The sequence below is a fragment of the Xenopus laevis genome, chromosome 7S (genome assembly GCF_017654675.1).
Source record: "Xenopus laevis strain J_2021 chromosome 7S, Xenopus_laevis_v10.1, whole genome shotgun sequence".
Lineage (NCBI taxonomy): Eukaryota > Metazoa > Chordata > Amphibia > Anura > Pipidae > Xenopus > Xenopus laevis.
The window spans coordinates 96,987,255-97,131,433 of NC_054384.1; the positions used below are offsets into that span (position 1 = coordinate 96,987,255).

General features: G+C 41.5%; 5 protein-coding genes across 7 annotated transcripts in view; 3 read left to right on the forward strand and 2 right to left on the reverse strand.

Annotated features, from left to right (window-relative positions):
• Positions 1-2,814: 2,814 nt before the first annotated feature.
• Positions 2,815-32,575, forward strand: scaf1.S (SR-related CTD-associated factor 1 S homeolog). The gene is made up of 11 exons (XM_018228154.2): positions 2,815-3,125; positions 11,436-11,662; positions 12,822-12,891; positions 15,566-15,666; positions 15,890-16,026; positions 16,710-16,834; positions 17,703-21,206; positions 26,429-26,511; positions 27,684-27,959; positions 30,627-30,755; positions 31,834-32,575. The coding sequence occupies exons 2-11, from the start codon at positions 11,459-11,461 to the stop codon at positions 32,020-32,022; spliced, it is 4,818 nt and encodes a 1,605-aa protein (XP_018083643.1). The 5' UTR covers positions 2,815-3,125; positions 11,436-11,458; the 3' UTR covers positions 32,023-32,575.
• Positions 32,576-39,246: 6,671 nt separating this feature from the next.
• irf3.S (interferon regulatory factor 3 S homeolog) lies at positions 39,247-56,448 on the reverse strand. The gene is made up of 10 exons (XM_041571597.1): positions 56,334-56,448; positions 51,497-51,675; positions 47,071-47,254; positions 46,641-46,741; positions 46,110-46,164; positions 43,325-43,486; positions 42,839-42,937; positions 40,828-41,193; positions 39,944-40,062; positions 39,247-39,866 (listed from the first exon to the last, which is right to left on the reverse strand). Exons 2-10 carry the CDS (start codon positions 51,659-51,661, stop codon positions 39,702-39,704), a joined length of 1,416 nt encoding a protein of 471 aa, XP_041427531.1. The 5' UTR covers positions 51,662-51,675; positions 56,334-56,448; the 3' UTR covers positions 39,247-39,701.
• Positions 56,449-62,474: 6,026 nt separating this feature from the next.
• LOC101027264 (secretin precursor) lies at positions 62,475-70,963 on the forward strand. 3 transcript variants are annotated; one of them, XM_041570344.1, is made up of 6 exons: positions 62,475-62,555; positions 63,757-63,847; positions 64,235-64,336; positions 65,221-65,316; positions 66,923-67,040; positions 69,335-70,963. In XM_041570344.1, exons 2-6 carry the CDS (start codon positions 63,777-63,779, stop codon positions 69,380-69,382), a joined length of 435 nt encoding a protein of 144 aa, XP_041426278.1. In that variant the 5' UTR covers positions 62,475-62,555; positions 63,757-63,776; the 3' UTR covers positions 69,383-70,963.
• A 7,299-nt stretch (positions 70,964-78,262) lies between these two features.
• Positions 78,263-118,807, forward strand: ric8a.S (RIC8 guanine nucleotide exchange factor A S homeolog; the record flags this gene model as incomplete). The annotated part of the gene is given in 10 exon segments (NM_001094881.1): positions 78,263-78,390; positions 94,297-94,344; positions 106,226-106,840; positions 108,689-108,783; positions 110,430-110,580; positions 112,920-113,015; positions 113,166-113,310; positions 114,712-114,856; positions 116,110-116,229; positions 117,997-118,807. Coding segments are annotated over 10 exon segments (1,620 nt in total). The 3' UTR covers positions 118,118-118,807.
• Positions 118,808-139,830: 21,023 nt separating this feature from the next.
• Positions 139,831-144,179, reverse strand: part of ascl2.S (achaete-scute family bHLH transcription factor 2 S homeolog) — a 7,318-nt gene continuing 2,969 nt past the window's right edge. The window contains exon 2 of the mRNA XM_018226780.2: positions 139,831-141,332. The gene's annotated coding sequence lies outside the window, so the exon portion shown is untranslated. The remainder of the gene's footprint in view (positions 141,333-144,179) is intronic.

Genomic DNA, 144,179 nt, shown 5'->3' on the forward strand with positions numbered 1-144,179 from the left:
TATTCAGCAGCTCTCCAGTTTGCAATTTCAGAAATCTGGTTGCTAGGGTTCAAATTGCCCTAGCAACCATGAATTGATTTGAATAAAAGACTGGAATGTAAATAGGACAGGGACTGAATAGAAAGATAAAAAAAAACAAAACTAGCAATAACACATTTGTAGCCTTACAGAGCTTCTGTTTTTTTTTAGATGGGGCCAGTGACCCCCATTTGAATACTGGAAAGCGTCAGAAGAAGGGATGGCAAATTATTTAAAAACTATAAGGGTAGAACTACATGGGCAATTTGGGTTGCACGTCCATCCGTTCCGACGCGAGGAAGCTCAGGCGTCACATCGGATGAGCCAAATCTAATGTAAGTAATACAAATGTCGCATGTAAAAGCTGATTGCATCCGACAGACACGACTCTCAGATGCGAACGCTGCATGTTGCGTCTTCATCTGACAGTCATGTCGGAAGCAATCAGCTTGTATGTGCGACATTTGTATTACTTACATTAGATTTAGCTCATCCAACGTGACGCCTGTGCTTTCTCGTCGTCGGAACGAATGGCCGCACATTGAAAATCGCCCGTGTAGTTCTCGCCTATAAGTTAAATAATGACAAGCAATTGAAAAATTGCTTAAAAATATAGTTTCTACTTAACGAAAAAAAAACACCAAGACACTTTTAACTTTAAATTCGCAAAGTCTTTATTAGGAAATAACTTACCGATTCTCTGCTTGAGCTCCTCTTCAGAGACAGGGCAACAATCCATCGTGCAGCGCTCGATTTTTCCTCCCTGTCTTCTATAGGAGATAGCCAGGGAGGAGAAATCAAGCTCCGCACGCTGGATCGTCACCCTGTTGCCGTTTCTAAAGAGGAGCGCAAGTGGAGAATCTGTAAGATATTTCTTAATAAAGACTTTTGAAGTTTAAACTTAAAAGTGTCCTGTTTTTTTTTTTTTCGTTAAAGGACCAGCAACATCAAAAAAAAATTAAAAAAAATTTGTTACTATACAACGAAAAAAAAACCACCAAGACATATTAAAATTTAAAATAGCAAAGCCTTTATTAAGAAATAACTTACAGAAAGTCCACTTCCCCTCCTCTTCAGAAAAGGCGACAGGGCGACCATCCAACCTGCAGCGCTCGATTTCTCCTCCCTGGCTTCCCTCTCTCCTCCAGCTCATGCCGCTCTCAGACGTGGCCACACTGACACTGCGAATCCGGGACTGAGCCAACAGCCTCTCCTTCCGGGCTGGGCTGAACCTGTCCCTGCCCAGCTCCTCCACCACCTCCGGCTCCAGCCTGCAGTAATAACGCCAAACCATTATATGTTTCTACAGAATGAGAAGTATAATTCCCAAGGAGCTGCTCCTGGGCTACTTCTGCCGCTGCCAATCTCTGCAACAGAGAAATAAATATTTAGTAAGGAATTAATGACTGGGAATGGGGCTAAATGATCATCCCAATCGAATTGCCGGTGATTTTAAAATGTGACAAACCAGTAGCGCAGTACTTAGGCCATATGTGATTTATGATCAAGTCTCTAGTTGGTGCGCTAATCATATATATAGGTAACAACTCGGCGCAGTCATTATTTCCTTACTAAATATTTTCTTTCTCCGTTGCAGAGATTGGCAGCGCCTGACACGTGCAGAAGTAGCCCAGGAGCAGCTTTTTGGGAATTATACTTCTCATTCTGCATAGAAACATATAATGGTTTGGCATTATTACTGTAGGCTGGAGCCGGAGGTGGTGGAGGAGCTGGGCAGGGACAGGTTTGAAGGGTTAACATGCCTACGTGCCGACCCTTGCAGGCCTCTGTCAGTCGCCTTTTCTGAAGAGGAGGGGAAGTAGACTTTCTGTAAGTTATTTCTTAATAAAGGCTTTGCTATTTTAAAGTTTAATATGTCTTGGTTTTTTTTTTGTATAGTAATTTTATTTGATGTTACTGGTCCTTTAAATAGAAAAAAATTAGTTTATTTTAATTTTTTATGTTACTGGTCCTTTACAACATACTATATTTACTTTAAGTGAACCAGCCCTTAACATTTCTTCCATTAGGGAGTCTCACTGATTTTTTTTGTGTGCCTGAAGTGGACATAAATATATGTTAAGCCTCACTCCCAGCATCTGTCGTGTTCACCTTTAAGTTAACGTGTAGTACGTTATAGAATGGCCAATTCTAAACAACTTTTTAATTGGTCTTCATTACTTATTTTCTATAGTTTCTGAATTATTTGCCTTCTTCTTCTGACTCTTTCCAGCTTTCAAATGGAGGTCACTGACCCCATCTAAAAAAACAAATGTTCTGCAAGGCTACAAATTTATTGTTATTACTCCTTTGTATTACTCATCTTTCTATTCAGGCCTCTCCTATTCATATTCCAGTCTCTTATTCAATTCAATGCATGGTTGTAGGGTAATTTTGACCCTAGCAACCAGATGCCTAAAAGTTACAGTGGAGAGGTGCTGAATAAAAAGGTAAATAACTAAAAAAAAACAAATAATCAAAAATGAAAACCAATATCATTCTCTACGTTAGACTAAAGGTAATTTAAAGGTGAAAAAGCCCGTTCAGCCTCGTACAAGTGCTACATCCAGACTGTCTGTTACGCAGATCTAAGGCCCTGCATTCCACTCCCCTTCCAATCAGTGCTCTTTAGCTTTAATGAGTGGTGTGCAATGATTGCGCCGCAGCCTCTTAACTTCCTCTCCGCAACAACATGACCCCGCCTCGCTGCGGCCGCGCTGTATTGTGGGAATGGATTGTGGGCGATCTCTGCCTCTGCCTTTCCCCTTCTGCGTAGGAGAATTCCGGCAAAGACTACCTTTCCCATAATGCATTGCCACGATTCTAAAAGCTAATACTTCCATCAAAAAGCCGAGGCGCATTCTGGGATTTGAAGTGTTTTGATGTTCCGCGACCTCTCTGACGTGACGGATATTAGAACTACAGTTCCCGATAGGCAAAGCGTTCCCGTTAGACCCGCTGGAGCAGCGGGGTAAGATGGCGGCCACTGGAGGGCTAGGGGGTCTCCTTTTGTTATAAGGCTGGGATATTAGGAAGAAATCCGCTAGTGCGAGTGCGGAGCAGGACCGGAGCAGCGGATCCCAGCAGCCAGGAGCCACCGTCAGTGGGTAGGTGTCTGCAGAGGGAGCGCCCAGCGCTGGTCAACAGGCCCGGACCCGGCGCTGGGAGGGGTTTTGCCTTTGGTGCTGCTGGATGAGACTTTGGCTAGAGTCGGGGCTACACAGTGTATTTGTATTCCTAATGGCTATTGTAACCACTCAATACTGCACGCATGTACAACTGCTGATGGACTACATCTCCCAGCAACCCCAGGGAAGCTTGTGGCTGTCAGAACATGCAGAGGAAGCTGGAGGGCCGAGGGATAAGTCATCGTTTGAACCCCTAATAATCAGCTGCAATGTAGGCCGATTTGGGGCCTGTGATCCAATAGAATCTTTTACATCTGATCTTCTCTGCCTTGAGCTTTGATTTGCTGGGGTCTGTGTGTTCCTTTAAATGTTCCTTTAAACAAGCAGTTTCAAGAGGTGCAGCCATCTCTTCTCATTATTGGTCCCTGTGTAACAATTCTATTCGTGTGCTTATTGTGAGTACTTCACTGATCTGGTGTGAGTGCTCACTTCACTGCACTCTCTGCTCACTACACTCTGCTCACTACACTGCGCTCATTACTGTTCACTCTCTGCGCTCTCTGCTCACTACTCTGCACTCTCTGCTCACTGCACTCTCTGCTCACTGCACTCTCTGCTCACTGCACTCTCTGCTCACTGCACTCTCTGCTCACTGCACTCTCTGCTCACTGCACTCTCTGCTCACTGCACTCTCTGCTCACTGCACTCTCTGCTCACTGCACTCTCTGCTCACTGCACTCTCTGCTCACTACTCTGCTCACTACTCTGCTCACTGCACTCTCTGCACACTACTCTGCTCACTGCACTCTCTGCACACTACTCTGCTCACTGCACTCTCTGCACACTACTCTGCTCACTGCACTCTCTGCACACTACTCTGCTCACTGCACTCTCTGCACACTACTCTGCTCACTGCACTCTCTGCACACTACTCTGCTCACTGCACTCTCTGCACACTACTCTGCTCACTGCACTCTCTGCACACTACTCTGCTCACTGCACTTTCTGCACACTACTCTGCACTCTCTGCGCGCTATACAGCGCTCTCTGCGCGCTACTCTGCTCACTATATTGCGCACACACACAGGCAGGGAGATGGCAGAGAGAGCAGCCATCAAGTCAATGCTGGGCATCTGAGGGAGGAGCTTCACTGGTTGTGCCCATATTTCAGGCATGCATCTGTAGCTCTGCCCATTGAGCTTACAATCTAAGTGATGGGACTGGAGCCCATGGGGGAGGCATGATGAAGCTTTGTGCTATAAGCCACAAGGAACTTGTGCCAAAATTAATGCCGGAATTCATTAGAGGTCCCCAACTTCTTACTTTCAAAGCCATTGCTTATCTCTGTCACCCTGACAGTCTGCTGTCTGCGTGGCTTTGACTTTTAACCACTAACCCTAAATCTGTATGGGAAAATGCGGCTTAGGCAGAAGGCAGGTTGTAGATAATTCTGCTGTATTCCGTACTCCACAGTGTAAGTCACCAAATGCAACATTGGGTGACAGATTTGCACTCTAATCCTGGGCAAACCATTAGGCACTGGGATCACTGAGTTATCGGTGAAGTGTCTGTTATTAATAAATCACTGCATGTGACAATATGGAATGGTCTGGGCTCACCAATCCTATGTTGCTGGCAGGCACTTTAAAGCAATATAATGTGTTTGGCAGCATTTAGGACTGTAGTCCCTGCTAGCATCAACTTCATTAGGTGTAGTGTGTCTCCTTTTGGATCATTTGTTTGGCATTTAAATGGGAACTAATGTCTAGGAACAATTGAAAAGTAAATATACATTTACATTTTTCAAGGCACTGTGGCTGTAGGATAGTAGGGACAGATGGTGCCTATAGTAGCAGTGGGATAATAGTCTCTGGGAAGGGAGTGTGATTGTGGGATAGCAGGTATAGTAGGGAGAGATGGTGCCTATAGTAACAGTGGATAATAGTCTCTGGGAAGGGAGTGTGACTGTGGGATAGCAGGTATAGTAGGGAGAGATGATACCTATAGTAACAGTGGGATAATAGTCTCTGGGAAGGGAGTGTGACTGTGGGATAGCAGGTATAGTAGGGAGAGATGGTGTCTATAGTAACAGTGGATAATAGTCTCTGGGAAGGGAGTGTGACTGTGGGATAGCAGGTATAGTAGGGAGAGATGGTGCTTATAGTAACAGTGGGATAATAGTCTCTGGGAAGGGAGTGTGACTGTGGGATAGCAGGTATAGTAGGGAGAGATGGTGCCTATAGTAACAGTGGGATAATAGTCTCTGGGAAGGGAGTGTGACTGTGGGATAGCAGGTATAGTAGGGAGAGATGGTGCCTATAGTAACAGTGGGATAATAGTCTCTGGGAAGGGAGTGTGACTGTGGGATAGCAGGTATAGTAGGGAGAGATGGTGTCTATAGTAACAGTGGGATAATAGTCTCTGGGAAGGGAGTGTGACTGTGGGATAGCAGGTATAGTAGGGAGAGATGGTGCCTATAGTAACAGTGGATAATAGTCTCTGGGAAGGGAGTGTGACTGTGGGATAGCAGGTATAGTAGGGAGAGATGATACCTATAGTAACAGTGGGATAATAGTCTCTGGGAAGGGAGTGTGACTGTGGGATAGCAGGTATAGTAGGGAGAGATGGTGCTTATAGTAACAGTGGGATAATAGTCTCTGGGAAGGGAGTGTGACTGTGGGATAGCAGGTATAGTAGGGAGAGATGGTGCCTATAGTAACAGTGGATAATAGTCTCTGGGAAGGGAGTGTGACTGTGGGATAGCAGGTATAGTAGGGAGAGATGGTGCCTATAGTAACAGTGGGATAATAGTCTCTGGGAAGGGACTGTGGCTGTGGGATAGCAGGTATAGTAGGGAGAGATGGTGCCTATAGTAACAGTGGGATAATAGTCTCTGGGAAGGGAGTGTGACTGTGGGATAGCAGGTATAGTAGGGAGAGATGGTGCCTATAGTAACAGTGGATAATAGTCTCTGGGAAGGGAGTGTGACTGTGGGATAGCAGGTATAGTAGGGAGAGATGGTGCTTTCAACTGCTTTGAAAGTACTTGTAATACTTGGACAGGTAATTCTGCCGCCACAGATAGACAGGTTTAAAATCTATCTATCTATCTAAATCTTGAAAGAAAAAAGCAGCACTCAGTATCAAATTGCTAGAAAGTGTATTAAAATGACATATGCAATGTTTTGGACATATAGTATGCCCTTTATCAAGCAGTAACAAAAGCAACTGAATTAACAAGTTACATTTGAAATCAGATTTTCCATTTTAGAAGTCAACATCCACTACATACAAAGATCGATTCCAGTTAGTCAACTCTTACGAGTCAATAGTTTAATTAGTGATACACATGAGATAGTAATCCACGAACAGAAGATGTGTCAGACATTTCTAGATAGAAGTTACCCTTAAGATGTGATACGTTGGGCTCAGTTTCAGGTTAACCAATGTAGGGAGAAAAAGAAAAAAGATATACGCATTCCTTTTTTGACTCAATATTCTAATTATAGTGAGCCCATAGCTGAGGCTATACGTAAACACTGGTATATTCTCAAAAGTGCAGGAATTTAAATCACCTCCACACATTTCATATTGTAGAGGCAAAATGATTGTAACTTCAGTCTCTTCCTCTAGTCTGAAATTAAGATCTAAGGAAGCCAGTACCTTTTTGAGGACTAATCACAATATCGATCAGCTATTAACTCGTTTAATATTTTGAAACACTTTGTTGAGCAAGGCCACACCTCTGACCAATTTAGGTTTACGGTATTAGAAATTGTATCGCCTCTAAAGAGAGGAGAAGATCGTGAATTTAAAAGAAGGGAGGTGTGGTGGATTAATAAACTTACAGGGGTGGTTCACCTTCAAACAACTAGTTGTTTTCAGAGAGATCACCAGAAATAACGACTTTACAATTACTTTCTAGTTTCTATTCGTGATCCTTTTTCTAATATTGAAGTGTAGAGTGTAATTTTTCACCATCTAAAGCAGCTCTGGGAGAGGGGGGTCGCCGACCCCCCAAACTGATCTAAATTGATACATTTAGTTGATACATTTCTAATCTTTGTCCCCGCTGAGCAGAATCCCTGAGTTTCATTAAAGGGCATGTAAAGGCAAAAAATAAAATCCCATTTTTACTTTCTTTATTGAAAAAGAAACCTATCTCCAATATACTTTAATTAAAAAATGTGTACCATTTTTATAAAAAACCTGTCTGTATGCAGTGAAATTCTCCCTTCATTTACTGCTGTGGATAGGAATTGTCAGACGGTCCCTAACTGCTGAGCAGGGAAACAATCATACTTATGAACAGCAGGGGGAGCCCCCGCCTTACTTCCCAGCCATGCAGAACTCAAGCAGCTTTGTTTATGACGATCCCTAAGCAGCCCAGACCACACTGAGCATGTGCACAGTCTTAGTCTTACAAAGATGTTTAACAAAGTTACAAGATGGTGACCCCCTGTAGCCAACTTTGAAAGCATAAATTATTTGTTTGATTAGGCTTGTGGTGCAGTAAGTTCATGTTTATATTTAGTATACAACATACAGCATTTCTAGCCTTATTCTATTTTGGACTTTACATGCCCTTTAAGGTGAAGTCCACACGGGGCGTTTTGTGTAGATTTGGTCGCCTGGTGACTAATCACCTTGTCTTTGCGGCGACCAATCTCCCCAAACGCCTTCCCTGACTCCGGCTTAAAATGAAAAAACGCCTGCACCAATCACACGCGGCTGTTCGTTTTCCGGCGACTTCGGAGAACGAATCGATGGGTGTGATTAGCGCCAGCGTCTTTTCATTTTTAAGCCGGAGTCAGGGAAGGCGTTTGGGGAGATTGGTCGCCGCAAAAATGAGGCGATTAGTCGTCAGGCGACCAAATCTACACAAAACGCCCCGTGTGGACTTCACCTTAATGAAACTCAGGGATTCTGCTCAGCAGGGACAAAGATTAGAAATGTATCAATTTAGATCAGTTTGGGGGTCAATCAGTGTGGCCTGACCCTTAAGGCAGCTGTTAGAATTGATACAATAGTTGCTGATACTCCAGAGATACTGCTGAGAAATGTATCCACTAAATGGAAATGGATCAACTAAATGTTGCAATATTGTAACAGTTTAGAATCTGCTCCTGAATTACTGAGCTGCCAGACTCAAACACCAGAGACACAAACATTCAACTTTAAACTTAGATTTTGGAAAACCGGTAAAATCTTAAAAATGGAAAGAAATTGGAAAAAGTCTTTATTTCTGGCGAACAGTCTGAAAACAGCTGAACTGAAAGTGTTTGGAAGGTGAACAACCCCAGATTACGACTTATTTTTATTTTTGTAAATGTTTTCAGATATGTGCAATAACATATAACTTTGTAACTGCTTTATGCAAATTTTGTTTGAACACTTTGATGTCACTTCCTGTGAATCACTTCAATTGCGACTTGTTAATTCAGTTGCTTTTGTTACAGCTTGATAAAGGGCATATACTATATGGCCGAAACGTTAAATATGTCTTTTTAATACACTTTTCTAGCCATTTGATACCGAGTGCCGCTTTCATGATTTCTCTATGATATATATATATATATATATATATATATATATATATATATATATATATATATATATATATATATATATATATTTATTTTATTCTCCAAAGGACCCGCACTCCGATTTAGTGAATATTTTAACTTTCCCTCATAGTTGTATATCCAATGTTTTGACCCTCATTAGGGCCTTTATCAAGAGAAGCTCACTGGTGCTGTGACTGAATGAATGGGTTTGTTTTCTTTCCTTATGGTCTGGCCTACCCCCAAAATTCAATGTTACTCTCAGTTGCACCATTCGATTTATATGAATGTGCTTATACAGAGCATCTTTACCTCTTTATACACAGTGAGGGATTTATAAACACTGGGCAAATTAGCAACTGGGCAGTAACCCATGGCAACCAATCAGATGATTACTTTTATTATGCAACATGCAGCTGGTTGAAAAAAGTTAATCACTGATGGGTTGCTATGGATTACTGCACAGATGTAAATTTGCCCACTGTTTAGGGTCAGGGCACACAGGCAGATTCGGGGAGATTAGTCGCCCTGCGACAAATCTCCTCTTCTTCGGGGCGACTGCCTTCCCGCCGGCTAAAATGTAAATCGCCGGCGGGATGCAATTCGTTTTCCGGTCGCCTGACTTTGGAAAACGAATCGCTCCGAGTGCCATCCCACTGGCGATTTACAGTTTAGCTGGTGGGGAGGCAGTTCAGGGAGATTAGTTGCCCGAATTTGCCTGTGTGCCCTGACCCTTATAAATGGGGTTGTTGCAACACTGTTTTGTCTGGATCAAATAAAGATGATTCTTCCGGATACCATTTAACATGTTGCTTTTTTACAGGATTGTGCAAAAAAAAAAGCAGATGTGAAGGGTTAGTTAATTGGCATTTAAAAGCAAGAGCGGGGCCAACCCATGGTCATACAAACAGATGACCGTGAAATGTTCCCATTGATCTCCAGGGCAAGCTTCTAGCTGGCAGTTATTCAGCTGATTTAGTGAGAGGTGTCTGTACAATCTCCAGGAGACCTTGCTGCTCTTCTGATCACGCACTGTATTTAGGGCATGGGCACATGGGCAGATTCGGGTTGATTTAGCCACCTGGCGACTAATCTTTTTCTTTGGGGCGACTATCTCCCCGAACTGCCTTCCCCCTGCTAAAATGAAAAATCACCTGCGTCAATGCACTTGCCGTGCTTCGATTTCCAAAGTTGCCCAAAGTTTCCTCATGAGGTATCTTCGAGCGACTTCAGAAATGGAAGCGCCGCGAGTGCCATTGCGCTGGCGTTTTCTCATGATAGCAGGGGGAAGGCAGTTTGGGGAGATTGTCGCCCCGCAGAAGAGGCGATTAGTCGCCAGGCCACTGAATCTCCCCGAATCTGCCCATGTGCCCCTGCCCTTAAAGTGATGCCTAATTCCAGTTTATGGCGCCTTTGGGCAGAGTGGAATCCAACACGGGGTCTAAAATATAGGCAGTCGTAGGTCAATTTGAGAGAGCTTTGTGCATACACATGGAAATATAACTCTGTGAATCCCTGCAAAGGAACATTAATTGATCTAAATATAGTAATATCTGGGAGGTTGAAGGGAAAACTCATGTTTTATACTCTGGAAAGGCTGAACCTTATGATGCAGCAATCCAAGAATCCAGGAATTCTTCCTCTCCTCGCTTAGGGTACAGGGCAGTATGTAGTACAGGTATGGCACTCATTATCCAGAAAACTCCAGCCTGTCTCCCATAGACTCCATTATAATCAAATCATCCAAATTTTTAACAATTATTTCCCTTTTCTCTGTAATAATAAAACAGTACCTTGTACTTGATCCCAACTAAGATATAAATAATCCTTATTGGAGGCAAAACCAGCCTATTGGGTTTATTTCATGTTTTTTAAGGTATGATGACCCAAGTTATCAGGAAAACCCCAGGTCCCAAGCATTCCGGATAACCAGTTCTATATCTGTTCTTAAACTGGCCATAGACTCAAAGATCTGATCGTACGAATCGAGGATTCGTATGATTTTCGGACCGTGTGTGGATAGTCCTGAAATTTTTCGTCTGGCGGAGATCGGTCGTTTGGTCGATGGGACAGGTTAAAAGATTTCTGTCGGCTTTGGGTAATATCTCTGCGTGTATTGCCGATCATACGATTCCTGAGGGAGACTGTCACTAGCTTTGGTCGGACATAACTTGCTGTCAGGGGCAGAACATCGGCTGATCTGTTCTTTTGTACTTGATCGGAATGGTTAGTGGCAGGTCGGGAGATGGGGGAGTACGTTGATTTGTACGATTGGATGTTTGCGTCTGTGGCCAGCTTTACTGTGAGCTATTTTGATGCAGCCCCCACAGCATGTGTAATTATACTACCTAAAGAACGACAGGATGGCACTCGGAGCGCTTAGTTTTCTGTAGTCGCCCAAAATTGGGAAGGCAGATCAGGGGGGTTTCAGCACCCCAAGAAGAAACGATTTGTCGCTGGCCGACTGAATCTCCACGAATCTCTACGTGCGTCTCTGCCCTTAGTTTGCAAACTTTCCCCAGTAGGGCCCTCTAATTCTATACTCTGAAAACCCTTGTTCGTTATTTGCCATTTGTCCCCCGTTTGTTATAAACTAAAGCACTGCTTAACCTGTATAAATAAATGGTGATGATGATGATGATAGTATGCATTACCTGTGCAGTGTTGTGCCTTCTGTTCTCATTCCTGGAAAGACAATACATAGTTAATTTTTTTCATTCCCTTAGGCTTGTTTCTCCAAGTTGCAGTTATGGAAGGAAACAGTCAAGATCCCAAACTCACTAGTCAAGAAACTGATGAGGAGTCTAAGGAAGAGTCCAACCAGCCATCAGAAGATCCACCATCGCAGAAGAGTCAAGCAGAAAGTACTACTGCTGACCAGCCCACTAGTCGTGGCACTGAGGAGGAATCATGTAAGGCTGAAGGCCTGTGCCCAGGAAGGATCTTCATTTTGGTAACTATCCTCTAACATTGTGTATCATCTAACATTGTGTATCATCTAACATTGTGTATCATCTAACATTGTGTATCATCTAACATTGTGTATCACACACACATCTCCAGAGCCCTATTCCTCTCCATATAGCCTTTGCTAATAATAGATAGCCTTCCTCTCCTGTTGACTCATGGTCCTGCTTCTATTTATCATCTGTAAAAGACACCCTGATGTGCCCTGTTGGGGGTTTGCAACTCCTAATCAGAGACACCATGAGAATTGTAGTTTCACAACAGCCGGACTGACCCTGGTTTCGTTCAATTCTAAGATGTTCAAGAAAAAGGAAAGCTACTGAGCCAGATTATTACCAATAGATTAGCTGCAATAGTTAAGATGCAAGCTAGAACGCTATATTTATTCTGTAGAATGCTTTACCATACCAGTGTAAACAGCTCTAGAAACTGTTTGTTTAGGACAGCAGCTGCCATATTAGCTTAGTGTGACATCACTGAGTCTCTCCCTGCTCATTCATAGCTCTAGGCTCAGATTAAAGCAGGGAGGAAGAGGGGAGCAAACTGAGCATGCTTAAGCCCAAACCCTGGAGGTAGAGTCCTGCGCTGAACCAATTTGTTAAACCCGGACCTGCAACCCACATACTTACCTGCTTGGACCCGATACCCAACCTGCAAGTACCTTATCCGCAACCTGATCCGCGACCCGCTGACCATCAAGAAACAGGAAGTGCTGTCGTAAACCAGAGGTGACATCATTGGAAGTAGGCGTGATCAGAAATCGCTATTGAGAAGACCCGAACCGTGACCCGCTAACCCAGAGAACTGCCGATCCGCGTCTGTGCCCGATCCTGAAACTTCTATCTGCTAGAGGTTTTTACAGGTAACCCACAGGTACCCGACCAGCTGCAGGACTCTACCTGGAGGTTTAAGCTGAAAGAAGGAAGTGTAATACAGAAGCCCATGTGTACACAATAGAAGGAAAGAAATGCTGTTTTTTTTTGACGGAGTACTCAGAGCAGCATTACTTTGAGGGTTTACTGATGTATTTATATAGAACTTTCTGATAAAGCTTACTTAGTTTTAACTTTTCCTTCTCCTTTAAACACAGACTTGATTCGTCCTATTTTAACATGTGGCTGATTTAAATGTTTTTCCTCTTCTAGAAGGCTTTGCAACAAGTTGTGGGAAGCAGCTTACAAAATGAAACGCAGATCGAGCTCTCTAAAAATACAGGTATATATTCATTTTTGTCATAAAAGAATACTAATTTGTGCTTAGAAATGTGATTTCCGATAAGTATGAGATGGTCTGATAATTGTGTCCTATAGATTTTGGTGGGCTTGTTGACTGCACTTGTTTAAAACTCTGATCTGTGCCATCTTTGTCATTGTTTGGGTACATTGGAAGATGAGCTGGAGCTTCAATTCACTTGTTGCTGTTCCACACAAGTCAGGTGCAATACCATGGAAAGACCCTCATATTTTCTATGTCAATTCAGCCTGTTGGATACAGTATACACTATGTGTATTGGCTGCCTTTACTCTCAAAGAGCCTGGATCTGGAAACCTGTTTTTGTGACCGTGAGCAGCCCAGTTGTATTGTGTCTAATTATATGCCTAATCAACAATTCCCTTTTTAAAGAAATTATTATTTAATACCAAGCCACCTATATATATCTAGCCACCAAATCCAATAAATACTGTGATCGAAAAATGTGTATTAGTAGTCTTTAAAGGAGACACATAGGATAAATGAAAAAACCCTAATATTGTAGGCAATTATGAGTAATATATGGTGTTGCTTTTACATTGTGCTAAAAATGTATATTATCTTTATAAATAGCCTCTTTATTAGAGCTCCCTATAGATGTTCACTGGTCCCTGTCCATGTTTCAAATGAGGGGTGGGCAGTAGGAGGGGGACAGCCAATCACAGCTCTGCAGTCACACAAGCAAAGACAGGATTCAGTTCCCTATCAGGTCCTGCTAGCTGCTGATTGGTTCCTGTCCTACAGAGCAGTGAGCTGAGTGCCAACGGCTCCCCTGCACAACTTGGGAATTCAGGGAGCAGGAAGTAGAGTCCTTCTATTTCTACCCGCAACCCGCAGGGTACCGCAGGTTTTTGCAGGTACCCGACCCGCTGCAGGACTCTAGCAGGAAGTGGAACAGAAGGGAGAGATAATTAGGGTTTATTCTGAAATATTCAATAAATCAGCCTGAAACACTACTTTTTTTTAAGCACAATTCTCCTATATCTGAATGTGTATAACGCACTGGTACATTCTCATTTTTCTTTTTTTTTTTTTTTACACAAAATGTCTCCTTTAAATAAGCTTAGTACTGCTGCATGCTCTGGATGTGAGATTGGGTACTTCTCTATTAATTTCTTAGGAAATTAGTAGCCTTTATTTATTGGGGTCATTGACCCTACCCTCCTCGTAATAGCATTATCAACTGAAAGCTGGAAAAGGACAGAAGAGACTATTTTGGATTCGGCCGAATCCTTCTTGAAAGATATGGCTGAATGCCGAATCCGAATCTTAATTTGCATAGGCAAATTAGGGGTGGGAATGGGAAAGCATTTTCTAGTTCCTTGTTTTGTGACAAAAAGTCACTAGATTTCCCTCCCTGTCCCTAATTTGCCTGTGCAAATTAGGATTTAGTTCGGCCAGGCAGAAGGATTGGGCCGAATCCTGCTGAAAAAGCCGAATCCTGGTTTCGGTGCATCCCTAGAAACAAATATAACATTCTAGAACATACGTGAAGTTAACTTAAAGGTGAACTACCCCCTTTTTTTTTTTTAATCAAAGCAATTGAAAGGGTTACTTTACCCATACTAATGATGTAGACCAGTTTCCAACTAGCTGTGCATGCTAACTTAGACTAAAGCCAATTTGGTCTCTTTTAGACAGTTTATGGAACTCCTTCTTGTGTTTTATCTCTATTTGTTTTCCCTCTCTTCGTTTACATCTGGCACAGAATCTAAAACAAAATTCTCTTAAACCTCCAGAAAGTGAGTCTGCAGCTCTTATTGTATAGGCTTTACAGCACTTCTGTGGCTAAAGGTGGCCATACACGGGCCGATAAAAGCTGCCGACAGACCAAGTCGGCAGCTTATTGGCCCGTGTATGGGGGCCCCCGACGGGCTTCCCCGATCGAGATCTGGCCGAAAGTCGGCCAGATCTCGATCGGATGGGGTTAAAAATCCCGTCGGATCGCGGCCGCATCTGTTCGTTGATGCGGTCCCGCGATCCGACCGCCCGTTTGGCGAACGCTAGGATCCGATCGTTGGGCCCTAGGGCCCACGATCGGATCAGCCCGATATTGCCCACCTCAAGGTGGGCATATCGGAGGGAGATCCGCTCGTTTGGCGACATCGCCAAACGAGTGGATCTATCCGTGTATGGCCACCTTTAGTCAGGCCTTTGAAGTGCATTTCCTGATCTAGCAAATCTGTAAAAATCAGCCAGGGAGGGAGTTCTTTGTGTTTTTAAGTCAAAGAGGACTGAATCTTTTAGGGTCAGGGCACACTCTCCGATTCGGGGAGATAAGTCGCCCAAGGACAAATCTCCTTCTTTGGGGCGACTAATCTCCCCGAACTGCCCCCTGCCGGCTAGAATGTAAATTGACGTGGGATGGCACTCGGAACGCTTCATTTTCCAAAATCGCCAGAATTTGCGTCAAAACATCTTTTTCACTCTGCAAATTTTTTTTCGACAAACGTTTACCAGTGTAGGGCAACAGTAAATGATATTTTCATTACTTTAAAACACAATGTTTGGTGTTACTGTTCCTTTAAGGCTCTGGCACATATGCAGCTTTGCAGGAAGTACTTATCGATGCCCCTTGCCCCTAATTATGCCTGCCATGTATTTATCATAGATGTGATCTGCTTATTTTCTTGTTCAGATTCAAAACAGAAAGGTGCAAATCTGATGAAGGCCTGTAGGAAAAGAAAAGTGAAGAAGAACAATGGGAATTCTAAATCGCTTGGTGTGGAAGAAAATTCTGTACGTATCCACTTTTTTACTCGTCCAATTTACATGACACTTTAATCGTGTACAATAACTGTCATGTATTTATAAAGCACCAATACTTAGTATTCATTTATAGCATTAATTCACTAATTAATTAACAAGGGTTACAGGATAAACAAGGACAGCCCATGCTCACAAGACCTTTACACTGATCTTTATTTTCTGCTGTCTAATTCTGATTTTGAATTCCTTCCAGATCACTGAAACAACGGAAAATCTTTTGGCCAGTCTTGCAGTTGCATTGGATTACATGGAAAAGACAAACACTACAATCGCTGCAGGATCTCATAGCTGCCCATGTGAGGAAGAAACCATAGAGCTGGGAGCCAGTTAGTAAGTAACATCACTTTTTTTCTCCCCACATGTTTCACTAACACTGATCACAAGTTTTGCTTAAAAGGGGTTGCTCATCTGTAAGTTAACTTTTAGTATGTTATAGAACGGCCAATTCTAAGCAACTTTTTTAATTGGTCTTCATTATTTCTCAAGAATAGAAAGGCTAGATTGGACTTTGCTAAAAAAACATCTAAGGGTCTGGCCACACGGGCAGATTCAGAGATATTAGTCACCAGGCGACTAATCTCCCCAACTCTCTCTCTACTCTTCTGCGCGGCGACTAATCTCCCCAATCGGCCTTCCGCCAGCTAAAACGTAAATCGTCTAGGGGCAGGCACACGGAACGCTTCGTTTTCCAAAGTTGTCCGTAATTGCCTCACGAGGAAACTTCGGGCGACTTCAGAAAACGAAGCGCTTTGTGTGCCTGCCCCCAGGTGATTTCCATTTTAGCCGCCGGAAGGCAGATCAGGGAGATTAGTCGCCATGAAGAAGGGGAGATTTGTCGCTTGGCGACTAATCTCCCCGAATCTGCCTGTGTGGCCAGACCCTTAAAATGCCAGCACAGTATTCAAGGGTTCCCAACATACAGACCCCTAAATTAATCCTTTTACTTTAGTTATGAGTTAAGTTATGAGTTTGGAACTGCCTTATTGAATATATCTTATGTTTTGAATTCTCAGTGACACAGAAGAGGTGGATGAACTGGAGCTTGTAGCTGAAATTCAGATTGGTGACCTTGCATCTTATTGGAATGCTCGTTCAGGGTTCTCCAGGAGGGACAGTCATTGGAGAAGTCAGAAGTCAGGTGAGCTGGAAATAATAACATCCTCTTCCATACACATCAGTGCTTTGGGGGATGCTTTAGTGACAAACTGAAGGCCATTATCATGGGAAGGGTAAATCTACCTTTTACAATTGTGCAGTTTGGATATTTCCCTTAATTTTCTTAGTATTCCTATGTCAAAGACAAAAAAAAAAAAGCCAAGCAATATACCAGCAAAGTATTTGCCGCAGTGCAGAAGCCCATAGCAGCCAATCAATTTTGCTACCATTACTCCATCTGGAGTGGAATGGGGGCTTACTGTAAGCCCAAATTAATAGGGCCCTCTTTACCTCCTGCCAGACAGTATTTTGAGTGTAGTTTGTAAGTGTGACAGCTTCACATCAGAATGGAAGATAGAATTGTGCAAGTTGCAATGTATCTTCATTTTTTGTGGTTTTTCAAGTGTTAAGCTTTTTATTCAACCGCTTTCCAGTGTGGAATTCCAGCAGTTGCTAGGAATAATTGTACTGTAGCAAACAAAGAAAATGAATGCTTGAGGGCCTGAAGTCAAATGTAAACAATAAAAAAGTAATGAGAAAAGTGTTTTGTTTTTTTTCTGGGCAAAATGGTAAAGCTGATAATTTAAAAAAACATAAAAAATGAAGACCAGTTGCTTAGAATAAGTACATCTGCAAATTTTATACATGAAAAAAATATTTCAGGTTAATAAATTGCACCTCACAAGTCCTGTTACATGAAGGTAAGGTTTCTCTAAGCTCTCCTTGCCATCTGACACACGTGCTCTCCCATGCATGAGATATAATATTATACACACACATTCTAAAATCAGCTGATTGTCATTTAAATTCTGATATTTCATTTTCTTTTCTATTTTTTATTTCTCTTGCAGTGTGCCTAAGTACCTCAGGACTACGTGTTCAAAGTGGACAAACGGCCTCTGTCACTGCAAGAATGGAAGGCTTGTTGGATCCTACCAGAAGTTCTTCAGTTATGAGACGAAATACCCCACAGACATTTCATAGGAGTAAAATACATACAAATCGAAACGCTCTACAGAACGTTTGCATTGCAGACAGGACGGACTTACATACAAATTCACAGCTTCACACTTCTACGGAAACTCTGCTACCTGGACTTTCTTGGATTGTTCCTGATCCAAATAAATCATTCAGAGCATCTAGAGGGAATAATGGCCTTTGTTCTGGCAGGACTACCCCAATATATGGCAATACAAAAAAAGTTGAACCCAGTCCTGATTCATTTATATCTTTGGGTCTAGCTCTTGGAAATGGAACAGGGGTATCAAGTGGACAGCAGAGACCCGGTGGTTCAGAAAATTCCACATCTAATCAGCATTCACAGCCTCCTAACTCTCTGGAAAAGGCAGATTCCAGCTCCTCCTCCTCCTCCTCCTCTTCCTCTTCCTCTTCTCAAATCCCAATTCACTCTGGCAGTGGCAGTGGTGCACAATCTAACATGTCCCAAGAACTTGATATTTATGATCCCTTTCATCCCACAGATGAGGAAAATGTAAATGGAGATTATTTATATGATGACACACCTGAAAAAGAAACCGATGAACAAGAGGATCAAAAATATGATCCCTTTGATCCCACTGGCTCTAATAATACTTCTTCTGAGAGCAGCCCTTCACCCTATGATGAGGAAGAAGAGGATGAAGAGGCAGGCAGTGAATCCCATCCTGAAGGTCGGCTCTCCGAAGCTTTGGCTGGAATCTATGATGAAAATAGTTTGAGCCAAGACTTTCCAGGTATAGAAAAGGAGAATGAAGTTCAGTCTTGTGAATCAGATAAAGTCCCAGGCAAAGATGGGAATGATGAAGATAATGAATACGAGAATGAAAAACCGGACCAGAAACATTCCAGAGAAGCTTCGGAATCCACTGCAAAGGACAATGCAAAATCTGCTTTTGAGCCTTATAGCCCAAGTTCCAGCCTAGATTTAGATAGAGTTGATGAAGTAGAAGATGTTTCGAGGGAAGAATCAGAAGAGAAAAGCATAAAAGAGCCACCTCTGGCAGATTCGACTCTTAGTGAAGAAAACACTTCAGAAGCCGTAACGGAACCAAGAAGAAGGGTGTTTGCTGTGGATGTTGGAAATGATTATGCTAGAAAAGCAGAGTTTACATCAGAATCTGAATCAAAGTCTAAATTAGAGATAAAGGTTTCGCTTGAATCCATTGCAAAACCTGACGTCAAGTCTTATTTGCGGATGGAGAAAATTGTCAAGCTTGGAAGTGAGTCACGAAATCGCCACAAACGAAGGCATTCTTCTGAACGGAAAGATCGGGGAGACGATTCTGACAATAAATATGATTCTGAAATTGAAGAAGGGGAAATTGTTCAGCCAGATGAAGATCGCTTTAGTCCCATGCCTTTGTTCCGTAGCCGGTGCAGGGTTTTGGACAGGCCTTTAAGGATGGTTGAAGGCGATGATTTTCTTTCCCTACATGCAGACTCTGATGAGGAAGGAGCCCTGCAGATTGACTTTGGAGAAAATCAAATAGACAACAGGTGGAAAGGGTTGGATCTAAGGAGGAAAATCACAAACCAGCGCAGGGAAAGGTATCGTAAAAAATCACAGTCTCCTGCAAAATCCAAAAGGCGTTCTAAGTCCCCATCTCCTTCCAGTTCTCATAGCCGTAAAAAGGCTAAGCATGAACGTAAGAGATCCAGGGAAAGAAAGAGGTCCAAAGAACCCAAGGCATCAAACGTTACATGGTCTGGTGCAAAGAAATTAAAGGATAGTAAAGATCGCAAACGCTCTCGTTCACGGTCTCACAACAAAGGTTCTCGTTCTCGTTCTAGAGATCACAGAAGATCAAGGTCCTGGTCACCCTCTATCAGTACCAGCATATCTGCTGTTGAGTCTTCCCGTACATCAGCTGAAAGAAGGAAGAGCCAGAGATCAAAATCAAAGGAGAAAAAGAGACCATATTCTCGCTCCATCAGTACTGATCGATCTCGAAAAGATAAACATAAAGACAAACACCGGACTGAGGGTAAGAAAAAGAAGAAAAAGTCACGTTCAAAATCTAGAGATCGTGATAGGAGGGCATCCCATCACTCAAACGAGAGAAGGGACAAGGAGAAGGTGAGGTCAAGGCTTCCTGTGGATGAGCCTAAATTAGACAATCCACCTCTATTAGAGAGGAGAAGAAGAGACAGTAGGTCAGTGGTACCTCCATCAATTCAGGACCTCAATAATGCTGATCTCTTTAGCATTAAAAGAACAATTACTGTGAATCCAGAAGAAAAGCTTGATCGAGAGGACTTGCTTAATACTCCTAGAAAAAGAGAAGTTCTTTATGACTCCGAAGGGCTTAGCTTCGAAACCTTTTCTGACCGTGAAAACCTTGACGACCGTGAGAGCAAGAGTAACAGAATATTTGAAAGACCCTCTGGAAAGGCAGAAACCATAAAGAGAAGGACGCCTATTGACTTTGACAAGAAACGTGATGACGATGATCGGGTTAGACGGCTAAACGCTTCCAAGGATAGAGACCGAAAAAGAACATACACAGATGACAGTCGTGAAAGATACAAGAAAAGATTTAAAGATATTCCTGCTCCAGAGCCTGAGCCTTTTAAGATAGACAAAGATAAACTGCGTATTGACAAAGATAAACCTTCTAAAAAGCTGAAGATTAGTCATAAGGAAAGCAAGGGGGGATCTGCCAGGAAAGTCAAACTGCAGTCTAAAGTCGCTGTTCTTATCAGAGAAGGTGTAAGCAGCACCACTTCTGTTAAAGAGGCAGGCTCTATTGGAGTTAAATTTAGCCGTGACCGAGAAAGCCGTTCCCCATTCCTTAAATCTGAAGACAAGCTTCTAGATATAAAAACCACCCGGCCTAAGCTTGATGCTAAAGGGCCCAATGTAAAGCCTAAAAAAGTCAAGGGCTTAAAAACAAAGACTGGCGTCAAGAAAGTGAAAACTATTGGAGCTGCTGGGGTTCTTGTGAAACCCAAAGGACCACCTGAAAAGAAAAAGAAAAAGCTGAAAACAAAGGCCTCCTTAAAGAAGTCAAAAGCAGACAGCTGCAGTAAAGAGATACCCAGCCCAATACAAGCCAAAGAGGAGCCTATATGGTCAGACACAGAGACTACAGAGAGCAAAGTTAAACCTCCAAGTCCTCCCAAGCCAGCCATTGAGCAGGAGCTCACACCTGACTCTCAGACTGTTGACAGCAGCTGTAAGACTCCAGATGTCTCTTTCATACCAGAGGAACCCCCACCAGAGCCTGAGAGAAGCGTTGACTTGGAGGTGGATAGTATATCTGAACCTAAAGACGAGGCACCAAGACCACCTCCAGCACCAATTCCATGGAATCTCCAGTCAGGAGTGGACTGCACCACAAGTGGAGTTCTTGCATGTAAGTGTTTTGTGTAATGGCCTTTTAATCCATGGAGGGGCAACCTTCAGCCTATTGGCTACAACAATTTTGGTTGTTCCCCTCACAGAACCTGGTAGTTGTTGGGTGCAGGGACATGTAGCTGGATGATTGCAGGTTGCTCATCTCTGATTTAGTACCATGACAAATCTCCTGAAAAATCATCTCCATTGAAAATCGATGGTGGTAAAACCTACATATCACCTCCAGGGACAACTTTGGGGCGACTTCGGAAGAAGGTAGCATGTGTTGGGTTTTACCACTGGCAATTTCAGTGCAGATGCTTTTTCAGGAGATTTTGTTGCTTGCGGTGTTCCATTTTTATCAAGGGCAACTACTCTCCCCATCAGCCACTGCCCTTAAAGGGATCCTGTCATCGGAAAACATGTTTTTTTTCAAAACGCATCAGTTAATAGTGCTACTCCAGCAGAATTCTGCACTGAAATCCATTTCTCACAAGAGCAAACTGTTTTTTTTATATTTAATTTTGAAATCTGACATGGGGCTAGACATTTTGTCAATTTCCCAGCTGGCCCTGGTCATGTGACTTTAGGAGAGAAATGCTTTCTGGCAGGCTGCTGTTTTTCCTTCTCAATGTAACTGAATGTGTCTCGGTGGGACATGGGTTTTTACTATTGAATGTTATTAGATCTACCAGGCAGCTGTTATCTTGTGTTAGGGAGCTGTTATCTGGTTACCTTCCCATTGTTCTTTTGTTTGGCTGCTGGGGGGGGAAAAGGGAGGGGGTGATATCACTCCAAACTTGCAGTACAGCAGTAAAGAGTGATTGAAATTTATCAGAGCACAAGTCACATGACTTGGGGCAGCTGGGAAATTGACAAAATGTCTAGCCCCATGTCAGATTTCAAAATTGAATATAAAAAAATCTGTTTGCTCTTTTGAGAAATGGATTTCAGTGCAGAATTCTGCTGGAGCAGCACTATTAACCGTTTCATTTTGAAAAAATTGTTTTTTTCCCATGACAGTATCCCTTTAAAGAAGTTGTTCAAATTTAGGTTGTTTATTATGTTATAGAACAGAATATTTTTGCCAACTTTTCAATCGGTCTTCGTTTTTTTTATAGTTTTGGGTTTTTTTCATTTGACTGCCTCTCTTCTTTTTGCAAATTGCAGATACAAACACCAGCCATCAAATTGTTCTGTTATTGCTACTTTTCACTTATCTCTCTATTCAGTCTGCCTACAGTTCATATTTCAGTCTTTTCATTGGAGCCAATTGCTAACTGTCTCCAAAGATACTGGGAGGCCCATATCAAAGGTCAAATTTCTAATTCATGTGAGTTTTTTTTTTAACTCTTAATAAATTTGAATGTACTCGAAATTCAATTGGGAGCCTATTTATGAAAAAAATCGAATATTTTGAACAAGTAACCCATCCAAAAACTTGAATCAAATGCGAATTGAATTCGACTAAACACAAATGTCAGGAAGGCTAAAAACATTGTCAAATTGGTCACCGGACCTCTCCCATTGACTTCTACGTGAACTCGGCAGGTTTAAGGAGGCGAATAGTCGAATTCAAATTATTCCCAGGGTATAGGTTTGATAAATCTTGAAACATAAATTAAAATTTGAATCGAGTTTGGATAATTCACAATTCGAATTTTCCAATTTGACCCTTACTAAAGCTGCCCCTAAAAGTTAACTACCCCTTTAAAAACTGTCGCTTTCTGTTTTAACACCAGTGGACCTTCATGTGAGCAGGACTTTCCTGAATGACTTGGTTGTGTCTGAATGTTGTCCGTTTTATGATTGGTGGGAAATAACAGGTGCAAAGATTTCTGCCTGGTCTAATAGGTTTGCTGTATTACTTGTTGAAGCATCTCATCTCCCAACTTTTAAACAAAAACAGACAGAAGGCTAAAGAGATTTCGGTGTGTAAGACCAACGGGACTGTCCTTTTATTATCATTGAAAGTTCATAATGAACCCATTTTTCTGTGTATTGAGCATTACAGTCCAAGTGATGTGTTTTTATTAAAGGGCTTGTTCACCTTTATTATCTTTTACGGCAGAGACACACGATCCGATTTGGGGAGATTAGTTATCCGGCGACAAATCTCTTCTTTTCCGACTATCGACTAAATCTCTTTGTGCCGACTAATCTCCTTGAACTGCTTTCCCGCCGGCTAGAATGTAAATCGCCGGCGGGATGGCACTCTGAGCGCTTCGTTTTCTGAAGTCACTCAAAGTTGCCTCACGAGGACTTCGGAAAACGAAGCGCTCAGAGTGCCATCCCACCGGCGATTTTCATTCTAGCCGGCGGAAGGCAGGGGGAGGCAGTTCAGGGAAGAAGAGGAGATTTGTCGCCAGGGAGACTAATCTCCCTGAATCTGAGCGTGTGTCTCTGCCCTTAGTATGTAATAGAATGAACTAAGTTAAATGATTCACGGGTCTCAAAAAGAAAAATACCTTACCACATTGAGGAAGAGTCCCAGGTGCACCGCCCTGAGCCCTCAGCAGGGGGAGCGGATGAACTGAAAAATTTGTGCAGCAGGCACTCTAAATAAAGGCATTCTTCCACCAGGCAGATAGAATCAAGTAGAAAAAGTTTATTTTTGTCCATATATACAGCCTTACGCGTTTCGTGTTACAAACACAGAACCTATGACTAATGGTGGCCATACACGGGCAGATAAAGCTCCCGATATCGGCTGTTGGACCGATTTGACAGCTTATCTGCCCGTGTATGGGGGCTTCCGACGGGTCTTCCCGATCGATATCTGGCCACGATATCGATCGGGAAGGTTGGATTTTTACTCGACCGACCCGTCGGAGCCATACGGCCGAACTTTCGAATTACCCCCGATATAGCCATGCAGTTTAGTGGCATATCGGGGAAAGATCCACTCGTTTGGGGAGGTCGCCAAACGAGCGGATCTTTGAGTTTATGGCCACCTTAAGGGGGCAAATTCACTAAGATCCGAAGTTGCGCTGGCGACAGCTTCGCCACACTCCGCTGCACTTCGCCAGGCGTAGTTTCGACAGCGATACGCAAATTCAGTAAAATGCGAAGTTGCGCTCAGGGAGGCGAACAGTAGCGAAGTTGCGCTAGCGTTCGTCAAGCAAAGCGAAGTTACGCTAGCGATGCCTAATTTGTGTACGCTACCAAGATAAAGTACAATGGACGTATGTGTAGCAGCAAATACATTACACTACACAAGCTGGGAAAGCTTCATAAAATAAAATAGAGTTGTTATTTTGCCCTACACATGAGCCCAGTGTATAGTTTAGGTGCCATATGTTAGGAAATGTAGGGCGGAAGGAGGGTAACCCCAAAAAAATGTACGATCTTTTTTTAGCCTATCACCCTTAAAAAAGGAAAAGACACCAGCATTTTTTGGGACTTAGAAAAAATTTCAAGAGTTAACGTTCATGAAAATCTGCATGTTAGTGAATTAGCGTAGTTACGTCTCTTCGCCATAGCGCAACTTCGCCTGGCGTAAGGGTGCGAAATAGAGCTAAAGTAGGTCCACTTCGCTAGCGAATTTACGCCAGCACCCGTTAGTAAATCGGCGAAGTAACGAAATGACGTCACGCTGGCCAATTTGAGCTAGCGTTAGCCACTTTGCGCTTTAGTGAATTTGCCCTTAAGTGTTTGTAACATGAAACGCGTCAGGCTGTATATGTGGACATCAACTTTTTCTACTTGATTTTACCTGCCTGGTGGAAGAATGCCTTTATTTTGAGTGCCTGCTGCACAAGTTTTATGTCATAGAATGGCCTGTTCTAAACAATTTTTCAGTTGGTCTTCATTCTTTTTATAACAATCAAAGTGTCTTCTTGTTGCGCCTCTTTTCAGCTTTTAGAAGCGCGTTACAGATATTGTTAATTTCCACTGAATTATCTTTCTAATCTTCTTTAGGCCTTATATTCAAACCACTGGCTGATTGCTAGGGTAAACTTACAACCAGATAGCTGCCAAAATTCCAAATTGGAGAGCCGCTAAACAAAAAGCAAAACAATAACAAATGAAGACTAATTGCAAATTGTCTCGGAATATCGCTGCCTACATTGTACCAAATGTTATTTTAAAGGAAAACTATACCCCCAAAATGAATACTTGAGCAAGAGATAGTTTATATCGTATTAAGTGGCATATTAAAGAATCTTACCAAACTGGAAATATATATATGCGAAACATGTTGGCGCTATATAAATACATGTTAATATTTAAGTTAATATATAAGTTAATATTTCATGCCCTTTTAAAAGGGCATGTAGTGTGGAAGCAAAAGACACAACTCTGTCTGTTAATTGGCTCATGTGACCTAACACGTTTGCGTGGAACGTGAATCCTACGATCCCAGGGGGTGGCCCTCATTTTTTAAAATGGCAATTTTCTAGTTATGATTACCCTATGGCACATACTATTAGAAAAGTATATTATTATTAAAATGGTTTATTTACATGAAGCAGGGTTTTACATATGAGCTGTTTTATTCTATATATCGTTCTAGAGACCTACATTATTCGGGGGGTATAGTTTTCCTTTAATGGTTAACTTCCCCTTTAATAACCAGCAGCAAGGAGTCAACAGGTAGCATTCGCTGTTTTATTTTTACCAAATCTTTGGTTGCGGTCTGTTAGAAGACCTGGAGCAGACGATGCAAGTGTGATTCCATCATCTCACAGGATTCATGTTCAGTTATGTAAATCTAGAGGTATATTATTGAAGTGTATACAGTGTAGAGATACAGGTATGGGAGCCGTTATCTGGAAACCCGTTATCCAGAAAGCTCTGAATTACGGAATGGCCGTCTCCCATAGACTCCATTTTAGCCAAATAATCCAAATTTTAAAAAAATATTTCCCTTTTCTGTGTAATAATAAAACAGTAGCTTGTACTTGATCCCAACTAAGATAAAAATTAATCCTTATTGGAAGCAAAACCAGCCTATTGGGTTTATTTAATGTTTACATGATTTTCTAGTAGACGTAAGGTGTGAAGATCCAAATTACAGAAAGATACATTATCCGGAATACCCCAGGTCCCGAGCATTCTGGATAACTGGTCCCATACCTGTATAACAATCACTGCCACTTTAATGCCATGATACTTGTACAGGAGGGCAGACTTATGTACAGTATATGGAACAGAATTAGAAATACACTTGGACTCATTCTATTCATTTAAAGGCCCATGATTCATGCCCAGGATAAGAATGTCTATGTTTTGTCACAGTGACTGCACTGCTGTTTAAGATGGAAGAAGCCAATCTGGCAAGCAGGGCCAAGGCACAGGAACTGATTCAAGCCACTAATCAGGTACAAATCCTTCTTGATTTAGGCCTTTGGGCTGATTGGTGGTAACTCTTTTCTGAATTTGCTATAACCATATGGTAGTACAGCTAGATTGTAACTTTAGGGTAGAGACACAGGGTCCTTTAACAGTTGCCTTGACCTGACTTACCCAACTCTTCTTCAGGCGACTATTCTCCCCGAACTGCCTTCACACCTGCTAGAATCGAAATCGCCGGCGGGATGGCACTCGGAGCGCTTCGTTTTCCAAAGTCGCCCGAACTTTCCTCGTGAGGCAACTTGGGGCGGCTTCGGTAAACGAAGCGCACCGATTGCCATCCCGCCGGGAATTTACTTTCTAGGTGGCAGGAGGCAGTTCGAGGAGATTAGTCGCCCCCGAAGAAGAGATTTGTCGCTGGGCGATTAAATCATCCCGAATCTGAGTGTGTGTCTCTGCCCTTAGGGCTACACAGGAGATTTAAGATCAGATTTTGTGGGTCAGACTTTATCTGACCCACAAAAACTTGTCCCATAACAAAATTGTGGAATCTCACCTCCAACCCCCCTGTAATGTAAGTCAGGTCAAGGCAACTGTTAAAGGAACAGTAACATCAAAAAATGAGTGTTTTAAAGTAATGAAAATATAATGCAATATTATGTGTTGCCCGGCACTGGTAAAACTGCTGTGTTTGCTTAAGAAACCCTACTATTGTTTATATAAATAAGCTGCTGTGTAGCAAAGGGGGCAGCTATTCAAAGGATAAAAGGCTCTGGTTAAGATAAGCTCCGTAGAACATAATGGTGTTATCTGTTATCCGCTATTTAAAAGAACAGTAAGACCAAAAAATGAAAGTGCTTTAACGTAATGAAAATATCACGTAGTGTTGCCCTGCACTGGTAAAACTGATGTGTTTGCTTCAGAAACACTACTATTGTTTATATAAACTGCTGCTGTGTAGCCATGGTGGAAATTGAAAAAAAGTCTATATGGCACAGGTTAAATAGTGGATAACGGATAACACCATTATGTTCTACAGAGCTTATCTGCTGTGTAACCTGAGCCTCTTGCCCATTGCTACATAGCAGTCCCATACCTGTACTATATATTGTGGATTTCTTTCTTGCTTATAGCAAATGTAGTTGGACAATACACATTGTTGCCCATATGTTTGTTTTTTTTTCTTTCACTTTTTCATCAGATCCTCAGCCAGAGTAAACCTTCTACCTCCCTGGTCTCCCCACCTCCACCATCTATGATAACAACCCTTGGTCACTCAGCTCCCTCCTACCCCCTGTACTCCACTTTGCCTCTCAGTGGCAACTCAAGTCCCCCTACTCCAACTGGCGTATCGAACATTACCAGCCAGAGCATCTCTGGATCCACTTCAAGTTCCTTCTTCAACACTTTGTCCAGTGCAGATCTGGGGAAGAGAGAAGGCAGCACAAGTTCAGAGGGAAGAGGTGACACAGACAAGGTACAACTATGTGCAATGTTTCATTTAAAACCTAGAAGGTATAAATACTCACACACACATAGGTACAGTACAAACAATAGATCTTTGCAGGGCATAGCACACCAAACAATTTGATAGATAGATAGAATTCAACTAAACTTGGGTTTTTTTTTTCTCCCAAAAATAGTTTCTATGGGAACCAGCAATGCCAACTCTTTATTGGCTGTTAGACTGGAGGGTGTGTTTAGTAATCTGAGCTGAGAAGAACTGAGCATGCTCATAAGTCAAGAGTCAAAGCAAATGCCTAAGCGAGGGGCCAGAGTGGGTTAGAGTAAGAGAAGGATTTCTAAGTGATTAAGGGGATGCTGAAATCTTACTGTTAACCTTTTAAAGGAGAATTCAACGCTTAACTGAAAAAATCCTACCATACGTAGACCGCCCTCCCTCCTCCTCCCCCCCCCCGGGATTGCAGTTCTGGGATTCAGGGATTGCAGTTCACAGCAGCCATTTTACGGATCTTTGTGTCCTCTTCCGGCGCTTCGGCAATTTCCGTCCATTTCAGCGCAATCGCAGTTGTCGCAAACTGGTAAATTGCTCCAACTACGCATGCGCTGCTCTGCCGGTCTCAGTCTCAGATTACCGAAGACCCGGAAGATGGCTGCCGTGAACTGCGATCCCTGAATCTGCACTGAGGGGTAAGTAAAAAGTTAGGGGCATTTCCACGTGGGGCGGGGGAGGAGGGAGGGGGGTAGGGTTTTTTTAGTTAAAGGGATACTGTCATGGGAAAACATGTTTTTTTTTCAAAACGCATCAGTTAATAGTGCTGCTCCAGTTCTGAAACAGATTTTTTTATATTCAATTTTAAAATCTGACATGGGGCTAGACATATTGTCAGGTTCCCAGCTGCCTCTAGTCATGTGACTTGTGCCTGCACTTTGGATGGAACTGCTTTCTGGCAGGCTGTTATTTCTCCTACTCAATGTAACTGAATCAGTCTCCGTGGAACTTGGCTTTTAATATTGGGTGTTGTTCTTAGATCTACTAGGCAGATGTTATCTTGTGTTAAGGTCCCCATAAAAGCAAAGATTTATCTTGCAGAACGACCGATTTTAGCGAAGACCGAACAATCCTTCAAAATGTGGGATGCGAGCGATCGTACATCTTAAGATTTTTCAGCCGACATCTGTCAGAAAATTGATCGGCCAGGTTAAAAAAATCTTTATCGGTCCCAGTGCAATCTATCTATGTTTGCAGGGACAAGCAGGCAGCTCCCCTTTGTTTTCCTGGCAATATCGCCTGAAATGGTCTTTTTATTTGATGTACAATTCGTACGATCGTTTCAAGATAATCGTGGTCTCACGATGAGGATCAAGTGAGGATCTTTTAAAAATCTTTACATCTATGGCCAGCTTTAGGGAGCAGCTACCTGGTTACCTTACCATTGTTCTTTTTGCTGCTGAGGGGGAGGGAGGGGGTTATATCACTCCATCTTGCAGTACAGCAGTAAAGAGTGGTTGAAGTTTATCAGAGCACAAGTCACATGACTGGGGGCAGCTTGGAAACTGATAATGTGTCTAGCCCCATGTCATATTTCAAAATTTAATATAAAAAAAATCAGTTTGCTCTTTTGAAAAATGGATTTCAGTTCAGAATTCTGCTGGAGCAGCACAATTAACTGATGAGTTTGAAAAAAACATGTTTTCACATGACCGTATCCCTTTAAGGGTTGAACAACCAGAGTGCCAGTTATCTAAAGATTTCAAAGAGGGGGGGTTTACATGTCCATTAATAAATCTGTCCCATAAACATGTGTAGGTCTATGGCAGGTTGGCAGTTTTGCAACCAAATTTGGCTACTAATTTATAGCCCAGGTGGGATTTGAAAAAACAAACTAGCAAAGGCACAGATTTGGGCTACTTTTGGATCCTTTGGCTGGTTTGTACTTTGGAAACCCGGCAAAGTTAATTTTTCTTGCCCTAATCCTCCAAGCCTGTGTCTCCCAGTGCATGTTGGGTAATGTAGTTTTTGTTTAACAAATTTGCCAACTGCCAAGTTTAATGTAAGACTACAATACCCAGCATGCAATGGAACTGATTTGTGTAGATGTCGGCAGTTACCAGATTTTTGATCTGTACCCCAGTCTCCAGTCACCCAGCATTCTTGCATTTTATAGTGACTTTCCTCAATTTCAAGATTTGAAGAAGCAGGACCGACCAGTACTCAAACAGATCCACATGACCAGTGAAAATGATTTAAATATCTTTTATTGATACAAAGTTAAAAATGTATATTTGCATCTCCATCCGCCCTATGCGTCTCGCACCCACCTAGGGCGCTTAACCATGGGATCTGTCCCATTTTGCTTCATGGGAACATTTGAAAAAGGAAAGTTTATATATATATATATATATATATATATATATATATATATATATATATATATATATATATATATATATATATATATATATATATATATATATATATATATATATATATATATATATATATATATATATATATAATATATATATATATATATTTTTTTTTTTTTTTTTTTTTTAGACTTTTTCACTGCACCTATTGTGCTATTTTTGGGCTACTTTTGAAGTGCCTCATGGCTAGTTTTGGGTTGGTTTTGTAGCCGACTTTGGATTTATCGCTACTTTTATACTGATGTCTTTCCAGTACCTGAAGAAGTTGCACACGCAAGAGCGAGCAGTGGAAGAGGTGAAGCTGGCCATTAAACCTTACTATCAGAAAAAAGAAATCACCAAGGAAGATTACAAGGACATACTGCGCAAGGCTGTACATAAGGTCAGCAAGAGTTAGCCTGCATTCTTCCATTAACTTCAGTATTTGAGGCTTATTCATAATGTCTTATTCACACGGTTATGGGTACATTCACATTGACCCTACTGTAACTGTCTGAAATTAAATAGAAAAGTCCTTTAAATGTACATTCAATTCAATGAAGGTCTTCCTAAAGGGTAACTAAAGCCTAAAAATGAATATGGCTAGAACTGCTATATTTGATATGGTTCATTTACTGTACCAGCCCAGAGATTCAGCAGCCCCTGTATAACTGGGATCATCCATGTCTTCAACGTTGGGCAGGTGTGGGTGCCTTCATGGTGGGTTTGGGTCTGATGCATGGCACAGATTTTGTAGCCTGGATCCTGAGAGTATATGTAGAGTCTCTGCTATAAAGCAACACTGGAGTGCTGTTAAGGAAATACAAATAGTTATAAATTAAAATTGCCTTTGCTTAGAACAACAAAAGGGACTATATTTTTCAGAATTAAGGGACCATATTTTTCAGAATTAAGGGACCAATAACATCAAATTTATAAAAAAAAACCACAAAGACAAATTAAACTTTGAAATCGCTAAGTCTTTATTAAGAAATAACTTAAGGAAACTCCGCTTGTGCTCCTCTTTGTTAAACATCTTTGCAAGACTAAGACTGTGCACATGCTCAGTGTGGTCTGGGCTGCTAAGGGATAGTCATAAACAAAGCTGCTTGAGTTCTGCATGGCTGGGAAGTAAGGCGAGGGCTCCCCCTGCTGTTCATAAGTATGATTGTTTCCCTGCTCAGCAGTTAGGGACCGTCTGACAATTCCTATCCACAGCAGTAAATGGAGAATTTCGCTGCACACAGTCAGGTTTATTATAAAATCGGTACACATTTTTTAATTAAAGGATATTGGAGATAGGTTTCTTTTTCATTAAAGAATGTAAGAATGTTAAAATGGGGATTTATTTTTTTGCCTTTACATGCCCTTTAAGCACTTATTTATTCTAAGAGAAGTATCCCTGTAATAAGGTGTTTTTTTTACCTGTCCTTTATTTCACTATTCTTGTAACCATTTTCCACCTTGCTGTTGTACGGCAGATTTGCCACAGCAGGAGCGGCGAAATAAACCCTGTCAAAGTGAACAACTTGGTGAAGGCTTACGTCCAGCGCTACAAATACTTCCGGAAACACGGCAAAAAGATGGAGGACGACGAAAGCAGCAGTTACCGCAGCGGCAAGGAGACCGGGGCCATGGACAAGGCACTGCCCTCGTTACCTTTAATTTGAGGAGACGGAGGACGAGCGACGCTGCTCTGTTCACATAATCTATCACTTTAAATAAAAAGAAGAAGAATTTTAATCGCTAGTATAAAAAGAGACGAAAAAAAAAACACAAGAAAAAAGCTTTTATGCAGATATTTGTCGGACTGTAGAAATAACTATCATTAGAGACAAAATTCTATGTAAGTGACTCCTAACAGATCTCCCTTCCTTCGGATGGCGGCACAATACAGCTGGCAACTGGGAAAAAAACGTGGGAAGGGTTGCACCGGAAGGTTGTTTGTTTTTAAATAGTCTGTTTCTTGTAAATACATCTGCGCTTCCCCTGACTGCTGCCCGCTGCTCCGTTATCATTTTTCAAATTATGGATTTCATTTCTCTCACCTTTTCCCTCTTTTTTTTTTTTTTCTGCCCCTATTATTATTAATAATATATATTTTTTATTTTCGTTTTGCATGATTTGACTTGTCATTACTGTTCCATCCCCAGGGTAGCGGCTTCTTGTTACAATCTGTCGCTGACTTCATACTGTTAGCTGTATTAAACTGCCATCCTGTAAGTCTTCCTCTCCTTTTTTTTGTGCCAGGACTTGTGCCCATGTGGTACAGGCATTTCGTTGTTGTACAGGCAGATGTGTGATTGGTAACATAGTCACATAGTAAATTAGATTGAAAAAAGACACAGGTCCATCAAGTTCAAACCTTTAAGTCTATGTATAACCTGCCTAACTGCCAGTTGATCCAGAGGAAGGCAAAAACCCCATCTGCAGCCTCTCCAATTTGCCAATCCTTCCTGACTCCAATATGGCAATAGGACTAGTCCCTGTATCAGCTTGTACTATGAGCTATCTCCCATAACCCTGTATTCCCTCACTTGCTAAACACCATCCAACCCCTTCTTAAAGCTATCTAATGTATCAGTCTGTACCACTGATTCAGGGAGACAATTCCACATCTTCACAGCTCTCACTGGAAAAAACCCCTTCCCAATATTTAGGTGGAACCTCATTTTCTTCTAATCGGAATGGGTGACATTGTGTCAGCTGGAAAGACCTACTGGAAAATAAAGCATTAGCCATATTAGCTTGTTGTGACATCACTTCCTGCCTGAGTTTCTCCCTGCTTGCTCATAGCTCTGAGCTCAGATTACAGCAGAGAGAGAGAGGGAAAAGGAAGGGGAGAGGAGCAAACTGAGCATGCTCAAGCCCAGGAGGTTTATGCTGAAAACAGGAAGTCTGATACAGAAGCCCATGAGTACACAATAGAAGGAAGGAAATGCTGTGTTTCTTTTGACAGAGGACTCGGAGCATCATTACGTTCACCAGCGTCAAAAAAATTTGGATGCGCATCAGAATAGTCCCGAGTCAACATTATTAGGACCCCCCTTTGACTTTAATGCGGGCATCAAAATTGATGCGAATTGACGTGGGCGTCAAAAAAATAGCGGGACATTCACCGATTTTTCTGCAAATCGAAATGGCACAAATTCGCCCATCAATGATAGTGGGCCCTGGATGTCGGGTTGTCTGATGGTTCCTACGGTATCCTAATCCCCAGCCAAGGTGATTCACGTTGGGGATGCTGGTGGCAGAAGGCTCATGTAATTATAGAATTTTATATGAAGCAGAAAGTAATGTTAATTACTCTATTCATCAGAAAGGATAAAGACAATGTGTAAAGGATTATTGGTCCCCATCTACTATCTTGGCACACATATGCTACAGTTGCCACCTGGCCGGTATTTCCCCAGCCTAGCCAGTAAATCAACTCTAGAGCCAAGGCCGCTGTTACAAATGTACCGGCAATGCCCAGCCTTAGTAGTCATCCTTCCCTCCTTAAACTGTTTTGCAGCCAGCGCCTGCCTTTTAAACCCTCCATCTTTCACGTTCTCACAATAAGGCCACAGATTGTATAATGGGAGTGCAGGCGAGTCCGTTTGGAACATGACCAGCAAATATTAGTGAGTCCTCTGGAGTCACTTCTGGGGAAGAATTTTACTTATAAATGTATCAGTAGTGAATTTATTGATAATAAGAATGAAAATAATTGATTGCCCTTTATTTCAATGGCCCTAATTAAAATGTATAGGTAGAAAAGTCCACATATAAATGGCACACATTAAAACACTGGATAACAGCGATCCACTTATTTACATTTGCACAAAACATGAGAAAATTTAAATTCACTGCGTCTCCTTCCTGCCAGCCACATGTTGGCATTTGCTTTCACCGAGAAAAAAGCCCACGAGAAAAAAGGCCCATTGACTTTAATGCAGTTGGAGAAAAAAGTCGCCATAAGAAAAAACGACCATTGACTTTAAGGGCAGAGACACACAGTCAGATTTGGGGAGACTAGTCGCCCAGTGACAAATCTCCTCTACTGCGGGGCGACTAATCTCCCCGAACTGCCTGCCCCTGCCGGAATGGCACTCGGACCACTTCATTTTTTGAAGTCGCCCGAATTTTCCTCACGGGGCACCTGCACCAAGAGGGAACTCCTGGTTCAAGCAGCCATGTTGGGGCACACTATGCGCATCATAATAAGTGAATGCCGCAACTTGCTCATTAAGTGAATGCGATCTGACCTACATGGCCATTAGCACCATGGGGGTAACTAACAGAGTGAGGACTCTATTAGTCCGCAGGTGCCCTTTAAGTGTTCCCCCATAGGAGCATTAATGCTCAATGTAGTAAGCAGAAACGAAAACAGAGCAGACTTTAAAGGAGGCACGGACACATGTGGATTATCAAAAATATTATTAGGCTACGACCACTTGACCACTCCTATTATGCATATAAAACATTGATACTGCTTAATCAAGCTTTATTTCCAAGGTTTGTTTCATGGTAACCATTCGAAGATATATTATTGGACTCGTTGTGGCATATGGTAAAAATTAAACCGTTTAACTGTACAATATCCATGTTTAGTACCCAGAGCACGTTTTCATACTGGATTCACATTGGTGCTCTTCTGTCTGTCAGTCATCTGTCTCACTGTCCAGCACCAGAGAGGTTGCTGATTGGTCAAGTCAATGGTTCAACAGTCTCCCTCTATCTTGACCAAGCCATGCTCAGGCCTCAGGTACATATTTATAACACACTCACATATTCGGCAGCTCTGAATAACAGAAGAGCATATTTTAAACATATAGATTAAATACAAAAAGGATTTAAACAGGAGGTACAGGGAGTCCTGCTCATTAGAGCTTACAATCTAAAAGGATAAAACTGTATAAGACACAATGCATGGGGATTGGCAAGTTTAGGTCAACAAGTGAGAGATAGGGCACTGAGTATTGCATTTATCAGGTGGCAGTGGTAGTCAGAATAGGGGGATAGATGAAGGAAAGCTTTTCTAAAGATATTGGAGTTTTGGAATCTGAATTTTAATTAAAGACTTGACATGGAACATGAAAGAAGCAATGCAGCTCCAGTGAAATCTTGAATGTCTGTATGTGAAGAGCTGATGATTGAGCTGTTAAGAAGTAGAACGATAAAAGGAACGAATGACCATTTTGGTGAGTATTTGGAGATAAGATTATACTGTATATAAAATGTAAGGTATTAACATGTTTGCTATGAGCCTGACCTAGAACAGTCTCTGAAGGTCAATCTATCGAGAGTTGCAGTGGTCAGTATGTGACATGATTAGAGTAAATTACCCACCACTGGGAGGGTGACACATTGTGGGTGAAGGGGTTAGTGCGGCTGTGGTCCTGGGATTGGCGGCTCCCTAACTCACGGCGCTCTCAGTGGCATTTCCACTTGATAGAATTACGCTCATAACAGAGACCGGGTGGGTGTTTACTGCGGGTGAAGGGGTTGGTCTGGCAAGGGTTGGAAAAACTGCGCCGAGTTACCATGTACTATTACCGCAGGCAGCACTAGCTGAACACAATTTTTGGGTCTATGCACAGTAGCTAACTAGAATTTAAGCGTAAAATACAGTGTGCACAGCAGTCATTATAACACATGCGTTTAAGACGCTATGTATAACAAACTATAACAATAATTTGCGCGCAATTATACGCTGATACCAGTGCCCAACACGCCACTTTTTTTACTGTGGAATTGTCTGGCATACATATTGCCACATATATTTAATACCAATCCGCCACCTTTAGGTACTCCGCCTCCCTGTAACTAACGTATTTTTAATGGTGGCATACTGGACCTTTACTTATTTTATTCATATATAATAAAAGTTATGTTTTATATTCGCCGTGTATACACACACCACTGGGTTTCTGGACAAGGGTGGATGGGAAGGTGCAACTAATAAGGTCATTTCTTTTTCTTCTCATTAATGATTTAAATTTTGACCTTGCTCACCATCCGTTGTTTATCATTTGATGGTAGGTGCTCCCCAACACTACTTACTTCTCAGTTTTGGAGGTATCTTGTTTGATTAAAGCTGTGAGGCTGAAAAAATTGAGAGATTGGAAGAAGATGGATTGACAAATGGTGGCAGAAGCTGCTGAGAGATGTAAAAGTAAAAGTGTTTTTTGGCTTTCAAGTATAACAGATCATCACAGAGTTGTGTTGTGTCCTGTGGAATGGTGTGGCCAAAATCAGGGAGAGAAAACAGGTCAGTCAGTTGAATGTTAAGAATTTGTACAGTTTATCAATAAAGTGAGGCGACAGGATGGAGATAACCAACACTGAACAGATGGGTTAAACCAGGAGATCACCAACTTTTTTTTACCTATCACATTCAAATGTAAAAAGAGTTGGGGAGCAACATAACTATGAAAAAAAAGGTCCTGGGGATCAAATAAGGGCAGTGCTTGGCTATTTGGTTGCCCGTGTGGACTGGCAGCCTACAGGAGTCTCCTGTTAGAAGCTCAGAAATCAAAAATACGCACCTGCTTTGAGGTCAGTGGGAACAATGTTCAAAATATTGCTTGTGAGCCACTGGTTGGGGACCACTGGGTTAAGGTGGCCATACACGGATAGATCCGCTCGTTTGGCGATGTCGCCAAACGAGCGGATCTCCCTCCGATATGCCCACCTTGAGGTGGGCAATATCGGGCTGATCCGATCGTGGGCCCTAGGGCCCAACGATCGGATCCTAGCGTTCGCCATACGGGCGGTCGGATCGCGGGACCGCATCAACGAACAGATGCGGCCGCGATCCGACGGGATTTTTTAACCCCATCCGATCGAGATCTGGCCGACTTTCGGCCAGATCTCGATCGGGGAAGCCCGTCGGGGGCCCCCATACACGGGCCAATAAGCTGCCGACTTGGTCTGTCGGCAGCTTTTATCGGCCCGTGTATGGCCACCTTTAGACAATATGTTTGGAAAACACATTTGTACCGTGTGCATTTAGGGTCAGGGCACACAGGCAGATTCGAGGAAACTTTCAGCGACTTCGGAAAACGAATCGATCCTAGTGCCATCCCGCTGGCGATTTACAATTTAGCAGGCGGGAAGGCAGGGGAGGCAGTTCGGGGAGATTAGTCGCCCCGAAGAAGAGGAGATTTGTCCCTGGGCGACTAATCACCCTAGATCTGCCTGTGTGTCCTGACCCTTTAGGTGCATGATATGGGCTGCAGGGGGTGCGTAGTGGTTATAGAGTTAATATTTCCTCTCAGTTAGGTAATTAGGTGGCAACTGAGAGCAAAGGTGCTAGTGCAGGTAAAATGGGTGTGCTCCCACACATATGGGCTCCTCCTACGATGTCTGGTCTTGATTGTATGTCTGGAGTAGAAACATGGTTCTGTCTGTTCCTAGTGAGTGAGGAGACCAAGACAGAGAGAACCAAGGAGCCTGTGCCTGAAGAGAGACAGTCATTTGAAGAAAATGCAGCAGTGAAGCTGACTTGGAAGTAGGCTGTGTGTCCTGGCTGATAGAGAGACATTATCTCTGAACTGTGAGTAACACGGACGGTGCTAACCTTGTGGTGGTCTGGAGCAGGGCCGCCATCAGGGGGGGACAGGGGGGACAAGCGTACCGGGCCCGGGCATGAAGGGGGGCCCGGCAGCGCTGCATTTTTTTGAAGATCCGGGCCCCCCTTACGAGCGCCCGAGCCGTACGTCATTCCTCTTGAGTGCCGAATGCGGAAGTGCCGAAAAGCCGAAGCCGATGCGCCGAAAAGACCCGAAGTCACGGAAAAAGCCGAAGTCACGAAGCGCCGAAAAGACCCGAAGTCACGAAAACAGCCGAAGCCGAAGTCCTGAAGCAGCGCAAAGACCCGAAGTCACGAAAACAGCCGAAATTGAAGTCCTGAAGCGGTGAAAAGACCCGAAGTCACGAAAGGAGGCGAAGTTGAAGTACTGAAGCCATGAGTTCAATTCTACTGAACACCAGTTTGTGGTTTTTTTTTTTTAATCCCCTGGCCACCAATGTATTATTTTAATATTCTATAGGCCCCTGCCACCAATCTTTTTTTTAAAACTTTTTTTTTGGGGCCCCAATTTTTTTTTTAACTCGTAAGGGGCCCCTTGCCACCATTGTTTTTTTTTGGTTTTTTTTTAAAAAAAAATTAATTTTCTTTTTGGTGGCCCCAAATTTTTTTAACTTGTAAGGGGGCCCCTGCCACCAGTTTTTTGTTTTTTTTTCAAAAAAAAATTTTTTTTTTTTTTTATTTTTTTTTGGGGCCCCAATTTGTTTTTAACTTGTAAGGGGGCCCCTGCCACCAGTTTTTTTTTTTTCAAAAAAATTTTTTTTTTCCAAATTTTTTTTTTGGGGCCCCAATTTGTTTTTAACTTATAAGGGGGCCCCTGCCGCCAATGTTTTTTTTTTTTTCAAAAAAAAATTAATTTTTTTTTCAAATTTTTTTTGGGGGCCCCAATTTGTTTTTAACTTATAAGGGGGCCCCTGCCACCAATGTTTGTTTATTTTTTAGTTTTTTTTAAAAAATTTTTTGTTGGGGCCCCAAGTTTTTTTTAACTTATAAGGGGGCCACTGCCACCAATGTTTTTAAAAAAAAAAAAAAATAAATTTAAATTTTTTTTTTTTGGGGCCCCAATTTTTTTTATAAGGGGGCCCTGACCATCAATAGCTTTTTACAACTTGTGTGGGGGGGGGGTTACTTTTTTAGCGCTGATGTCTGTGTGGTCTTTTAACTGCGATGTGGGCGGGATATGGGGCGGAGCTTGGTCGTCAGTGTGGGCGGGGCCCAGGGGGCCCCAAAAATTTTGTTGTACGGGGCCCCGTGATTTCTAATGGCGGCCCTGGTCTGGAGTCTGGGAGAGACACTGGGGTAGTCAAGAAGACTTCAAGCACCTTCTTACTTTGTTTATTTTGAAAACAAATTCAAGGCAATTCTGAAACAGGATTAATCCTTGGCATTCAGGGATGAATAGCAAAAACCATATGGGTGAAAAATAAATGAACAAAGAAAATACCAATAAATAAGCATAGGAGGTGAGCTGGTTGCTGGGAGGGTTATCAGGAGTGTAACAATAGAGAAAGGAGATCTTGTCACTACTGGTGGGCCAAGAGATTTACGGGCCCCACTAAAAATAAATTGATAAGGATGAACATTTTGGATGAAGCTCTAGTCACTATTCAGATGATACCTCTAGCGCATCCAGTAATACTTGTAGGGCTGCAGGGACTCAGTTCTGATATATGGCTAGTGGTATCAGGCTTTGTTTCTAAGGCCATTTTTGGCTTTGGCCACATGATATGCAATGGTGAAAACCACAGTTAAAGAGCAGGCACATTGGTAGGGAATCTATTCAAAGTCCATCCTCTCCTGGAGTTCCCGTAGAACAGCCATCAGATCATTTGTACTGGAGAGAGAGTCTGAGATCTCCAGGTTAATCTCACTGCTACGGAGAGATGAGGCTCCCGTACTGTAACTCATGTCATGAAGCATCTTCATTGCCACCGGTACTATCTGAATGGGAAGATAAACACAGGATGCCTTTTAATATGAGCACCAGCTGTTTTCACAAGCGCTTTTATGGCACTCACCTGTACCATGATGAATTTTTTCTTCCGTGGCCGAACATCAGGCCACATTTCTCCAAGGCACATCCAGATGTTGTACTGAGGGGAGTCCTTCCTGGTGCCTTCAATGAATGCAGTCAGGTCTGAAACGAAATATCAAAATTAGTCATCTATAATTGTGCAGTGCTTTCTGCATTATAAATGTGTCCGGTGCAGCCTCTCTTCCTATCTATCTGGTGTGTTCTGTCTTTATTAAAGGAATAGTAACATGTTCTATCCTCACTAAACCCTAAAAATGAATGTGACTTCATATACTGATCTGATTGCACCAGCCTAAAGTTTCAGCTTGTCAATAGCAGCAATGATCCAGGACTTCAAACTTGTCACAGGGGGGTCACCATCTTGGAAAGTGTCTGTGACACTCACATGCTCAGTGGGCTCTGATTGGCTGTTGAGAAGCTAAGCTTAGGGCTCGTCACTAATTATCCAGCAGAAAATGAGGTTGGTCTGTAATATAAGCTGATGCTACAGGTTTGCTGATTATTAAATTCTGATGGTAATTGCACTGGTTTCTGTGCTGCCATGTAGTAATTATCTGTATTAATTACTAATCAGCCTTATATTGTGACATTTCTATTCTATGTGTATTGTATATTGTGAGTGGGTCCCTAAGCTCAGTAAGTGACAGCAGCACAGAGCATGTGCAGTGAATCAGCAGGAAATAAGAAGGGGAGCTACTGGGGCATCTTTGGAGACACCGATCTTTGCTGCTAAAATACTGTGGTTGCCTTGAGCTGGTACAGAAGCCCCAAACATAAAGTACTACTTCTTTAGTTAGACTTTAGTTCCCCTTTAAACTGCCACAGATAGGAAAAAAAACCACCAACGACAAGAGAGGTGAGTCATACCTGCTACAAACTGCTGCAACGTGTACAGAATGCAATAGTCATTTTTATCAATCTGGTTGGGTTGACTGATTTCAGGCATCTCGGTCATGTTCCAAAAAGCTCTGCAGTTTCCTTGTCTCTTCCCACAGATGGAGCCTCCTTTCACCTCGACCAAGACGCCTTCTTGCAAGTTCTGCAACAGTTTGTGTATTTCTCCCGCAACTGCCTGATCTGGAATCATTGTTGGCAATGGCAGAACCACATTGTCCAAGTAACTCCCCGGAACTGTTTGTTTTCTCGATGTAATGCGGAAACCATGTGGGTTTTTCACCACAGATTTACTAACTTCGGTTCCCCTGTAATATACAGTCACTTCAAATTCTGTCCCTACAAGCAAATGGATACCAAGCCATTAGTCAAGCAGTGATTACATTATATTGCATCATTGTGGTAGCTCTGCCTGGGCTAAATTCTAACTGTGCACAGTGGTGTAAGGGTTATTGGGCCCAAAAGAGAATTATTATACTCTACCCTAACACAACATGCAATTAGTTTTTTTTGCATATATCTAATTCAACTGGGCATCATGTTATTTGCACTCACTATACACCTGACCCCTTCCACCGTGTAAATATATTAGTATGAAAATGTGATGCAACTAAAGCAAGGTGCATTACCCTTTACTGCTCACTAACCCCTTGGATGTTGCTCCCATTCTTGACTTGGAGGCAAGTTTTGGTTGTATAAAAGCCAGATACCTCCTGTAGGCTGCCAGTCCACATACAGGCTACCAAATATCCAACCACATCCCTTATTTGGCACCTTTGGAACTATTTTCATGTTTGTGTTGCCCCCCCAACCTGGCTCAGGTAAAAAAAAAAAAAAGGTTATTATGAAAATGGTTTATTTACATGAAGCAGGGTTTTATATATGAGCTGTTGTATGCAATATCTTTTTATAGAGACCTACTTTGTTTGGGGGGTATAGGTTTCCTTTAAACATTTCTTCTCACAGCTACTGCTTTCTCACATCCCTCTGCTACATCTCTCTAAGCTGAATTCCAGCTTAAAGGAGAAGCAAACCCAAAAGTAAAAAAAAAACCCCTACCCTACATAGACCTTCCTTCCCTCCCTCCTCCCCCCAGTGTTACCCCGGGCAAATGCCCTTAAGTCTTTACTTACCCGTCGGTGCAGATTCTGTCCAGATGAATTCACGGGCGCCATCTTCTTCTCTCCGGTAATATTCGGAATAAGACCAGCAGAGCTCCGCATGCGCAGTTGGAGCAATTCCGCAACAACTGCGCTGCGCCGAAACTTGTGAAAATTGCCGAATCGCCGGTCTCATTTAGAAGATTACCGAAGCGGCCGAAGATGGCGCCCGTGAACTACGATACCTGAATCTGCACCGAGGGGTAAGTAAAAAGTTAGGGGCATTTGCCTGGGGCAACACTTAGGCTGGGGGAGAAGGGAGGGGGGTCTATGTAGGGTCGGGGGGTAGGGTTTTTTTTAACTTTTGGGTTTGCTTCTCCTTTAAGGAACTCTCTTTCTCTACTAAACAACCTAAATCCTATCTCTTGAGCATTAGAATAGTATCTGTTGCAATCTTGGCACATATGAGTTAATGCCCCACTATTGTGATGAGCCATAAGGGGCCCGCTCTTATCGTGCTTGAGAGCAAGGGTTTGGACAGAGTTGTGGAGCCGGAAGCAATTTTGGGTAACTTGAGTTGGAGTCGCCAAAAATGTACTGACTCCTAATAAAACTTTAATTTACAGTCAAAAATAAAAATTACTAAGCTTTGGCAGTGAGGAAATGCCTTGTATGTTGTTAACCTAACTTCTTTCAATATGGAAAATACATAGAGGAGTCAGAGATGGAGTCGGTGGTACCATAAACTGAGAAGTCTGAGTTGAAGGATTAATGTACCGACTCCACCGCCCTGGTGTTGGTAATTGACCCCTACAAATTCAGTGTTTCAGTCATCCACTGGCATTACATTAGAAGTTATTTTTTATAAAAGTCAATATTCTTACTTAATGTCCTGTCTTGGAAAAAATTATCAGTGATTTGTTGCTGCAGTTGACTTTCATGATTTGTGGCGACCTCCACCGGTATAACTTCAGCATGTGCCCCTGTGAGTACAAACAAATTGGAACGTCTGAGAACTGGTCAGCGTTAGGTGTTATTACACACACACTAAATCAGCAAATTCTGATCTACAAAATGTGCAGTAGAGGCAGCTAAAGGTTTAATGTCTAAGATGTATTAAATATGAGCAGAGCAGCATCTAATTTTGACTGTACTTTAATTCTCTCTCTGTTGCTGATAAAGTATAAGTATGTAGATTTGCCCTACACTTTGCACCCTTGTCTTGACCACAGTCCTAAGATAATATCTGAAACTCCCTGTGTACATGCCTGCAGGGTGTTGTGTGCTTAATATATTTATTTAGCAGAGTAAGGAAATAATTCAATGACTATTCCTTTAATTTACTTCATAGCATAGCAAATGGGACTCACCCACGTGTACAGGGGCTGCACTGAAGGAATGCTCGTTGTATGCAGGGGCATCAGCACATACAACTGTCTCCGGGGATGAAATGCCAGAGAACCAGCTTTCCTGGGAGTTGTATTGATCTCCATATGTCATGGCTTGGTAGTCTTCAGGGGAACAGTACAGATCTGGCATGAGAATGGAAGAGAAAGTAACCAAACAGCATTGTATATATCATTCCTTTTGGCTAAGATCAAGTGTAGTACTGGGCCTTTTGGCTAGGTACCCCTTCTTATGATACTATGTGAAGAAGGAGAAACACTTGGTCCTCTGGCTGGCTAAGATCAAGTGTTGTCCCACTGGGCCTTGTTGCTATGTATCTGTTCTTATGATCTTATGTGAAGTCGGAGACACACTTGGTCCTCTGTTCTAACCCGGGAAGCAGAAGCTTGATGAAAGCCGAGGCGCTGTGCTCCCACGAGGGGTGCTTGATTCACTTTTTTTGGGTCTTGCACACTGCATATGCTTTTCTTGCTTAATCTTGCTTTACTTCCCTAACCCCGGCCGCTCGGCGGGGGGGGAATTCAGTTTTTCTTTTTCCAGCCACCAGCTGCAGCCTTACCAAGGCAATCAATGGCATTGCACCCGCACACTTCAGCACCTTTTTTGTGTTTGATTTGGGCACCACTGGATGGGTATCATAGTCCCTTTGGCTGGACCCCAGGCCATGACTTACTCCCTGGGGGAAACCTCGGCAGAACCCAGGGTAGACGGGATTCCCCTAGCCATAAGGTGAAGGGGAATCCAAACGGCCATAAACACCTTCAGGGTGGACGGGGATGGTGGGGCTCACCCTAGCTTTGGCGAAGGTGGACCCACCCGCTCATGCTGTTCCTTCGGGGACACTTGGGCATCGGAGCCCATGCCTTCAGGTAGGACTCGGAAAGGATGATTCAATATCATCAAATATTTCATTCCTCACTTCCAGGCTAATTCTTGTGCTAAAGTTGCCAACCTGTGACTAATGCATGTTGGTGATTCCAGTTCTTCACATAATACTCACTACATAGCCAGAAGTATACCAAGTCTCATCTAAAATTGCATAAAAACACTAAGGGGGTTATTTATTAAAGTGCGAAATCCCAAAACTCGAAAAACGTTTTTTACTATATAATACTTATTTTTAGTGGGAAAAAAACTATTATTTTTTGGGAATTCATTAAAGCCCAATGCTGCAAAAAGTCAGAATCCGAAAATCTCAGACCTGCCGGGGTTGTATATAAGTCAATGGGCGAGGTCCCTATCCTGTTTAAATGGGCATGGCATGCTCCGCATGTATTAATATAATGGGGTATAATGAATGGGGTACCAGCAGTGGCGGAACTACCAGGGGAGCAGGGGGTGCGAGCGGGCCCGCACCCCCTCAGGGCCCCCCAGCAATCCGTTCGCCGCTGCAAATGCGGGCGTACGGAAGGGTGTGGGGCCCTTCTAGGATCGCCACTGGGTACCTGTATATAAGGGCATGACATGTTCTGCATATATTAATATAATGGGGTACCAGTGTATAAATGGGCATGACATGCTCTGCGTATATTAATATATTGGGAAACCAGTGTATAAATTGGCATGACATGCCCTGTGTATATTAATATAATTGGGTATCAATGTATAAATGAGCATGGCCTGCTCTGTGTATATTAATATAATTGGGTATCAGTGTATAAATGAGCATGGCCTGCTCTGTGTATATTAATATAATAGGGTATCAGTGTATAAATGACATATCTCCCAAATGTCCCATTTTTAGAGGGACAGTCCTGCTTTTGACAACTTAATCCGCAGTCCCGCATTTGTACTGAAAAGTCCCTACTTTCTCTGCACTGAACAGCCAGAAAAAGATACAAAGTTTCTAACTTAATTGGCTTTTGGCAGAGTGCCGAGAACAGCCACTTGGTGCAAGTCAGATACTTTTGTAGCAATTTTGAGATAAGCAAGTCTCTTGGGAGAAGTTAGAATCACAGCTTTAGGGCAGGGACACACAGTCAGTTTCGGGGCGAATAGTCACCCCCTCGAAGAAGAGAAGATTTGTCGCCAGGCAAATAATATCCCCGAATCTGACCGTGTGTCTCTGCCCTAAAGGGCAATTCACCTTCATTAGCAAAACTGTAATAACTGGAAAAAAACACAGAAATGTGTTCAAACTTTCATAACCTGCCCAATTTTGTAAGATGAACACGGTAATTAGAGGTGTGGCCACTAAAATGGGATGTGGTCAAAAAATGTCGCTGTGGGTAGGCGTGCTCTGCGTATATTAATATAGTGTATAAATGGGCATTGATTCAGCAGTACGTTGCATTTGTTTAAACAGGTTTATTGTAGTTTGAAATTTGCCAAAAGGGGGCACTCTGGATACACAACAAGAGAATCATGACATGACTGTGGCTCAGCACAGATCTCTGTTTTATTGCGTGTAACCAAAAAAGTACTTTCACATTTCTGCAAATCAGAACAGAATCTAAAAATAAAATAAGTGACTTGTTTTCTAAGGGGAAGTTCACTTTATTTTAGCTTTAAGTATGATGCAGACATTGATATCATGAGACAATTTGCAGTTGGTCTTCAATTTTTTAATGTTTTTTTTTTTTTTGCAGCACACAAACATGACGGGGAGGCTTTAGTAGTTCTTTAAATGATTTTTAAAAAAGAAAAGAAGACCAATTGCAATTTGTATACATCTAAATAAAAGTTCATTATGAGATAAAGCGGATTTTTAAAGCATGAAACCAACATTACAAATGGGAAAGGGTTTACCTTCTTCAGTATGGGACAGTTGTAGCTGCATCATGCCTTCTGACAGGTTTACATTCTGGGGAACAAAGAGAAGATTCATACATGTGGGCCCACCAAACTGCACAACTGGGTAAAGATAACTTGTTAATCAAATAAGGGGACCTGAGTTGTACTACAGGCTGCAGAATAAATACAAACTGGTTTATTGAAAAAGCAACATCAGGATAAGCTGGGGATTTAAATAGGGGTGACTTGCCTGTATATAATTGGGTCCTACATCCCTGTATCTGCTGTAGGTAGGAGGGTGGGAGCTGGCAAGGCTTATATGCTAAGACAGCAATGGAAGGGCAATATGGGGACAATTACATTTAATTTCTGGACAAAATACAGGTCTAACGGGGCGGTTACAGTAACGTACTATGGTTTGCTTGGCCTTTATTAGAATTTAGCTTTACTAAAACACCTGCCCCAATCCACATGCATTCTACATGCTCTGGACATTAGTAACCAGCATTGTGAGTGAAGGAGGGAATTGTCTGGGTAAAAACCTACCATATTGTAGCTTGCGTTGCTCCTGGGGTTGTTTATAGAGAATAAGTCAGAAGTAGGACTAATGCTGTTATTCGGATAAGTCTCTTCAGAGGCAACTTCACCTGAAAGAGAAAAAGATTTATAATACAGGTATAAGATCCATTATCCAGAAAGCTCCGAATTACACCGGCGGGATGGCACTCGGAACGCTTCGTTTTCCGAAGTTGCCCCCCGAGGAAACTTTGGGCAACTTCGGAAAGCCAAAACGATCTGAGTGCCAGCGATTTACATTCTAGCCGTCAGGAAGGCACTTCGGTTACATTAGTCGCCGGAAGAAGAAACACTTTGCCGATGGGCGACTAATCTCCGGAAATAGTAGCGTGTGTCTCTGCCCTAATACTGTATGACTAGAAGAGCTATGGCCACCCCTGTCCACTCACATAATACTTACTCTCCACGCTCATCTCTTTTTGGATCTCATAGACCTTGTGAGGGTCAACAGACTCTAAGCTCTTCTTTGCAATCATCTTGATTCCAGCCTTGCGATGCAGTGCCGAGCGGAAATTCCTTTTCCACACCGCTGGGTTAGGCTGGTCCTTGTTGGGGTCATAGGCACCACTGACAATAGCCCAGCCCTGCAAGGAAAGAAGAGATGGAGCTCAGCACATCATATTTATTTTATACTGGTCTAGACGACTGTAAGGTTTGGAGAAATCCTCCAAATTGTGCCGCAAAGTTGTTTAAAGATGTTCTTAAAGGGCATGTAAAGTCTAAAATAGAATAAGACTAGAAATGCTGTATTTTGTATACTAAATATAAACATGAACTTACTGCACCACAAGCCTAATCAAACAAATAATTTATGCTTTCAAAGTTGGCTACAGGGGGTCACCATCTTGTAACTTTGTTAAACATCTTTGCAAGACTAAGACTGTGCACATGCTCAGTGTGGTCTGGGCTGCTCAGGGATCGTCATAAACAAAGCTGCTTGAGTTCTGCATGGCTGGGAAGTAAGGCGGGGGCTCCCCCTGCTGTTCATAATTATGATTGTTTCCCTGCTCAGCAGTTAGGGACCATCTGACAATTCCTATCCACAGCAGTAAATGAAGGGAGAATTTCACTGCATACAGTCAGGTTTCTTATAAAAACGGTACACATTTTTTAATTAAAGTATATTGGAGATAGGTTTCTTTTTCATTAAAGAAAGTAAAAATGGGATTTTATTTTTTTGCCTTTACATGCCCTTTAAACATAGCCATCACAATTCTGGGTCATATCAAAGGACCTAATAAATACATACCTCCAAACATTTTGGAAATAGAAAGAGGGACTGAAAGAGTTGCCGCGTGGAGCGCTTCTAATTTTTTAACCACGCCTATTTTGTGGCCACACCCCCTAAATACCACATCCATTTTACAAACCTTGGCAGGTTATGAAAGTTTCAACATATTTCTGTGGTTTTTATGTGTTATTACAGTTTTGCTAATGAAGGTGAATTGCCCTTTAAGTCAGTTTCCCAAGAGACCTGCTTATCTTAAATTGTTACAAAAGTATCTATGTATCTATTCTGGGCTCTCTGCCAAAAGATAATTAAGTTTTATAAACTTTGTACGTTTTTCTGGCTGTTCAGTGCAGGAGATCAAAGAGAAAGTCGGGACATTTCAGTAACAAACCCGTTCTGATTTTAGATAGGACATCTTGCTGTGCTTCACACTAATGTCAGTAGCTATCAGCCCGCTCTCAGTAGTTTCCATCTTTGCCACTAAATGCACAATCCAAATGCTCCATGTGCCGTTATTTTATTGGAACAAACCCACAATAAATTAGTGGTAACAAACAAGGGGTCATTGGAATACAAAGTAACAATAAGTGCATTATTAGAAATACAATTCACATAAATATAAAAAATATAATTACAATACAGATTAAGTGGTCAGTGTCAAGGAAACAAAAGGCTAGAAGACCCTACCCCATAGGGCTTACAGTCTAATTGGGAGGGTAACATACAGACACAACATACAGACACTTTATGTGCAAAGTTACTTACAGAATGAATTATGTAAAAAAAACTTGAACATAATATATAATAGTGTAACTAACTAGTGCATGTCAAGCTAGATTTGAATGACAAAATAGATATTTGTGACAGAAAGCGAGATTTTTTATTTCCACAAAATGAAAGCTCAGTTTCACAAAACAGATAAAATAACCATTCTGTGAAGCAATACTGTCAGTCACATTCCTGAACCAATAAGAACAAAGCTTATTGCCATATAACAAATAAGATGAGAAGTTGCCAGCTCTGCTTCACATGGCTGCATCATCCCTAAGGCATAGGGGCAAATTCACTAACCGGCAAAAATTTGCCAGCGCTGGCTTTGCGCACATCACAACCCTTCGCCAGGCGTAAATTCGCCTGGACAATGCTAATTCACGAAGATCCAAAGTTGCGCACAGGGTACCGAACGCTGGAGAAATTACGCCCAGCAGCTCGAAGTTATGCTAGCGTTGGCTAATTAGCATACGGCCATATATGCTGCAGCAAATAAATTACACTACACAAGGCCAGGGAACCTTAATAAAATTATATAAAGTTGTTATAATGACCTACACATGAGCCCACAGTTTAGTTTAGGTGCCATATGTTAGCAAATGTAGGGGGGAAGGAGGATACCCCAAAAAAAAATGTACGATCTTTTTCAGTCTATCACCCTTTAAATAGGAAAAACGCCAGTGTTTTTTGTTTTTTTGGGAAAAAATTTCGACTATTTTTTTTTTGAGGAACTCCTATCTACTCTATTGCACTTTGCCTGGTCTGAGGTGGCGAAGGCAAGTCTGGAGATAGAGGTAACGGTCAGTAAAATCAAAAACGTAGTGAATTTGCGTAGTAACGCTCTTTCGCCAGACCGAAAATTTGGCGGGCGTTAGAGTGCGAAGTTGCGCTAGAGTCTATCTCCTTGGCGAAATTACGCCAGCTACCGTTAGTAAATCGGTGAAGTGCCGAAATGACATCACGCTGGCGAATTTTCACCAGCGTTAGCCACTTTAGTAAATTTCCCCCATAGTATCTGGCCTGCTATAGAGGGTGCCCTCTAATGTCCCCTCTGCTGCATAGTAATACATATGAACAAACATTTGCTAAAAGGGCTGCTGTTAAACCCTGCTGCACTGTATATGATTGTAGAGAAAGAAAAGTAAACAAAACATAAATATGAAAATTTTAGGTGATATGGCTATTCTTATTGTAGTAACCTGCTTATGTGGCCATTTTGATTAAGGGCATTCCTGCTGTTTTGCCATTGTCTTATGATTCACTCCTGTTCCTGTTTCCCTCTTCCTGTCTAAGCTGAGAGCGAAAATCCGGCAGGCCACACCTACCTGCCATGTTGTAATAAATGTACCAGAAGCAGGGGGGTAACTACAGAGGAAGTAGACCTTAGGCCAGGCCCCGATTTGTGGAGAGGCCACCAAGGCTCGGGCCTAGGGCAGCAGGATTTTAGGGGGGCGGCATGCTGCCCAAGCGCACCCACATTGGTTTAAAAACACTGGGGATGAGCTGGAGATACAATCATTTTTTAAATTTCTCTAGTACCAATCCCCATTGCTCCTGTCCCCCTGGTGGGGACGGTAGTGGGCTTAGGGGGCGCCCACTATGTAAATCTGGCCCTGCCTGCGGCTGCAGGGGGGCCCAAGAGGTATAGAGGCCGCATGAGGCCCTAATTCATATACAGTTTCAATAAATATTGGTAAAACAAGTCAACCTCTAAACATTTTGTGGGCCTGAAAAATAATTTGCTGTGGGGCCCAGTAATATCTAGTTACACCACTGAGTCCAGAAGTTACTGTGCTTGTCTGGCTGTTTTGCCTGAACTAACACATAATTTAATCCACTACCAGACAGTTTATCACACATCATCTTGCAGCCTAAACCATCATTATAATTGGACTAATATCCCTTCAATTATCTGACAAACTCACAGAGTCAGTTATAAATTTTGTATATGATTGTTAGGCTCCAATGTCTCCTCCTAGCTGTAATCTTGCTTCAGTTAGCTTTTAGCAGTCTCTTAATAATGTACTTAGCTATAATTCAACTACAACATAATAGGGTTAGCCAGAGACGTGGGACAGATCTAGGGTTGCCACCTGTCCGGATTTCACCCGGACATATAGTATTTTCCTTAGTGTGAGTTCAGATTTTTGCAACAATACTGTGCTGCTGAACTCCGTGAACATCAGTGGTGTAACTAGATGTTACTGGGCCCCACAGCAAATTTATTTTAGATCCTCCAATATAACCAGAGGTTGTCCTTTTTTCACCAATATATGTTGAAATTGCCTCATGGGGCCCCTATACCTCCATGGCTCCCCTGCAGCCACAGGGTCTGCTTCCGCTGTAGTTACGCCCCTGGCAACACTGATATATAATTGCTGATACCACCATCTTGCCTTCATCTTGCTTTACTGTTGCCATCTCATGCTATTTCATCTTGACCTACTGCCACCATCTTGCCCTTCTATAGCTGATTTCCACTTCTACCTACAGCTCTGGCCTTTTTATAATTTTTTTTTAACATATATAACTATTGTTACTTAGTTGCTGACAAACAAGAAGGATACTGTTGTAAATTTCAGTATATTGTGGGACACTTCTTCACATATTTCTCTGTTTTAGATGTTTTTAGGGTTTAGTTTTACATTTAAATAGCCTTTAGGGCCAGTTGAATGATGTAGAGTCAATGACCCATTGAAATTAAATACAACAAATTGTATCTTTATTTGTATTTTTGTCATATCAGCATTAATAGCCACATGGAACTCCTCATGCTAAGGCACATGGCAGAAAAAAATGGAAAATGTTAAGAGAACTTATTTACCTCAAATATTTTGACGTCATCATCACATCGGTCCTGACGCGATGCGTGTTTCCAAGGGATACGGAACTGAGTCTTCTCTTCATTCAACCATATGAGGCCTGGGTATGCCGGATCACCAATTTGGCTGATTAACCATGGGATAATAAGTGGCTTCTGTGAGCCCATGCTGGAAAGGCGACCTTGTAAGAAGAAAGGGATGTCACTATTTGAGGATATTTGCAAGTGCCAGGATTACTGGCGCAGGTGTACGATCTATTATCTGGAATGCTTGGGACCTGGGGATCCTTCTAAAATTTGGATGCCCATATTTAATAGTGTTTATGCTAAGTTATTAGATAAAGTAGCAGTATAAATAGTAGTAGTAGTAAAGTTATAGTCATTGCCCCTGTTGAAGGTCATAGTCTTGCAGCTTTATCCCTGAAAGTCTCATACAAATACTCATCCCAAAATAGTTAGAAAACAGTAGCGATCCTAGAGGGGGCGGGCCCTGGTGCGTGAAGCGCAGCCGGGCCACGCCCCCTCCATACGGCCGCATTTGTCAGTGGCGCACGGACTGCCGGGGGGCCCTGAGGGGGTGCGGGCCTGGCCCACTCGCACCCCTGCTCCCCCGGTAGTTCCGCCACTGTTAGAAAACAAAAACTGTATTTATTAGGAGATGTGCTGGAACAAGGGGTAGGTAGAAGTGGAAGGTGCCTAGGGTGCAATGCTTAAAGGGTGCTGGTCTCATGCTTCTTCTCCCCTCCTACCCCTCCAACCCTTCTGAGGCAGCCAGTTCGGGAGTGAATGAGCTGTTTTCTGCTTGCACCCATCGCTATGGCACTACAACCAGTCAGGTGGGGGGGGGGATATTGGGTGCTACTGTTGTTTGGCCCAGCACTGATAAGAACATGGAAAACAAGCCTAACGCGTTTCTATAGCCTATGAAAAATTGCCCCAGCAGGCAAGCCTGTTTTCTATGTCCTGGTAAATATATTTTTAGTTTTCTATCTCGTTTTGGATCAATATTTGATATTTTGTTATTATGTTAGTTGAGCAAAATAAAACTTACTTACACTACATTTATTAATTACATTTTGTTTCCTTCAGTCTTGGAATTACACAATCGCAGCCAGCAGGCAGGAGCCATTTTGTGGACACTGTTAGGACACATTTGTGTATCACCCCAAAATATTGTGTATGCGCCCAAATGGGGGACCTAATGCCCATACACATTGCCCTACACAATTATAGAATGTGAGGAGGGAAGGGGGGATGTGGGGAGAGCAGTGACATCTAGGAAGTGCCTCAGGCATAGAGGCGGAGCAGCTAATATTTGGTTGACAGCTCAGCTATTTAAACGCCTTTATAACAGTACGGATGCTTAAATGAAAAAAAAAACAATTTAGGTTCCATGTTTAATTTGCAAACAACTTTTTTTATACAGCTCTTTATGTGTAGGTGACAGGTCCACTTTAAGGCTACTAAAAAAACATAGGCAGTAAAAGAAACATTTTTTGCCACCAACACACATTGATGCTGAGTTATCATCACGCATTATTAGAATTGCTTGCTTAAATGGTACTTTTTGGATAATGAGTTTTCTACTAATAGATCCCATATCTGTAGTATGATACCTTGCATTAATTCATCTGAGTTTGTCTCCGCCTCAGTGGGCCACGTTTATAAACACTGGGCAAATTTGCACCTGGGCAGTAACTCATAGCAACTAATGAGTAATTAGCTTTTATCAGCCAGCTGTTGGTTGAACACTGAAAGCAATCATCTGATTGATTGCCATGGGTTACTGCCCAGGTGCAAATTTGCCCAGTGTTTATAAATAACCCCCAGTGGTTATAGGTTACAGAGAGAAATGAAAGAGCATACAAAAGGAAAATACATCCAAACAAGTCAGGACAAAGCAGCATTAACAAACTTAAAGAATACACCTTGAGATAAAACAGTCTCACTGATTTTAGATTTAGTTGTAAACGTAATTGCAATTGAAAGCAGTATCAGTCTGTCCCATTCTGCACTGCCGGTTCTGTCTCTTGAAGTCAGCCTAGCATGCTCTTTCCCACCTCTGTTAATCAGCTGGCTTCTGCTGCACAAAAATCAGAACCACCAGTGCAGCGGATAGAAATGGACAGACAAGATACAGCTTTTAACTTACAAATTGGGTTGCCACCTGGCCGGTATTTTACTGGCCTGGCCGGTAAAAATGATGCTTGATCCCAATGTTATTAATAGGGAAAAAGGATAAATATATAGGAAGGCCGGTATTTTTCTCCAGAAAAGGTGGCAACCCTATTTACAAACCACTGAACATCTGTAATGAAGATGTAGGGACCCATACAGTTAAATGTGCCCCTACAGCTTTAAATCCTTTCACTTCCTCATTGCCCTAGTTGCTGGGCAGATTCCCATGTAGCTATAGGTAATCTGCATAGTTATATTATTGGCCAGGAGGCGCTGTGACCATGGCCTATCACAGAGAAGGGGTGAGAAGGGGTGGATCTTCCTCTTTGGCTGCTGGATGCTGATCCAGCTGGGTGTGCCCAGGGGAGCTTGGGTACAGCAAGGCCCAGAAAGCCATGTGCCTAGAGGGACTGGGTCCTCTGGTGTCTAAGTCGGGGAGCAGGGACCCCGTGAATGAGGCTAGTAAGTGGCAGGGATATATCTGTAATAGACTCTCTAGGAGAGTGAGATAGAGAGTACAGATAGAAAGAGTAGCCAACTAGGAGGGATAGCAAGGAGGTAGCTCTCCTCTCAGGCAAGACTGACCTGTAGAGTCAAGAGTGAGTTTATTGTCATTTCATCCATATACGTTTGTACAGTACACAGTGAAACAAAACAACGTTCCTCTAGGACCATGGTGCTACACACATCATAGATGTACCGGACAACAGACAAAAAGTACAAGTGCAAAAATATGCAACTCCTGCAAGACAGGACAGCACAGTGCAGTGCAGGACAATACAGGGCACACTCAGCAGATGTAATGTGAAAATAAAGCTAAATCAGACATGATGGGTGTATCATTGTGATATAATAGTAGTAAGAATATGATAAAGTGCTCATAGAGAACACTTGTATCCAATGGCTATTTATTTATACAATGGTGTACAGTGGTTGTGTAACGTTGTGGTATATAGTAAGGTCAGATGGAGTGTGAGTGTGAGAGAGATCTGTCCGGTCCCTGAGTATTCAGGAGCCTTATGGCTTGGCGGAAGAAACTGTTACACAGTCTGGTAGTGAGGGCCCTAATGCTTCGGTACCTTTTTCCAGATGGCAGGAGTGTGAACAGTGAGTGTGAGGGGTGTGTTGGATCAGCCACAATGCTGGTGGCTTTACGGATGCAGCGAGTGGTGTAAATGTCCGTGATGGAAGGAAAAGAGACACCTATGATCTTCTCTGCTGTCTTCACTATCCTCTGTAGGGTCTTGCGCTCCATGACAGTGCAGTTCCCAGCCCAGACAGTGAAACAGCTGCTCAGGATGCTCTCGATAGTCCCTCTGTAGAAGGTTCTGAGTATGGATGGTGGGAGCAGGCCCGGACTGGCAATCTGTGGGTTCTGGCAAATGCCAGAGGGGCTGCTGTAAGGTCCTATAGAAAGTCACTATTTAGTGGGCTGGTGGGGGCTATTTGGGCCTCTGTGTGGGCTGATTGGGCCTCTGTGTACCTGAAATGCCAGTCCGGACCTGGGTGGGAGATGGGATTTCCTCAGCTTGCGCAGGAAGTAGAAGCACTGTTGGGCTTTCTCGGCTAAGTAGCTGGTGTTGTGGGACCAGGTGAGGTTCTCCGCCAGGTGGACACCAAGGAATTTGGTGCTTTTGACGATCTCCACATTAGAGCCGTCGATGTACAGTGGCAGGTGGTCACTCCTAGTCTTCCTAAAGTCAACAACCATCTCCTTTGTTTTGTCTACATTGAGAGACAAGTTGATGGCTCTGCACCAGTCTGTTAACCGCTGCATCTCCTCTCTGTATGGTGACTCGTCATTATTGCTGATGAGACCCACCATGGTCGTGTCATCAGCGAATTTTATGATGTGATTTGTGCGTGGCGTGGCTGTACAGTCATGTGTTAGCAGAGTGATCAGCAGAGGACTAAGCACACAGCCTTGAGGGGCTCCGGTGCTCTGTGTGGTGGTTCTGGAGATGATGTTTCCAATCCTGACTGACTGAGGTCTGTTGGTCAGGAAGTCCAGAACCCAACTGCAGAGGGAGGTGTTCAGTCCAAGCAGGCTCAGCTTTTCTAGTATAGGGACATAGCCTAATAGGGATTAGGTCTAGTGATTTCCCTGATCCCCTGTGTGAGGATCTAGGTCACTGTGTCCCTGGCATCTACCTTGGAAGCTCTGTGTGAGCGGGGAATGCCTATATACTGCCAATGCCTCTGTACCACTGTAAGTAAATCTGTGGATCATTTGTCTTGGACAAATAAAAGTTATTTTGTTATATTGCAAGAACCTCCTGGCACCCATTTTTTTTGTTGCACAGTAGCCTGAGAGTTGCACTACACCATTCCTGAAATCTTCCATTTAGCGAAGGCCCCAGCCTGGGGTGTTTGAGTCACATGTAACCCATGCTCTAACAACTAGCTGGACATTAATGCCTTTGGGTCTGGATAGCCCAAATTAGAGTTACAAATGTATGAAAGTTTCTCAGAATTGTGGTTGCTTTCATAAGGCAAAATTATATTTTTGGGTTTATATCCCCCTTAAACTTTTACTGCAACAATGTTTGTTGCTGCAACCCCCTCCCTACACCCTGTTATTCTGCACATGGAAATAAGAGCTGCGATCTTACCCACATTCTGCAGTGGCTCTTGGCACAGATACAGACAGGATCAGACTTACCGAATTCAAGCCGAGCAGTTGCAATGGGCTAAGCAAATCTGTGCCAATTACAGTGAAACTATGGTTTCAGTTTTACCCTGCACTTCCGATTACTGTTTCCAGCCTTGTGACTGCTCCTGGTGCCTCTGAATGGATAAGGAACAGACTGACGTCACTATGAAATTTTCAGTTACTTCCCGTGCCTGTTTTGCTGTTTTGTCAGTTCCACAAGGTGCTCTATGGGAATTAGAGCCCACGGGCCTGAGAGGATCACTAAAAAGCATGTGAACACGACTAAAAACAACAATATTAACAGGCACCAGGAATCCTTTTGCTGTAATGGATTTTAACTACTTACCTGCTGTTGATCATAGAATCTGTGGCACTGACCCTTAAAATTTTAACTGCCAGCTCCATGGGTTCTATATTTCCATGCATCTTTCCATTGGTGGTTAGAACATAGATGTTGGCAGGGCGTCTCCCCCCCCACCCCCGCTCACGCATGTACATGAGCATAAGAGCGAGGAATCATTCACCAGGCGGAGGGGTAGACAGCAGGGAAAGTACATGCCTGGCACCCCCCAAACTTTGCGCCCTAGGCCCATACTTCTGATTACACCTAGTTCCGGCCCTGGACGCTGGGCATCATTTGTTAACAAAAGGGCTGGGTCGGGACTGGAACTATGAGTAGACAGAAGAAGTATGTGCCTAGGGCGCAAAGCTGTGGGGGCTCCAGGCACATACCTTCTCTGCCTCATACCCCTAGTCCGGTCCCCACTCGGCAGTGAGTGACTCCTTTTTGACATGCATGTGTGAACCTATCGGGCGATGCGACCGGCCAGGTTGCCTAGCTCGTCTGGCCTGGCGCTGGGCTGCGTACTTGCAGACTATGATTTGCTACAGCAGTCCAGCAAAATGGAAATGTTTAACTAAAAAGCGGGTGGAGTTTGGTGAAATAGAGGTTGTGGTATGAAGATATGAAGACAAGTTCAAAACATATGGGTGGACAACACTCAGGTCTGGACTGAGAGTCAAACTAGGCCCTGGCATTTCAGGTACATAGAGGCCCAGTCAGCCCATACAGAGGCCCAAACAGCTCCCACCAGCCCACTAAATACTGACTTTCTATGGCACCTTTTAGCAGCCCCTCTGGCATTTGCCAGAACCCACAGATTGCCAGTCCAGGCCTGACAACACTGGACAAATTTGCACCTGGACAGTAACCATCAGTGATTAGCTTTTTTTCGGCCAGCTGAAGGTAGAACACTTAAAAGAAAACGTTGATTGGTTGCCATGGGTAACTGCCCAGGTTCAAATGAGCCCAATATCGATAAATGGCCTCCAATGTGTGCACCCAGCTTCAGGATTTGCACAATGCACATGCACCAACAGGGTCCCCAAAGCCAGTGTCGGACTGGAATGCCAGGCGCCACCAGAAAACCTTAGACCAGGGGCCACCAGAAAACCTTAGACCAGGGGCCACCAGAAAACCTTAGACCAGGTGCCCACCAGATAACCTTAGACCTTGGGTCCACTTTCCAAACTATTATTCCTCCTCTTCTCACTCTTCCTCTTTATTCTCATAGTCTTTTATATCTACTTACTATATTTTTCCATTATTATGCATTTTTTCCCCATAAAGAAATAGGGAATGGCCATAAAGTAGGCCAAATGTTTAGAAGCAAGAGGGTCCACGGACACCTGGGCCCACCTGGTGTTTTCCTGGAATCCCGGTGGGCCAGTGCGACACTGTTAGTTGTCAGTGTGATCAGGGTGTCATTTATATTTTCTTTTAATTTTTATTTGCACTGCTGGTCTGGTTGGGCGCACCTGCTGGTAGAAGAAAGGCTGCAAGGCCAATTTAATGCTACCTTGAGTCTGTATCACTCTCTCCAAGCCACATCAGCCAATCAAAGATTTTCTTGTTTCAAATAATCCATTGGAGCAATGTTCATCTAATGTAACTGCTTACTGGATGCTATGGATTTATTTTAGGAAACCTCACCCATGTTGGTAGTTTTTGACACACAGTGAGACAATTAGTAGTTATTGTATGAAGAAGATCCCTGCTTGTTTGCGGGGAGAATGTGGGGATATTGAATAACAGTTTATTTATAGCATATTTTGAATATTGTTTTCGGCAGCATGAAGGTAGAGATGCCATAGTTAGTGCTGCCAACTGACTGTATTATAATCAGTCCAGCCAACAAAACTGATACCTTTCCTTTACTCATTAGTCAGGGCCCCATTGATCCTCAATGCAATCTGAAGCTAAAAACACAACCCAAGTGAAACTATGAAAGGGACCAAAATTCTCACCGAATGTTTTTCGCCGGTAGCTCCCAATGGTGCAAATGAGGTGCAAAAATAAAGCCTAGGGGATACAGTATATGACACAGTAATAAGGCAAGTTCAGACGTGATTAGTAGAGCTTGACTATATTGCACTCACTATATTGTGAGTGCAATTTTATATTTCCATAAAATGTTACCATTGGGTATTTTACTATAAAGCCATACCACCTATGTAAAAAGTGACCAGCACATCATGGACTAGTACATATAACAGGAGTATTTCCTCTAACACCAGTGGACTAGGGTTAATTAATTATACTATATTGTAAGTAAAATGTCATATTCTCTTAAAAAGTAACCATGGGGTATTTAGCTATCAGTACTAATTACCACCAATAATATCAAGGAACATTTATGGAGCCAGTCACATAAGTTAGAAGCAGCTGACACATTTGCCAATACATATGGTTATTTATATCTTCTCTGACACCTGGACCTGCTTTGCTGGATAACAAAAATCATCCAATGTTTTTGAGGCTGGTGAGGGCTCACCTTGGGAAAGAGGGAATGCAGGAGCACAGTGAGTGCTAACGTTCTAGGGCATGTTCTGCCAAAAGCTGGCCAGATGAGTTGCTTTCAGATAGTCATAGCCATGGAAATGCCCCCCTCTCTTAATGGAAAGGTGAATGTGATAAGTACATCATTCTCCCGTTATATTAAATATACTATAAATTCTGCAGGTGTGGGACCTGTTATACGTAATTTGGATTTTCAAACTTTAAGTCTACAGGTATGGGACCCAGGGCCGGAACTAGGGGTATGCAGAGTAAGCACATGCCTAGGGCGCAAAGGTGGAGGGGCGCCAGGCACATACTTACTCCTACCCCTAGTCCAGTCCCTTCTCTGCCGACCGCCACTTGTTCCCATCTGTGCGAGTACGCATGCGTGGATTCGCGCAGAAGCGTCTTTACTTGCAGATGCGTCTTTTCGCGCATGCGCAGAAGCACGCAAACCAGACGGTGCAGCAGCCGGGCAGATGATGGGACCTGTTATAAAGAAGGCTTGGGACCTGGGGTTTTTCTGTAATTTGGATCTTCATGCCTTAAGTCTACTAGAAAATCATGTAAATAGTAAATAAACCCAATCGGCTGGTTTTGCTTCCAGTAAGGTTAAAGGTGGCCATACACGATAATATCCGTTCGTTTCGTGAGGTCAGCAAATGAGCAGATCTTTCCCCGATATGCCCACCAACGGCAGGGCGATATCAGATTAATGTGAACGCTTGGCCCTGGGGCCGAACAATCGTATTACAACGAAGAGAATGAGCACTGACAGGAAGAGGACTGATGCGGTTCTTGATTGCCAGAAAAATCAAACCTCCCTGATCGATATCTTGGCCAGAAGCCCCCATACACTGCCGAATCAGTCTAAAGGACAGATATTGGCAGCTTTAATCTGCCCGTGTATGGCCACCTTAAATTACTTCTTAGTTGGGTTCAAGTACAAGGTACTGTTTAATTATTACAGAGAAAAGGGTATTAATTTAATAGAAATTAATTTCATGAAATTTGGATTACTTGCTCATATAGCCAATGCTCACTCTCCTAAAACTGCGTCATTTCATTTTATTTTTCTGGGCACAAGTCAATTACACGCTGACCTTTTGTGCCATCTGTAGGCAAACATATCGCTAATTAGTGATCGTGCAACAACCTAATTAAAACCCCATTAATGCGCTGAAATCTTACTCCTGTCTATATCTCTTGTGTTACTTGTTTGAACAGATAAGGGTTACATTCTAGGCAAATAGTCTGGCGGCCCGGCACCAACTCTTCATCTGTGAATTGGGCATAGACACATGATGCTGCCTTTCTCCCACGTTCACTGTTCCGTATATTCATCTAATTTTCTAAAATTGCCCTTTTTTAAGAATGTCTCTTCTGGTTACCCATAGAATTGTATGATTAAAGGAACATTATAAAATATATATATATATATAATTACATTTTTATCATCTCTTGCAATTAGCCAATTTAACTAAACATAATCAGCCCAATGTAGCTGTTTTAGATGGAGGTAAGCAGAAGTCCATTATTTTGGGGGTGAAAAGGGGTCACCTATACACTTGTAATCTAATTAAATCTAATTATCTACTTTGCAACAACCAGAATTGTAAAAACATGGGGTAGATCTGGTTTCTCTCTTTGTCCTGTTTAGCTCAAGAAATAAAAAGAATAATAAAAAGAATAGGCGAAAATTATGTTCAGCACATTTGGAACCTAAATGGAAAGTTGTGGGTAAAATCCAAATATATCTTGTCACTTTTTGGAAAAGACTAGTAATAAATGGTCTAATTATCGTAATACAATAATCTCTCCTGAATTTTTGACTTCTACTTTCACAGCTTACAACCATCTGCCACCTCTCGTCTCAAACCCTTCTATCTTGCTGCTCCTTACCTCTGGAATTCCATCCCTGAATTCCTCCGTAAGGAGTGCTCTCTTAATCTCTTCAAGAAAAAACTAAGAGCCTAGCTTTTGGAGCACTAGAACATTAGACTAGTCCTATGCCTACTGACTATGCCTTACCTTGAGCACTTTTTCATCTCCAATTTGTACCTGTATGTTAGCCTCCCATCCACTTAGACTGTAAGCTCTATAGGGCAGGGACCTGCTTCCCACTATATCTCTTACTACATAGCACTTAAGCTCTTTGTCCTATGATTCTGTATATATTTATTATGTGATTTGTCTTACCCATGTATACTTTTATATATATATATATATATATATATATATATATATATATATATATATATATATATATATATATATATATATATATATATATTGTACTTTTATGCAATGTACATCGCTGCGGCTCCTTTACAGTGCTTTACAAATAAAGTTATACATACATACAAGTTATATATACATACATCTAATTAATAAGGAAATATGGCTAGAGCAACATTTCAGATGAATACACTTAGCACATGGGATGGGACACATAAATTAAAAAAAAAACAAACATATAAAAAAAAAAACTTTCTACCAGTAATGCTGTTTTCTGCTCCAAATTTAAACTCCAAATCCAGACTGCTTTCATTTCCTATGGTCTTGTCCGAAAATAAAAAAAAAGTTATGGACAATTCAAGTTTTATTACTTTATTACTGCAGTTCAAATATCCATTTTCAATGAGCTGAGGGTCTTCACAGCGGTTAATTTGTTAAATACTGGGCTTATTAGTGGCTTATGGCACATGTAGCAATATTGGACATTTCATATTTTCCCTATTAACAATGGGCCTTCAAAACATCTGATGTCTCCTTCAGTTGGTCCTTCTGTTATAGCTATCAGCAAGAATTGAATGTAAATGCTAATGTGTGTTTTTTCGCTTACTTTGTGCTTGGCAATTTTAAGCATTTTTACCCCATGTTTTGACTGTGGAAAACATAGCAAGCAAAATGGCCAAAAGCAAAATGCTGTAAGGCTATTGGGTTTGTTTGTTCAGATTTACAGTATATTTCAGGCGACTGTTCATTAGACACAAGTGTCTCTGTTATTTGAGTAAAGCCAATCACTAGGCTCTCTGATATGGAGTCTGTGTACAGAAGACAGGTTTGGTAGAGATAACAATGTGTTCCATATGGGAACATCAATACTGCTGTATCGACCAGTAGCATTTCCACCATCCATTGATCAATTACCTTATCTTCTTTTCTATTAATCCCCTAATTAGTTAAGGCAATAATAGTCTGAGAATGATTCACCGGAAGGGCCATAATTTTCTCTGTACAGGTGCCATCACTATGAGGTTGATGATATGATGCACAACCCGGAGTAGATTTGGGTATAAATAAAAAGAAGACAGTAGGTTCTTTCCTGTACGCTCCATCAGTCTCATCAGAAGAGCCACAGACGGGGGTAACCTAACAGCCTTAGGAGGGTAAGTACAGATCAGTGCTATCCTTTACAAAAGGAGTTGAGGTGTGGATACATATAGCATGTCTTTGCTTTTGTTACTTGCTTATTTCTACATCAAGGACATTCAACCTACAACCCTAACCAGTGTCCAGTAGTGCAAAATCAGTGGACATTTCTGGTCTAGGCAGCCTCAATGGCAGTTCCTTTAACTGGATTATAATAGGGATGCAACAAGTTCATGTTTTTGTGGAAACTACTTAAAAGGCTTAGCCAAGCACTGAACAGAATGTAATTCCACCATGCGATTACAAAGATGTTTAAAAAGGTTGGTTGAACTGGAGCTCCAGTAACAAGAGATGCTATCACTTTATTATATTCCCCTATACTTTTTAAATTATACAATTGTCACGTTTTTTGATTACTTAAAGCGTGGCTTTCAAAAATCTAATCAGACCGGGAGGATTCCTTGTTTGGCTGGAGAGTACGGATCTGGTAGACCTAGCTGTTGTCTTGGCCATCAACCCCAAGCAGAAGGACACTTTAAGGAATCTGTCTATAGAGTTATAATCATTTATATTTCACATCTCAACTCAGCAGGTCATGAATGGGGGATTCAGTCCTCCATGAGACCAAATTTTTGGTCTCAATTGAATGTTGCACTTGTAAATTCATATTAAATAATGGTCCAGTTTACCATAGCAACCAGGCAGTGGTGTGAATGAGAGACTGGAAGATAAATAGGATAGGTCTGAACAGAAAGATAAGTAATACAATTGTAACAATAACAATAAAATTGTAGCCATAAGGAGCAATTGTTTTTTTTTTTTGGCTGCCTGGGTAAGCGACCCTCCATTTGAAATCTGAAGAAAAAGGCAAATAATCCATAAACTATAAATAATTTAAGAGTAATTATAAAGTTTTCAGGAAACAGACATTCTATAAAATCCTAAAAGTTACTTTAAAGGTAAACTACCCCTTTGATACAAAGCTGCTGGGCACTAAAAGGTCGTAAATATATATTATCTATTCTAATGAAAATGATAATGAAAAACATCCAGCATCATTGTTTGGCTTATAATGGAACACCTGGCGGCTCCTGGGAATGACACCCTTTAATTAAGAAGTATTTAGGAGCACAGGAAGATGTCAGATATAACGTGTACTCCCATACATTACACTGCACCATTCGTTAAAAAATTGTTCTTGTCATTGGTTCTTTCCAGAGAAAACCGTGCATTTAATAATGGAGGCCAGAGCACTAATTATCCTTTTAGTCTTCCTGCAATTATCCTTTTCCTCTTCACTTCCTGCCAGGTAAGACAGAGGGCTGGGGGCATGTGCTGTTATATTTAGCGTTGAATATAAAAGTCTGGAGAGATTTCATTAAGGTTTATTTTTTTAAGATCACAATCATCGAAGGCTTTCTTGAATAAAAGCATTTTGGAGCCATGTGAGATATCCCTCCCTGGGCTGCATTTCCATGAATGGTTAAACACGGATAATATAGTTCTGCTATATTTTCCATGCATTCACCAATCATCCCATTCATAAAGAATAGGCATTTGCTTGAATGTAACTCACCCTGAACGCATATTTAAAATGCAGCTGATTAGATACAACTATAGATACAGTTAGTTGTGTAAATGAGACCTTACAAGGCTAATGATGTATTTATGGGATGTGAATTGTTATCTATGGCAGAAGCAAGCGTCACGTTGATGGGAGGTTCACCAGTGAATTCAGCCGAGCCAGGGGATCAGCTGCTATACGCAAGATCATCAACTCTGCTCTTGCTGGGAAAAGGTAAGTTCTTCTTCAATATGTTAATATATGGAACTACTGGATTAGAAGAAGGCGGCAGAATGGAGTAATATATTAAGAATGGCATATAATAGACTATAATGACTCATTTATGCACTACTTTTTCATATAGAGTTGTCTATCACACTAGAACTGTAACAATAAAGGTGGCTATAGACGAAAAGATCCGCTCATTTGGCAACATCGCCAAACGAGCGGATCTTTCCCCGATATGCCATTAACAGGCATGGCTATATCGGGGGTAATCTGATTGTTCGGCTGTATGGCCGAACAATCGATTACGATGCGCAATGGGCTCCGGCGGGATCGGTCGGGTCAAAATCAACCCTGACCGATCGACCAAACGACCGATCGACCAAACGACCGATCTCCGCCGGACGAAAGATGTCAGCACACTCCACACACGATCCGAAAATCGTACGATAGTATCTGTGTGTCTATGGCCAGCTTTAGTTCTCTTTTGATGCATGTCACACAGGCAAGGGTGAGCAGCTACAATCGCTCATGGAGGAGCCAACAGATGCCTGCAGCCTCTAAGATTATTTCTGCTTTTGGTGAACAGGAAATATAGTAACATACTAATTTCTGCTGGGAAAAGTCATGCATCATTATTATTTGAGAAAATGTAACACAAAGGTGAACCACCCTTTTAATTGGGAAGTTACTTATATAATAGATGAGGCTGGCAAACTTGCACTTGGTCAGACTATTCCTGACTGATCCAGAGGAAGCTAAAATCCCTCTTCTCCAAATTATACATTATATTTACACAATGATGCTAAAAAGCACCAAACTACCATTGTTGACAGTGACATTATCATTTTCAACAAACAGGAATAATATCAATCCCCTTTATGTCTGACTAGGGACATTGAGGAAAATTACCAAATAGACGTGCCAGATGTGGACAATCAGAGGGAAATCCTAAAGGAACTTGCATATAACAGCCTACCAGAACTAAGGTACGTCTCTTCTGATCCCTCAGCTATTCCTGTGAGAGAGGCTTTACTTATGTCTAAAGGAAATCTGTGTCTTGATTGCAGTAGAACAGTTCAGGAACATAATTATTTACTTAATATACATCATATATACATAGATGCATTAAAACGTAACGACTATATTTTTTTTTAATACTTTAGTTTTAGTTTTAATACTATACACAAATTCAAGTTAACATTGACTTTCAAATCTCAACTTAGTTGGTCTCTGGGCTGTGCACCCTTCCACTGCTTTGGACCAACCCAATATTCTTGTAACTTTTTGCTCTATAGAGAGCAGAGCTGCCATTTAGCTGTACAACATTAGGCCCCTCCCTTTTTGGGTGGGGCTTATATCTGAGCCAATCACCTAATGTTAACCAACTGGCCTGATGGATTTGGCTTTTTCAAACTTTTAGTGCCCCATTGTCCTCACCTCATGAGTTTCCCCATTTTACATATTACTAGGGGCCTTATTGGTGGCCCTGCTCTGGACACTTTGAGCTTTAGTGGAGCTAAAACTACTCATCTACCTATACCTAACTGCCTGTTGCTCCTAGAGTAACTCAACAGAGAATTGTAACCCTGTATGAGTTAAGCCTCATTCAATGGGTCCCCTAGCCTAATTTAGAGTACTGTCTGCACCAGAAAACTGCCCCATCCCACCTGCTTTTGATGTAGGCAATTTCTACACATCCAAAAAAATTCCCTGGCCCTTAGAACCATGTGATGTCTTCAAACATGATCTTTTGTTCTCACTTTGATCCTGATCCATTCATTGAAGTAAAATAATATGTAGATGATGAGATAGAACCCAGTCACTCCTCCTCATGGGTGATGTAGGTGCTGCTTTTTTCACCTTCAGCTGCCAGTCTCTAAAACAATAGAACACTCATTTGGGAATCATCACTGTTTAACTGAGAAAAATATATATATTAAATTTGCACTTATAAAATGTTATGAGTCAGACCCCAAAAATAATCCCTCTCCTGCTCTTATTCTGATTCCAACCCAGTTTTATCATGTTAAGGTGGCCATACACGGGCCGATAAAAGCTGCCGACAGACTGTGTCGGCAGCTTATTGGCCCGTGTATGGGGTCCCCCGACGGGCTTCCCCGATCGAGATCTGGCCGAAAGTCGGCCAGATCTCGATAGGATGGGTTTAAAAATCCCGTCGGATCGCGGCCGCATCTGTTCGTTGATGCGGTCCCGCGATCCGACCGCCCGTTTGCCGAATGCTAGGATCCGATCGTTGGGCCATAGGGCCCACGATCGGATCTGCCCGATATTGCCCACCTCAAGGTGGGCATATCGGAGGGAGATCCGCTCATTTGGCGACATCGCCAAACGAGCGGATCTTTCCATGTATGGCCACCTTTAGTCCATTGTCTGTCAGACCTTAGCCTGGAAACCATCTTTAGTGGTGTTGGCCCTTACCGCATGTTAAAGGGATACTGGAGCTTTCAGAGCCCGCCAGAACAAACTCCAGGTGAAAATGGCACAGGTACCCCTTGATGGCTGCCCCGTTATCATTATTGCTAAGTGGGCCTTGGATTTCAATAATGTCTAATGGTTTATGAACTGTCCCAGCAGGTCAGAGGAGAAGCAGCTGACAGAACAGAAAGCAGCAGAAGATCTACTATGTTCTGCCATCCTGAATATGCTTTACAGGGCACCCTACCAGCCCCTGCCAGCACAAAGTGCTCAGGTAAAAACTGCTTTAATTTGCATCAGATACAATGTTTAGGGGGCATCAGTTTGCACATGGCTACATTTTTAGAATTGTGAAGGTTACTTAATTACAGGGGCCTTAAAATTTAACATGAGCCAGAACTATAACTCTCATGCTTGCTGAAGGAAGAGCAACTTTGAGGATGACAGATTGCCTATATTTTAAACTTCCATGCACTGTTATTATTCAGTAATTAGTAATTCAGCACTTCCTGACAGCGGCAAAACTAGAGAATAGCAGACCCTGTGAGGACAATGGCACATGGGATGATTCATGGCTTTTTGATGAACACCCCTTTTTGATGGAAATCAATGGGGTGACAAAACACTGGTCACTGTGCCTGATCCTGTGCTTTCAGATAGAGCCAGCACTTCACAATGCAACTGCTTTCAGTTAAGCTATTGTTTCTCCTTCTGAATGTAATTGGAGGAGTAAAGAGTGACTGAAGTTTAATAAAGCACAAATCACATGGTTGAGTGTACTTGGGAATCATGTATAGTCCTATGTCAGGGTAACATTTTTTTCCTGTATATATCTGAAGTGCTTTTGCTTCCTTATGTTACCACTGTTGACCATCTGCCTCTACTGTGCCAACCACTATCACATGAATGGCATAAGACAAATACGGGCACTGACTTAAAATTTTTAATAAAAATATCCCATTTATAAAATATGCCATTTAAGGTCAGGGTTGGATTGGAGGGCCCGGGGCCCACTGGGTCTGCTGTTTCAGGGCCCCTGCAGCAAAGACACATTGGCCAGGTCCTTCCCCTCCATATCTGCAACCCCCACAAGGGCTTGGGTCCCACCAGGTTTTTTCTTGCCGGCCCAGTCCGACCCTGTTTAAGGGGCTTCTTTAGTTTATTCTTTAATGAATAAAGTACCCCCTCTTGTAAAATATAAGGATATTATAAGTTACCAAGGAGTTTCATGACCATATATTTTTATACAAGACTTGGAACTCCGAAGTTACTTCTAATATCCTCATATTTTGCAACTGGGGGTACTTTATTTATTATAATACACAAGTTTCAGTAAGTCATGTGACAGAAATTACATCAGAACTCATCGTTTATAACTGATGACATCAGATTATAAGGATATAATTTACAGGATATTCATGTCTTTTGTGTATTATAAGGAATTATACAAAATATGCATTACGTACGTTGAACAGACAACTCAGTCCGCAGCTGCTCGGCTTGACTACACTAACAAGCCCAAGTTGTGGTTAGGGTTGCCACCTTTTCTGGAAAAAAATACCAGCCTTATCTTTTTTCCCTATTAATAACATTGGGATCAACTATAATTTTTACTGGCCAGGCCGGTACAATACTGACCAGGTAGCAACCCTAGTTGTGGTGGGTCCAAGGGGAAGCAGGGATGCTGCATTATACCCCAGAGATATTTAGTAGTTTATTTCCCACAAAACCACAGCTTTACATTTAATATTCTTTTGCAGGACCTGCTATAGCTTTAGGCAGGGGTGCTTCGCCAATGAGGCAAGTTGAGGCTGTCGCCTCAGGCAGCAGCACCCCACTAGGTACCAGGGGCAGCAAAAATGCTGCTCCTGGTACTTTAAGAGCGAATTTCCAGGGGAGGGGGGGCAGCAGCAACTGCTGCTGCCTCAGGCGGCGGAGGGGCCAGGATCACCCCTGGCTTTAGGGTTCCATCCCTAATTCACCCGCTTTATCATCAAGCCATATTCTGCAGCTACAGCTCATAGTAAAATGCAAAACGAATTCCTACTCTCTCACAATTCCCTGCAGATAAGGCAATGCGCATTGCTGCTGCCTATTGGAATCATGTGACATAGAAACCTCCCAAATGAAATTCCTTGGGAATTTTCTAGATAAATGCCTCTGTCAGAAAAACATAAGACAAATGAACACAAGATGAATGTCCCCTGGAGATTTGGGCATGCATATTCCGCAACGGCATTTCAGCAACTGAAAAAAATAGCTCTTTCTACAGTAAATAATAAGATTATTTTGGGCTGAGTATGTCCGGGAAGCAGATAATATAATAAGGCGATAAGCAGGAGGCGGCTCATACCCCCCACCCTGCAGAGATCCGACACGTGCCTTATGTAGCCATGCAAACAGCTGGGGATTAATGTCTAAAGAAAATCCAGGGGGGGGGTCACTTGTATGTGCTGTTCTGCCTGCCAAGTATCCTTATAATTATCTCCCATTTGGTTATGCAAGGTCAGTACATGTGACTGCATAATATCTAGAATATTTATCTTATCCCCTGTCATTGCCTTGCAGGATTACCAAGGAAAAAACAGCAGCGTGGAGGAAGTGAAACACATATAGCCATGAATATTATCACATGTCGGCTTTCAGATCACAATCATACCCTTTAGGAAGAACTAGACCCGATTCCATTTTGACCATCCGCACGCAATACTAATTTTATTTAATTTTCAGCTTGGAAACTTATACAGAGGGGGTGCAGGACTATTGCAGTACCCTCAGTATGGCAACTCCGTTCAAAGATTGGAGCTCCGACATGTTGCACCCTCACTGCATTTAATCTTCTTGAAAGGAGGATTTCCATGGACTTTAAAAGAATAGTACAATTCCACCAATTCAGATAATGCTGTTTAGCTGAAGTCTATAAAGACAGGCATGCGAAATGTCAGTGGGAAAGTGCTAAGCTTGCAATTGCATGGATAATTTTTACTTGCTTTACCTGTGAATTCAGTGTTTCTAAGATCATTAATACCCATCCAGGACCAACCACTATCGCTAACCTATACCACCTGCTTGAGATGCTGATAGTTGTAGTTCAGTTTTGAGGTTACTTATGCATCAATGAACCTTATCACTGGGAACAAGTCTTTCTGCCCAATACATTTCCATCAGCAAAGCAGATTCCAGGAAAGTCCTGCCTGAGAAGAGGTTCTACAGGGCCGTGGTCTTTCTTTGCTTAAAGCATGAGCCTTCTACCTAAGCAAATAGCATGAGGCCCCACTTCCCCTTTATTATTGGCCTAGCAGATACATATTTTGGTTGGATATGTTAGTACAAATGCTGCCTTACATGTTGTATAAACCTTTGTATTAAATGTTCCAGGCAGGTCCCACAGAGAAGAGTCCATTGATATCTGGGTCCTGTATATTTAATTCTTGTGATGCTCAAAACTGTAGAAAGGCAAGAAATGAACTTAGAGCGAGGGTAGCTAACCCCCCTTGGAAATGTTGCAAGGATCTCTCTGTTAGAGAACAAGCTGATCAATGAGCGGCTATTTGATTTGATTGATTTACACAGCTCATGATGGGAATCACCTAAGATACCAAGCTACCCAATCAATATAAGATGCTTTTGACATTAATGGGGAAAAATACCTTATTTATAAATTATTTTCTGTTTCACTATTCACATTAGAATAAGAGGGCAGAGACTATATACATTATATTGGGTGGGTGGGGGTTTTTTACCTTCAAAAAATAAAGCGTTTTCAATAGCGCCATCTACATTTTTGACCACTATGGACACTCTAGTTCAAAATATATCAAGGAAACACAACATGACAGCTCCCCTTAAATCTAAAAAAACTATTCTATCCAGGCAATAAGCTTAAAAACTCATATTTAATTGTCCGTCTTATGGAAGACAAACATAAGATAAACTTCTTATGTCCAGAATGCATTTTCCCTTGGAGCTACACTGATGATATATACAGTATTGCTGAAGTGAGCAAGGGGACGGTATGGATTGCATGGGTTCGCCCAACCTTGCCATAAAGCAAAAAAATGCAAAGTTATTACCATGTCATTAGATGTGGTGGGGTTTGTGTTGATTGGTCCAAATTGCCAGTGACGTGTGCGCAATGCTAATGTGCTGCTAATGCTGTAGGCTTATGTCTCATTTAAATAAAAGATACAATTCTAACTCTATGCGTCTGGATGTTTTCATTTCTCTCTTTGGTCTGTATGTGGGAGGGGGGTGGGAATTAAAGGATTGGGACTGGTAAAATAGCAAAGCCTCTAATCACATTCCGTCTGTGAATATGACATCAAACCTACCTGGGTGTTCATTAGTGTAACTCTGCCTATTCCATGCGTAACCCGTTATTGACTTAATAATAGCATGAAGGCAGGTTTCACCTGATGGACCTGTGCCGTTTTTCAACCTCATCTACTATCTTACAGTCCATCATATAATATGTTTAGGACTGGCCCACCAGGGCACTGGATAAAACCTGGTGGGACTTGGTCCAGTTGAACCCCACGTCTCCCAATAAATTGGCGGGCTGTATGGTGCAACATGAGAGGGGCTGAAATGCATTGGAAATGGCATCTGTAATCTTGGCAATGACAATTATTGCGAGGGACTTTGGGGTGGTGTGCCAAAGTAGTGGGCTTTTCTAGCCTGTTTGAGCTGTGGTACAAAGAAATAGGGGTGCTTTCTCTTATCCAGTGGTTGGGGGAAAAGGAGGGTGGACAGAGTAAGGACCCTGTTTTGTAATATAGCGTTTAGTTCTCCTTTAACTGACATGCTGCAGGCCAGCTGTTGACAAGGTGCTAGGAACTGTAGATCAGTTTAATCTGTAGAACTGTATTCTTGGCCAGCAATATTCTTCGAATACTCAGGTACATATTGGCTGTCGGTCACCAGCAAGTCTATAAACCCTTATATGGGCCCAAACGGTTTGCTTCCACAATCATAATCTGATCCAGGCTTGCTCAGATATCTATTGACAGGCTGTAAAATCACCTTAGCTGATTATTGCCCATGTCCATTTTATGATCCAATCATGTGCCAATGGACCATGGATGCTTGGGACCTGGGGTTTTCCAGATCTTTCCATTATTTGGATCTCTATACCTTAAAGTGGACCTGTCACCCAGACATAAAAATCTGTATAATAAATGCCCTTTTCAAATTAAACATGAAACCCAAATTATTATTTTTTATTAAAGCATTCATAGCTGTCAATCAAATATTGGCTGCCCGCCTATATGCCTTAGGCATAGAGGCAGGGCAGACAATTACTTTCACTTTCCATTCAGCACTTCCTAGATGTCACTCCTCTCCACACATTCCCCCTGTTCTCTTCACCATTTAATTGTGTAGCCAGGGCATGGGGATGGACATCAGGCCCCCTATTCTGGTGCACAAACAGGATTTTGAGATGATACAAGGCTTGCCTTAATAAAAGTGTCCACAAAATGGCTCCTGCCTGCTTGTTATAATTATTAATTCCCAGATGAAAGGAAACAAGATTCAAATAATTTCTACACTGTAAATAAAATGCATTTTGCTTGAATAACATGATAAAATAGGATTTGGAATTATTTTTTTTGGGTGACGGGTCCCCTTTAAAGGAATAATAACAGCAAAAAATTTAAGTGTTTTAAAGTAATGAAAATATAATGTAGTGTTGCCCTGCACTGGTAAAAATGGTGTTTGTGCTTCAGAAACTCTACTATAGTTTATATAAACAAGCTGCTGTGTAGCCATGGAGGCAGCCATTCAAAGCTGAAAAAGGAGAAATGGCACAGGATACACAGCAGATAACAGATAAACTCTGTAGTATACAATGGGAACTCATCTGTTATCTACTGTGTATCCTGTGCTTGAATGACTGCCCCCATGGCTACACAGTAGCTTGTTTATATAAAGTACAGTTGTGTTTCTGAAGCAAACACACCAGTATTTCCAGTGCAGGGCAACAGTACATTATATTGCAATTCCTTTAAAACACTTTTGGTATCACTGTTCCTTTAAATCTACTAAAAAATTTGAAGTATTAACTAAACCCAATGAGCTTGTTTTGCCTCCAGTAAGAACTGATTATTAGGGATGTAGCGAACCGCCGATAATGTGTTCGCGAACGCCGTTCGCGAACACCGGCAAAAAATGCGAACAGTTCGCGAACAGTTTGCGAACTTCGAACATCCGAAAATCGTTCGATTCGAACGATCGAAGGATTTTAATCGTTCGATCGAACGATTTTCGTTCGAATCGAACGATCGAAGCCATTCGATCGAATGATTTCATTCAATCCAATGGCTTTGATCGTTCGATTCGAACGAAAATCCTTCGATTTTAGCGATCGAATGGTCGAATGGTCGAACGATTTTGACGCGAACGTCGCGCGACGTTCGCGAACTTGCGGCGGACGCGAACAGCCGATGTTCGTGCGAACAAGTTCGCCGGCGAACAGTCCGCGACATCCCTACTGATTATAGCTAAGTGTAGATCAAGTACAAGGTACTGCTTTAATAATACAGAGAAAAGGGAAATCATTTACATTATTTAATTAAAACGGAGCCTACCTGTAATTTTGATTTTTCTAAATAATGGGTTTCTGGATAATAGATCCAATACATGTAGTAAATAATTTTAAATAAATACAAACAATAAAAAATAACTGGCAATCTGCCACAAAATACTATCGTCTACTAAGGCCGCCACCATTTCTGAAAAAAATTTCTCAGTATTATCTGTTATAATTCTTTCCTATTAATAACTGTCAGCAAAATATTGACTGACCTCCCAGTGCCTGCTGTTGCTACTGCCTTCCCATTCCATAGTTACAGACTTCAGTAGCTCCATCTTTACAAGGGTAGAAATTTTCAGTGGTCCTGTCACTATGGCAACAGTGTTGCCCTGGGAACAGAGCCAGACGAAATCAGTTCAAGTAAGTAAATGCGTTGGTGGAATACTTGGGGATTTTCCTTTTTTATTCAGTGGGAAATGAAACAAGAAATGCTGAAACACAGGTGCTATTTTTTCTTTTTACCTATGTAACACTATGAGTTACAGGGAGCTCCTGATGGGTTGGGGGCTTCCCGCTTCCCCCCTTATACTTATTTATTGAGACAGAAAGCTTGGAATTGTAATCTAGCTAAGAAAGTCTAAAGCTAGGTATACAATTTAGCCAAGATAGGCCAAATTGGACTGATTTGAATCTTTGGTCCCAGGTCAAACAATCAGTTCATAATGTGGGCCTATGGAGATCCATTGCTAATTAATGCACAATGGTAGTTATTGTTCGATGGCATTTTCCACCAGGGTCTACCAGGGTGTTCTGCCCTATGTTTCAGAGAAATTTTGATATGGTTAGATCAGTGATCCCCAACCAGTGGCTCGCGAACAACATGTTGCTCACCAATTCCTTGAATGTTGCTCCCAGTGGCCTCAAAGCAGGCGCTTATTTTTGAATTTCTGGCTTGGAGGCAACTTTTGGTTGCATAAAAACCAGATATACTGCCAAACACATCCTCCTGTAGGCTGCCAGTCCCCATAGGTAGGGATGGGCGATTTTTTTTCGGCTTGTTTCACCGCAGAAATGACGCCCATATACTTGTATGGCGTTGTGCATCAAAAAGTTTTTTGACGCCCATAGACTTTAATGCCCGTCAGTGACATTTCACCGGCAGCGAATTTTTGACGAAACAGGGCAAATTCGCCCAAACATACCCATAGGGGCTAATAAACAGCCAATCACAGTCCTTGTTTGGCGCCCCAGAGACTTTTATTATGCTTGTGTTGCTCCACAACTCTTTTTACATTTTAATATGGCTCACAGGTAAGAAAGGTTGGGGACCCCTGGGTTAGAGAAACAAGCCCCACGAGTGGCATCTATGAAAAAAAGCCACCATAGACACAGGCCTTTGTAGTCTTTCCCCATATCAGGGCCTATCAAATAGCAAACTACCAGCAGGATGGGTGCTTCTTTGGTGCAAAAATACTGGAAACGCATAGGGTGGCCTCAGTAGCACCCCAAGCTGGTCCGACTGGGGAAAAAACAAACCGTAGTGTGAAAAGACCAGCTATTTATCTGCTAGTAGCCATCATAATTCCAGCTGGAGTTCTTCTAGCTTTTGCCTTAAGTGTTTTCAGTCATTTGTGATTCGGCTAGCAGTTCACATTCTCAGGCTTGAACTCTCTTCTTCATTAAAACTGCAGAGATCTCGGTAAAGCAAAGATTAATAATGTATTAAAAGCTTCCGAAATAAACAAAATGGCAAAAGCGTTAGAACAAAATGACTATGCCTCAGATCAGTCTTACTGGGGGAACTGTGCTGTACATGTAGAACTAGGTATGATTACAAGAACAGTCAAAACAACCCTCTTCCTCGCAGACCCAATTGCTGTGGGGGGGGGGGGGAGCTTGAAGTATTCAATGCCTGGGTCAACAGTGCAAGTCCGACCCTGCCTTTTCTTTTTACCTACTTGCCTATTTACTCCACTCTGGTAGTAATGTCCCAGAAAGCATTGTCCCAGTTGCTTTATAACATCTACATTATATATACATAGATATAAACAGTGTATGTAACCTAGAGGTAATATCTCCTATTTTTTTCACTTGGCTTGCTCTGAATTGAGGAGAGAAGAGGTAGCTGTACTGGAGTGAAGGTAAGTAAATGGTTATTTGAAAGTTCTTCGAGCATGGCAGGTAAGTGAGAGCTGCAGACAAGCCAGAGCATTAGTGATGCACAGGTCCTTCCAGCTCTGCTCCATGCTGTAAATGGGACTTTTAACTGTGTCCCCTTACACATTGGTGGAGTCAGTGGCAGAGCCCCTCAATGATGACCACCTGCAGGTTCAGGTACAGGCAGTAACGTAACTACCCCCTGTGGGGCATGGGTGCAGGCCCCCTCAAAAGCAATTTTCGGGGCTGATTCGGGCACCGATGGTGGGCCCCGAGGTGGTGCGGACCCTGGTGCAGTCACAACCTCCACACCCCCGGTAGTTCCACCACTGGGTATAGGAAAATAGCAGTGGTACCAGGGCTCAGGTGGGTGCTGGCGTGACGTCCTAGGGGCATGTTAGGAATATAGGATGTCCAAGAGGGCCTAGTGTTGTGCTTTTATATGGTCAGAGAACTACAGTTCTAATAACCTTATAAATGACAGTAGGCAGGCCCGGATTTGTGGCGAGGCCACATAGGCCTGGGCCTAGGGCTGCACATTTTTGGGGACGGCATGCGGCCCAGCTGCTCTTTGGGGAGCATGTGCTCCCAAGTGCTCCGGCGCTCGCACGCTGGCACTTTTGCGCCAGCGTGTGGTAGTGCGGCCAGAAGGCCAGAATACATATACAATTTCAATAAATATTGGTGAAACAATTCAACCTCTAGACATTTTGGTGGCCAGCAGATTTTTGACCCAAAATTGTCTGAAATTGAGGAACGTCACCGGAAAATTTGAAAATGCAGAGCCCAAAATCTGGTAACTGCCGACTCCCATTGCATGCTGGATATTGTAGTCTTACATTAAACTTGGCAGTTGGCAAATTGTTAAACAAAAACTACATTACCCAGGCTTGGAACATTAGGGTAGAACTACACGAGTGCTTTTGTATGATGGTGTCGGATCGACAAATGCATCCTACAAGTCTTGTGGGTTAGGGCAGGACTAAGCGAAACGCGTGGACCCGACACGTCGCAATGCGACTAAACGCATGCGACGTGTTGGATGTTTTACAGAAACAAATGAAGGAGAAATCGCAGGAAACAACTACATTGATCCGACTGTTTCCAGCGATTTCTCCTTCACTTCCGTTTTCTGTAAAACATCCTACACGTCGCATGTGTTTAGTCGCATTGCGACGTGTCGGGTCCACACGCTATGTCTAGTCCTGCCCTCAAAATACAATAGGACTGATACAAAAATAGGATGCGTAAACTACATGTGAAAGTTTCCATCCAACATGACACAACTGTCGGATGTGAATGCTACATACTGTGTCTTCATTCGTCAAGATAAAAATGGACCGTGTCTGAAAGACTTTTTTCCTCATTGAAATATATTGACTGTCGGGTGTAAACGCATGAACTAAAGACTCCATCCGACTTATCTGATCCGGCTTTACATTCTAGGCTTGGGGCATCAGATTTTGTAGCATCCTACAAAAGCTTGTGCTGTTGCGTGGTGTTTGCGCAGCGTAGTGTTGCATGGAGGATCAGATAACATCTGATGAAAAATGCTTGTGTATTTCTACCCTTAGGACTACACGGACGTTTTTGGCGCGATCCGACGTGCTGCAACAAATCGCATGCGACGGAAAAAAGGTAAGTGAATGCATTGTCGGATGCAGTTGCAGCGTTGATCCGAAGCGACACGTGCAGCATCTGCATCGGACAGTCGTGACGCATCACATGAATGCTGCGACTTCATCCGACAATGCATTCACTTACTTTATTTCCATCGCATGCGATTTGTCACAGTACGACGGAGCGCAACGAAAAAGTTTGTGCAGTCCTACCCTAAGGGTAAGAAAAAACTTTGGCTGTTTTCTATAGTACAAACCAGCCAAAGGCCCAAAAAGTAGCCCAAATAAGTACCGTGGCTAGTTAGTAATTTCAAAACTCACCTGGACACTGTCATGGGAAAAAAAAAATTTCAAAATGAATCAGTTAATAGTGCTGCTCCAGCAGAATTTTGCACTGAAATCCATTTCTCAAAAGAGCAAACAGATTTTTTTTATATTCAATTTTGAAATCCGACATGGGGCTAGACATATTGTCAATTTCCCAGCTGCCCCAAGTCATGTGACTTGTGCTCTGATAAACTTCAATCACTCTTTACTGCTGTACTGCAAGTTGGAGTGATATCACCCCCCTCCCTTCCCCCCCCCCAGCGGCCAAACAAAAGAACAATGGGAAGGTAACCAGATAGCAGCTCCCTAACACAAGATAACAGCTGCCTGGTAGATCTAAGAACAACACTCAATAGTAAAAACCCATGTCCCACTGAGACACATTCAGTTACATTGAGAAGGAAAAACAGCAGCCTGCCAGAAAGCATTTCTCTCCTAAAGTGCAGGCACAAGTCACATTGAATATAAAAAAATCTGTTTGCTCTTTTGAGAAATGGATTTCAGTGCAGAATTCTGCTGGAGTAGCACTATTAACTGATGTGTTTTGAAAAAAACATGTTTTCCGGTGACAGGATCCCTTTAGTAGCCCAATTTGGCTGGAAACCAGCCTACCTGGCAACCCTGGCCCAGAGCAGCAGTGGGAATTAAGCACAATAAGGATCAGTGGCTATTGGCTAAGCCTCTCCATTGTCCAAAGACAGCAGCTACCACTGAGCCACACACGTTCCCTCCTGTGTGAGCTTCTTGTAGGCGGGGCGTAATCTGAAGGCGGGGGGAGGGCTCCTCCCAGCTTTGACGTCACCGTGTCAGTCAACTGAAGGGAAAGCAGCGGCAGCAGCACCAGCATCATCGGCTTGAGATTCCACTTCCTGCATCAACCAGAGCGAGGAGCCTCCATGCCAGCCATGGACCTGGGTGCCCTCCTGGACGAGCTGGAGAGTGGGGACCAGGAGCTGGTGCAGAAGTCGCTGGCAGAGTATAACCAAGAGGTGAGGGGAGGCGCTGGGCTGCTGCCTGTGCTGCCTGGTGCCGGGCTCCTTGACCCTGTAGTGGGGGTGGGTGAGGCAATGATCAGCAGCTCCCTGAAACCCTGTACATCTGTATAAGATGCTGCCGCTGCCATGTGCATGTGTGTCTGGGGCTTTGTAATTACAACATCTCCAATCTGAGGCCCTCCAGCTGTTGTTGAGCTGCACAATGTTAATGCTTTTGTAATGCTGCTACTGACATCTCATGGGAGAGCTCGTTATACGTGTGTATTTATTCCTTTACTGTAATGTCAGCTTTTGTCTTTTGTGGCTAAATGCATGAAATAATATTATTATCAATATTATGGATATTATAGGGGGAGGGGTAGGGACGAACAGTTTTCTATATGCTCCATATGTTCTTCAGAGGTCTGGAATATACTGGAGTTCAAGGCACAATAAAGAGAAGAAAAGCAACCAATTTTGTCAGTGATATGTCTGAATCTTGCTTGGTTGTGTTGGTTATTTGGGAAGCAGTATTACACATTCATTAAAGGGCACAAAACCCCACCAAGTGCAATTTCAACTTTTTGTTTCGCCCCTGAACCCTACACCTGTACCGCCCCTCTACCCCCTCGGGTACCCTACCCCTGTACTGCCCCTCTGGTACCCTACCCCTGTACCGCCCCTCTGCCCCCTCTGGTACCCTACCCCTGTACCGCCCCTCTGCCCCCTCGGGTACCCTACCCCTGTACCGCCCCTCTGGTACCCTACCCCTGTACCGCCCCTCTGCCCCCTCGGGTACCCTACCCCTGTACCGCCCCTCTGGTACCCTACCCCTGTACCGCCCCTCTGCCCCCTCGGGTACCCTACCCCTGTACCGCCCCTCTACCCCCTCGGGTACCCTACCCCTGTACCGCCCCTCTGCCCCCTCTTGTACCCTACCCCTGTACCGCCCCTCTGCCCCCTCTGGTACCCTACCCCTGTACCGCCCCTCTGCCCCCTCTGGTACCCTACCCCTGTACCGCCCCTCTGCCCCCTTTGGTACCCTACCCCTGTACCGCCCCTCTGCCTCCTCGGGTACCCTACCCATGTACTGCCCCTTCGGGTACCCTCCCCCTGTACCACCCCTCGGCCTCTTCGGGTACCCTACCCCTGCACCCTAACCCTGTACTGCCCCCTCTGGTATCCTACCCCCGCCCCTGTACCAGATTACACCAAAGCTGTGCTGAGCAGTGTGCTTGACAGCTGTCATATTTTGCAAAGTCCGTTCCTATTTCTGGTTTCCGGGTTCTGATTTATTTTGTATTCCTGTTCTGCACACTGGGTCCAAATAAGTTTGATAAAAGGGATTATTCACCTTTGAGTTAACTTTTAGTATGATGTAGAGCGTGATATTCTGAGAGTCAATTTGCAATTGGTTTCAATTTTTTATTATTTGTGGTTTTCAAGTTATTCGGTTTGCAATTTCGGCAATCTGGTTGCTAGGGTCCAAATTACCCTAGCAACCATGCATTGATTCGAATGCGAGATTGGAATAGGAGAGGTCTGAACAGAAAGATGAGCAATCAAATGTAGTGATAAATTTGTAGCCTTGCAGAGCATTTGTCTTTTAGATGGGGTTAGAGTTGAGAGCTGGAAAGAATCGGTAGAGAAGGCTAATAACTAAAAAAACTATAAAAAAAAAATGAAATAATGATTACCAGTTGAAAAGTTGCTTAGAATTGGCCATTTTATAACATGCTAGTTATTTAGTTAAAGGTGAACCACCCCTTTAAAATAGTGTAATTAACAATATTATGTTATATAATATACCTATAATATACCTGGACAGGCAATCTTTGAATCCAACAAATGCGGGAATGCTGTAAGATGCCATAAACAATCGCTATTTATTGGGCCTATGGAATGCTGTTTGAGCCACCCTGCACTTAAAGCCATAGCTGTGAAAACATACAACATCAGAAATAACGTAAAAGGAAATGGGAATGTGTTAAAGAGCAGGGAACTAGCAATGCACAGGCTGCCCTGAGACCCAAGGTCTAACTGTCAGGGAAATTGAAGTTATCCTTCCTATTGGCTGGAGCCTGGAACCAGGCCTGGACTGGCAATCTGTGGGTTCTGGCAAATGCCAGAGGGGCTGCTGTATGGTTCCATAGAAAGTTACCACATAGTGGGCTGGAAGGGGGATGTTTGGGCCTCTGTGTACTTGGAATGGAAGTGTGAAAGCATCTATGGCATTCTGTCTATTGGCTACCAACATTACCCCCTCGCATTCTCATCAGTACCAATACTGCTCTTGCTCCTGGGCCAATGCTGCTCTTGCTCCTGGGCCAATGCTGCTCCTGCTCTTGCTCCCGGCCAATGCTAGTCTTGCTTCCTGCCAATGCTGCTCTTGCTCCCGGCCAATGCTGCTCTTGCAATATCACATGGAGCTTGGCCTCCCACATGACCCAAATAATTTTAGGTTTGAGTTTAGAAAGCCTCACCATTATAATGTAAGTGAATTAACGCTTGAATAAAGCGGAGTTGATATTAAAGATACCGGACTCCTGGATATACTTTGATCTGCGCTCCTCAGCTATTCAGGAGGAGATATTGTAGCAGTCGTGAATTGATTGGCATATCGCGAGAGCTGCGATCGGGTAGGAGACGCCATGGACTGGGAGAGCTCCGCCATTGCCGCAACATCGTGACCTGTTTGAGTTTAAAAAGTGTTTGCACAGCATAAGACCGGCCTCTAGGGAGATAAAAATTTTGCTAAAAGCAATGTACAGAGAAATTATGTAGTTTTAGAACAGACTTATTTTTAGCTTGTCTGGCCCTTGCATAAAGGGATTCTGATGGGTCCAATGACACAACATGGTCCATTAAAATAGGAGCCAGTTAACCTGCCTTTGTGTTTTTAGTGTGTCGGGGAGACATGGGGGTATGTTCTATCAAAGCGTGAAGTTCGAGATTGCCACAGTCCGTTTCTAAGGTATTTCTAAAGGAATATTTATCAAAGGATAAATTCACTTTCACCCATTGATATCTTTTAAAATAATTGGAGAGTGTCGGAATTTCACTGTAGAGGACTGTGGCGATCTCTAATTTCACTCTTTGATAAATATACCCCATGGAGTTTGTCCATGGTTTGAATCAGTGCTGTAAGGCTATCCACTGTACCACTGAGCTACCCTCTGCTCCCCAGCCGCTCTCTTACCTGCTACAAGGAAGTGGATGGAGTCCCGGTGGGGCAGAGGCGGGACAGAAGTGGAACCAATTTTCCCAGACCCAAACCCGCAGCCTGCGACCCGAACTGCAACCTGCATATTTACCCACTTTGATCCGCTACCCGACCCAGACCCGCAACTGCAGTATCGTAACTAGAGGGGACGGGTCCTGGTGCGTGACGCGCAGCTGGGCCCCGCCCCCCTCCGTACCACCCGCAGGGGGTGCGGTCCCTGGCCCGCTCGCACCCCCTGCTCCCCCGGTAGTTCCGCCACGGCGCAACTGCCTTATCCGCAACCCGACCTGCAACCTGCCGACCACCATCAAACAGGAAGTGATGGCGCTGCAAACCGGAAGTGACATCATCAAAAGTGGCCGGAACAGAAACAAGTTGTGTAAAACTTTAAAAGGAGTAAATATAGACAATATTACATAAGATAAGTATTTAAATGAGATTCGCAACCCGACCTGCGGTTATACCCGCACCCTATATCTTCCCCTCATTCCGAAGGGTCTCTACTTTTTTTGTGGGACTCTAGTTGGGGCCCCTCTGAAGATTCCAAATACGCCAATGCGCATTAACCACCATTTAATAACCAGTTATCAATTATAATTTCCTTTTTTTTTATTGTTTATGACCATAGTGGAACGACCATCAATGATTTTCCCACCTCCTCCATTGCCTACGATGTATATCCCCTGCCGCTGACATAATTGGAACAGCCGGGTTTAATGGAACTCTGCCTCGATGAATGTGCCGGCCTCTGTAACGTGAGCACATCACAGTACTGAATCTGTGTTTGTTCCTGAAATTCATTTGTAATGTTCAGTTAAGCGGATTCTAAAAGAAAAAAACATGATTTTATTTAGATTTTGAAATCGCTCTTTACTTTTAGGCTAATGGCAGTGACAGGCGGGCAGGGGTGTTTTCCATTGACTGCTGCTGTTTTTCTGTGATTTCTCTCAAACCCGCTGGCAGATTTGTGCAGCAGCCTTGAGCTGAGGGGTACAAAAAACATTTTTACTGTCTTCAGTAGAGGCGGTGGGTTCCCCCCTCCAAAGGTGTCTTCCCAGGCCTTCTGGCCCCCTATACAGAAAATAAAGCCCTGCCTAGAGCATTTTGTCTCTGGTTATGGAACCCACCTCTTCTTTAAAGGAATAGTAACATCAAAAAATGAAAGTGTTTTAAAGTATTTAGAATATAATGTACTATTTCCCTGTACAGGTATCGGATCTGTTATCCGGAAACCCGTTATCCAGAAAGCTCAGAATTACGGAAAGGCAGTCTCCCATAGACTCCATTATAATCAAATAATCCAACTTTTAAAAAGTGATTTGCTTTTTCTCTGTAATAATAAAACAGTAGCTTGTACTTGATCCAAACTAAGATATAAGTAATCCTTATTGGAAGCAAAACCAGCCTATTGGGTTTGATTAATTGATTTTCTAGTAGACTTAAGGTATTAAGATCCAAATTATGGAAATATCCGTTATCTGGAAAGCCCCAGGGCCCGAGCATTCTGGATAACAGGTCCAAAACCTGTAGTAATATAATTCCTGTATTTGTTTTAGAAATACTACTACAGTTTATACAAACAAGCTGCTGTGTAGCCATGGGGGCAGCCATTCAAAGCACAGGTTACATAGCAGATAACAGATATAGTCTGTAGAACACCAATTTTATTTTATCCCAGAGTTTATCCGTTATCTGCTATGTAAACTGTGCCTTTTCAGCTTGAATGGCTGCCCCCATGTCTACACAGCAGATTGTTTATATAAACTATAATAGAGTTTCTGAAGCAAACTCATCAGTTTTACCAGTGCAGGGCAACAGTTCATTATATTTTCATTATTTTAAAACACTTTAATTTTTTGGTGTTACTATTCCTTTAAATAAATGCAGGTTTTGTTTTAGAAACTAGATATTATTTGTGGCCTAAAACTGTGGTCGGTTTTTCCTAGGAAAACCTGAACACTATTGCCAATTTTATTCATGTTTTCTTACTTTCTCTAACAAAGCAGTGGTTCTGTTTTATGACTGGGATTGTAGGCACCTTTTTAACAGCATTCAGCCCACAGTCGTCAGAGATCCCCATTTTTTCTCTTAAACCCATTATTTTCATTGTTGCAGGAGCTTTTCATCTCTAGCATAAAGTTGCCATATTCCAATATTCTGTTCTTAGATAATGGGAAATACATTAGGCTAACTAAGTCCCTTTTAAGAATATGAGGTATTCACAATGAAACCAGCTCTTTTATTTTAAACGGGAAGGAAAGCCTAACAATTTTGAAAATGTAACTTTCCAATATATATTCATTACAACATGTTAAAGGGGCTGTTCACCTTTAAAGGGGTTGTTCACCTTCCAAACACTTCCAAACACTTTTTGTTCAGTTGTTTTCAGATTATTCCCCAAAAATAAAGACTTTTTTCAATTACTTTCCATTATTTTATTTTTTAAATTTTTCCAAAATCTAAGTTTAAAGTTGAATGGTTCTCTCTCTGGTGTTTCAGTCTGGCTGCTCAGTAATTCAGGTGCAGATTCTGAACTGTTACAATTTTGCAACATTTAGTTGATCCATTTCTCAGCAGCATCTCTGGAGTTTTAGCAACTATTGTATCAATTCTAACAGCTGCCTTTAATGCAACTCAGAGATTCTGCTCCTCAGCAGGGACAAAGATAAGAAATGTATCAACTAAATGTATCAATTTAGAACAGTTTACAGGGTCGGCGACCCCCCTCCCAGAGCTGCTTTAGAAGGTGAAAAATTACACTTTACACTTCAATATTAAAAAACAGGGACACGGAAAACGAAAAAGTCGTTATTTATGGTAAACTATCTGAAAACAACTAGTTGTTTCAAGGTGAACAACCCCTTTAAATTAACTTTTAATATGATATAGAAAGGGATATTCTGAGGCAATTTGCAATTGGTTTTCATGTTTTATTATTATTATTTTTTTTTAATGATTTCACTTTTTATTAAGCGGCTCTTCAGTTTGTAATTTCAGCACACTGGTTGCTAGGGACCAAATTCCCCTAGCAATCATGCATTGATTTGAATAAGAGACTGGAATATGAATAGGAGAGACCTGAATAGAAAGAGGAGTAATAAAAAGTAGCAATAACAATAATTTGTAGCCTTACAGAGCATTTGTTTTTCAGATGGGGTCAGTGACCCCATTTGAAAGCTGGAAAGAGTCAGAAGGCAAATAATTAAAAAAAAAAACTACATAAAATCAAAAATGAAAAACAATTGAAAAGCTGCATAGTTTTAGCCATTCTATAACATACTTAGTTATCTTATAGGTGAACCACCCCTTTAATGGATTTTAGCAATCTCTGCCCCATCCTTTTTTCTGCTTTGATGATTCTGACTTTTGCAACAATGTAGCAGAAGCCATCCGATTAACAGAGGCATGCAAGGCTTTCTGCTGTGTTCTTCTAGAGGCAGAACCAGCAGTGCAGAATGGAAATAACATTTACACATAACTGAAAGTTTTGGGATGAATAAACCCTGGTAAGTTTCTTAGAATGACTATTCTATTTTTCGGGGTTACATCCCCTTTAACGCTGACCTGTTTAGCAGCTTATTGCTTCAGGTGAGAATACGCATGGCTAACAACGTGCACATAAATAATGTACAGTGTCGAACTACAGGGAAGTTGCTCTCTGCGTGAGCTTCTTCTCTATAAATGGAATATTTAAGCATGGAGGAAATGAAACGGAATATGATGCATTAAAGCCATAATAAATCCCTCTGGGAACGGGGCATCTCTAATTTTTATGTTATTTAATGGAAAGTTTCCATAAAAATTCTATGGAAAGGAGTTTCTGGAAATGCATAGAAGTGTAAGAGCTTTTAATAAAAGTACAACATGGAATTTTCCCCATGTTCCACTGCCTACGTGTATCATGCAACTGGTATAATCGTTATAAGCAGGGACCCTGCTGGGCAGATGTACATAATAACCCAGAAAAACTAAACTATACCCCCAAAATGGATACTTGAGCAACAGATAGTTTATATCAAATTAAGTGGCATATTAAAGAATCTTACCAAACTGGAATATATATTTAAGTAAATATTGCCCTTTTACCGTACATCTCTTGCCTTGAACCACCATTACGTGATGGTCTGTGTGCTGCCTCAGAGATCAGCTGACCAGAAATACTGCAGCTCTAACTGTAACAGGAAGAAGTGTGGAAGCAAAAGACACAACTCTATTCGGTTAATTGGCTCATGTGACCTAACATGCATGGTTTGTTTGTGTGCACCGTAAATCCTACGATCCCAGGGGGCGGACCTTATTTTTTTTTTAAAATGTCCGTTTTCTATTTATGATTTCCCAATGACACATACTACTAAAAAAGTTTATCATCATGAAAATCGTTTATTGACATGAAGCAGGTTTTTACATATAAGCTGTTTTATGCAATATATTTTTATAGAGACCTACATTGTTTAAGGGACATAGTTTTCCTTTAAGGTTCGAATGATAAATTCAAATTTTCAAATTTTTTTTTTGTGTCAAAACTCACAAATTAGTATTTAAAAGCACCAACTCAAATGTAAATTTGACTGTGAGATTTATCATACCTCGACTATGGAAACAGTGCTAATTCAAATAGTATTTGCCACCTAAAACCAGCCGAGTTCATTTACAAATCAAAGGTCTTTTGAACCATTTGAATATGTTAATTGCCTTCCTGACATTCGAGTTTTTTTCCAGAGGAAAACTCGATTTGAATTTCATTACAATTTTCGGGTCGAGACTATCCAATCGGAATATTAGACGTTCGAGTTTTTTCATAAATAACCTCCCATTCGAGTTGTGAGTACATTCGAAATTTAAAAGAGTAAAAAAAAAAATTTACATAAATTCGAAATTTCATCTTTGATAAATAACCCCTTTAAATGATTTTTAAGTAGACTTAAACATTAAATAAACCCAATAGGATTGTTTTGCTTTCAATAAGGATTAATTATATCTTAGTTGGGCTAAAGTACAAGGTACTGTTTTATTATTACACAGAAAATGGAAATCATAAAATATGTGAATTATTTCATTATAATGGAGTCTATGGGAGATGGTCTTTCCATAATTCAGAGCTTTCTGGCTTTCTGGATAATGGATCTGATACCTGTACCCTGTCCCTATGTTCTATGGAAAAAAAAACCATAGTAGGTCGAACATGCATTCAATATGTTTTTTTTTGGGGGGGGGTTGGGAGGATTAAGAGCAGATAATGCTAAGAGTTTTTTATATATAATAATATCCTGGCTTGGGTATTCTAATGCTTAGAGTGTGATTGCCAGATTTGGCTGTGGGGGAGCATATAATATGGAGGATTTTAGGAATAATTTTCTAATGGCAAGAAATGGTGTTAAGTGCAAAAACAGGCAAAGGTCAGGATGTTTTTCAGACTTTGTACCCTTCCCCTCATCAGTGTTTGTGGCCACGGGTCTGGAGCACCCCCCATGAATACACCCTCTTGTGTGGTCCCCCCCCCCCACTGTTTTCATGAGAGGCTGGCAATTATGAGCTCCCATTCTGCCCCCTAAATTGCTTGTTAATCAGTTGAAACCCAATTCTGGTGCGCAAACAAGATTCTGAGATGATACAAGGCTTGTCTTAATAACAGGGTCCACAAAATGCTTTATATAATTATGAATTCCCAGACTGAAGGAAACAAGATTAAACTAATTTATATAGTGTAATTAAAGTTCATTTTGCTTGTCTAACTTGATGAAATAGGATTTGGGATCATTTTTTTCAGTGATGGGTCCCCTTTAAAGGCAAAATGGCACTAGAAAGTAAACCTTGTATTTTTTTACATCTCTCATAATATTGTCTTTGCGCGTTATTTATAATTTTGCCATAAAAGTATTTAGCTGATAATTTTACATTACATATCTCATCCCACCCATGTTTCTCTATGAGGAATCTGACATATTTGTGCAGCGGGAGTCCGTTAGCATTAGAAACACTGACAAGTTGAGAAGGGACAGTCAGGTTGGCAGGCAGGCAGGCAGGTTTAGGAACTACAAATAACAATTACAAAAGAAGACATATAATAGAAAACGATCAACATGACCTTTAGGCAACTTTTAGGGGCAGATTTATTAAGGGTCGAATTGAAAATTCTAATTTTCTCTCAAATTTGAATTGTGAATTATCCAAACTCGATTCGAGTTTTAATTTGAATTCAAATTAGAATTTCGAGATTTATCATACGCTGGCCCTTTAAGAACTCGAATTTGACAATTCGCCACCTAAAACCTGACGAATTCATGTATAAGTCAATAGGAGAGGTCCAGTGATCAATTTGAAGATGTTTGCAGCCTTTCTGACATTCAAGGTTTTTTTTTTTTGGAGAAAAAAAATCTATTTGATTTCGGTCAAATTCGATTATAGCTTTCGAGTCGATAAAATTAGTTCGAGTTTAAGATATTACATTTTTTAATAAGTAGTTGACTATTCGAATTTTGAGTAAAATCGAAATTCATGTTAAAAAAACTCACATGAATTAGAAATTCTACCCTTGATAAATGTACCCCTTTATGTACATTTAATATTTTGAAGAGTGTATGTTTCATTTTAAGCAGCAAAGTAATCAGAGTGTCCTCTTTAGAGAAACTCTTGAGATTAGGGATGCACCGCATCCAGGATTCGGTTAGGGATTTGGCCAGGATTCGGCCTTTTTCAGCAGGATTCGGATTCGGCCGAATCCTTCTGCCTGGCCGAACCGAATCCGAAATATAATTTGCATATGAAAATTAGGGATGAGGAGGGAAATTGCGTGACTTTTTGTCACAAAACAAGGAAGTAAAAAATGTTTTCCCCTTCCTATCCCTAATTTGCAAATGCAAATTAGGGTTCGGATTTGGTTCGGTATTCGGCCGAATCTTTTGCGAAGGATTCAGGGTTTTCGGCCGAATCCAAAATAGCGGATTCGGTGCATCCCTACTTGAGATGGATTGGAATTTGCTACCACGAGGAAGGAACTGGGTGGTGGCAGTTAGAATATTCCATTTCCTTGGTACTGTCTCTTTGCTGGGCATTATTTTTATAATGTGCTTAAAATCAGTGCTTTTCAGTGGGGCCGTAGCAATTAGTTAGTTATTGGAATTCCAAGCTGGATTGATGCAGAACACAAAGTATTTGTACTGCTTTAAAACTAAAAACCTTGTTTAAAGGGGATGTAAACCCAAATATAATATGTAACTTTACAATATACCTGGTAATGGTGTGCGGGTTGAGAAATTCTCGTCTCGCAGCTGACCCTAACCCGCCCCTTCCCAACCTGCACCCAGCCTGACGTTACCCCTCTATGTACCCACCCTCCAGTGACATCACAAAAGGGACAGGGGCGGGTCTATAAATGTAGGCGCCGGAAGCTGGCAGTGCTAGGTCGCGGCCAGGAGAGCAGAAGAACGACCCGAAGATTTTATTTTGTTGTGATGTCGTGAAGCTCTGCCGCTGCTATTAAATTTGAAATCGAATTTTTTACCCAGTCCAACACAAGCTAAGGTTGGGTGCTTAATTGTTTGCATGATTGATTACAGCATTAATCTCACCTTTGCATAATATCTTTATTATACGCAAAAGCCATGAATATCTTGTAAATTATATCCTTATAAACGGTGAGTTCTGATGTCATTTCTATCACATGACTCACTGAAATTTGTGTATTATAATAAATAAAGTACCCCCAGTTGCAAAATATGAGGATATTAGAGGTCACCTCGGAGTTCCATGACCTGTATTATATGTTCATGAAACTCCTTGGTAACGTATAATATCCTTATATTATACATACTTTATTCACTATATAATCTTACAGTGGAGACATCACAACTGCACAACTGTAATAGTTTTAGGACATTATTCCAGTTTTATCATTGATTATTTACAGCCTTGTTGAAAGGGAAGGGCTGGGGAGTTTATTTTTTCGGTTTTGATGGACAGTTGTTGGTTCAGTAATCCCTGCTACAGCTTAACTCATTATACACAATACTAATGCTTGTGCACACATTAACCCTTAACCCTGAAGCAGTTCTGAATGTTGAAACAATGTAAGACAAGGCAGCCGATTAACAGACCTGTCTTTGCTGGGTGTAGGGATCTAAGACTTTTGCAACATTGTTTAAACGGTAACAATCACACGTTAAAGGTTTTCTGTCATGATTTTTATGGTGTCGTTTTTATTTCTAATTTACATTGTTTACACTGCAAATAATTCACTACCATATAAAATTTAATTCCTGAACCAGCAAGTGTATTTTTTAGTTGTAATATTGGTGTGTAGGCGCACTTTAGGATAGAACTGCTTTCTGTCAGGCTGTTGTTTCTCCTACTCAATGTAACTGAATGTGTCTCAGTGGGACCTGCTGTGGGAGCTACTATCTGGTTACCTTCCCATTGTTCCATTGTTAGGCTGCTGGTGGGAAAGGGGGGGGATATCACTACAGTACAACAGTAAAGAGTGAATGAAGTTTATCAGAGCACAAGTCACATGACTGGGTTCAGCTGGGAAACTGACAATATGTCTAACCCCATGTCAGATTTCAAAATTAAATATGAAAAAATCAGTTTGCTCTTTTCAGAAACAGATTTCAGTGCAGAATTCTGCTGGAGCAGCACTATTTAACTGATGCATTTTGAAAAAAAAAAAAAAAACATTTTCCCATGATAGTATCCCTTTAAGCAAATTCTGCTTTCAATAGTAATTGTTTTTACAAATAACTTTTAAAAGCACTGAAAATGTCTAGTAACTATATATTGCAGTAGTAGCTTCTAATTATGTCATCTCTTTGTTAGGCAAATTTTTATTTTGGAGTTGACTTGCCCTTTAACAAGGCTATTGGCCTAAGGAATGCTAAATGTAACACGCAGAATGTTCTAGATATTCATTAAGCTGCTACAGCTTTTGGGTCCGTAGGAGTTGAAACACATTTGAAGAGAAGGACTTTGTGCATTAAATTGGTGGTTCGCTTTTAAAAGTTATCTTTTAGTATGTTATAGGATGCCCAATTCTAAGCAAATTTTTAAATCAATTACATTTTTTCATAGTTTTTGAATTATTTACCTTTTCCTTCTAACTCTTTCCAGGTTTCAAATGGGGGTCACTGACCCCATCTAAAAACAAATGCTCTGTAAAGCTACAAATGTATTGTTATTGCTGTTCTTTATTACTCATCTTTCTATTCAGGCCTCTCCTATTCATATTCCAGTCTCTTATTCAAATCAGTGCATGGTTGCTAGGGTAATTTGGACCCTAGCAACCAGATGCTGTAATTGCAAACTGGATAAAAAATCTAAATAACTCAAAAACCTTAAATAATAAAAAATTAAAACCAATTGCAAATCGTCTCAGAATATCACTCTCTACATCATACTAAAATTAATTTAAAGGTGAACAACCCCTTTAAAAAGAAACATTCGGAACTGTGCAAATGTAACAGCCTAATAATACGCTGTAACAATGAACTTGCCAGAAAGTAAAACATGACTCTTGGCTAATGTTCTGCTTAATTGGCTCTATTACTGAACAGTCTAGGCCACAGGTTTATATTCTGCTATTTATCATCCCCCAGTGATTTGATTTTTCAACCTGCATTGCAACAAGTGATGATTTCTGCATGTTCCTAGTATATTTACTGTATTATGCTTCACATTTGCAGTATTATGTATCACATTTTTTACCCACAAAAAACCCAGAAAAAATGTGTAGGACTTGCATGCGGATGATCACGGGTCCCAATCTAGGCTAATTTTCTGGGGTTTTTTTGTACCCATGATGATGTCACATCTGGTTTGTGATGATGTAATTTCCAGTTTATGGTGCCAATTCTGGATTTCTGCACCATTCCTTTCTTTGCACTGCATTGCTTATGTTAGATTTTGCTAGCTAAGGTTCAGATTTGGTTCATTATCTAGCCAAATATTTTGTGGTTAAATCCACACTTTCCTATTATCCTTTGTCTATGCGTAGTCATCAGTAATAACCTTTCCACCATGTCCTCCCATTCTGTGCTTCAGTGATAGGCACCCTGTTGAACTTGGTTTTAAATTATCAAAGGCTTTCGGCTTCAGTTCTTTGTTATAATCATGAGACAAATGAAACAGTATTTAACTTTTTTTTTTATTTTTGGAAGTATGTGGTGTTTCTTTAAACTGTAACCTGGAAGCCTTACCAACTTGTCCCCAAGGGGATCTTTCAAAGGAGGCTGTGCATTTCTTTCAATTCACTTTGACATCAACAGTTTTAATTGTTCCCCAGTGATGGCCGAGGGCATTTAAACACATCTTGGCTGTATAATTGTTTTTATGGAAAGCCAGAAAAGTGTTTGAAGTCAGATATGAAAACTGCAGCTACAGGTGGATTGACTTAAAGAGCAAGTAACACAAAACTGAACATGGTTGCTGCCTAATAGCAAACTGGATGGTTTAACTCTGATGCAATTTCAGTATATATATATATATATATATATATATATATATATATATATATATATATATATATATATATATATATATATATATATATATATATATATATATATATATATACTGAAATTATATATATATATATATGCTATCCCACCACCACAGTCCCTTACCAGAGATTATTATCCCACTGTTACTATAGTCACCATCTCTCCCTATTGTACCTGCTATCCTACAGTCACATTCCCTTCCCAGAGACTATTATCCACTGTTACTATAGGCACCATCTCTCCCTACTATACCTGCTATCCCACAGTCACACTCCCTTCCCAGAGACTATTATCCACTGTTACTATAGACACCATCTCTCCCTACTATACCTGCTATCCCACAGTCACACTCCCTTCCCAGAGACTATTATCCACTGTTACTATAGGCACCATCTCTCCCTACTATACCTGCTATCCCACAGTCACACTCCCTTCCCAGAGACTATTATCCACTGTTACTATAGGCACCATCTCTCCCTACTATACCTGCTATCCCAACGTCACACTCCCTTCCCAGAGACTATTATACCACTGCTACTATAGGCACCATCTCTCCCTACTATACCTGCTATCCCACAGTCACATTCCCTTCCCAGAGACTATTATACCACTGCTACTATAGTCACCATCTCTCCCTACTATACCTGCTATCCCACAGTCACACTCCCTTCCCAGAGACTATTATCCACTGTTACTATAGGCACCATCTCTCCCTACTATACCTGCTATCCCACAGTCACACTCCCTTCCCAGAGACTATTATCCACTGTTACTATAGGCACCATCTCTCCCTACTATACCTGCTATCCCACAGTCACACTCCCTTCCCAGAGACTATTATCCACTGTTACTATAGGCACCATCTCTCCCTACTATACCTGCTATCCCACAGCCACAGTCCATTACCAGCAGCTATTATCCCCACTGTTACTATAGACACAAAGCACAATTTGCAAGACTTTTGGGCTTCTTTGCACTAAATTGGTCAGATTGCTTGTCAGTCACGATGCAGAAACTGCATTCAGCACCTCCATTTTATGCATCACTTTGCATTCCCTGTTCCCAAATGAACATACTGCTGTAACATTCAATTCACCTTTTCCTGTTGATAAGATGGATTATCTCTATAAGGCTTAAGATTTATTTCCATTATAGCCTCTGTAAGGTGCTTGATTGCCTTTTTTATATTAAGTGACGGCTTGCTTCTGATTACTAATGGTAAGTATTCACGTCAGCAGTTTACAGAAGAAGATTTTTCCGTTGGGAACTGAATGTTATGCGGAACAGGGAATAAAAATGCACAGTGCATTTAGGTTTGCTTTGAAATGTATTTTCTGTTTCCCTAGAATAATGACAAAATGCAGAATGGAATAGGAAAAATGTATGGGGTTCAATGGGGAGTACATGCGGGATATAATTTTTTGTAAAGTTTTAAGCCCATTAAAGAATGAGGAGAATAGAATAGACCTGATAGAATTGTGAGTATATCCTTGTTAGAATGGCCTGAACAGTGTGGCAAGACCAGATAGAATAGAATGGGTGGGATTAAATAATGTCCTGGATAGATTAGGAAGAATAAATGGATAGAATACGGAGAGTGAGACAGAATGGAATGAGTGGGATAAAATAATAAGCTGTTCTGGATGGAATGGTTTGGGGCAAAATAGTGCACTTAGTGAGATTTTCATGAGATGGGATGTGGCATTGAATAGAGACAAGGCACTGAATTAAAGAACGGGTATACATGAGATAGAATGATTGTGTGCCGATGAAAGGATGGGCATGCATGTGATTAAATGAGAGTTTGTGCAGGATGGAATGATACAGATGCTTGTGTTGAATGAGTAGCATGTGATGACTTGAGTGGTGCGAGTACCTGTGATAAAATGATGCAGGAATAAGAGTGGGAGGTGAATAGAATGAGCAATGTATAGGACAGAACTGGGTAGTACAATGAATGGAAAATGTGACCAAGGCAGAACGGTGAATATAAAATGAACTGAAATTATATGATGGATAGAATTTTAGAGCGTGTGCAAGATTTATTATGATCAAAGAACAACAAAGAATGGTTTGAAGGCCTCCCTCTGGCAGGGAATATGTATTTTGTGTGGTTTGGTTGCTATTGGGAATTTCCCTACAATATCTTTAAACACAGATGATCACGGCTCACTGATTCATTTAAACTTTTTCTGTTTCTGTCTTTAGAATTCCCAGTGCTTTTTCTTCAATGCAGAGCAGAGGGAAGAACGGAAGGTAGGCTACACCAATACATCAGGCTCCAATGACTTCAATTTTACTCTCTTATTTAATTCTTCTGTGGGATCAGTACATTTATCTGGATAATGCTCTTACAACTTCCAGCTTCTCTCTTACCACAAATATAATTTTATTTAATTATTTTTGTCTGTAGCTACAGTATATTGTGCTGGCAGCAAGTAGCACCAGTTCCAAATCACAGACCTGGTTGGGTCTTACTAGAATGGGTTAGATTTAAGACTTTGTGGTTGAGCATGGTTCAATCATTGAGATGATTCTTAGTGGCATGCTATTCCTAATTGCTACATATATTGAAATAAACACTAAACACTTGCCTACATTTCTGGAACTATAGCAAAGTGACTGTTACTATCCTGTTTTTATATGTTTATAACTTTTTAAAATGATCAGTTACCAATATTACACCACAAAGTGGGTTGAAATCAGGCCTGGACTGGCAATCTGTGGGTTCTGACAAATACCAGGGGGATGTTATAAGATGCCATAGATAGTCACTATTTATTGGGCTGGTGGGGGGCTCTTTGGGCCTCTGTGTGCCTAAAATACCAGGGCCTATTTTAATTCTCAGTCCAGACCTGTCTGAGATCCAAAAAATGTAAGAAACATTGTTCCATAGTGTCCCATAATTGGATTCCCCACTTGGCCCATTTAATATCAAGATAACCTAACCGTTTAGGCCAAAAACTATCCTTTGCTTTATTAAGGTATTTTATTAAAGGAGAACTAAAGAAGTAGCTAGAAATGTTGTACATTATGTTTTAGGCATCTGTACCAGCCCAAGGCAACCACAGCCTTTTAGCAGTAAAGATCTCTGTCTCCAAAGATGCCCCAGTAGCTCCCCATCTTCTTTTCTGCTGATTCACTGCACATGCTCTGTGCTGCTGTCACTTACTGAGTTTAGGGACCCACTCACAATATACAGTACACATAGAATAGAAATGTCACAATATAAGGCTGATTAGTAATTAATACAGATAATTACTACATGGCAGCACAGAAACCAGTGCAATTAGCATCAGAATTTAATAATCAGCCCTGTAGCATCAGCTTATATTTATTACAGGCCAACCTCATTTTCTGCTTGATAATTTGCGACGACCCCTAAGCTTCTCAACAGCTGCTCAGAGCCCACTAAGCATGTGAGTGTCGCAGACACTTTCCAAGATGGTGACCCCCTGTGACAAGTTTGAAGTCCTGGATCATTGCTGCTATTGAGAAGCTGAAACTTTAGTCTGGTGCAATAAGTTCACTTTATAAAATATGGCATATTTAGCCATTTTAATTTTTAGGGTTTAGTTCTCCTTTAAGTCTTTATTACCTATGATTATGGACAATCTACATCCATGCCATTCTACATTTTAGTGCGGTGAGTACAAAACATTTGGAAGCTGGATAATAAAATTATAATGTCATAGAAATCTGTATCAATGAGGCTCTTAGGGGGTAATGTAGTAACAAGTGCAATATTTAGGCCAGGTCTTCAAACTCGTAGCAGCCAATCAGATGTTTGCTTTGAGACAGCCAACCAGTAAATGCTGCCTGCTGATTGGCTGCTATGGGGCAAATGGAGCAAAACTGTGCAGCAGGTTTTCCATTACCTCCATCCAGAGGCTGGGCATGTATACTGCTTAGCAATGTTGGGCAACCTCCTGGCTGCTGTACAGGTCTTGGTTTGGATGATATTTTAGCATCCCTTTTTAGATGCAGTTCAACAGAATAATAATGAGTTGCTAGGCAGTGCTCCCTTCTGCATTGTCTGTGTATAATAGCAGCACTGAGATGAGAGAGAATCCTGTGGGTGTACGTAATCTCATTGGGAAAAATACCTTCCTGCGCATAAGTATTTGGCATTAGCATTATAAAGTAGAACTTCATATGCAAGACCCATGAGGACAGGGAATTTCTGTGCATTGCTTTATGTGCAGTGATTGCCCCATGAAGCCTTTGCTTATTAAATAGCTATTTATTCACTGCTTGTGGAACATCCTTTAAATACATATATTAAAGGGGATGAATACACCCTTTTTTTATAAGTAAAGTTTCTGTTCATGTTATTTGTGTAAATGTTCCGTACTACATCATGTGAGCTTAGGTTATTTGAGATAATGCCGTATTTATGTTTTGTAAATGGGTATAAACCTTTGTGGGAGCCGCCATGTTGCTTTTTCTGATCTACATTGAGATCATATATGAACCAACAGTGCCCCCAGCCGACACAAATTCATTAAAAGAGGATACTTGATTTGTTTATTTTGATCTATCTTTTACTCTGCAAGACACGACACTGTGGTTGGTTTTCTAATTAGACTTTGTCCAAGATAGTCTCCCTTAAAATCAAATGTTCCCATTGATTTAGGGCTGGAGTAAGGGAAACCGAAACTTAAAGGGCATGTAAAGGCAAAAAAATAAAATCCCATTTTTACTTTAGTGAAAAAGAAACCTATCTCCAATATACTTTAGATAAAAAATGTGTACCGTTTTTATAAGAAACCTGACTGTGTGCAGTGAAATTCTCCCTTCATTTACTGCTGTGGATAGGAATTGGCAGACTGTCCCTAACTGCTGAGCAGGGAAACAATCATACTTATGAACAGCAGGGGGAGCCCCCGCCTTACTTCCCAGCCATGCAGAACTCAAGCAGCTTTGTTTATGACGATCCCTAAGCAGCCCAGACCACACTGAGCATGTGCACAGTCTTAGTCTTGCAAAGATGTTTAACAAAGTTACAAGATGGTGACCCCCTGTAGCCAACTTTGAAAGCATAAATTATTTGTTTGATTAGGCTTGTGGTGCAGTAAGTTCATGTTTATATTTAGTATACAAAATACAACATTTGTAGCCTTATTCTATTTTAGACTTTACATGCCCTTTTAAGGGTAGATTTGGGGTGCTTGAACAGCTATATCACATGGACTACTGCCAGCTATAGTACACACAGAGTAAAAAAAAAACTCATCTTGCTACTTTTACTGGGCAAGCGATGTTCTGAGAATTTAAAGGGCAATTAAAGCAGAATTAACATGATTCCATTATCTATAGCAGTGGTCCCCAACTATTGGCTCGTGAGCAACATGTTGCTCTCCAACCCATTGGATGTTGCTCCCAGTGGCCTTAAAGCAGGTGCTTAATCTTGAATCCCTGACCAAAAGAAAAGTTTTAGTTAAATAAAAACCAGGTGTACTGCTAAACAGAGCCTCCTGTAGGCTGCCACATAGCCAATCACAGCCCATATTTGGCTCCCCCAGGAACTTTTTCATGCTTGTGTTGCTCCCCAACTTTTTTTACATTTGAATGTGGCTCACGGGTAAACAAGATTGAGGATCCCTGATCTATAGTAATAAGACAAGTCAACTGGACTTGCTGTAGATATAACCAGTCCAGTTGATTTGTCTTGTTACTATAGATATACCATGATCTGGATGAATGAGAACTTTCACAGACAATTATTATTCCTGGTACAGGAATGGGACCTGTTATCCAGAAGACTTGGGTCATGGGGCTTTCCGGATAACATATCTTTCTGTAATTTGGATCTTCATAGCATAAGTCTACTAGAAAACCATGTAGACATTAAATAAGCTCAATAGGCTGGTTCTGCTTCCAATAAGGATTAATTATATCTTAGTTTGGATCAAGTACAAGGTACTGTTTTATTATTACAGAGAAAAATGAAATCATTTTTAAAAAATGTAGATTATTTGGATAAAATGTAGTAAAAATGACTTAACGTAATTCTGAGCTTTCTGGATAACAGGTTTCCGGATAATGGATACCATACCTGTATTAATTTGAGACGTTACTCCAAGATGAAGAAGAAGTTGCAGAGCCAAATTGTTGTCACTTTTTATGAGACAGCCATTGCAATAATAAGCCATGCAGCAGTTTATCACTGGGTACATTGTCATGCCTTCAGCAATATCTGTTTTTTTTGTTCATTTTCTACCCACTTTCATTTAGTTTCTTTCTCTATATCAACTGCAGCGCAGAGAATTGGAAGAGGTAACATTAGAGTAGTTGGACCAAAAGCTTGCACTCCTCCCACATAATGCTCCTTCCCTTAGTCTCTGGCTTCTTCTTCCAGCTTATCCTGCTGTGCATAGTATTTCCCCTGTGAGAATAGTATATCTATGGTAGTGATGGTGTGAAGGCATTATGTGTTACATATATTGGTTATTATGTTGATCAGGGATTCTTAAAGGGGTTGTTCACATTTGAGTTAATCTTTAGTATAATGTAGAGCGTGATATTCTGAGACAATTTGCAATTGGTTTTCATTTTTTATTATTTGTGTTTTTTTGAGTTATTTAGCTTTTTATTCAGCAGTTCTCCAATTTGCAATTTCAGCCATCTGGTTGCTAGGGTCCACATTACTGTAGCAACCATGCATTTATTTGAATAAGAAACTGGAATATGAATAGGAGAGGCCTCAATAGAAAGATGAGTCATAAAAAGTAGCTATAACAATACATTTGTAGCCTTACAGAGCATTTGTTTTAGATGGGGTCAGTGACCCCCATTTGAAAGCTTGCAAACGTTAGAAGAAAAAGGCAAATCATTCTAAAACTATAAAAAAAAAGTAATGATCAATTGAAAAGTTGATTAGAATTGGTCATTCTATAACATACTAAAAATTAACCATTAGGAACCAAAAATAATTTCACATAAAGGCAGTGGCGTAACGAGATGTTACTGGGCCCCACAGCAAATTAATTTTAGGGCCTGCAACATAACCAGAGTTTGTCTTTTTATTACCAATATATGTTGAAATTTCTCATTATTTAGGTCCTCATGGGTCCCCTATACCTCCTGGGCCCCCCTGCAGCCTCAGGGTCTGCTTCCTCTGTAGTTACGCCCCTGCTTAAAGGGGTTTTTCACCTTCCAAAACACTTTTGTTTCTGTTCAGTTGTTTTCAGATTGTTCACCAGAAATAAATTTTTTCAATTGCTTTCCATTTTTATTTTCTACTGGTTGTCCAAATTAAAGTTTAATGTTCGTGTCTCTGGTGTCTCAGTCTGGCAGCTCAGTGGTCCAGGAGCATCTGAACTAGTGATGTGCGGTTCAGGGTTTCCCTAACCCGCCCTGCTACGACCCACGCCGCCCGCACCCGCTTCCGGGGGTCTTTGAATAGACCCGCCCCGCCGATGACGTCACAATGATGTCACAAAAGGGGCGGGGCAAGCATACACGAGACTATAAAACCAGAACCCGGAAGTCTATCTGACAGGGAGTGAAGCAGCCATATGTGTGGGTGGTGTATTTGGGATGAAGGGACCTTTACTTATCCTTTATTTTACTGCAGCTGTTCCTATTGCTATATAGCCCTGTGGCACTGTAAGTGCTGACATCGCTAACACTATGGGGCACATTTACCTAGGGTCGAATATCGAGGGTTAATTAACCCTCGATATTCGACTGCGGATTAAAATCCTTCGACTTCGAATATCGAAGTCGAAGGATTTTGCACAATTCGTTCGATCGAACGATCGAAGGAATAATCCATCGATCGAACGATTATCCTTCGATCAGAAAGTGTTAGCAAGACCTTCCCCATAGGGTAACATTGGCCTCGGTAGGTTTTAACTGGCTGCTTAAAAACCCTTTCCTAATCTTCTTTTGGTCTAACAGTTGCTAGGCTTAGTGACCCTAGCAACATGGCTTCAGAAATTGCATTCTTTTTCACAGGTTTGTTTCACTTTTGAGTTTGCTTTCCCTTTAAAACTTTAACAGCAATCCTCTGAGTTCCTCGGAACAGCTCTGCAATTGAACATTAGAAAATTGGTGGTCATCTTTATTTGCGGTATTACCGTACTTTTGCCAGCCAATGAGAATCCTAGACTCGCCTAAACTGCACTAAAGTTGAATATGTATTCTTTTTTTTATGCTAAATTTTAACACTGAATATGAAGAACCACCCACTTTTTAAAAGACTGCCAGCATCATAGACGTAGCAGTGAATCAATAAACCATGGCAAGCCGCATTAAAAGTGGAAATAAAATATATGATGCGAAATATTGTATAAGTGAGGTAATATTCAAATGAAGCAAATAGCTCCAGGCCAAATGGGATTGTTTAGTCCATTTCAGTTCTCTGCCCACTTGGTTCTGACTTCTGAAATAATGTAGCAGCTGGGGAGATGCATGCAAGGCTGACTTCTGCTACATTGTAGCACTTCAGAAAGGCGCAGACAGACACTCCTTTCAGTTGCATTTACATTTACAAAATCACTTTCGAACCACTGAAAGTGTTAAATGAATGTATATGGGAAAGTTGTTTGGAACATGATTTTCTTTCATTAGGCACAATTGTATTTATGGCTTTGCATCCCCTTTAGGGTCAGGGCACACAGGCAGATTCGGGGAGATTAGTCGCCCGGGGACAAATATCCTCTTCTTCGTTGGCGACTAATTTCCCTGAACTGCCTTCCCGCCGGCTAAAATGTAAATCGCCGGCGGAATGGCACACGCCGCAATTCGTTTTCCAGAGTCGCCCCACGAGGAAACTTCGGGCGACTTCGAAACGACCGTTAACAGTCAGGCAGCTGAAGTTACATGACTCAAGGGTTTCATTCACAAAACATGGGTTTAAGACACAAGTGTAAGTTGCTGATTACTGTAATGGCATTACCTTTATGTCATGTGATACAAATATCAGAAAACACAATTTAAAGCAGTTGTAAACCCCCAAAAAGTGATGTCTACGTAACTTTGAATGCTTCTCTGACCACATTTGTTATTTTCTGATTTTCTTTTCTTTTTTTCATTCTCAGCAGCTTTCTCTAAAAGTCAGAAAGACATTAATCCCAGGATTAACTCACCATGCACGTTTGATAAAACATCCTGTTGTAGTGTTGCTAAATATATTGGTGCTATAGTTGTATGATGGCAAAAAGTAGGTTTCCTACTAAAAAAACAAAGATTTATTTCTTTTGGGAAATTATCCATTTTTTTTATAAAAGGGTAAAAGTATCTGCATATTAAAAAATATTCTCATTTTGAGGCAGTTAGGTCTTCTGCCATAGTTTCCTTTAGTTTGGATTTTTAAGACTATGGCATTGCTATATATCCATAGTTACATAGTTACATAGTTACATAGTTACATAGTTACATAGTTAAATTGGGTTGAAAAAAGACAAAGTCCATCAAGTTCAACCCCTCCAAATGAAAACCCAGCATCCATACACACACCCCTCCCTACTTTTAATTAAATTCTATATACCCATATCTATACTAACTATAGAGTTTAGTATCACAATAGCCTTTGATATTATGTCTGTCCAAAAAATTATCCAAGCCATTCTTATAGTCATTAACTGAATCAGCATCACAACATCACCCGGCAGTGTATTCCACAACCTCACTGTCCTGACTGTGAAGAACCCCCTACGTTGCTTCAAATGAAAGTTCTTTTCTTCTAGTCTGAAGGGGAGGCCTCTGGTACGGTGATCCACTTTATGGGTAAAAAGGTCCCCTGCTATTTGTCTATAATGTCCTCTAATGTACTCGTAAAGTGTAATCGTCCCCTCGCAAGCGCCTTTGTTGAAAACAATCCCAATCTTGACAATCTACCCTCATAATTTAAGTCTTCCCTCCCTCTAACCAGTTTAGTTGCACTTAGTCTCTGCACTCTCTCCAGCTCATTTATATCCCTCTTAAGGACTGGAGTCCAAAACTGCACTGCATACTCCAGATGAGGCCTTACCAGGGACCTATAAAGAGGCATAATTATGTTTTCATCCCTTGAGTTAATGCCCTTTTTTATGCAAGACAGAACTTTATTTGCTTTAGTAGCCACAGAATGACACTGCCCAGAATTAGACAACGTGTTATCTACAAAGACCCCTAGATCCTTTTCATTTAAGGAAACTCCCAACACACTGCCATTTAGTGTATAACTTGCATTTATATTATTTTTGCCAAAGTGCATAACCTTGCATTTATCAACATTGAACCTCATTTTCCAGTTTGCTGCCCAGTTTTCCAGTTTAGACAAATCACTTTGCAAAGTGGCAGCATCCTGCATGGAACCTATAGTTCTGCACAATTTAGTATCATCTGCAAAAATAGAAACAGTACTTTCAATGCCCACCTCCAGGTCATTAATAAACAAGTTGAAAAGCAAGGGACCTAGTACAGAGTCCTGCGGTACTCCACTAACAACACTGGTCCAATTAGAAAATGTTCCATTTACCACCACTCTTTGTAGTCTATCTTTTAGCCAGTTCTCTATCCAGGTACAAATACTATGTTCCAGGCCAACATTCCTTAATTTAACCAGTAACCTTATGTGTGGCACTGTATCAAATGCTTTAGCCAATGGGTTTTAGCAGAAATGTTGCTTTATAGGTTGTAGATCATTGGCAGAAATGACCTCCTGCAAGGATTCCATCAGTTTTCTTTGTGTGTATTGTAGACAAGGCTTTAAGTTTGTTAGGGTAAATCAGATTATCTAAAATGACCAGCAGGTGGTGCTGTTGTTTTAGGTTGATGATATTAGGAGTGTAAAAAAATGCAAATATCCTGAAAACTAGTTCAGGAATTTGCCAGAATTTTCGGTTTCAAGGACTTATCCATTATGTATATGCTTATAATATATTGGAAAGTCTGTATCTTGGGTCCTGGCGTTTCACATTGGGAATTCATGCTGCCCCCTTGTGTTTGATCCATATCTGCTAATAATCCCATCGTCCTTTATGTTGTTGCACCTTGCTCAATTAGTGTTACCCCCTTCACCACTCGTATGTTACTCTCTGGAGTCATTTGTTCATGACGGCCATGTTGTTTCTTCTTCTTTTTCTTTTTGCATTTTCATTCCCCTTTTACCCCACCATGCTTTCAGTTCAAGAAAACGAAATTCCGGGATTGGGTTCCAAAGTCCGACTCAGACTATGATTCTGATAACTCGGAGGATCCCGATGTCAAACAGCGGCAGGTGAGATAAGGAAGAAGTTAAAGATGCGCAGGAAGGCTGCGACACCCATCTTAAAGGAGAACTAAAGCCTAACTAAAGAAGTAGGCTAGGAATGTTGTATATTATGTTTTGGGTTTTTGTACCAGCCCCAGGCAACCACAGCCCTTTATCAATAAAGATCTGTGTCTCCAAAGATGCCCCAGTAGCTCCCCATCTTCTTTTCTGCTGATTCACTGCACATGCTCTGTGCTGCGGTCACTTACTGAGCTTAGGGACCCACTCACAATATACAGTACAGAAATGTCACAATATAAGGCTGATTATTAATTAATTAATACAGATAATTACTACATGGCAGCACAGAAACCAGTGCAATAAGCATCAGAATTTAATAATCAGACCTGTAGCATCATCTTATATTCCAGGCCAACCTCATTTTCTGAGTGATATTTTGCGACAACCCCTAAGCTTAGCTTCTCAACAGCTGCTCAGAGCCCACTGAGCATGTGAGTGTCACAGACACTTTCCAAGATGGTGACCCCCTGTGACAAGTTTGAAGTCCTGGATCATTGCTGCTATTGACAAGCTGAAACTTTAGGCTGGTGCAATAAGTTCAGTATATAAAATATGGCATTTTTAGCCGCAATTATTTTTAGGGTTTAGTTCTCCTTTAAGGGAGAAGAATGTATGAAATTTAGGAGGGATTCCTGAGCTACGACCCCTGCCATTTTGGGACGCAAGGTTATGGAGGGGTGCCTGTGCAGGGGCCCTAAGTATTGGGGCGTGCAGTTCTCCACTGTACCATTTTGTGCATTCATATAGCGTGTTCCTTCCCTTTATCATGTTTCTGAGTTATTTTGTTTTATGTCATGCATGACATTACAGGCCCAACCTTTTCCAACCTGTCTTGTGTGTTTGCCCTGAATTTGTGGTTTCTGGATTTGACCCAATAATAAATTTATTCTCACAATACAAATCAGTCCATATGCAGAATTGGACACAATTGCTTATTACAGAGTTAACGCTGGTAAAACCATGCTTTACCTTCAGCCATTCAGTGCAGTCTTGTTACAATCCTCTGGAGACATGTCCTTTATTTTGGGCATCCTGTACTGAGAACATGGTCAGGCCAAGGGACCTGGTATTTAAGGGGGAACTATAGCTAAAATTTAATATAAGCTTCATCATACCGAAAGAAGAAACTTTCTAAGGGCAATCCATTAACAATTCTGCATCCTTTCTGAAATAACCTTGTTTATCTTCATTATTCCTCTCTCAGCATCTGTTTCTCTTCATTCTGTCTTCATGCAGCAGTTGGGTGTCAGATATTCATTGACAGTTAGATCCAATATATTTTATAGGGGAGGGGGCTTCCTTTCCTAGCAGATGTATTAGAGCTCAATCAAATAACTGATTCCAGTACAAACAAAATAACTGCCTTTAGCACAAATTCTGCATGTAGAGAGACATGATGTCTGTGATTTTAATAGAGTGAGCTTTAATACATCTTCCAGGCAAAAGGAGCCCCCCTATAAGATATATTGGATCTAACTGTCAATGAATATCTGACACCCAACTGCTGTATGAAGAGAGAGGAATAGTGAATATAAACTTGATTATTTCAGAAACTATGCAGAATATTTAATTGATTGTATTTTTAAAGTTTCTGATGAAGCTTATTTTAAATTCTCATTTTTGCGATAGTTCTCCTTTAACATCTGGCACACAATCCAAGGATTCTCATTTGCGCTGGCAGCCCTGCTTTGCACCGTTTTTGCATATTGCCCAGTTTTATAATTGAGCCCAATAGAGAAGAACAACGTGTGAAGTCTTTTAAATATAAATGTAATACATCCCCTAATTGCTGAGCCTGGTTACAGCCCTCTGTGTTTCTCTACTCGAGAGAGAGGGAGAACAGCCTGTGCACCATTAGTCTCTTCCAAATCAATAATTCTTTACAAGCACCATCTGCCTCTGGCAGTCAATAGAAACACAGAAGCTCATAGATTATCTTGTTTACAGAATGGGGACCAAGGGAAGGGGACTAATCCTCTCTTATGTGGTCTCTACCCTGCAACAGTAAAGACACACTTGTGTTGCTTGATAAAAGGGGAATGATCACTAAGGTTTCATTTTGGAGCTATTTCCACTGTGGACCATGGATTTAAAGGAAAACTATACCCCCCAAACAATGTAGGTCTCTTTAAAAAGATATTGCATAAAACAGCTCATACCATTTTCATAATAATATACTTTTTTAGTAGTATGTGCCATTGGGTAATGATAAGTAGAAAATTGTCATTTCAAAAAAAAAAAAAAAAAAACGGCCCCCCCCCTGGGATCCTAGGATTCACGGTGCACACAAACAAACCATACATGTTAGGTCACATGAGCCAATTAACAGACAGAGTTGTGTCTTTTGCTTCCACACTTCCTGTTACAGTTAGAGTTGAAGTATTTCTGGTCAGGTGATCTCTGAGGCAGCACACAGACCATCACTAAATGGTGGTTCAAGGCAAGAGATGTTAAAGGGCAATATTTACTTAAATATATATTCCAGTTTGATAAGATTCTTTAATTTGCCACTTAATATAATATAATCTATGTGTTGCTCAAGTATTCATTTTGGGGGTATAGTTTTCCTTTAAGACAAACTCCTCTTTCAGGTATGGCATCAATTGAGAGATCTGTTTTTTGCTTGCACACTTCTTCCTGTTACAGTTAGAGCTGCAGTATTTCTGGTCAGGTGATCTCTGAGGCAGCACACAGACCATCACAAATGGTGGTTCAAGGCAAGAGATGTAAAAGGGCAATATTTACTTAAATATATATTCCAGTTTGGTAAGATTCTTTAATATGCCACTTAATATGATGTCAACTATCTGGTGCTTAAGTATTAATTTTGGGGGTAAAGTTTTCCTTTAATGTGGCTTCTCTTCTCTGTTTTAGAAACTTGGAGAGTTGGTGATTAGTTTCCTAAACCGGGACTTGCAGCCCTCCTGCCAGATAGCCTGCCTGGAAACCATCCGCATCCTATCCCGGGATAAATATGCCCTGTCCCCATTCACCGGTCGCTCAGCCATACAAACCCTGGCCCAGTATGCGGGTTTGGACTACTCTGAGGAGATGGAGATGCCGTGCATCCCAGATGGGGAAAGTGCTGTAGAAGCTTTAAAAGGTCTGTGCAATATTATATACAACAGCGTGGAGGCCCAGGAGGTGGCTAAGGACCTGCGACTGGTGTGCGGTCTCGCTCGCAGGCTCAAGCTGTACAACGAAACCCGCTCATCCCACGAGAGCAAGTTCTTTGATCTCCGGCTGCTGTTCCTGCTTACAGCTCTCAGCGTGGATATGAGGAGGCAGCTCGCCCAAGAGCTCCGGGGAGTCAGTCTCCTAACCGACGCTTTAGAGAGCACCCTAGCTCTGAAGTGGTCTGATATATATGAGGTTGTAACAGATCATCTTGCTCCACCTCTGGGCAAAGAAGAAACAGAGAGGGTGATGGAAATCCTGAAGACCCTTTTCAATATCACGTTTGATATCAGCCGCAGGGAAGTAGATGAAGTAAGTAAGATCAGGTCTAGTGGGCTTTTCCCCATTGCTTACACTGACAAAGGCATCACAAACTCTAATGCAGTGATCCCCAACCAGTGATCTCCAACCAATGGTCCCCAACCAGTGATCCCCCAACCAGTGATCCCCCAACCAGTGATCCCCCAACCAGTGATCCCCCAACCAGTGACTCACAAGCAATATGTTACTTACCAATCCCTTTCTTGTTGCTCTCAGTGGTTTCAAAGCAGGTGCTTATTTTTGAATTCCTGACTTAAAATCCGTATGCTTTTTACTATAAAATCCGAATTTTTAGTAGGGGGTAAAAAAAACTTGATTTTTTTTCGGAATTTTAAACCCTGAAGGTGTTAAAAGTCTAATTAAAAAAAGTACTCCAACTCAGACCTGCCGAGTTCATGTAGAAGTCAATGGCAGATGTCCCATTTACATTTTTAAGATATCCTGATCTGTGCTGGGTTTAGTGCAATAATGTGTAGATTATATGGTTTCCATGCAAAATTTTAAAAAAATCGCGTGGAAAATCCAAAAAATTCGTACAATTTTTTTTCTCCACACAGGAAATTTTTGGAACAATGCATTGACAAATAAGGGGGAAAAAACCCATATTGATTTAGTCAGAGTAGTATTCAGAAAATACTCTATTTTCGGATTTTGATAAATAACCCCCTAGGTGTACTGCCAAATAGAGCCTCCTGTAGACTGCCAGTTCGTATAGGGGAAAATCACAGCACTCATTTCATACTCATAGGGACTTTTTTCATGCTTGTGTTGCTCCCTAACCCCTTTTACATTTGAATAGGGCTCACGGGTAAAACAAAAAAAGGTTAAAGTATTTCCTGCCCGCCAGCAGTGTAATGATGCCACCAGTTCTAATTGCGTCCTAGTGATGTCATTTGTGTGACATCAATTATCACAGAGTGTGTATAATTAAAAATAACACACCATGCAGTTAATTATGAGGATGTGATTAGATCCGCCATGCAGTCTAATGACCAGTATAAAGTAGGGATGCACTAGGATTCGGTTCGGGATTCTGCCTTTTTCAGCACAATTCGGCCAAATCCTTCTGCCCGGCCGATCCGAATCCCAATTTGCATATGCAAATTAGGGGCTGGGAGGAAAATTGTGTGACTTTTTGTCACAAAACAAGGAAGTCAAAACTGTGTTCTCCTTCCCACCCCTAATTTGCATATGTAAATTAGGATTCGGTTCAGTATTCGGCCGAAGGATTCAGCGGTTTGGCTGAATCCAAAATAGTGGATTCGTTGCATCCCTAGTATAAAGCCACTTATGAATTTATATGTCATGGAACCCCTCAGTGACTTCTTGTATCCTTATTTTTAACAACAGGTGGTACAATATTCCCTGAATAACTCAATATGTAGAAACGATGGACAATCATTCAGATTTTTTTAAACTACAGCTCTTGTTGGGAAACTGGGATTTGCAGTTTAACAACCCCTGAAAGGCTATAGGTTGGACAGCCCTATTTTATATAAACAACAAGGTCCTCAAATAATGTTTGGCCCGTGGCCTGCTTGATGTATAGGGTCTTAAATACTTTCTAAGGGTCAGGGCACACAGGCAGATTCGCCGGGTTTCCTCGTGAGGCAACATCGAGCGACTTGGGAAAATGAATCGCTCTGAGTGGCATCCCGCTTGCTATTTACATTTTAACCGGCAGGGGAGGCAGTTTGGGGAGATTAGTCGCCCCGAAGAAGAGGAGATTTGCCGCCGGGCGACTAATCTCCCCAAATCTGCCTGTGTGCCCTGACCCTAAAAATGGCCAGACCTGTTGCTCCCTTTACCTACACTCTGGATCTCATCTGTTCTTTACAGGAAGATGCAGCTCTTTATCGCCACCTAGCAGCTATTCTTAGGCACTGCTTACTGAGACAGAGCGATGGGGAAGACAGAACAGAAGAGTTTCATGGGTAAGTTAAAACGGGATCTTTCTAAGAAACCTTCCAAAACCAGACCAATTCTTTTATAATCTTCTGCTGTCTTGTTTTGATGCAGAAGGTTAATTCTTGCGGCATATTTGATTCTGGTGATCTGCACAAAACATGTGCTTTAAAAAAGGGCAGTCATTGCTATCAAAAATACACCGGATTGTAGAGTACGCTTTATAAACCTTTTTTATTTATAAATGTATTCCAATGATGCAGAATCTAACAGGAGCAATTAATCGTAGAAAACTGTTGGGTTGAGTGAGCATGTGTCATTATCTCATAGATTCCAGCGATTAGGATTTCCTCTCTGCCAGACAGCATGATTTTGTTGTTTTCAGCATTAAAATAAAGGAGCAAGTGATCTAATAAATAACTGACCACTACACAATCACTGCAGCTAGGACTTAGACTTTAAGACAGTTTTGCAATCTCTCCGAGTCTGAGAGCTTGGAATCCAGTAAGAGTAAGATTCAAGCAGTATATCTATTTGTTCTCCTGGAAACCAGGTTTAAACATCAGAGCACATGACTGGGGGCAGCTGGGAAATTGGCAATATGTCTAACTCATAACATGTCAGATTTCAAAATTAAATATAAAAAAATCTGCAGTGAAATCTCGGCTTTCAGTGCAGAATTCTGCTGGAGCAGCACTATTAAAAAACATTTTTTCCCATGACAGTATCCCTTTAATTTAGTTCTGTTATTCTCCTTCTTTACAAGTGTGTATGTACAAGGCATTGTGGGTACTGAAATCTTGCCTGGAGGAGAGTTGATGGCTGCCACATTGTTGTAATGATACAGGTAGTCAGAACCAACAGTGCAGGGAATACATGAATGTGTATTGGAGAGTTGTTTACAATTATATTTTTTTTTTCTTTATACAAAACAGTTCTTTTTGGTGGGGGGTATCAATCCTCTGTTATATAAGATTTGGAAAGAATACTTTCATGTTCACCTTACTAGGCAGTGGCTGAACGATACACCTTATGTATACTGTTATGAGTTAAAAGGGTTGTTCACCTTTAAATTATCTTTTAGTGTGATGTAGAGAGTCTGAGACAATTTACAATTAGTTTTCATTTTTTATTATTTGTGGTTTCTGAGATATGAAGCTTTTTGTTCAGCAGCTCTGCAGTTTGCAAGTTTAGCAATCTGGTTGCTAGGGTCCAAATGACCCTAGCAACCATGCACTAATTTGAACAAGAGACTGGAATATGAATAGAGAGGCCTGAATAGAAAGAGGAGTAATAAAAAGTAGCAATAACAATACATGTGTAGCCTTACAGAGCATTTGTTTTTTAGATGGGGTCAGTGACCCCCATTTGAAAGCTGGAAAGAGTCAGAAGAAGAAGGAAAATAATTCAAAAACTGTAAAAAAAATATAAGGAAGAGCAATTGAAATGTTGTTTAGAATTAGGCATTCTATAACATACTACAAGTTAAATTAACTCCTTTAAGAGGATGTAGAATACATGTTGAACCCCAGAAACCCTGCTTTAACGTGTACCCTGGGGGGTCTATATTAAGCTGTTGAATCGTTTTGAGGTAACATTTATATGTCTATATGAGAAACCTATTTTCCCTAGAGTGTGTTTTAAGTGATTGGAATATTTTTCCTGTATCTCATAGGCACACTGTGAATCTGCTGGTGAACCTGCCACTCATGTGTCTGGATGTGCTGCTGACGCCCAAAGTAGAGCAAGGCTCGGTGGAGTACATGGGCATGAACATGGATACGGTGGAGGTCCTTCTTCAGTTCCTAGACAGGAGGTTGGACAGGGTCAGTGCTAGATACTCTTGATAAAGGGGGGTGCTGAAACATGCTGTGGTAATAAACACATATTTGCAGTAAGGTCTGGTCTGCTTTTAGCTCTCCCTCTCAGTTCCTTTTGTCATTAAGGGCAGAGACACACGCTAAGATTTGGGGAGATTTAGTCACCCGGCAACAAATCGCCTCATTTTCAGGCGACTAATCTCACCTCACAAGAAAACTTGGGGCGATCTGACTGCCATCCCCCCTGACCCTAAAGGGTAACTGTCATGGGAAAAAATGGTTTTTTTTCCCCAAATGCATTAGTTAATAGTGCTGCTCCAATAGAATTCTACACTGAATCTATTTCTCAAAAGAGCAAACAGATTTTTATTTATATTTAATTTTGAAATCTGAGATGGGGCTAGACATATTCTCAGTTTCCCAGCTGCCTCCAGTTATGTGACTTGTGTTCTGATCAATTTCAGTCACTCTTTACTGCTGTACTGCAAGTTGGAGTGATGTCACCGTCTCCCCCCCCCAGCAGCCTAACAACAGAACAGTGGGAAGGTAACCAGATAACAGCTCCCTAACACAAGATAACAGCTGACTGGTAGATCTAAGAACAGCACTCAATAGTAAAATCCAGGTCCCACTGCGACACATTCAGTTACATAGAGTAGGAGAAACAACAGCCTGCCAGAAAGCAGTTCCATCCTAAAGTGCTGGCTCTTTCTGAAAGCACATGACCAGGCAAAATGACCAGAGATGCACCTACACACCAATATTACAACTAAAAAAATACACTTGCTGGTTCAGGAATGAAATTTTATATTGTAGAGTAAATTATTTGCAGCGTAAACAGTGTAATTTAGAAATAAAACAACATCATAAAAATCATGACAGAATCCCTAAAACTGCTCATACCTGGGGTGGAATGGCGTCTCCCTTTTAGAACACAGCACTTGGCAACAAAGACAAACCAAATAAACCATATAGCCTATTTATAGGGGAATATGATCCCACCAAAGTGTTGAGCTAAAAAATTTTTTTTTTTTTACATTTCTGGGGTAGGGCAGTCCTAGGATGGTGAACTCCAAGTTCATACCTTTAGATCTTGCCTGGCTTTTTCTCTGTGCCCAACGGTCCTCTTACACATGATTATAGTGCTCTGGGCTCCAAATAGATTGCAAAACATCTGACTGAGCAGAACATTCATTTTAATTTGTCAAATGAATATAACATTATATCTATGTAAATTAAATGTTTCATCTGTTACTAACCAAACAGGACAAAACTCGTCCTATAGATTAGATGTAGTAACAGCAGAATCCCGAGGGCTGATGACGGATCAGCTCATATACATGCAGAATGCTCTGGGTTATATGCAGCCATGCACTGCAAACAGTGACCAATGACTTATCTGCCATGTAGTGTGTGCATTTTATAGGTGGTTGGCTTTTCAAGGGGTTGTTCACCTTTAAATAAATTTTTAATATGATGTAGAGAGTGATATTCTGAGATATGCAATTGGTTTTTATTATTTGTGGTTTTTGAGTTGTTGAGTTTTTTATACAGCAGTTCTCCAGTTTGCAGTTTCAGCAATCTGGTTGCTAGGGTCCAAATTACCCTAGCAACCATGCACTAATTTGAATAAGAGACTGGAATATGAATAGGAGAGGCCTGAATAGAAAGATGAGTACTAAAAAGTAGCAATAACAATAAGGGGCAAATTTACTAAAGGTTGAATATCGAGGGTTAATTAACCCTCTATATTCGACTGTCGAAGCGCTATTCGTTCGATCGATTAAATCCTTAGAATCGTTCGATTCGAAGGATTTTAATCCATCGATCGAACGATTTTTCTTCGACCAAAAAAAGCTACTAAAGCCTATGGGGACCTTCCCCATAGACTAACATTGACTTCGGTAGCTTTTAGGTGGCGAACTAGGGGGTCCAAGTTTTTTCTTAAAGAGACAGTACTTCGACTATCGAATGGTCGAATAGTCGACCGATTTTTAGTTCGAATCAAAGGTCGAAGTAGCCCATTCGATGGTCGAAGTTTTTTTCCTCTATTCCTTTACTCAAGCTAAGTAAATGGGCCCCTAGATGTGTAGCCTTGCAGTGCATTTGTTTTTTTAGATGGGGGGTCAGTGAGCCCCATTTGAAAGCTGGAAAGAGGAGAACAAGTAATTCAAAATGTATAAAAAAAATAAATAATAAAGACCAATTGAACAGTTGCTTAGAATTGGCAATTTTAAAAAATACTAAAATTTAATTTAAAGGAGAACCACCCCTCTAAAGGGTGTCATGTTAGTAATAACGTTGCTCCCAATAAATTTACCCACTGAAAAATGTTTATTTTGCAGGGTCACAAGCTGCGGGAAATGCTGACGCCAGTTCTTAACCTCCTCACTGAAAGTTCTCGTGTCCATCGTGAGACAAGGAAGTTTCTTCGTGCTAAGGTGAGTTTATTCATTGCTCATATATGTATACAGTAGATGTGTGTCAGGGAAAGTCCAGAATCATGGAGCCAAAAAGGAGTGGTGCTAAATTCACATAGGGTAAATTGTTTTTTTCCCTCTTTTTCATGAAAATCTTCATGGCTTTTACAGGTTCTTCCCCCTCTTCGGGATGTAAAGAACCGCCCGGAAGTGGGGAATACCCTGCGCAACAAGCTGGTACGTCTGATGACTCACGTGGACACTGATGTAAAACACTGTGCTGCGGAGTTTCTCTTCGTCCTCTGCAAGGAGAATGGTGAGCAGAAAACTAGACGCTGGTGCCTAAATACTGCCAGAGCAGTGCTTTCCATATTGTCTTCTTCTCATCTCAAGTATTTCTATTTTATTTTAGAGAAAAATGAGAGGTAAACTTTAATCTGGAATCTTGCACACTGGCCCCTTTCCTCCCCAACTCCAGCAAGGACTCCAACCTCCTTCCACCCCCCAAACGGGGTGCTCCAGGTCCCCTGTACTGATAATATAATTTAAGAACTTTCAATTTGGGTTTGCACCTACATAACTGGTCATTCTGTTTCCTGGTTCAACCTGCCATTCACATCTGAAGCAAATGTATTCCTTGCTCTTGTTCCTTGAATGCAATCGCCAGGCAGCAATGATGTGAACAATAGTTATGCTCTCCATCTGCATTGATGACCAGTTGGGAAGCTGCAACAGGTTTGCAATGTGGCCTATTGCAGTGAGCCTTTTTGATGCTGTTGGGTGATCTAACAACACGCTGTCCATTCCCAACATAGTAACAAAGCATTGAAAAAAAGACACACATCCCTCAAGTTCAACCTTTAAGTCTATATATAACTTGCCTAACTGCCAGTTGATCCTTCCTGACTCCAAAATGGCAATCTGACTAGTCCCTGGATCAACTTGTACTATGAGCTATCTCCCATAACCCTGTATTCCCTCACTTGCTAAACACCATCCAACCCCTTCTTATCACAAACACAGCCGCCACTCATATTGGCAGCTGTATGCCCCACAAAAGACTCCATTGTGTCACAGTCAAGATAAGATTGTTCCATAATAGGGATGTTTACTCTGCACCGACACTTCACTTGCTGTACATCAGCATCATTCAATATAGCAAAGCTGCGCCCACATGTGCACATACAGTATAAAAGAACAGAACAGTTATCTATAGGCTGATTAAACAACATATAAAGAAGAGAGGCACACGAGTCTTCCAGGGGGGCCTTTGCCTCTGTAGCTGCTTCTTTTCTCTTCCAGCATGCCTTTATGGCTGCCGCTGCCGATCAGTAAAGGAGCTTAACTAAAGCATTAGACTTTGTACATTATGTTTTGTGCTCCTGTACCAGCCCAAGGCAACCACAGCCCTTTAGCAGTAAAGATCTGTGTCTCCAAAGATGCCCCAGTAGCTCCCCATCTTCTTTTCTGCTGATTCACTGCACATGCTCTGTGCTGCTGTCACTTACTGAGCTTAGGGACCCACTCACAATATACAGTACACATAGAATAGAAATGTCACAATATAAGGCTGATTAGTAATTAAAGGACATGTAAAGGCAAAAATATAAAATCCCATTTTTACTTTCTTTAATGAAAACGAAACCTATCTCCAATATACTTTAATAAAAAAATGTAGTATCTAAACTAAAGTACGTTTTCTTCTCCTGGCACACAGTGTCCCGGTTTGTGAAGTACACGGGCTACGGCAATGCAGCTGGGCTTTTGGCTGCCCGAGGACTTCTAGCGGGTGGCCGTGGAGAGGGGTGTTATTCAGAAGATGACGACACAGATACAGAAGAATACAGAGAAGCCAAAGCCAAGTGAGTTGGTTACTAGCACAATATAGGGATTGCAAACAGGTTAGTGTGTGAGTGTGTGTATATGTGTGTGTGTGTGTGTAGATGTGTGTGTGTGTGTGTGTATATATGTGTGTGTGTGTGTGTGTGTGTGTATATGTGTGTGCCACAACCATAAATAAGTTCTGCTTCATCTGAACTTCTACACAATTCTGTAACTATTACCTAAACTGCACCATGCAATACCTGCACTGGGCCCAATAGTGAAAGAGCCATATGGACGCTCCACACCAAAATAGAACCTGGCGGCGTTATCTGGAAATCCGTTTTCCAGAAAGCTCAGAATTCTGGAAATGCCATAAACCCCAGGTTGGTGCTCCTATTAGCAGAAAACTGCACCGGCACGGGGTTATTCCAGCGAGCACCACGGAGTGATCTTCTTCCGTCTTCCTCCTTCTTCGCACGGCTGCGCATGTGGAGTAGAAGGAAAAGCCGAACTTTAACTAAAAAGTCTGCTATTTCGTTCAACTATGCATGCGTCTGCCCCGGGAAATTTGAAGAAAGAGGAAGACGGAAGAGGATCGCTCCGTGGTGCTCGCTGGAATAACCCCGTGCCGGTGCAGTTTTCTGCTGATAGGAGCACCAGCCCAAGGTTTCAGGTAAGTAACTACAATCACTTGGGGGTGCCTAACATTTGGAAACCCCAAGTGCTGCAAGCCTTTCCTTCTCCTTTAAAGTATAAAGATCCAAATTACGGAAAGATCCATTACCTGGAAAACACCCATGTCCCGAGCATTCTGGATAACCTGTTCTATACGTGTACAAGGCTTTATGAAAGGAATGCTTCCCTAGTTAATCCCTCTTTATAATAGCATGGACCATAGTCCTCTAAGTTCTGTACACCCAGTCTAGCAAATCATGCAGGTATACTTTACTTTACTTTTCAGAACTGGGAAAGTTTTTCTGAAATAATCAGAGTGCAATTGCCGGTCCCTTAAACAGACCACACTAACTATAAATCAAGTGAGCCTACCCAGTTTGGTGGATAGTGGTTACAACAAGGTTAATATTTTTAAAAGTATGTTATTCACAGCCATAATTTAAAGAAACCTGAGTTACCAAAACATTTGCCAATAACAGGAAAGCTATATGGAGGAGATAAGAGAAGGTTAATAAATATAAACAAAATAAAAGATATGGAAATGGTTTTCAAAGCCAAATCCCAGGCATGTTTGTGTATTTTTCATTTTTGTATTATTTCTCCTTATTTCCTGCAGCATCAACCCTGTCACAGGACGTGTAGAAGAGAAGCAGCCCAACCCTATGGATGGAATGACAGAGGAACAGAAAGAATATGAGGCCATGAAGCTAGTTAATATGTTTGACAAGCTATCCAGGTATACTGCAATATTCCCACCCATGGGAAATTCCTCAGGCACATCATTAGCACAGCATTAGCACAGCACTAGCACAGCCAGCCTTTTATGTTCTCGGACAGTACAGGCTGTACCGTAAAACTGGCACAGACATATTTCCGTTACTAAGCTGCATTTATTATCATGCAAAAGGGAATAGTTGCTCTTTCACTGATGCAGCATTTTCCTGCTTTTCCTACATCACTTCCCTTTAAATCAAAACCACCCTTAATCTCAGTGTCTGTATCAGTCTTATTTGTCTTTTTAACTTTAATAAGAATTGGGGCCCGTTAATTTAAAGGTGAACAATCCCTTTGTTTAATATGTAGTGAATAAAGTACCCCTTCTTGTAAAATATAAGGATATTATAAGTAACCGAGGAATTCCATGACCATATAATACACAAAAGCCATGAATATCTTGTAAATGATATCCTTATAAACAGTCAGTTCTGATGTCATCAGTTATAAACGGTGAGTTCTGATTTCATTTCTGTCACATGACTCACTGAAATTTGTGTATTATAATAAATAAAGTACCCCCAGTTGCAAAATGTGAGGATATTGGAAGCTACCTCGGAGTTCCATGAAACTCATCGGTAACTTATAATATCCTTATAATTTAAAAGGGGGGGGGGTACTTTATTCACTATATAAATACGAGGCCGAAGGCCGAGTGCTTTTATACAGGTCATGGAACTCCAAGGTTACTTCTAATATCCTCATATTTTCCAACAAGGGGTACTTTATTTTTTATAATACACAAGTTTTAGGGAGTCGTGACAAAAATGACATCACTACTCACCGTTTATAACTGATGACATCACTAGTCACCGTTTATAAGGATATCATAGACATTCGTGGCTCTTGTGTATTATAAAGAGTTATATTCTGATACAGTTGGTTTTCCTTTTTTATTTTTTTTTATTTTTTTCGAATCGATTTTTTGTTTTTTTGTATAGCAGCTCTCCAGTCTGGAATTTTAGCAGCAACCTGGTTGCTAGTATCCAAATACCCTAGTAACCAGACACTAAGGGGCAGATTTATTAAGGGTCGAATAGTAAATTTGAATTGTATAATTGTTATTTTTGGTGTCAAAATTCACACATTCGACATTTGAATGTAAACTCGAATGTGAGGTTTATCACACCTCGACCATGGAAACAGTTCTAATTAGAACATACGCCACCTAAAAACTGCCAAATTCATTTACAAGTCAATGGCAGAGGGCCATTGAACAATTGTAATTCCTGATATTCATGTTTTTTTTTGGGAGGAAAACTCGATTCGTACAATTCATATTCGAATTTTCAGGTCGGCACCATTCGATCGAATATTAGACATTCTAATTTTTTCTTAAATAAACTCCCATTCAGGTTGCAAGTTTATTCAAATTTATTAGAGTAAAATAAAATTCACATAAATTTGAAATTCGACCTTTGATAAATCAGACCATTACAGTGCTCCGAAACTCTCCGTCAGCACTGAGAATAACTGTGTTCTGAACCCCACTAGCTGGGTTGACACTTAAAAGGCCCTAGAACTCCACTAGCTATAAATTATGCTACAAGCCCTCCATCCACAAAATAATTGGGACAGACACTAAAACAATTTAGTAGGTTACTACGGTAATGCTGATAAATTTAGCAAATGATTTCATACTATTCAGAATGACTGCCCATGACAAATTTCATTTACTCAGATTTCGCAATGGTAAATAATATTCCCGTCTTGATTCTTAATGAAACAGGGAACAAATCATCCAGCCCATGGGGGTGACCTCTGATGGTAGACTGGGGCCTCTAGATGAAGCGGCACAGAAGATGCTCCAGAGGCAGGAATCCTCAGACCTGGATTCTGACTCGGACTAAAGAAATCCCAAAATAAAAACGAGGAATCAAAGATCCGAGCTGGAACGAGAGAACCACGAAACTGTTATACAGAAACCGTAAACAAAACACAAGATAATCTAGAATATTGTAGATGTTTCTCAGAGACCCACGGCTGTAGAAAAGTCACAGGGACACATCGGGCCCTTTTTGTGCGCATCCGAGCAGTGCAAAACGTGAAGAGCTAGCGATTTAATTAATACCAGTTTGGGTACTAGGTGCTCTGTATAGATAGATAGACCCGTCTCTGTCCCACTTATACATAGAGCGCTTATAGCTGATGAGCTGCAGAATCAAGAGAAACTTTGCTGCAGTTATTGCACAAACCGTTCTCGGGTGGATAGAGCTTCCTTATTACACTCTTAGTATATAGATTTTAATATCTCAATGGGCACCAATGCTTAGAACAAATGAAGCATTATAGAACCGATACAGAGAACGGAAGAATTGTCACTACCTTCTGAATAAAGTAAAACAAATGCTGGTGATACGACCATAATGACGTCAGAGCAAAGAAGTGACCTTGAAGACATTCAAGATGGCTCCTGTTTTATTATACCAAGTTTAGCTTAAGTTCTGAATATTGGGTTTTTAGCGCCCTCTTCTTTGTAAGTGGGCTGATACAGGAATCCGATCTTTATCATATTCCTAATAAAGGTAACTTGCAAGTTTCTTCTAGGTCTGTGTCCTGCTAGATATGACTTTACTGCTGATGGGGAGGTAAAGGCTTTTTAGAGATTCTCCAATTGGTGGGCATGTCACACACTCCATCTTGCCATCTATCAGTGTGTTGTGCTAGCCAAAGACTGTGTCCTTATACAACGTTTACGTGTCCGTGATAATTTATTCATTTTTATTGCTTTTAATCATTAAAAGAAACCACTTGGAATAAAGTGCGCCTCTTTGAAGAAATATCAGTATGTTGTGCAGTGGAGCCCTCGTTGGCACTTTATATAGAAATTACAGGCAAGATGTACAGTATATTGGCCACGGTTAGGCAATTATTCCTGTTGTTATGGAACTACAACAGACAGAAAAATGATCAGTCACTGTGGCTGGATTCAGATTATAGCCTAGTCATTGTCAGTCAGATTTATATCTATCCTGGGGATGGAAGGACAGGAGCGATCAGAGCAACAAAGCTGATGGTGCTGCTTAAGGACTGACTGTGCTGGTTAGAGATTAGAGGAAGGATTAAAAAGGAGAACTTGAGGCTTAAAAAGAATAGGGTTTAAAAGAGGACTAAACCCTAAAAATGAATGTGGTTACAAATGGCATATTTAATATACTGAACTTATTGCACCAGCCTAAAGTTTCAGCTTGTCAATAGCAGCAATGATCCAGGACTTCAAACTTGTCACAGGGGGTCACCATCTTGGAAAGTGTCTGTGACACTCACATGCTCAGTGGGTTCTGTAGCCGATGCTACAGGGCGATTGTTACATTCTGGTGGTAATTGCACTGGTTTCTCAGCTGACGTAGTAATTATCTGTATTAATTACTAATCAGCCTTATATTGTGACATTTCTATTCTATTTGTACTGTAAATTGTGAGTGGGTCCCTAAGCTCAGTAAGTGACAGCAGCACAGAGCATTAGCAATGAATCAGCAGAAAAGAAGAATGGGAGCTACTGGGGCATCTTTGGAGATACAGATCTTTACTGCTAAAGGGCTGTGGTTGCCTTGGGCTGGTTCTGAAACCCAAAAACCCACAACATTTCTAGCTTCTTCTTTAGTTAGGGTTTTTTTCCTTTAAAAAAAAGCCGTACTAAACTTACTGTACTGACCCAGAGGTTCAGCAGCCCTATAAAAATAATAATCTGTGTCTTCTTCAAAGTTGTTCAAAGCAGCTCCCTGTCCTCTGATCTTGTAAGAGCATTGTCAGAGTGTCAGTGGCACTGCACATGCCCAGTGTGCTCAGGGATGTTGTTAGAAGCTAAGCTGAGCATGTGAGGGAGAAAAGATATAAACTGAACTGTGGCCCATGGAAGAAGAGAAGGTTTGGGGGGAAATGATGGTCTGGAGAAGTGATCCCCAAACAGTGGCGCATGAGTAACAAGTTGCTCACCAACCCCTTGGATGTTACTCCCAGTGGCCTCAAAGCAGGAGCTTATTTTGAATTCCAGGCTTGGAGACAGATTTGGTTGTATAAAAACCATGTTTACTGCCAAACAGAGTCTCCTGTAGGCTGCCAGTCCACATAGAGGGGTGCCAATAGCCAATCACAGCCCTTATTTGGAACCCAGGAATTCTATACATGCTTACTGCATGTTGCTCTCCAACTTTTTTTACATTTGAATGTGGGTCACAAGTAAAAAAAAAGGTTGGGGATCCCCGGCCTAGAGAAGAGATAGAAGGAAAAGATGACACTGAGTTACATAGAGCTGATTTACTGTGAATAAAATATTTAAATTGACCCAGGGATTGGGATTAAGCTCCCCATAGATGCAAAGATTTTTTCTTTGATGAACGACCGATTTCAGTGCAATCCAACTAATTAGACAAATTATTTGGAGGTCGGTGTGCAATGAACGAACATACAATTACTGATTTTTCTCCCGACATCGGTTGGTAAATTGATTATAAAGGGTAGAAAATTTTCATCTCTAAACAACAGACAGATTGTGTTTGTTTACAATTTGTAAACTGCGCATGTGTGGGGAGTGCATGTTAGTTGAAAAGCAGTTGAAACGAAAGCATCAACGTCACATCCTCTTCCGGGTTTTGGGCTGTTACTGGACGATTTCACTTGAATGGCTGATGGACAAATCGTAGCTGTAAACGATTCTTGCTAGGGATGCACCGAATCCGGGATTCGGCCTTTTTCAGCAGGATTCGGCCGAATCCTTCTGCCCTGCTGAACCAAATCCTAATTTGCATATGTAAATTAGGGGCAGGGACGGAAATCGCGTGACTTTTTGTCACAAAACAAGGCAGAAAAAATGTTTACCCCTTCCCACCCCTAATTAGCATATGCAAATTAGGATTCGGTTCGGTATTCGGCCGAATCTTTCTCGAAGGATTTGGTGGTTCGGCCGAATCCAAAATAGTGGATTCGGTGCATCCCTAATTCTTGCACCAATATCTTTGGTCATATGATTACAAAAAAATCTTATATAAATCTGCAGGTCTATGGGGAGCTTTAGATCTCTCATTGTAGATGGTAATGAAGACGTTCTAAAGCTGGTCTTGTATGCCGAGTCTTTTAGGCAGTTGGGCTGATTTCAGCCATTTGGCTGTGTATGGCAAGTTGGAAGACCATTAAGTCAGATAATCGTGGGATCCTGGTGGATGGAGGATTATCTGTCCCTGTTTAAAGGTGGCCATACACTATTAGATCCGCTCGTTTGGCAAGGCCGCCAAAATGGCGGATCTTAACCCGATATGCCCACTAACGGCTGGGCGATATCACATGAATCTGAACGTTCGGCCCTGGAGCCAAACGATCGGATTACAATGCTGAAAATGTTTGCCGACGGGTTGCAGGACCAAATCAACTAGCCGATGCACTCCTGGATCACAGAAAAAATCAAACTTGACCGATTGATATTTGCCCGATTTTTGGCTTGATATTGATTGGGAGGAACTGTCGGGAGCCTCCACACACGGGAAGATAAACTGCTGAATCAGTGTAAAGGACCGATATTGGCAGCTTTAATCTGCCCGTGTATGGCCACTGTAAGATATCAATTGGTCAGCAACTTCTCCACTTCCTGGTGTTCCAAACATTTGGGCAGTTGGCTGGAATAAACAGGACAGCACAAAGGTGGCCATACTTGTGTGTCTCCTTGCATGGGCCAATTGGTCAGAGTACCGTGCTGGTTGGCCACTTTGAGTGTTTATAATTGCAGATAACACTAAGCAATCTTACTAAAAGATATGAACCCAATGGCAGAGCATTTGGAGAAGGGTCGGTTGAAAGTGGATATATGGAGAAAATCTTGCACTTGGGTGTAGTAACAAATCAGGCTAAAGGTGTATGTAACATTCAGATGTGGGGGACAAGGTTAGAATGAAAATTGACAACCCTTCTACAAAAACGACCCTGTCAACAAAAAAACCAAACTGGAATAGACCGCATTTACTAATACTATGAAGTTGTAATCAACTGTATTGTGTAACTTGCTGCTTGGGCTGGTCCCATTCCCCAGGGGGCCAAGTTATCTTCAGCAACGCTGCTCCAGATATCAAATGTAAGGCTTGAAATTCCAGGGTCCTGCAAAACGCATGTTCTCAGGGAAACGGCGCATTTCAAGCTAATTAAATAACGTGATGCTGTCACTAATGGAGAGACATCCTCCCAAACCAATCACATCTGTCAAGTGAAATTGCACTGACACCAGTACAGAAATTCAGCTTTGGCCCCAGGGCCCCTGTGTACGCCAAGGAATTCTGCCTCCAGGTCTGTGAATCTGGTTTGGATCACATTCAATCTTCTTTTGGCTCGGGGCAAATTTATTTACACACATATCACCCAGAACCAATGAATTATGCGGCAGCCTTTCATCTTCACAGTGTGTATAATGGAATCCATAAGCATAGTGTGGGGGGCAATAACCTGTACCACTCTCTGTAAGGACTGGGGGCTCAGGCACATTTTCACTCTGATGAATATACAGTCTGTGTGGTTTGAGCAGGTCAGCTATAGCGGACTCACAGGTAACTTTAGACTTATTTGATCTTCCTGGAGCTGATCATTGGCTGAGTCTTATTATTATTATTTGGAACAAGCTATTATTATATTAAACACTGCTGTTATTTGGAACAAGCCTCAATTAGTAATTCAATGACAAAGAATCACCTGCATGTCATGACTGTTAGGTCTGTTGGTTTTCTATTACTCTACTCAGTGGTGTAACTAGATATTAAAGGGCCCCAAAGCAAATTATTTTTCAGGCCCCTAAAATCTCTAGAGGTTGACCTGCTTTAACAATATTTATTTCATTTCTATATGAATTAGGGCCTCATGGGGCTCCTATACCTCCTAGGCCCCCCTGCAGTCGCAGGGTCTGCTTCCTCTGTATTACGCCCCTGACTACTACTACACCTAATAGTAAATTATTTGCCACGTAGAAATAGAATTTCTACCAAAAACAGTGATTGATCAGGTTAGTGATGTAGGACTGCTATTATTCTGAACACAACTGTAAGTATCCAAGAGTTTCACCACCATAACAATAGTTCCCAAACTGGTGCATCTTGGGGATCCTGGTGTAGTGGTTTTCAAACTGTGAGGCTGGCATTTTGGGAAAGCCTGGAGCAGTGACGGTGGGGGGCTCTTTCTGATGCCAAATGAACTAAAAGTATAGGTGGGCTGGGTCTACTAGGGCCTACCAAAGAATATTGACACCCTGGGCCCCAAGAAATTATATAGAGAAAGTGCTAAATGGTGCACAGACCCACAATGGTGCACAGAGGATGGACTGATGGGAATTCTCTTGGGCTGGAACCCACTACAAGACCCTCTGATTATCTGGCAGGCCAACATGAGTTAGGTCAACCCAACTGCTGGTCACACACACAAAAATACTGTACCCAGTTACACATGCACTCATATCAAGCAAGTTAACTATAAATAAAATAGTGTAAAAGCAGGAGATGAGGATATATGTTGGCAGTATGGCACCCTTAACTCTCTGACATATAATGGCCACCAATAACAACACTGTATAGTAAATATAGGCACTGTTTCTTATATACAGTATGTGTGTGTGTATGTATGTGTATATATATATATATATATATATATATATATATATATATATATATATATATATACATATTCATATGCATGTCTCTCATGTTACACTAGATATAATTCACTTTACCATATAAAATTTTATTCCTGAACCAACAAATGTATTTTGTATGCTGTGATATTGGGGCGGAACTGCTTTCAAAGCACAAGCCATATGGCTGAGGGCACCGGGGAAACTAACAACATGCCTAGTCCCATGCCAGATTTCAAAATTGAATATAAAAAAATCTGTTTGCTATTTTGAGAAATGGATTTCAGTGCAGAATTTGGCTGGAGCACCACTATTAACTGATGGGTTTTGAAAAAAAAAAAAAGTTTTTTAGTGACAGAATCCCTTTTTGAACACACACTGTGCAATGAGCATTCAGTGACATCACCGTGCATTGCTTTCATGTGTAGTGATGTCACAGGGGGCAACGCTCACAATTCAAGTTGACACCGCTGCGCTCATCATATTGTGCCTAGTAAAATATAATATTCATATTGAGCATTTCCTTTCCTCCATGTTTTCCTAATGACTTGTTATAGGATAGTGTTTTATTTATATATATATATATATATATATATATATATATATATATATATATATATATATATATATATATATATATATATATATATATGAAGTCCCACAGTGCCCGCACACAAACCAAAAAGCAAAGCCAGTGGTGCTTGATCCAAATGTGGTTCATATATATTGAAAGAAGATCAGCACTCACTGTAGTTTTGGTGAATTCGTGTTGATTTATTTGTCAAAAATCACATCTTATCCGACGTTTCGGTCCCGCATGGGGACCTTGAGAAAGGTCCCCATGCGGGACCGAAACGTCGGATAAGATGTGATTTTTGACAAATAAATCAACACGAATTCACCAAAACTACAGTGAGTGCTGATCTTCTTTCAATATATATATATATATATATATATATATATATATATATATATATATATATATATATATATATATATATAAAACACACAAAAGGTCCGCACTCTCAGGACTTACTTGTAAATAAAAAATGTTTTATTAAAAGTCTTTTAATAAAACATTTTTTATTTACAAGTAAGTCCTGAGAGTGCGGACCTTTTGTGTGTTAGATGTACTAAATTTGGACACTGCACCCAGGCACGTTTATACATAGTGACGAGAGTGCCGGCTTCTCCACTGACTATATATATATATATATATATATATATATATATATATATATAGATATATATATATATAGATATATATATATATATATATTATATACTCACTGTATAGTGTTTGTTTGACTTCTGAAAACATCTCCATTGGTTTCCATGCAGGTGCTGTTGCCTGTGAAATAGAGAATTTTACTTACCTACTTGACGTAAATTCCTTTTCTTCTAGTCCCGACATGTCAGTACACATGGGGCATTGCCCCTCCCAGACCTGGAGGTAGGACCTATAACATAGCCAATCAAAATGAATCATGACCTATAAGACCACATGACCTCCTCCTCACCACAGTTATACTTTTGCCATAGCAGTACAGTAACCAAAATAAATAATTGGGATGGGAAACCCTGTACTGACATGTCGGGACTAGAAGAAAAGGAATTTACGTCAAGTAGGTAAGTAAAATTCTCTATTTCTTCTACGTCCCTCCATGTCAGTACACATGGGATCTACCAAGCCATGCACCGAAAACAAGGGGTGGGAATAACCAATATAATGCAAAAACCAAACTGATGCTAAGGAGGCCCTGAGAAAAGGCCAGCATCACATCCATCCAACAGGGGAGCTGATAAATGTATATCTCCTGAAAAGGGTAGATAAAAGGCACAATAACAACATGTCCTAGGACATGGTAAACGATTAACAAGAGCTACAAAATCAACCACAAAATTACAGAGACCGGTACTTGAGGATCAAGCATTGCAGATTAAGAATAAACATATTCTGTTTAAAAAGGTTCCCTCAGTGACTAGAGGGATACCTGCAATATGGTTATCTGACAAAACCCCACCTGGGGAAGAACAAAAATCCTGCAACTGTTAAAACAAAAAAGGTGCCTAGGACAAAACCAGAATGATGGCAATAGCCATCTCAGAACTAAAACACCCTAGAAACCACCAGGAAATCAATCAGATCAGAAACTAAACACAACTTGAATGCATCTATCACCAGTGCTGGAGAAATACACGATCCTCAGCAATAGCAAGTGGCCCTAAAAAGACTTGGCCCACATTAGCCTGGTCCTGCATCTTAATGGAAGCAGCTCAAACCAGTGCTGACCGGAGTCACCTCTACACCAGAGATCAGTCCAAGATCCACTAACTCCATGCTAATAATACCTAATGAAGACTTAACTAAATGAACACCAACTCTGGGTTATCATAAATCAGCATATCATTGTAACCATTGTAGAGCCAAGCTGGTACAGCCCAGTAGCTCCACCAACCACCAAATCTAAACTGGGTATACAACAGCACAAGGATAAGCTGCTGAACCAACCAATGTGACTTAAAGCCATCTACCAGTAAGCTATGCTGTTGCCCCAGCCAACTGCTACACAAGCAAGCAATGGGACCCAAGCCAATTACAGTTCTAGAAAACACCCACAAAAGCCGAGGCCACTACAGCTCAAGCTGCACAATGCTACAGTTTATGCAAAAACTGAACCAAACCTGTGACCATACATAGAAGCTACTGAACCAGCCAACAGCTGGGATCACAATCCAAAATCAGGCATGCCAGAAGCTTATAGCCTACAAAAACTGGTACCAACCAGCAATGATGCACAATCCACTGGCAGAGAGCCAGCCACCATACATGCAACCAGTGGTGGACCAGCCAGCTATTATGTATTCCAACATAGATGTGCAAGGCCATTGTCACACTAGCAGGCCAAGATGCCCGTCAGCTGAAGTGTTTGCAAAAAACCAGAGTGGAATTCGAATACACAAGCAATAGTAAATAAGCCAGCTATTGTGAATGCCACCCTTAGGGACAAGGTAACCAACTGCACTGGCACCTGACACAAAAGTCAATTTCCATACATGCAACAATGGAGCACGTCAGTTGTTGAACTTGCAAAACCCTGGTCCACAAGCCAGCCTTATTGATAATAAGCAGTGTCATACAAGACCAAAAACAATGCATGTAAGGCAGAAGAAAAGGTTAGCTGTAAGCCAACATATGACCAAGATCAGCTGCTGAATACCAATCAGCAACAAAATTAGCTATGGGCTGTGAAACTCAGAGCAAACACCAGCTGATGGTACAACCCATGCTAGATCCAACCAAATAGTCAATCATGCCTACTGCTGGTGTAACCAGAACCATACCTGCAAGGATTGCAGACAAGACAAAACCAATGGCTGTTGTCCTGCCAAGGATTGCCGCAAGGCAAACAGACATGCCCACCAAGGGCCACAGCAAGAATAGTAACCATGCCTATCAGCCGCCACAGCCTGGCTGGCACAGCCAAGACTGGCAGCCACAAGCACTATAATAAAAACTAGCGGCCACCTTAGCCAGGGGCCACAGAAAAGGCCAACAGCCCAAGAACCCTGGTAAAAGGCAAGCAAGCACCTAAGTTAAGGGCCATGAAAACAGGCCCGCAGCCATAATAACCCAGGTAAAAGGACAACCAAACAAATGTGCCAAGGGTAAAAGACCACATGAGCCAAAGGCTCATGCAACAGGCCAGCAGAACAAGGGCCCTTGTAAAAGGCCAGCAGACCCAGGAGCCGAGGACCATGGTAAAAAGCCATGGACCAAAACAAGGGCTCTAACCAAAGCCAAGGACCATAATGAAAGCTAGAGGCCACACAAACCCAGCTCCCTGGCGAGATGCCCGAGGCCACACAAAGGGCCATAGACTACAAGCTGGCTTCAAGCATGTTAAGGTGCCAATAGACATAACAGTAAGTGCCCTTTAATCTACCAACAATTAAAGAAGGGAAACCTACAGTCACAAAAACTCAGTAGATGTAGTATAACTACAACTGAGCTCCCAACAAAAGCCACCAGATGGGAATAGAATATCTAAGAGAAGGCCTATATCACACAAAAAGACACCATATAACTCGGAACACTGCCTGTTAAGTGTGGAAACATCATAGGAAAAAATGGGGTACAATGCTGCTACAGCAGAACAAACCCCTAGCCGGTCCTGGAAATACCAGGTGTAATAAGAGCACACTTGCCTACTGTGTCTGCGCAGAGAACTCGGGCTCACAAACCTAAGACCTCAGATGACAACTATACAAGAAGTCAGAGGAATACAGGCACCTAACCAGATAATATGCGCTAGACAGTAGAAATAATCCAGACAGATCCTTGGTGGCAGACTGCTTTTAAGGAGCAGAATCAGGGGCGTAACTAAAGAGGAAGCAGACCCTGCGGCTGCAGGTGGGCCCAAAAGGTATAGGGATCCATGAGGCCCAAATAAAGAGCAATTTCAATACGTATTGGTAAAAAAGCACAACCTCTGGATATGTTAGGGGCCCTAAAATGAATTTGCTGTGGTGCCCAATGACATCAGGTTACAGCACTGAGCAGACTTAATGTAAGGAAGGGGCTACCATACTGCTTCAGCAGTGCAAGCCTCCAGCCAACTCTGCAAGCACCCAGTGTAATAAAAGGCAAATATAACCTCTGTGTCTGCACAGAGGACAATAGAAACAACAGAAGCAAACTGAGGAGTATCTGCACATTACCTGATAGCAATGAAAAGTCCGCAGGTTGGAAACTTCAGCTAGAACCCGGATAGCTTGCAGCTGAGGGACATAATTAGCTTATTAACATGCAGACTTAGTACCTTGTGTAACTGCATTTTGCACAGAGGACTCCAGCTCACAACATACGACTTCATATAATATAAGAAGGAACACAGACAGCTTACCAGATAGCTCAGACTTGTCAGCAGGAATATCCAGTCCAGTGGAACACTGCTTGTTAAGAGCAGACTCATAAGAAAGGAAGGAAGGAAGGAGGTGCCATACTGCTTGAGCCAATATAACCACTGTGTCAGCCAAGAGGATGCAGGTTCACCCATACAAAACTTAAAATATTAAACAGCAATAGCAAATGGGCCAAAGGAACACCTGCACCTTACCAGATAGTGACTAGTTAGCTTGATGGAAACTCCAGCCAAAGCCCTGATAGCTTTCAGCTGAGGGACATATTAAGCATATTAACATGCAGACTTCCCAGTGAAATTAATGTTTCAAATACACAATGGATACTGAGAAATCAAAATCTCTGGATTCAGGTACCACACTGCTTAGGCAGAGGGATTCACCAGCCAGTACTTAAAGTGTAGCAAGAGCCAATACTGTATTTTGCAGGACGCCAGCTCACAACATAAGACTTCAGATAATACAAGAAGTCAGGGGAACACAGGCACCCTACCAGATAGCTCAGGCTTGTCAGCAGGAATATCCAGGTGGAACACTGCTTGTTAAGAGGAGACTCATAAGAAGGAAGGAGGTGCCATACTGCTTGAGCAGTGCAACCTCTAGCCCTTCCTGGAGGTGCCAATATAACTTCTGTGTCTGCACAGAGGATGCAGGGTCACCCATACAAGGCTTAAAATATTAAACAGCAATAGCAAAACGGGGCGAAGGCACACCTGCACCTTATCAGAGTGGCTAATTAGCTGGATGGAAACTCCAGCCAAAGCCCCAATAGCTCTCAGCTGAGGGACATAATTAGCTAATTAGCATGCAGACTTCCCAGTGCACTACACACAGTAGATAATGAAGAATCATACTCACCAGCTTCAGGCAGTTATAACTAGCCCATATGCATACCCACGGCCCTTTTGCAGAAGTTCTGTAAAGTCTCACATAACTCAAAAGAAAAGGGGAGTCCAAAAAGCTCACAGGTAACAATGTGGGAAGCCCACACCTGTGTCTGTTCCCAAAAAAGCACTAGATTGAATCTTGTGTCTCGCTGGGCATATAGCAGGGGGGCTGTTTTAGCACAGGGCTAGGACCATGGGTATGCCCACACCTGCACTTCTTCCCAATAAGCGATAATTTACAGATTATGCGTCTTGAGGCATCAGGTAAATTCTTCTCCATTACCTGGGAATCATCCCTCTGTGTCCACACAGAGGTAAAAAATAAGCAAAAATAAATAAATAAAAATACAGAAGAAAAAACAAAAGGCTCACAGGTAATAATGTGGGAAGCCCACAACTGTGTCTCTTCCCAAAAAGCACTAGATTTAATCTTGTGCCTCGCTGGGCATATAGCAGGGGGGCTATTTTAGCACAGGGCTAGGACCATGGATATGCCCACACCTGCATTTCTTCCCAATAAGCGATAATTTACAGATTATGCGTCTTGAGGCATCAGGTAAAATCTTCTCCATTACCTGGGAATCATCCCTCTGTGTCTACACAGAGGTAAAAAATAAATAAATAAATAAACAAAAAGAAAATGAAAAACAAAAACTGTGTTTGATTTCTCTCAAAATTCAACAAAAAATAAAAAGTGAGGAGGGAGATCCTACCTCCCTGTCCAGTAGGACAAAAAATAACTGTGGTGAGGAGGAGGTCATGTGGTCTTATACTGTAGGTCATGATTCATTTTGATTGGCTATGTTATAGGTCCTACCTCCAGGTCTGGGAGGGGCAATGCCCCATGTGTACTGACATGGAGGGACGTAGAAGAAACACCTGTTCCCCTACATAGGGATACTACTAAAACCTCTGATTTTCAGCACCTGCTCCTAACGTTACACTCTAATTACCAGCACTCAGCGATGTGTTAGAGGTCAAGAGCTTTGTCTTGGCGTGTGCAAGGGGAACATGAATGGATCACAAAAGTAAAAAGTTACTTTGCTGAGAATGACAAGAGATGAGGCTGAAGAATAACAGGGCTTTAGAGCTATAAATGTCATTTCTGTTGAAACAATGTAGCAAGCTGCAGTGAAGGGAGATGCAAGTCCTGCTTTCAAGAGTCACAACTAGCAGTGCAGAGAATATAAACAGCCATACAGGCGCTGCTTTCAATACAACTACGAGTCACAGTGAATATCTTTAGTGGTTCGTTTTTGACTTCTCCCTGCTTTGCAAAAGGCAAGAGGTAACAGATCAGATTGAATGTAGGAAGAAAGGTCGGTGCCTGAGCACAAAGTGAGAGATCATGTGTATTTATTGGCTGCCCAGCAGCCTTCTCATATCTGGCACCAAGGAAATGAAGAAGATAATGAGAGCTGTGATGCTGCCTCTGTGCCTGCGGGGAGACATAAATAGTCATCAGAAAGGGTTTCTGCTCCTAATAGATTTGTCTTCTGTATATAATTATTTGTCTTCTGTATATAATTATTTGATATGATCTACCTGGGACCACTGCACACTTCCTATTATTAGTTATTATGCAATGTGGAACTGTACATATATAGATATACATACCAAAACAATAGTGAATAGATACAGTATACTCAGGGACTTTACAATGCAGTGAAAAAAAAGTTCCGAATTTATTTTATACCTATATGATGTCATCTGGCTGTTTGTTTACAATTTAAGAGTGCACCACTTACTGGAATAGATGGATGAATGGATAGATTGATAGATAGATAGATGAATAGATAAATGATAGATAGATAGATAGATAGACTGATGGACAGATAGATAGATAGATAGATAGATAGAGGGATAGATAGATAGATGGGTAGATAGATGAATAGATAAATGATAGATCGATGGACAGACGGACAGATAGAGAGATAGAGAGATAGATAGATAGATAGATAGATAGATGACAGACAGAGGGATTGATAGATGGGCAGATAGATAAATAGATAGATGATAGATAGACAGACAGACAGAGGGATAGATAGAGGGATTGACTGTACTCAAGGACGATATATAGATATATAGATATATAGATATATATAGATAAAGAGATAAACAAGGGAAAGTTGTGCTCACCACTATTTTTTAAAACCATTAGGCGGGGGTGCAATGAGGGTGTGACCACAAAATACATATAGTCAACTACAAGAATATATTTAAGACAGAGACATTTTGTGCATACTGCTACTAAAAAATGCCTTAAAGCAGCTAGTAAGTTGCAGGTAAAACTTAGTCCCTTTGTAAAATGTATAATGAAGTAATAGAATTCTTAATGAATCAGATGAAAATTAAGCGTAGGACTGGCCAGATATGGGATGACTTTGACGTAGTTGGCCAGCTTAAATATATTGCAATATATGGACAAACAATCCCTGTGTTGTTTAAAGGGTAAGGCATTTTTTAGTAGAAGTATGCACAAAATGTCTCTGTCTTAATTATATTGATAATGGGTTGAGTGCAGAGGACCTCTTGTAGTTGACTAGATAAAGAGATAGATAGATTGATATAGATCGATGGATAGATAAATGATAGGTAGAGATAGATAGATAATAGAAAGATGAATATATCGATTGATGGATGGATAGATATAGGCATATATAGCTAAATAGAGATAAAATAGAGAGATTTATTTTTATTTATTGTCATCTGCTTGAATGCAAATATCAGATTGGTTGCTATGGGTATTTATAGCTGCGGCAAACTTTGTTACTTTTCTTCCATTAGCCCAATCAGGAGCATAACTATAGATCTGTAGCTGGCTCTTAAAGGGGACCTGCCACCTTAAGAAATAATTCCAAATGCTAATTAATGATGTTAGCCAAGCCAAATACATTTCACTTGCACTATAAAGATGAATGAAATCTTGTGTTCGTTAGTCTTGGAATTCACAATCACAGCAGACAGGCAGGTGCCATGTTAAAGGTGCTGTTATTAAGGCAGGCTCTACCCCATTCCAAAATCTTGTTTATGTGCCAGAATGGGGCACCTGATACCCATATCTCTGCACTAAATATACAATTAGATGGTTAGGAGGACGGGGGAATCCAAAGAGTGTAGTGACATCTATGAAGTGCAGAGTAGAAAGTGAAAGTAATTGCCTGCCATGCCCCTATGCCTAAATGCTGCCTTCTCCATACTGGGAGCCCACTCCTACTGCAGGTAGCCATGCTGGGACACACACGTGCACCTACTGTGCAAATGTCCTGACTTACATACATATATCATACAATACCAGGTAAAAAACATGCACATACAAAGTGAGCTGGGACACTTGCTCATGCTCCGGCTGTTGGCTTCCAGTTCGGAACATAGTGGGAGAATTTTGCAAAAATACAAAAAAATTGTATTAGCTGGCACTTTGAATGGGGGAAACAATTTTGCAGACAAGTGTCCTTATATCACCAGCTGAGCTGAGACAATCAGTATGGCAGCTTCCAGTGAGAGGATTGTATGATGCTATCAGTGCCTGTGCTGGTGCTATAATTATTTTTAAATATTTATAAAACACTGCACTAAAAATACAAATATTATTTCCCTTTAATTTATGCAAACAGAAATGATACACTGGAGTCACTAGTACAATGGGGCTTAATGAATAAGCGCTGTTATTTGTTTATGTAAATAAAGCCCTTTGTCGTTCTTCTTTATTTATAGAACCCACACAACTTGTGCCGTGGGATTGTGTGTAATGTGTACAAAGCTTGTGTGTCAACAGCCAGAATCCTCTGACCTTGAGCCGAACACATTGCTTCCTTGTCTCCCAGATAACGGCGGTCATGAACTGTTCTACGGAATCCACTCACCTACACAAAATCTTGTGGGCTCACAGCACAAACATATGATTATTTGTGAATGTCAGTGCATAGGAGCTGTCTATTTTTAGTGCACTCTTGAGTTATGCTCTCCCTGGGCCCTTGAGGTGCTGTATAGGTTAGAAGTGCATTAACACCCTAAACCACTTCACAGCTCTCTGTACAAGATGTTATCAAACAATCCTTCTCATCTGTTATTGAGCGTGGGGACAGGCAGGCATAGAGTCTTGCCCCTGGTGTAAATAATACACATTGGAGTAATAACTGAGGAATGTTTTGAATGTCCGCAGGTTCCAACTTGCAGACAGAGTGGGGCACACAGAGCGCACATACCGATACTCGTTGCTCACAGGCAGGCGGAACCTCAGGATTGGAAGGGAGGTGAGTGGGAGACAAGGAAAGTGTTGTTCCGGGCAATCGTGTGCACAATTATACAGGAGAGGACCAAGCCACCTTCTCTGCAAATCTACAGGATCAAAGACACTTCATGAACTCTGTGCAGTTTAATTGACCCAGGAAATTTTTGGTTCATGTCCCCCTTAGAGGACAAGCTACTGTTCCTGGTAACTTATAACATGATTATAGTTATAGGGAAACATTGGTGTATCAGCCATTCTGCAATAGTTTTCAAGTTTCAAGGAGGGCAAATTCCATCCTTGTTAACTATCTGGCTGGGCTTTTAGGGGTATCTAGAAGAGCAAAACAGGTGTGAGCAGCAAATCTTACCCCAAGTGAAATTCAGGCTGATCCTCCTCCCTGAATTAGCTGAACCCATAAAGGGAAGAGAGATGAATTAAATACAGGGGAAACACGGCTGCCTATTAGGTCCCTCCAGACTGAATCTGTAGCTTATTGGTCTACTTACTGGGCTCTCCCAATGACCTGACCCACTGGTATCTGGTATGAAATAAAACAGATATCTTTCAGGCCAATTTGAAAATCCCACCAAGCAAAGGGTCACATATTATAAATGAGCTGATGCAGGTGAGCAACTGCCTCTTTGTTATCCCTCCCATTTGCCATTGCCTACCCAATCTGGTTACCAGCAAATTCACATATGTAATACTATGGATAATAATTAGGTTTGCCACCTATAAACATTATGACTTAATAAGTCAGGGTGTGTCAGTATGTTGAGTACAACTGGATTGGAGTTCATATGCTGGGTAACACCAGTAAATAGGGCCATGGGCAGTCTGCTGACAAGGGGGAATACAAAACCTCATGTTGAAAAGATGGAACTGGAGTAGGGTCCAAAATACACGTGACAGAGGCCAATGTGCCGGTCAAGATCAGGGCAGGCTGGAGGCAGAAGCCGAGTCCAATAAACAGGCCATAGATCAGAACCAGGTAAAATACACAGGAAAACATAGGGACCATACATAGAAGCTAGGAGCAAAGGAAGGAACAAAAGATCCAGGACACAAGCAACTCAGGAAGCAACTTAGGAATGAGGCACAGAATTCAGGAATCAGAAAAATGGAGACTGCAAGAAATAACCAGCAAGTTGATCAGAGATAGAAAACTCAAGGAGCAAGCGTCCATCTTATACATATGCCATATTGCTGGGACCTGGCCTAACAAGGTTGGAGGTAAACGCTTTCATGAAAGAGAAGGTGGAGAATGATTATTTGGAATTTCCTGACACTGAACTCCAAAAGCCCCATTGGTTCAATAGGCAACCTCAGCTCCAGGTTATGATTATCACCAGTCCAGGAGGAAAGTCTTTATAGCAATTATTCTGTATGGATAGAACCTCTAAATCTAAATGCTCCAGTGTTGCCTGTAGAGTTAATTGCTGTGCCTACTATCTATCTGTATGCTTTAAGGCAGTGATCCCCAACCAGTAGCTCATGAGTAACATGTTGCTCACCAACCCCTTGGATGTTGCTCTCAGTGGCCTCAAAGCAGGGGCTTATTGTTGAATTCCAGGCTTGGAAGAGCATGTGATGGGCGAATTTATTGGCCAGGCGTGAATTTGCGCGATTCGCCGCCGGCGAAAAATTCGCCCATGTCAAAAAAATTTAGCGTCGAAAACGGACGCCGGCATCGGAAACGTCAAAAATGAGACAAAATTCGCCCATCACTACAGAGCATGTGCAGTGAATCAGCAGAAAAGAAGATGGGGAGCCACTGGGGCATCTTTGGAGACACAGATCTTTACTGCTAAAGGGATGTGGTTGCCTTGGGCTGGTACAGAAGCACAAATCATAATGTACAACATTTTGAGTCTTTAGTTAAGGTTTAGTTCTCCTTTAACAGGAATGGAGCATGTGTGCATTTTAGGCATTTTATTGAGCCACAGACTAGCTCAAAAGATACAAAGTTTCTAAAACGTAATTGGCTTTTGGCAAAGAGCCAAGCATATGTGGCAGGTGCACTCAAATACTTTTGTAACAATTTAAGTGCAGGTCTCTTGGGGAAACTGTGACTTGCCGCTTAAAGGGCTATTCACCTTCATTGTGTAATAACACATAAAAACCACAGAAATGTGTACAAACTTTCATAACCTGCCAAAGTTTGTAAAATTAACATGGTAATTAGGGGGTGTGGCCACAAAAATGTCCTCTCCTATTCTGTTATTCACATCAGTGCATGGTTGCTTAGGTCATTTGGATCCTAGCAACCAGATTGCTAAAGTTCTCAACTCTCCTCATTGGTGCAGCGCCCCTGCATAGCTACCTTTTCCCCCCTTCTTTAGCCTAAGAGTATAACTGACTGCATATTTTTTATGTTATATATATAGTTATACCCTATATACAGTGAATATCTCCTTCCACTTATTCACAATGTATTGGAAACTCTGTCCCTTTTATGATCTGAATGTTTGTGGCTGTTCAGAATGAGCCTTTCTAAGAGTCGCTTAACCCCCTTCCTTCGCTAAGCCATTTGCGTGCAGGAAAATGTGAATGTGATACACCCCAGGGGGGTGAGGTTGGTTTTTAGAGTAAGTTTATCCAGTTTATGACCAATATATCAAACTTAAGAAGGGTTAGGAGAGTGCAAGCAGGTAGTGCAAAGGCAAAATTAAAAGAACATTCTTCTGCCGAGCCTACAGACGCCTGCAAGTCGGGACAAGCCTACCCGTGAGAATGGAACTGGACAATGTAAATTCTTTTTCAGTGTTTTCTTCCTTCCCATTTTATACCTATTTTGGCCATTCTGCTATTCTAGAATTACTACAGCGAGTCTTCCAGTCCCTCACCCTTGGGTGCCCAGATAATGTTGTGTTGACTATAATTGCATACATATTCTTCGGCACACCACTTACTTTTCCTTTTTTCTTTAGGGTGCATTCAACTCCTCCAGCTACTTCCAAGCCTGGTTTTCATACAACAATTCCCATAGGGAGGAAGCACACCAAACATATGATTTTGCCTTTTAGGACATTTATTCAGCAGTGTTGGCACAAGCTTTCGGGGTCAACCCCTTGCACCTGAGGAAGGGGTTGACCCCGAAAGCTTGTGCCAACACTGCTGAATAAATGTCCTAAAAGGCAAAATCATATGTTTGGTGTGCTTCCTCCCTATGGGAATTGGTGTTGACTATAATTACCATCATGCTTTAACTCTCGATAATATGAAGAATTCTGGAAGTTGTGTCCATAACATCCAGAGTCCCAAGGTCACAGCACAGAAGGTTAAGTTGGTCATACACGTGTATGGGCCCTTTCAGGCACCTGGACATCAGATAGATCTTGGTCAAAATCAGGCAGATACTTATTGGACAGGTATAAAAATTCCATTGCAACAAGGACAGTCTTCAGTTCATTGATTGCTGCCTATTGTGCCCCAACCACTTAGCCAAATTGGATCAGCATGATATCGGCCAGTACAAGGTGGCTCCGAATAGGGGCCTATGAAGACCAGTTTAAGGGGGCCTCATCAACTGGCCAATGAAGTTAAAGCAACAGTAACATCAAAAAATGAAAATAATCAAATAATTCAGATTTTTAAAAATGATTTCCTTTTTCTCTGTAATAAGAAAACAGTACCTTGTACTTGATCCCAACTCAAATATAATTAATCCTTATTGGAGGCAAAACAATGATTTAATAGACTTTTAATAGACCAAAAAATGAAAGCGTTTTAAAGTAGGGATGCACCGAATCCAGGATTCGGTTCGGGATTCGGCCAGGATTCGGATTTTTTCAGCAGGATTCGGATTTGGACGAATCCTTCTGCCTGGCCGAACCAAATCCCAATCCTAATTTGAATATGCAAATTAGGGGCGGGAAATTGCATGACTTTTTGTCACAAAACAAGGAAGTAAAAAATGTTTTCCCCTTCCCACCCATAAATTGCATATGCAAATTAGGATTCGGATTTGGTTCGGTATTTGGCCGAATCTTTTGCGAAAAGGCTTTTTTCAATCACTCTCCATTTTTTATTACCGTTTTTTCAAAATCCAAGTTTAAAGTTGAATGTCCCTGTCTGGCAGCTCATTAATTCAGGCGCAGACTAAACGGTTACAATTTTGCTACATTTAGTTGATCCATTTCTCAGCAGCATCTCCGGAGTATTAGCAACTATTGTATCAATTCTGCCTTTAATGAAACCATGGGGAGTCTGTTCAGCAGGGACAAAGATAACTAATAGATCAACTAAATGTATCAATTTAGAAAAGTTTACAGGGTCGGCGACCCCCCCTCCCAGAACTCCTTTAGAAGGTGAAAAATGAAACTTTACACTTCAATATTAGAAAAACGGTCACATATAGAAAATAGAAAGTAATTGGAAAAAGTCTTTATTTCTGGTGAACAATCTGAAACAAACTGGAATGGAAAAAAAATGTTGAAAGGTGAACAACCCCTTTAAGTATACTGTAATTCTCTCTGTCTATGTAGTGGTAACCTCCATCCAGCATGCAAAGGGTTTCTATTGTGCTACATGCTTTATATATATATCTTCCCCTGCCATGTTTTATGATCCCCACCAATGGCGTGCAACCATTGAAAAGATTTCTTGTTTTTCCTTGTTTTACAGTAAAAAAAAAACACCGTATAGAAGTTTTAAGTTTTTTAATTAGAAAAATAACAGTTTCTGAAAAAACACTCTGTGTATGAAAACAGTTTATCTACAAATAAATAACTGTACAGTTGCATTTGTTATTATTTCAAGTGGATACTACAGGGTGCAGCATGGCGCCTTTTCAGCATCTCGTTTACTGAATCACTTAGAATTGAAGGCACATTCACTGGCAGTTGTTAATGGCACAAGGATTCTGGTTATAAAGGCAATGAATATCCGAGTGAAAGCTGTTTTTTTTTTTGGATATAGCTCATAAGTATTTAAGCAGTGGGGCGATTGCTCAGTTCCTGGGCGAGTATCCGGGACATTGACACATCCGCTAAGGTTGACTGCTTGTGAGTCATTAAAGATCTAATGATGTGTTTCATGGAGCAATTTGCTGAAATAACTCTGGTAGGTTTAGGCATTTCAAGAATGAAACCCTCATCCATTAGACTGGACAGTTATACTTGACCCTGCAGACTCTTGGTGGGTCCTTTAGCTGCTTGTTTTGCTTGTTTTCTTTAGCTGCTTGTTTGACTTGTTTGGAGGGACATCCTCAGGTGAAACATGTTGATTTCTTTGCAGTCTCAGATTTTAACAAGGATGTGATGCATTATTATCTAACCAGCAGGTAAAAAAACAGTACAGCCCAATATTTGGTTTATCAAGAAGCACCAAAGCCATACCCCAGTATCCACAGTCACATAATGTATAGTGATCTGATTAGAGGTAGATTATTGAATAGAGAAGAACTATCAAGAATATCAATGCAGGAGTCAAAGAGCTATCCAGTGAGGGATCTCCATATTGATAGAGAAGTCAATAAGTTGACGCTTCTGCAATCAGCATGGATTCTCCCATTGTCCTTCTCAAGTGCGGGGCCCTTATTTGCCACCTCTAAAAACATTTATGGCAAGAGTAGAACATTGGACATCACAAGAGCAGTTTGAAAGTATCCCTGCAAAGCTAAAGTATATACATTTAATAGGCTATATCTGGTGCAGATATTAAAGGGCATGTAAAGTCTAAAATAGAATAAGGCTAGAAATGCTGTATTTTGTATACTAAATATAAACATGAACTTATTGCACCACAAGCCTAATCAAACAAATAATTTATGCTTTCAAAGTTGGCTACAGGGGGTCACCATCTTGTAACTTTGTTATACATCTTTGCAAGACTAAGACTGTGCACATGCTCAGTGTGGTCTGGGCTGCTTAGGGATCATCATAAACAAAGCTGCTTGAGTTCTGCATGGCTGGGAAGTAAGGCGGGGGCTCCCCCTGCTGTTCATAAGTATGATTGTTTACCTGCTCAGCAGTTAGGGACCGTCTGACAATTCCTATCCACAGCAGTAAATGAAGGGAGAATTCCACTGCATACAGTCAGGTTTCTCTTACAGTATGTGGCAGCTCTAATTCATAAATAAACACAAAAACATAGATAAATAATGGTCCCTGTACAGCATACGCTTTGGGCGTGATTTAATGAGCAGCAGAAATGGGGTAAAGTTATTCCATTGGAGTTGGAATGGTAAAACAGCGATTTTAAACTTATTGTTTGGGACCCAAAAATGGGGTCACATGCTGAATACAACACTATAGGAGTATCTTCATCTAAAAGTGAAGTTAGAGATCACCACAGTCCTCTAGACTAAAGTGAAATTCTGCCACTCTCCCTTCATTTCTATAGGGTTTTTAAAAGCGTATTTTTCAATGGGTGAAAGTGAACATTCATCCTTTGATAAATACGCCTTTTAAAATACCATAGAAATGAATGGAGAGTGGCGGAATTTCACTGTGGTGATCTCTAACTTCACTTTGTGATAAATATACCCCTATGACAAATTCCAAATGAGTATGAATTCTAGATTCACATTCCGAGACTTAATTTGGTCCCCTTGAAAACAGTTAATACACTTTGCTGTGTAATTGTGAATCCTTGTATCAGTAATTATATTGGTCTAATCACTATGACAACAAATGACTTCTGCCGCTCCACCACCTCAATGCTGGAATAGTTTTACCACTTTCAAACCAGAGACTAGAGCCCAAACAACCTGAAAGTAAGTTTGGAGCCATGGAGGCTGCCAATTAGAAAGTGTAACTCTCAGGGGTCACAAGTCACCCCCCCACCAAGATGTTTAATGCTGCTGCATGTTGTAATGATGCAACAATATAAAATGAAGCCCATATGACAGCGAGGGTTGATACATTCCAGCCAGAGAAAGGTACTAAGCCAGACATAAAAGGCTTTTTATGTGCACATTGTTTTGTGTAGTATCCACCCTCTGTCTCAAGGTTTGCTTCTTTGCATTTGGGTCTGTTTACTCATGGATCCATTAGCAGGGCAAATCTCATTCTGAGCTTCAGTTCTTTTTTGTTGCCTGCAGCAAATAAAGGCAATCGGCAAACATCGCCTTTTCAGATTCATAACAAAAAAGAAGAGATTTGAGCATACAATTAATCTCTCTTTAAGGAGCTTCTTTTGACGCTGGTTTTGTTCTCTCCCAGTTTCAGGCAGCCATTAGGATTTGGGCAGTGTTCAAAATATTGTCCATGTGAAAGCATATTAGAAAAAAACTGATAAAATACTGATCTAATATATGTTTTCCCTTATCAGTATTATATACAAGTGGCTGCCTGCATCGCCGGGAAGTCATGTATAAATATCTTTATATATTATATCCTGATCATTCAGATAATATGTTCTTGTAATAGTCAGTATGTTCCTCATCTTCTGCTTCTCATCCTCTGCTCCTACGTGGTGTCCTGTAGCGTAAGAAGGAGAATCATTTATTAATTACAAGTGAAAGAACTAAGTACTGACTGATAAGTCTAAATTAATTTATATGCAACCCATGACTACTTACGTGGGTATAAGTCTACAGGAACCGATATTGGTTGGTACGTCTAAAGGAACACGTATTGATTGGCAAGGATGTCTACATGGGCACACATAGGGTGGCCAATATACAGGAACTTGTATTGGGTGGCAAATCTACAGGAATGTATTCTGTTGGCAAAGGAGTCTACATGGACACATATTGGGTGGCAAGTCTACAGGAATGCATACTGGTTGGTAAAGGAGTCTACATGGACACATATTGGGTGGCAAGTCTACAGGAATGCATACTGGTTGGTAAAGAAGTCTACATGGACACAGATTGGGTGGCAAGTATAAAGGAACTCATTGGTGTAAGTCTACAGGAACACATATTGGGTGGCAAGCCTACAGTAAAGCATCATGTAGTAAGTATGTCTACATAAACTCATATTGGAACGCAAGTATGTCTACGTGAACTCACACTGGGTGGCAATAACGCTACAGGAACACATATTGTTTGGTAAAGAAGTTTACATGAACTGGGTGGCAATTCAATCTATAGGAACTTATATTGGGTGGAAAATAAGTCTACACAAGAACTCATAGAGCAGTGATCCCCAACCAGTAGCTCGTGAGCAACATGTTGCTCTCCAACCCCTTGGATGTTGCTCCCAGTGGCCTCAAAGTAGGAGCTTATTTTTGAATTCCAGACTTGGAGGCAAGTTTTGGTTGTATAAAAACCAGGTGTACAGCCAAACAGGAGCCCCAATGTAGGTTGACAATCCACATAGGGGCTACCAAATGGCCAATCACAGAACTTATTTGGCACCCCAAGAACATTTTTCATGCTAGTGTTACTTCTGAATTCGTCTCACAGGTTCTAAAGGTTGGGGATCCCTGTCTTTGAGGGTGGCAATTAAGTCTAGGAACTTGCATTGGGTGGCAGATAAGTGTGCAGGAACTCTTAGTTGGTCTTAGTTAGTCAAACTTAGTTCACCAGATCTTTGACTTTCCAAGAGCTTTTTGGAAGGCACCACCAGGAATGATTGGTATCCTGTAAACACAGAATTCTGCAAATTTTATACAGTATTCTAAATTAGCATAATGCTTCATCCTAGCTCAGTGTAGGGCAAGGAAGGAAATTTGGATCAGGTGCCCAAATTCCATTCCTGCTCTAGACATTGACATCTAGAACACTCCCAACTTTCCTGTGACCAGTAAACAATAAAATACTCTTGCTGTGCTGTTAATAGGAAGACAATATGTATAATTAGGGGACAAAGAAGCCACACTGTGAAATCCAGAGCCATAAGGGAACTGGAGCATTTTAAAGGCAGCCAAGTCAACCAGTGACCCATGACAGGAGATTTGTGTGTGCCCTGGAACCAGCCTTATTAAGCAGCCCTTATTGTTCCATGGTTTGGCGGGAAAGTCATCTAGTTCATTTTCTCAAGAGGGGACGTGGAAAGAGAAGCCCCCCAGTGGTGCAGGGAAGATCCCTCTGTTTAACAGCACATGTCAATTACCTCCATTCCTTGGAGCCACATCAAGTAAAACAGTGTTTGACAGCTTCGCTTCACTACAGGTTCTGCAACAGCCGCTTTCAGCAGACAAATGACCTCACAATTAGTATTACCCAATCAGCTGGGGAGTAGTGGCCGCTACCATCTTTTACCTAATCATCCAACTTGTTTGTGTAGCTTAACTTTCTTTTAAAGGGGTTGTTCATCTTTACGTTAATTTTTAGTACGACGTAGAGAGCGTTATCCTGAGACAATTTGCAATTGGTTTTCATTTTTTATTATTTGTGGTTTTTGAGATATTTAGCTTTTTATTCAGCAGATCTCCGGGTTTGCAATTTCATTTCGGGTCCAAATTAACCTAGCAACCATGCACCAGGTTGCAACCAGTCAGTTGAATAATTGACTGAAATATAAATAGGAGAGGCCTGAATAGAAAGATGAGCAATAAAAAGTAGCAAAAACAATACATGTGTAGCCTTACAGAGCAGTTGTTTTTTAAATGGGGTCAGTGACCCCATTTGAAAGTGAAGATTTCACTGGAGAGCTTTTTTAGTGAAACAGTGAAGACGTTTATTCAAGATGCATTTAAGCACAAATGCATCTTGAATAAACGTCTTCACTGTTTCACTAAAAAAGCTCTCCAGTGAAATCTTCATTTTCTACATGATATCGCTTTTCTGGACGTGGCAAACCCAGATCACTGTTGGATTGAGCTATCACTGATTTATACGGTTTGTGGCAACAAGTTATTTGCATTTTGGACCCCATTTGAAAGCTGGAAAGAGTCAGAAGAAGGCAAATAATTAAACTATAACAAAAAAAATAATGAAGACCAATTGAAAAGTTGCTTAGAATAAGCCATTCTACAACATACTTAACTTAAAGGCGAACCACTCCTTTAATATAGTAGTAATTGCTATTGCAAAGTAGTATCTGTCTACCCCTTGCTTTTCACTGCACGGCTGGCTCTCACCACTGAAACTGTAATAGACATCTGCTGCTTTACAGAAGTAAATACGAATGCAAGCAATCTGGAGTTGTGGCTGGAGCAGAACTGACTCCAGCTGCCCTTGCATTTGTTGCATATGTACAATATATCCTTCAATATCAGCCACCAGCCCTAACCCAAATACCCTGGCTATAACAACTAAAAAGGAGCTTTATATTTTAGTAGGAGTATGCATCACTATAATCCCTTTAATTGCAAAGCACCTATTTGAGTGTGATTTTTGCACAAGCTTGTCATAGGGTGACCCATGATAGAATCCG

Coding starts and splice junctions, on each gene's coding strand:
- scaf1.S (XM_018228154.2), top strand. CDS start 11,459: ATGGAAGGAAACAGTCAAGATCCCAAACTCACTAGTCAAGAAACTGAT. Junction 26,512..27,683: donor TGATTCAAGCCACTAATCAG/GTACAAATCCTT, acceptor CTTTTTCATCAG/ATCCTCAGCCAGAGTAAACC. Junction 30,756..31,833: donor TGCGCAAGGCTGTACATAAG/GTCAGCAAGAGT, acceptor GTTGTACGGCAG/ATTTGCCACAGCAGGAGCGG.
- irf3.S (XM_041571597.1), bottom strand. CDS start 51,661: ATGGGCTCACAGAAGCCACTTATTATCCCATGGTTAATCAGCCAAATT. Junction 43,487..46,109: donor ACTGTCCCATACTGAAGAAG/GTAAACCCTTTC, acceptor TTCTCATGCCAG/ATCTGTACTGTTCCCCTGAA. Junction 42,938..43,324: donor TGCAGCCCCTGTACACGTGG/GTGAGTCCCATT, acceptor TTGTACTCACAG/GGGCACATGCTGAAGTTATA.
- LOC101027264 (XM_041570344.1), top strand. CDS start 63,777: ATGGAGGCCAGAGCACTAATTATCCTTTTAGTCTTCCTGCAATTATCC. Junction 63,848..64,234: donor TCCTCTTCACTTCCTGCCAG/GTAAGACAGAGG, acceptor TATCTATGGCAG/AAGCAAGCGTCACGTTGATG. Junction 64,337..65,220: donor TCTGCTCTTGCTGGGAAAAG/GTAAGTTCTTCT, acceptor ATGTCTGACTAG/GGACATTGAGGAAAATTACC.